This window comes from Balaenoptera borealis (genome assembly GCF_965194805.1).
Source record: "Balaenoptera borealis genome assembly, chromosome: X".
Classification (NCBI taxonomy): Eukaryota; Metazoa; Chordata; class Mammalia; order Artiodactyla; family Balaenopteridae; genus Balaenoptera; species Balaenoptera borealis.
The window spans coordinates 35,583,698-35,727,876 of NC_138881.1; the positions used below are offsets into that span (position 1 = coordinate 35,583,698).

At 50.1% G+C, this 144,179-nt stretch overlaps 2 long non-coding RNA genes across 4 annotated transcripts; both read left to right on the forward strand.

Moving 5' to 3' along the window:
* The first annotated feature begins 43,785 nt into the window (after positions 1 to 43,785).
* LOC309620890 lies at positions 43,786 to 68,741 on the forward strand. 3 transcript variants are annotated; one of them, XR_014239715.1, is made up of 4 exons: positions 43,786 to 44,461; positions 49,839 to 50,118; positions 62,593 to 64,402; positions 65,212 to 68,741. It is a non-coding gene; the product is annotated as an uncharacterized lncRNA (long non-coding RNA). The 3 variants fall into 3 exon arrangements; XR_014239716.1 differs by having other exon boundaries at positions 62,593 to 62,689; positions 64,258 to 68,741; XR_014239714.1 differs by having other exon boundaries at positions 62,593 to 68,741.
* Positions 68,742 to 81,122: 12,381 nt separating this feature from the next.
* On the forward strand, positions 81,123 to 85,121 carry LOC309621217. Its single transcript, XR_014239831.1, has 2 exons — positions 81,123 to 83,803; positions 84,115 to 85,121. It is a non-coding gene; the product is annotated as an uncharacterized lncRNA (long non-coding RNA).
* Positions 85,122 to 144,179: the final 59,058 nt, after the last annotated feature.

The following is a 144,179-nucleotide window of genomic DNA, read 5'->3' on the forward strand; positions in this document are numbered from 1 at the left end:
ATGTCCTGTGCTTAAAAGAACTATCTCCAGGTTTGAGAAAGAAGAAGGCGTGTAATAAATGACCTTCCATCAGGGAATTCCCTGCTCTCACACCATGTCCTGGGACAACAAACCCACCTTTGCCCAAGTACAGGAAAGAGGAATTGCCTTGAATGAGAACCCTTCCTAGAACTGGTCTGACTCCCGAAGCAATGGTGCTCTCAGCAGAATGTTCCATGAAAATTCCTTTTTCCCAAGGGAGAAAAGCCAATTCAGCTAAGGGGATGGCTCTTGAACCATAAAAGTTCACATCCTTTCTTTTATGACTCTTAGGAGTGCTGTATCGCCAAGTGTGGTAGGCAGAATAATGGCCCCCAAAGATGTCCACATCCTAATACACAGAACCTATGAATATGTTACCTTATATGGCAAAAGGGGCTTCGCAGGTGGGATTAAGTTAAGGACCTTGATGCTTTGTGACCACCTAGAGGGGTGGGATGGGGAGGGTGGGAGGGAGGGAGATGCAAGAGGGAAGAGATATGGGAACATATTGTATATGTATAACTGATTAACTTTGTTATAAAGCAGAAGCTAACACACCATTGTAAGGCAATTATACTTCAATAAAGATGTTTAAAAAAAAAAAAAAGTTAAGGACCTTGAGATGGGGAGATTATCCTGAATTATCCTGTGGGTTCAATGTAACCACAAGGGTCCTTATAAATAGAAGAGGGAGGCAGGAGAGGAGGTCAGGAGCCTGCCATTGCTGGCTTTAAAGATGGAGAAAAGGGGTCACGAGCCAAGGAATGTGGGCAGCCTCTAGAAAGTGGAAAAGGCAAGGAAATAGATTCTTCCCTAGGCCTCCAGAGGGGAACACAGCCCTACTGACCCCTTGATTTTAGCCCAGTGAGACCCGTTTCAGACTTCAATCTCCAGAACTGTAAGGTAATAAATTTGTGTTAAGACCTTACCTTTACGGTAGCTTGTTACCATATAACACACCAAGTATAACACACCAAATATAACGCACCAAGTATAACACACCAAAGATAACGCACCAAGTATAACACACCAAGGTCCCCAGGAAGCTCCCAAGTTGGCAGGCTATTCAGGTCTCCCATGAGTGCTGTGGGGAATGGAGTAACCTCACAATTACCCTTTGAGAGATTTCCAGAAAAAACTGCAGAGGGTCCCACTTCTTGGGAGATAGACAACAGTGGTCCCCAGGAAATGTCAGGCCTAAGAGGATTCCCAGCCCCCGCATCCACCCGGGAGCTAAACACCACAGGAATTAGCAAACAGTTCCCTCGCAGGGATTTACTGAGTTAACGAAAAACTCTACCCCAGCTGTTTCTCATCATCTTCAGATGGCTTTAATCGCATCTAGAATCATAAAACAGTGGTTTCCAAACCTGTTTGGGCCTCAGAATTACTTGGGAGCACTTGCTAAAGGAGCCCAAGGCTGCCCCCATCTCTGCCCTCAGTGGCTTCATCCCAGGCCTCTTGAGTCAGAGTCTCTGAGGGTAGGGTCTGGGAATCTGTGTTCTGCACAAGCATCTCCAGACATTCGAGCCCCTATCTGTGGAGCAGGATTTAGAAAATACTGTCCTAAACCACTTAGCTTTCAGAGCCCAGTGGGATGTTTCAACCAGCTGAGATATCTGGATTCCAAAACCCTCAGGAGGGCTGTGCTAAAGAAAGTGTTTTGCCAGGAGAACATAACTTGCCCTCCAAGTGGCTTCCACCGGGATGGTCTCTAGCTGAAGGTTGGTCCCAGAGCTGAGATTCCACCACGTCAGGAAAGGCCCCTGCCTCCCAGCTCCAAGACCTCCATTAACAGAACAATATCCAACATGGCAGACACTATCGGTTGACCGGTCAACAGCCTCTCCTCCCTGTTTCCTTGCTAACAGAAGCCTGGTGTTTGCTGGCAGGCAGCAACTGAGCAGGAAACCTCAGAAGACGATTCCTCTAATCCAGCCACGGAAATCCCAACTCTTTCTGCTAGCGACTGGGGAAGGAATGATCTTATGACCCAATTCTGAATAAGGAGTCTGCATTGGAACTCTGCTGGGCACTTCCTGATATGAGAGAAAGTGTTTCAGGAAGGTTTCTTTTAAACTCACACTCTTCTTTCCTGCTTGGGACACTATTATGTGGGGACATAAAGCATGGCACTATAACTGCCATCTTGTGACCATGGGGTGACAGATTTAAGGGCTGAAAGAAACATACTAAAGATTGCAGAGCACAGGGATAGAGAAGAGTAGCCCTTGATAAACTGGACATCTTGACCAACCTTGTAAACACCTAGCTCCAGACTACTTGGCATGGGAAATGAAATAAAAGTCTGCGTTGTTTAGGCCACTGTTACTTATTCTATGTGCCAGTTTTAAAACATGCCTCACCCCCCGATTTTTTGATATCCCCTCCATCAAGAGGTGGGGTCTATGTCTCCTCCTCTTGAATCTGGGCTCTATGGCTACTTGATCAATAGAAGATGCTGGAAGTCTGTGCCAGTACCCAGGCCCAGGCCTTAAAAAACAAGCCATCGTCTCCTTCCTATTTCCTGGGACACTTGCCCTCAGAACCCAGATTTGAAGACATGAGGAAATCTGAGGAGCCTGTGGAAAGTCCCACATGGAGAGAAGATGAGGGCCCCGGTCCCCAGCCTGGCTGAGCTCCCAGCTGACAGCCAACACCAACTTGCTATTTGAGTGAGCCATCTTAAAAGTGAGCAGTCCCCGTTGATGCCACATGGAACAGGACAAGCCTTCTCCACCAAACTCTGCTCAGATTGCAGATTTAGGAGATAAAGAAATGATTATTGTTATTTTAAGCCACGAAGTTTGGGGTGGTTTTATTGTACATCAGTAGGTCACGGGAACACTCTGTCACTTTAAGTCTTTGGGCCTTTGCAGGACACGTGGTCTTGGTTGCAACTACTCAGCTCTCCCACTGTAGCAGGAAAGCAGCCATGGACCATAAGCAAAGGAATGGGTGTGGCCGGGTTCCAGTAAAACTTCATTTGTAGAAACAGGGGGTGAGCAGGATCTGACCATCAGGCCATAGTTTGCTGACCCCTGCTGTAGATCAAGGCCATACATTCTACTTCCTCCCAAGCCTGACTCCTTCTATTAGCCCTTGCCCTGGTCCTCGTGTCAGCCAAGAAGAGACCACTGGACCTGTTGTCATCATTCATCATGATGTTTTAACCAGCCAGCAGGGAAGTAGAAACACTCAACTCTCCGCTGTGCCTTGAACCTGGGGCCTGACCAAAAAAACCTTCCAAAAGCCTGTGGTTTCTCCCAGGGAACCCAGACATCAAAACCATAAAGACTCTTCCCCAGGCACATTGTTACCCCCACTTGACACTCTATTTAATGGAAAGCCTTGGCCAGAAATAAGTATATTAAAATAAGCTTTGCATTTTTTACATTAACTGAAATTTGATGCAAATTGATAATAAATTACTTTCCCCCTACTCATTCATTTGGGAATCACATAAACTAGTTTACAGTTATGTATTATTACATTTCACATTAATAGAGCCATAGGAAGCTAGGCTTTGGAGAAATTTGCTTCCCAGCAAACCATTAGAAATCGAAGATGTAAAAGTGGGATTTGCTGGGATATCTGACTCTCCTAATGTGCCAGCCACTCAGAGTTATGAAAAATAAGGCATCAGCGCACTGCCTGAGGCCCAACTAATTCGTCAAATGACCACCGTTTGTCTTATTTATCTGGCAGAGTTTTTCCCACTTCAGGATCTTACAGTGTTCTTCCTTCCCTCTTTCTTTTCTTCCTCCCTCCCTCCCTGCCTCCCTCCCATCCTTGCTCCCTTCCTCCCTCCCATCCTTCCTTCCTTCCTTCAGGTTACATGGCTGAGCCCAGATGCAAGTGGAGAAACCAGCCAAGAGGTAGAGAGGTGGCAAGATCACATTGCAACTAGGTGTGCATTCAGGGAGGAATTATTGCAGCCATCTTTACAAATAATCTACCCCAGTAAGAAGTGAGGAAATGCCATAGTATACTACGTGGCTCAGCTATGGATATTGTTTACACTGTCGTAACGATGTGAATGCTGACTATTGATCTAACCTAAATTAGAATACGAGTATTTTGAGAGGAAGTGCGACAGGGAAAAATAAGTATAAGTGGTGGTGGTGAAAGAAAGCTAAATACTCATTTTCCATCCTAGGAAGTCAATAGGAATTAAAAGATATAACACCTTAGGGTTTCCCTGGTGGCGCAGTGGTTGAGAATCTGCCTGCTAATGCAGGGGATACGGGTTCAAGCCCTGGTCTGGGAAGATCCCACATGCCGCGGAGCAACTGGGCCCGTGAGCCACAATTACTGAGCCTGCACTTCTGGAGCCTGTGCTCTGCAACAAGAGAGACCCAACACAGCCATAAATAAATAAATAAATAAATAAATAACAAAAGTGATTGTTTTTAAAAAAAAAAGATATAACACCTTAAACTGAAAAATCATGACATGGCAGTATAAGGGTGCTATTTAGAGTTGGAGAGGTAAATACCCAAAGAGATAGTCAAAGGAGATGAAGGGGAACGGGGACAGGTTTGCCGGAGACTTCTGTTTGCTCCTAAAAAGCCTGTAGAACTCTTTCACTGTTTAAAATATATGTATGTATAGTATGACAAAAACAGAAACCAGTATTTTGAAAGAAAAGTGTACTACTTCTCCTGCAACTATACAATCTCTCATTGACCATCCAAAGCCAATGCTAAAAGCTGTGTTTTTCCCTCACAAATATACAGGTAAAAATAAACTTAAAAGGTAACATTTTATACAAATACATGTAGATAAAATGAAAAGGCCTCAAATAGAAGTGAGGACTCCAAACTACATAGCCTGGAGTCTGATGAAAGGCCACCGTAATGTTAACAGGCGTTTGCCTGATAGTTATAAAGGTAATTTATACCCAGAACATTCCCACCCATGTGAGAGAATGACCCTCTATTTTACTACATGTTGTATTAATGTCAATCAATATATGTTTGAGGGCTTTATACATTATGGATAATAATGTTGGAGCTTTGCAAACCATTCCTCTTGGGGGAGCTACACAAAATTCTACAGGAGAGAATAGAGCAGAGCATCTAAGGCCTGAATGGCTGAGCTCTTACTGGGGTCAGCAGACCTTAATCAGCTCAGCTATGCAAATGAGATCAGAGCCAGCCCACTCCCGGGCTGAAAACAGGAAATGCCCATGGGGGTGAGGCCATGTGAAAAGGGAAAGCAGGGCCTGGGTCTGTTCAGAAGGGAGATTCAATGGACAGGGGACTTATTCCTGGACCATGATGCTATGCCTAGGAAAGACAACCATGCGGATGGGCTGGGGGACTTTGATCAAGTCATTTAGTTATTTTACACTCAATTGTTGCTTTGTAAAATTCGCTGTACTAGTTAATTAACTTGATGGGGAGAATCCTCTTACGATATGTATGTATAGCAAATCATCACACTGTACACTTTAAATATCTGACAATCTGATTTGTCAATTATAGTTCAATGGACATGAAAAATAAAATAATAAAACAAAGTAAAATAGGACATCTTAATCACCTGTACTTGGAGTTGTTGAGAGGATTAGAAAAATCTCTACACTACATATTCACTTTAGAAATTTTCTATTTCCCCTTGTAGGAAATGAATTATTGGACCCAATTCTTCCCCTTTGCCTGCATCCACACCCTTTGTCATGTAACTTAGCAGTCCATTGTACTTCTAACTTGACTTGAGTGCAAGAATGTCTTACTCTTCTGTGCATCTTTTGTGCCTTGCACAGTGCCTGGTCCATATCACATGCATGGATGGATGGATGGATGGATGGTTGGTTGAATGCATGGATGGATGGATGGATGGATGGATGGATGGATGGATGGATGGATGGTTGGATGGATGGATGAATGCATGGATGGATGGATGGATGGATGGATGGATGGTTGGATGGATGGATGAATGCATGGATGGATGGGTGGATGGATTGATGGTTGGTTGAATGCATGGGTGGATGGATGGATGGATGGTTGGTTGAATGCATGGGTGGGTGGATGGATGGATGGATGGATGGATAAATACTCACTTGTTGGAATTTGTGGAAGTGTAACCCTATACAGAATAGAAGCATTTTTGCTTGGAGATAATCCTATTAAAGACTTCATCTAAAGTTCTTTAAATCACTTTGTGTATTGTAAGTGCTCAAATATCTTTAACATCATTGCTATCATTTAATAACATTTTGGAGCCTTCTCCACTATCTAGTAACTAACAGAACTCATATAAAGCAAGTTCTCTGACATCTAGGACCTTACTGTGTAATAGAATGTTAATGCAGTCTTTAAATTGCAACAGTATTCATACCTTTGGTTATATGTCATTTCTGTCTCATTAATTTCTATTTTTTGTAGTCTAAATGCTAAGGAGTCGATGAGTACAGGCGTGTTGTAGCTGAGAGCCTGGTGAACCAGATGGTTTCGGAAAACAGCTTCTCTGCCCCACGATGACAGAGTTACGCTGGAGCCTCAGCCAGCTCATTCTCAGATTGGAGCCACTGGTCACGAAGAGGACATGGCAGCTGGAAAACTCATGCACTGAGCACATCCTGGTGAAGGTGACTGCCCACAGCATCACAGATCAGGGACAGAGTATGTTTTTCCAAACACCAGTTGCCTCTGAATATCTCCTCTTTTCTGCCCCACTCCTTACCTTTCTGATGCCCGTGCTTCCCTCATCACCACCTGGTCCTGCCTCCAAGCTGTGAACTCCCACACCTGCCTGATGAGTCTCCTGTCTGCCACCTCCCCTCCTCCGCCCTCCTCTTCCACCTCAGTCCTTAACCTCAGCACCTGCCCCACCCCAGGAGAGTCCCCTCCCTGGCCCAGGACCTCCCACTGGCAGCAAATGGAATTTTCAGGAGCTGCTGATGGCAGCATCGCTAATGTAGCTGTGAAGAATACCTGCAAATGTCGAGGCGTTTATTTCTGTTCATTGATTTCCATTTGCTGTGCAGTCATTTCCTGGGCTCCCATTCGCCCACGCGCTCAGAGCCATCTTCAAGGTGCTGCTGAGAGGGAAAACTCAAGTTCCTGGGGCAGGCCCGTCCTTGATCGCCAGGCACAACCCAGAGCTCCACCGAAGCAACTTCAATATGTGGGCCAGCGCCCAGCAAATGGGAGAACGTTTTGAAGCCGCAGGCGTCTGCTGAATTAAATATTTACTCAATTCGTGCCTCTCCCTCTGTCCACGGAGAATCCAGCTCAAACTAAATAACAAAGGAGGTCAGGCTTGTGATCTGCACAAAAATACTTACCCTGCAATTATAGGAATATTGGGCCTTCCAATTAATGCCAGGCCTGTAGAACTTGGAGAAGGCCCAAAGAAAAGCAACAGAAATGATGTAGGGACAGGAAGATAACGCTGGCAGGAAAAGCTAGAGAGGTGGGGCTGGTTTTGAATGGAAAAGACCTTAAGGGGGCCTTAATGACAATCTTCAATATATTCCTGTGCTGGAAAATGGCAGCGTGGGGATCCCTGTTCTACTGGGGACATGCTTACCCTCTACCACCAGGACGGCCACCTCTTGTGTTCAAACTTTTTGCTCTCAGTTCCCTATTACTAAAAACCTATTGAGCATTCACTCCATAATATGGTTAAAATTATTTACTTTTAATTTATATCATTCTCCTCATATTATCTTCATGATGAAACAGGCACAAAAATAGAAAAGATTGGGCTTCCCTGGTGGCGCAGTGGTTGAGAATCTGCCTGCCAATGCAGGGGACACGGGTTCGAGCCCTGGTCTGGGACGATCCCACATGCCGCCGAGCAACTAGGCCCGTGAGCCACAACTACTGAGCCTGCGCGTCTGGAGCTTGTGCTCCGTAACAAGAGAGGCCGCGATAGTGAGAGGCCCGTGCACCACGATGAGGAGTGGTCCCCACTCGCCGCAACTAGAGAAAGCCCTCTCACAGAAACGAAGACCCAACACAGCCAAAAATAAATAAATAAAAAATAAAGATAAAGGAATTCCTTTAAAAAAAAAATAGAAAAGATTAAAGGGCGAGATCAACACAACTTGAAATAGACCTACGGTTCATCTCATATCTCAACCTTGCCGTCACACCCACTTTGGAGTCCATAGTCTAGGCTGTACATATGCCCAGCCACATCTTTCTTGTCCAGAACAGTGATGGTTTTCATCTGAGATCCCCAGAAGCAGATCCTGAGATAAGGAGGTAGGGAAGCAAGACAGGGAAGGGGGTGGTCCCGAGCAAGATGCGACTTCCGGCAAGGTCCTGGAAGAGGGTACCTCAGCCTGCTCCTTCGGGGGCTCAGGAGTGTGAGTCAGACCTCAGAGCCTTCCTGACCAACGGCATGGGAGTTGGGCTTTCACACTCCCTCGCTGCCAGCCATCGGTTAACCAACATACGCCTGGGGGCTGGGAGAGCAGGGGTGGTGCCCGCCCGGCAGGCAAAGTAGCTCCAGTCGCCTGGGGGCGATGCTCCGCAAAGGAACCTCCAGTGCTGGCTGGAGAAAAGCACACTGCAGGGGTGGGGAGATGCAAAAACAAATGGTAAAAAATGTATGGAAGGAGATCTGGGGAACGTTGTGCACGATGGTAACTAATTCATGGCATATGCTGAACTGTGCATCGCGTGCTCCCAAGTCACTCTCGTGCTCTCATGCGGGGGTCTGGAAGCCCTCTTTAGGTGAGGATGAGAAGGGTGAGATGGCCGTTTTCCCTGCCCGGCCCTGGAGTGTCCAGGAAACACAGTGAGGAGGGCACTCGATGACCTGTATGTGTGACCGCCCTCAAGAGACCGAGACTACGGCGTCTCCTTTGTAAAACACTGGCAAAGTACCGTCCCAGAGGTACTGGCAAGCTGGAGCATTGCCTACACTTTCCAAAACATCCCTCTAGGATTGGCTAGGCAGCGGGGATCTGCGTCCCTGGAAATTTGGACCAAGGACCGAACAGAACGCTCCATTGGCCAGCTCCTGCTGTGGCCACGTGACCTTGGGGAGAGTTTGACTTCTCTCAGTACGGACATTTCTGCAACTATTCAAATGAGGAGGGCTGTGCTGTCTTCCTGCCTAATCCACAGAGAAATATTCTGTTTCTGGAAAACTCAGGAGCCCTTGGAAGAAGGGAAATGACAGTACCTGCCGGGGTTACACAAATGGTACAGCCGGGGCTGTATCATTTGTGGCTTAGATGGACATGCAGCCACCCACAGCAGAGTGACTGGTGGTGTGTTTGTGGCCATGTTCTGAGGACCCAGAGCTGGCCACGTGGCCGTGTTCACAGAAACGAACACCCGAGGCTCCCCGCTATGATGTTATCATGCTCTGTCCTCTGCTTGTCCCCATCTCAGAAATATCACCAGGAACATTTCACTGTTCTTGCAGCAGTCTTTAATGAAGAACTCTATTTCATCATCTGAGATGCTGTGGATAACTCAGATGTTAGGTGTGGATGTGGGTTCTAAGGCCACTGGATTTCTGACTCACCAGACAATGATCACATTTCTATTTTTCTGCACCATCCACCTTTTTAGATGGTGTTTATGTTTCATGTTAAATATAATTCTCTTTGGCTTCCCGGGCTGCCTGGGGCCTAGTTCTGCTCTGTCCTAGAGCAGCTCGCCCAGGAGCTGCCTCTCCATGTGGCCTCTGGGGTCGATTCATTTTTCTCCCGATGCCTTAATGAGTGATGATTTCTCGAGACAATCAGATCGGCTGTGCAGGAGATTGAGCTCCATCATTACGACAGCCGGATACATCACAGGCACCATCTTTCAAACCCATGTTTTTCATCACACAGATATGACTTGATTAAACCTTTGTGATATTACATTGGGATATTTGAAAATAGCCTTTAGTGGCCAGCATGTGGGTCTTGTTTCTGATCAATCTATTACTGCTATGTGAGGTACTTTTACATCTGTTTGAGAGCCAAGACTAAAGCCAGACTGCCTGGGTCCAAATCCCAACTCTGCTACTTACCGCTGTGTTACTTTGGTCAAGTTACAGCCTCTCTGTGCCTCGGTTTTCTCCTCGACAAACTAGGAATAATACTAATAATAAGATATACGACTACTACTACTAAGATAACTTACTTCATGGGACTGTCTCCAGGGTGAAAGGAGATAATATGTATAAAGTGTTTGGCACATAATAAGAGTGATAGATGTTTTCTGTTATTGTCGTTGTTGTTGCTATTATTACTATTATTATTATTTACTCCTTCTTACAGTCCTCTGAGGTAAAGTTAATTTATAGATAAGGGAACTGATATTTGAGAAGGATCAAGTAACTTGCCCAAGCAATAGAGACATGGCACCAGATTTTATGTTCAGAGTTGAATGTCTGTGCTCATGGCTGTTTTACTTCTCTCTTCAAAGCTGGTTTTATGTGAAGGCAAATAAAGATGTTGCAGAGGAGGGGGACCCCATCCCCAGCCCCATCAACAGGCAAAAGGAGCAACTGAGACACACAGTTAGTCAACTAGTCATTGATTAAGCACCCATTATGTGCCAGGCACTGTGCCAGGCCCTTGAGGGTCTCATGAGCTATCTAGAGAGCTGGACAGAGATACAACTAGCCCCATACACCATGAGTGCCAGAAAAGACCCCTGTGCCAAGTGTTATGGGAAAATCGAGGTGTGAGGGAAAGGAGGAAACAGGGAGTCTAGTTAATATTGTTGGCTCCCCAGGCTTATGCCTTGTATCAGTCAGGTTTCTGCCAATCCTGCCACATAACAAACAATCCCTAAGTCCTGATGGCTTACAGTAACAATCTTTCCTTTTCCTTCAGCTGAGCTTGGCTCCAGGCAGCAGGTGGGTTTCAGAGCTGCTCTACCTAACTCTGCCTTCTGAGACCAGCAGCTACCAGCTCATGTTCTTCTCACAGCAACTAGTAGGAGAGCAAGAGGCCAACGTGAAACACACAAGCATATTTAAAGCCTCTATTCACGTCACTACTTCTGACTTCCCATTGGCTCAAACAAGTCACAGAGCCAAGCAACATTAATAGCACAGGGCAGTCCACCCTGCCTTACTCTAACAGGAGGACCTGCAATGTCACATTGGTGTGGTTGTGAAATCCTATTATCAAGATGGAGTAAAGAGTTGGGAGCAAGAATGCAACCTACCATGAGTGCCACAGGCCAGGCCCCGAAAGAAGAATAATGTAGGTTATACAAACACTACTAGCCACTCCACAAAACAGGGTGTGGCTACTAAATTTATTAGATGCGAGACAGAAACTCAATTCAAATTCCCTTTTGCTACATAACTAGGAAGTCTGGGGTTTTATTGAATTCCAGTTCAACTGTTTCCAAAGGCTCAGGTGATGTTGTCAGTGTTCTGTCGCTCTCTCTCCATTTTTCTGTCCTAATTTTCTGTGTCATGGGAAGTTGGACTTGTCGGCCTGAGGATTTTTTGATCTTTACAGTTTGAGATCCCAGAGGAAGTGAGAGTCTCCGACAGCACTGACATAACAAATCTCAGGGAAGCTGCCAATTGGCCCAGTTTACCCCATCCACACACCCCTGGACCAATTACTATCACAGGGCAAAGGGGGAGAAGAATTGAACTATTAAAAGCTCCTAGATTCAAAATGAGGGCGTAGAGCCTAGTGCAGTTCAATTAAGAAGTAAAGAATACTGTCCTGATCACTAAAAACCACAGGCTTTCTGAGCTCTTGTTGCCTTACCACCCTGGCTTTGCTCCGCGGGGCAACGAGAACCAAGCCCCAAACGCCTTCTTGCATTTCATTCAGTTCTGAAGTAGCAGGAAAGAGCGTCATATGAGGGCTCGCCAAAAGTGGCGTTACCTGATGTTAAGTATCTCAGCCACCATCAAATGCTCATTAAGGAGGCCAATCTGATATTTGCAATATATTGTGGGACTCACATAAGGAAGGAACTTGATTTAGGAAGCAGCGGGGGCTGCCGTCGTGAGCTCTGTGGAGTTCCCCCTCCCCCAACCACCTCCACCCGGTTTCTAGAATGCACAGTTGTGAAGTGTAATCCCACGGTTTGGGAGAAACACAAGTTCTCCTCCCTTGTCATTCAAACAACACCAGGGAAGCATCTTGCCCTTTTCCGGGGCTTCCATCTTTGGCTGAGTTTCCACAAAGCCTCGGGTTCCTCCCAGCAGACATCCTGTGCACATCTTATCAAAAGGATAAAACTGCTGTATTTCCCTTGGCAGAGGTGGCTGTGACATAACTCCAGAACAAATGCTCCTTCCACAGGGACTGCACTCTCCTCTGCTCGGATCATTTGCGAGGTTTGAAACGCATCCATATTCAACATGGACTACAGCATTTGCCTTCCCATCGGCATTCCACAGACTCGATATGGGGAGACGAGTCGGCCCTTTGGACTTAGCTGAAAGGCTGGCGCTTGGACAAGCCATTTCACGAGAACGAGCCCTGGAAGGCTGAGAGGTTGGCTGCTGGCGGGTCACCGAGGTGTGATGTGCGCTGAGAGGTGGAAGCAGTGGGACCCCTGGGTTCATCCGCTGGGCAAGTGTTGATGGACTGTGGACCGAGGCGCAAGCCCCAGGGGGAGGTAGGACGCCGAGCCAAGGGGTGGACTCTGGTGCAGGAAGTTCACGGTCTGGTTAGGGAGCAAGTTCCTTCCCAACGCCCACTAGAGAATAATGCACAGGCCAGAAGTGGTAAAGCACCGGGCAGGAGACAGAAGGAATTGGAAACAGTGGCGTCAGAGCCCTGCACGTTGTGTCCAAGAACACAGATCCAGCCGCGCCAGCTACCGGGCGAGGAATGGGTTCCTCTAGGTTCATCAGACCAGAAGGCATTAGAGAGAAATCTAGGAGCCGAAGGCTGAGGAGACGGTGAGTTGAGTAGGTGGGGCGAAGGGGTTCAGAACAGGCTCAAGGGCTTCCCTGGTGGCGCAGTGGTTGAGAATCTGCCTGCCAATGCAGGGGACACGGGTTCGAGCCCTGGTCTGGGAAGATCCCACATGCCACGGAGCAACTGGGCCCATGAGCCACAACTACTGAGCCTGCGCGTCTGGAGCCTGTGCTCCGCAACAAGAGAGGCCGCGGTGGTGAGAGACCCGCGCACCGCGATGAAGAGTGGCCCCCGCTTGCCGCAACTAGAGAAAGCCCTCACACAGAAACGAAGACCCAACACAGCCATAAATAAATAAATAAATTAATTAATTAATTTAAAAAAAAAGAACAGGCTCAAAACCTATTCAAATTTTTCTGCCTCCAGCTGTCTGTTTGTGTGCCTCTACTTCATTTTGGCTTTTTCTATATTTCCCTCCCCTCCTCCTCCCCCTCCTCCCTCCTTCCCCTCCCCCTCCTCCCCCTTCCTCCTCCCCCTCCCCTGATTCTTCTCTTTTTCTCCCCGTCCTTCTCTCTGTCTGGCTCCTTCCCTGATCTCTTTCCCTTTCTGCATTCCTCTTTTAGATTCTTTTGGTTTCTTCCTTTCCGTTCTTTCAACCTGTCTTTTCATCCTTCAATCTCTTTTTTCCTCTCCTTCTGTATCTGACAAAACTAGACAAGGAACTGAAAACACTGAAAGTACACTCTTTTGTGGGCGGGCAGCGGGGTGCTGCTCATTTGCTTTGAAACCATTCTGCTTGAGTTTTTATTTTAAAAAGTAAGAAGTGACCCAGACTTTAAAGGGAAACAATAAGCAATATTCAAGTTACAGATTGTCATAAGTTGCCTTTGTATGTGGTCTTCATTAGGTATTTGTCTGTGTTCACTCTTATCCAAGTAGATAAGGAGAACAGGGGGAAACAGTGGGGAGAAGGTCAAGTGATACAGGTAAGCAATTCCTAGATAGGAAACCCTTAATGACTAACAAGAAGATGAAGAGATAATCAACCCCCATAAGTGATTAGAGAAATGCAAATTAAAACAGCATCCCTTCACACCTAAGACATTGGCAAAACTTACAGAGTGGAGTAAAGCCAAATGCTGTAGAAGATGTGGGGAAATGGGAACTCCCATGCACTGCTGGTGGGACTGCAAAGTGACACTGTCATTCTGGAGGATTATCTGGTGGCGCTTGGGGAAATGAAGTCAGTGCCAACCCTATGACCTAGAAATCCCCTACCTCTTCATCCCAGAGAAACTGTTGTACAGGGTCATGAGGGGGCATGATTGAGACTGTCCATCATAGCTGCATTTGCAGTGCCAGAGAGTGGGGGACAACCGAGGCATACCTCACAAGGGGAAAGAAGAAGCGAGATGGGGTAGACGTATAGCACATAGATACATATGATGGTGGTAGGTACATATGATGGAATTCCCTGTAGCACTCAGAAGCAATGGACCAGATTTACATACAACACATGGACAGATCTTTAAGACGTAGTGTTGAGTGAAAAAGGAACAAGATCTATGGCTTTATATTAAATTACTATTCTTATAAATTAAAAGCACGTGTATGCCATACATCATATAAAGCACAAAACACACCATATACCTTTCAAAGAATATACATTAGAGTAGGTGCCAGACCTGGAGGTAGGATGGGGAGAGAAGAATGGAGTAGGGATGAGGGATGTAGGGGAGAAATCAGAAAATAAGTAAAACAAGAAGGATCTATGCCTGGATCAATGAGGATGGCAGTGTGACATGATCTGTGGTGTTAGATTAATTCAACTGTCTGCATCTAAAGGCCAAAGGACAGAAAGACGAGAAGAAAGAGAGGAAGGGAAGGAAGGAAGGAGAGGGGAGAGCAGACCAACAAGGTCATTGTCCTCAAGGGCTGCAGAGCATGTATGGTAGAGCCTCTTTTTAAGAGGAGAAAAATGAAGGTCAAATGAAGGCACTGAAGGACTCACCCAAGGTCACAGGACAAAGAGAGGCGTGGGCCCAGGTCTTCTCTTTTCTGTTCCAGGCTCTTCTCTCTGCCTCGTTCTTATAATGCAAGGAAGCAGTATGTTCTCAATGACTTAAAGTGAAGCATTGTGCCAGATAACCAAGATGGTGGCCGAAAGGATGAAGGGAGAAAGAAGGCCAGCAACTGGACTTGGTCACATGGTTGGGGACCCTGTTGTGACCAGATCAGACAGCTGGGCAGTGGTTCAGAGGGGCTGGTAGCCACTGCTAAGCAAAGGAGCAAGAGTATCCAAGGCTTGAGTGTATACAATCCCCATATCCTCGAGGGGGAAAGGTGGGACTTACAGAGAACCTCTTAGGGGGTTTTCTTTGACACTCTTTTTGCTGCTCTATGTCGCTCCAGATATTTCCTTTCATCCTAACTCAGCCTCATGTAAATATGTGCGCAATTGGGACTTCTTCAGTTGTAAAGGACAGAAATCCAACTCAAATGGACTGAAGGAAAAAAACACCAGGGTGGGGTTTATCTGCTCATATAACTGGCCAGTTCACGGAATATAGCCTACTTCAGGCATGGCTGGATCCAGAGTTTCAAGCAATGTCAAAGGACAGACAGCCTGTTTCTCTGCCTGTGTGGCTGTTCCTCTCTTCTTCTCTCTCTCCCTCCATGTCCCTCTGTTCTCCTCAGTGCTGGCTTCATTCCAAGGTAGGATCTCTCCTCTCTCCCACCAAAGATAGTTGCTGGCTGGACCAGACTGATATTCTGCTCACTCAGCAGTACCAGACATCAGCACGTGTCTCTTTTCTCATCACAATAACAAAAGTTGCAGGAAGCGCTTTCATGGTCTTTACTGTGTCATATGCCCGAGCCCGAACCGATCATGGCAGCCAGGGGTACCCTGAGCTCCGATCGGTAAGCCTGCATCATATGCCCACCCTCAGAGTGTATGTAAGGGGAGGGTGTTAAAGTCAATACCATCCAAGCTCCAGGAACTGAGAATGGGGGTAGAAGTTACCCCCAAAGGAAAGCAGGGTGCTGTGTAGACACAAACAACAGATATCTACTACTATGTATATGTATACATGCACATGTATATGTATACGTGTACGTATATATCTATATGTCTTTATATGTGTATTTATATATATTTGTGTATGACTTTGTACGTACCTATTTCTATGTAGTTATTTTTACACAGCTGACCAGTTCACACGGCTCACAATTCACAAAGTGCAAATGAGTAGACAATGAAGTCTCCTTCCCATCCTTCTCGCAGACACCGGGTCACCTTTCTGGGGCAGCCAATAGTACTGGGGTCTTATCCTTCTCCACAGAGACGCTGCGTGGATATACAAGCCGATCTGCAAACCAGTCTCTGCCCTTCCCCTCACATGCGCTTTGTACACAAATGGACGCATTCTGTACTAGGGTCTGGGCTCCTAGGTGTGCATTTTCTGCTGGAGGGGGAGCATTTTGACCCTGGAGGAGACCTGCCTCCGCCACTCCCCACCTCCCCCTCCCACTTCAGCCCCACCTCCACCAAAAGGCCAGGGCAGGCCGGGCCCGGCTGCGGGGAGGCCTGGGAAGGGTAACTCGCTGCGCTCCACAGAGCTTCCTGCCAGCTGTCTCGGAGCCATTTGTCCTGTGAGGCACCTCCAGCCCCTGAGGGAGAAGTTACCAGGGAATCCCAGCTAACAGAGCAGTACATCTCCCCACAGGGGATCTTGGCCTGCCTCTGACCTGACCCTTCCTTCCAGGCCAGCAGACCAGGTGCAGGTCTGGGTGGTAGGCCTGCCCCCCAAGGAAGTGGGCAAGAGGAATTGGCTGAGCAGAGTGGGTTTTGGTAGGAGGAGCAGTGCAGGGGAGGGGCAAAGGGGGGGGCTCTGCTGGCCAAAGGTGATCACAGCCCAGGGCGGCAGTGGGAGGGCAGAAGCCCAACACAGTCCCGACCTTGGCCTTCCTGGGAAACAAGATCCGCCCCGAGAGTGGCCTTCATAATTGGTGCACCCTCTTGCAACATATTTACGATAGGGGTTTGGCTTTGATGTTGGTTGAGTGCCAACCTTCCATAGATGCTTTTCCAATATGAGCCCATTTAAATCTTACCACCATTCTATGAGGCAGGAAGTGGCCTGATTCCCTTTTTACAGGTGAGGACATGAGCCTTAGCTGGGAGTACCGGGCGAGGATGCAGACCTAGGTCTGGGCTGTACCACTCGGCCTCCCTGGTCACCACCGCCGGCCCACACCCGGCTCCCCTGTCTGCCCCTGCTTGGCAGACTTCCAGCAGGACCGCAAAAATCAAAAGCCTGAAGATGGCCAATCAAGAGAAAGGGATGCTTGGACCGAGCCTGATGTTCGTTCACCTGTTGATGTTGAAGCCCAGGGCAGGTTTCTCAAAAGGACGGGGCAGGTCCTCCACTTCCTCCCTCCGACCTCAGCGGCGTGGAGGGCCGTGGAGCAGCGTGGGTCATGGCGGTTAAGTGTTGTCATAATTCTCTCCCCTGGAGCAATGAACTCCATCTCCCTGCATCTGTGTGGGAGGAATGTAATCCAGTTCTGCTAGGAACCCAGAGCACATAGTGATTCCTTTCTCCTTTTGTGGTCAGGAAATGAGTTTTGCTCCGTTTTTCACTCGGGGGCTTATTATGCAATTGCTTAAAATATGCAACGGGATGCAGATATTTATATGAGGATGTTGAAATGATGACTTTTTAATGGAAGTAATCTAATTATGCCATATCTGCGCCCTTTTCATTTTTTTTTTTAAATTATTCTTACGGTGTTTGAAAGAAGCAGCAATTTTTGTGTGTGCGTCTGGGTTGCGTTTTTGTTTTTGTTTAGGGTATGTGGTTTTATTTAATCTCCCAGACTGTTTAAATGGATTGCAAAGAAAAAAAAAATCCAAAAAGTATATGGCTGTGATTTAACAAGATAATTAGCAGCTGCACTTTATAACAAAATCTAAGGCAATTATCACTTCAGGAGGACCCGAAGGAATCCCAGCTGCCGACATCCTGCTTCTCTGCCAGAGGGAATGACATCATAACTGCTCCAGACAAAGGGGAGGTGGTTTCTGGTCACTGTGATGTCACTTGCTCCAACAGACAGTCCCGGACAGCTGGAAGACAGGTGGCTGCTTCCTAGGATGTGAAAGAGGAGGACAGGCACCGGAAGGACATCAGTTAATTACAGGCTCAAACCCCGCCCCCATCCCCTGCTTCTGGTGCCCATCTTCTTCCCCTAGTCTTGCAGCACCTTCTTTTGAGAAGTCGAATTGTTCCTCTCCTCGTCTCCGAAGCCTCATTTCTAAATCTTTATCCCAACGAATCAAACTTTAGTGGCTTATCAGGTCTTACTCACAGTCAAGTTTACCACTTAGCCAAAAGGTGTCCCTTCAAAGATGAGAATTCCTAAGTTCCATTGGACGGCAAGTCAAAGCAAGCTTGAGAAGATTTGTGCTTTCATGTCAGGATTGCTTTCTTTGACTCTGTAGGAAACAATGAATCAATCTAGGCTCCCAAACACTTTTGGAATCAAAAAACAGAGCACTCTAATACGGCCTCATCAAATTCCAGGTAGCAAATAGGAATTTGTCACTGGTTGAATTTTATATGTAAAATCGAGCCATAATTGGCTCATTCCATGATTATAAATTCCAGGAAATATTTCAATGCATTGTGGGATAGTCCATGATGCGCTTAAATATTGAACACACGATCGGTCTTTTGATGGTTCCAAAGGATGAAGAGAGCAGGTCTGATTTCCTTGTAAATTGTAGGGAGTCACAGACCAGCAAGCTGATTCTGGTTACAAGCAGCCAAACGTGACTCTACCCCTGCTCGTTCATAAAACTATAAAGTGGCAGCCAGGGCCTTGAACGTCACAATGCCAGATGACATTCTTGGTGCCCGGGTGGGAATTTGTCTTCCGTCCTTTGACAGATAAACCACAAAAAGATGTGGACTTGTTCTTGCTCTCGCTCAATCCCCCCTACCCCTGAAAGCCATCTCCCTTGCGCCGAAGTTACAAACTGGGGGAGAATAACAGGGTCAGAACGTCTCTCCTCCCAACCTCAGCTAGAAGACTTCTGGGCACACAGGAAATGAAAGGAGACTTGAACAGCCCGAAGAAGGCCACCGACTGCCGAGTCTCACTCAAACACTGATGTAGCGACCACAGTCCTGCCCAGAATTCAGCCTCCCTCTGGAACTGGGCAGAATTCTGCAGCCAGGGGGCTAAGCCTGCGGCCCACACAGCAGATCGTTGGCCCAGTGCCATTCTCAGCCTTCTAGAAAACTTCCTGCTTCCTTTATGGAAAACAGGTGTCCGTGTCTTCATGCATTAGGCTGGATATCAGGCAGGACCCTGGGCTGAGCGGTTGTTTCTGTTATCTCTTGCTATTTAATAAATCACCCAACCTTAGTGGTCTAAACAATAACCATTTTAGTATGCTCCTGGATTCGACGGGTCAGAAATTCAGACAGGGCACAACTGTGGTGGCTTGACTCTGCTCCATGATGTCTGGGGCCTCAGCTGAGAAGACTTGAATGGCCGAGGGGTGACTCAATGGCTGGGGGCCGGAATCATCTGGAGGCTCGTTCACTCCCATGTCTGGCAATTGGGCTAAAATGACTCAAAAGCTGGGCCCAGCTGGGACTGTTGATTGGCCCACCCACCTGTAGTCTCTTCATGTGGATTGGGCTTCCTCACAGCATGGCAGCCAGCATAACCAGACTTGTCACAGCTTGGAGCTCCAAGTCTGAGTGTTCCAGCAAAGAAGGCAGAAGTTGCATGGCCTTTTATGACCTGGTCTCATAGGCGAGTCACATAGCATCACTCTCATAGTGTTTTTTTGGTTGAAGCAGTCACAAGCCCACCCAGATTCAAGGGGCGGGGTCATAGAACCCACTTGTCGATTGGAAGAGTGTCAAAGACTTGGCTGCCATGTTTCAAAACCACCATGAGGCTGACTTCTGTACAGTGCCCACTTTCACCTTCAGCCAAGTGTTCAACGTCACTTGAACACTAGGGCAACATTTTTCCGTCAGGATCAGTGGCATTAGGGCAACACTTAAGATGAGGAGGAGAATGGGGAAGTGGAGGATGGAGTGCAAAACTTTGGTTTGTCCTTTCTCAATGTCTAATTATTTTCCCTCATTTCTGAGGGTGTATAGAGTCCCCCCAGACCCTCCCCCTTGCCATTTGCTTCCAAAGTAGATGGAAAAGGATGAGCCACGTGACTCATCCTCATGGGGAGAGAAAGGCAGGAGGCCTGCCTGGAGAAAGCAGTTTTCTCGGTGGCCCGGGGTTTGGAGAGATCTAGACGGGAGGGGCCCTGGTCAAGTTGGAGGTACAAAGCCATTTCACTTCCTTCCTCTCTTCTGACCCTCAAAGCCAGACTCCAGGCTGCGTTAGCCTGTGACTCCCTCCCAGGGCTTCTGTCCCCAGAAGGAAAGTGTGACCATAGAAAGCGATAGAGTGAGATTATGGCCAGAGTTCTTGGCAAGGCAGAGTTCTGGGGTGTTTGTTTTCCACTCCAGCCCCAGGGATGCACCTGGTGGCTTGCCTGGGCCTCTAAAAAAGCACTCAATGTTTATACAGACCCTTCCAGGTGTTGAGATAGGTAACAGAAGAGGCATCCCAAATGGCGGCTTGGAAGGGAGCTTCTGGCCCAGGGACCCCACCCCCATCCTTTTAACAGCCTAGGGAACTGAGGCTTAGAGGGGCTGTGACTTGCCCAGGGTCACCAGTGTGTCAGTGGCTGAGTGTGGTCAGCCTGCCCTCCGCCCAGAGGGGAATTTCCACAGCGGACTGACCGCCAGGGCTTACGCTCAGGAGAAAGCCACTAATATCTGGCGTTTAGCCAGGGCCCACCAGCCCCCCTGGGCCTCTGGGCAGCTCTGGGCCTGCCGGGCGGCTCCTGCCCACTCCCAGCCACCCGCAGAGGCCCCTCAGGCTTCCAGGGCCACGTCACCGTCACCGCAGCCTGCAGCCTGCCCGGCTAATGGCAGCGGCTGCGAGGGAAGCGAAGCCTCGGTAATTACAGCATCAAGGAATCACAAATGGATCTGCAAAGATGACATTAGGAGCATTAGACCTGGCACGGCTGCCTCCGGAGAGGTCGCTGGGAGGAGGCCGGGGCGGGGGGCCAGGGGCCAGGAGACAGACTCGCCTCTGTCTCACCCCACCCCCTGCGTTCCCAGCCGGGCCGAGATGACAATGCCAGGATTCACGAGCCCCTCGCAGAAACCACGTCGGCCGCCAGTCTCGTGTGTGTCAGCGAAGATAACAGATGTCTTTCACGGGGAAATAATTGCCTGAAACACAACTGGACAACCCCCCAGGAGGTTGCATTAGAGGGAGGGAGCCTTGCTTTGGGGGAGGGGGGGGTGACCTGGTAGGCAGCCCCCTCCCCCGTTCCCATGATCCTTTGACATCCTAATGAGCTGTGCTGGCCTCGGTGGAAGATAATCGTTATGTCAGCGATGGCCGCCTGCCCCTCTGGCCAGCCTGGCTGTGAGGCCCGCTGGCCGGGGGGCGGGGCTTGGGGAGGGGGGTGGGGATTTGTTGCTGGAGGAATTCCCCAGGGGCGGAGGGGGCTGAGAAAGGAGGAGCGGAGGCAAGGAGCAGGCCTGGGTCACTTATCGCCTTTCAAAGCCTGAGAAATGGGTCTGAAGCGGAAAGGCTGCCTTTGGCCCAAGCTGGCACCAGTAGGTGTCACTATAAGGAAGGAGGGGCCCCGGGGGCTGTCTGCGGACTGTGCTGGTAAAAATAGAGCTCGCCTGTGTTCCCACTGCCAAGTCGCCAAGCCTGGTGATTTATAAGGCTGGGAGCAGACGTGTGTGTAAATGTTTTTGCGTGCGAGATGTGTAGCCAACCGCGGGCTGGCTTTTTCTAACTTACAAGGAGAGAGGGAGGGAGGGAGGGGAGGGGAGAGAGCGAAGGCAGCCAGGGTGGGAAGCACATGGGCCACTTTTATGTAACACTCCTCTGATACACGCCGCAGTGGGGATTTATGCTGTCTTTGAAGTAAATTGCATCCCGGTGCACCATAGCATGAAAGTTAAGATTTACCATGGCTGGGACCTCCGAGACCCTGCTGGAAGCTAGAATAATTAGCACAGCATTTGGCTGCCTCTCCTCCCGCTCTGCGGGCGGTGACAGGAGTGGCACTAATAGATCTTCCAGGCCTCGGCTCCGTGTGTTTGTTATGGGGTCCAAGGCGGCTGTGGGCAAAGAGGACTCTGGTCAACTGGAGACGTGGAGGCGGGGGTGGGGGGGGGCGGGGAGGGACTGGGACCGCTCCCATTGCTCGGAAGAGGGGGTCCTGCTCCTCCATCAAAGGGAGGGTTCGGGCCACCATAAGCGCTTCCGGAACCCAGGGAGTTCATTTATAAACAGATTCCAGTGCCAGACTCCTGGCTCGCTACAGGTGGGCGTCCTGGGGCGCCTGGCCAGTTTGGGGATCGCCCGGGTTATATCAGCTCCAGTATTCAATGGTTTGCAGAAGGCAGTGCCTGAGTCCCCCACCAAGTCCTGCCAACTTTGCTCCTCCCCTTCCCCTCCTGCAGGCACCTTGGGGTGGGGGGGGCTTTCCCAGATCCTTCCCTGGGGCCTCAATCTTTCATGCTGGAGCAGCTGAGACGTGAACTTGATCAACAAATCCTGTTAGCCGCCCCCCAGCAGCTGCCTGGTCACCCCAGCTCTACCACTAACCAGCTGTGTGACCTTGGGCAAGTCCCTGCCCCTCTCTGGGCCTCAGCTTCCACTTGTGTATCCTGATGGGGTTGGATTTTCATCAGATCATCTTGAAAGACCTCCTGGAACATTCTGTGATATAGCTGACTCTCCTCTTCCCCAGGACACCTGCGTGGAACTCTAAGGAATCAAAGTGTGGAGGTAATGTCCAGTTATAGGGTCCCAGGCTCACGATAGGATGCTGGTGGGGGGAGTGGGGACCAGCCGGCACTGCTCACTGCAAAGATACAAACACCTACTCAGCAAAGGCTTTCCTGAGGTTATGATGATGTCATATGATCAGTTATCATTCCATAGAGCAGAGCAGCTTCCCAGGACCCCTAGAGGCCCCAGTTCATAATCATAATAAGAAAGCAACACTGGGTAACATTTTCCAAAGCCCCCATCTGATTCTCACAGCGTTGGTTTAAGCTTGCTAATAAAATTGTCCCCATTTCACATCTGGGAAAACTAAGGCTCTGGGAAACTGGCCTGAGTGAGTCAATGAAATGTGATAGGAATAGAGATTTTGAACTCAAATCCATATGAGTGCAAATCTCAACTCTGCCACACTAGCTGGGTGAACTAGGGTAAATGGGAAACTCTCAAGGCCTCAGTTTTGTCATCTGTGAAATGGACGTTAACTGGACCTAAATGAGGTCTTGTAAGGGCTCATGGAGCAGGCACACCTCAAAGGGACACACAGGGCGGCCTCCCCAGCGGAGCAGAAGTTCCCTGGGCCAGAGTTGCTCTACAAGTAACAGGAGAGTCTGGCTTCAGACCCAAGTCACTTTTGCCTCCCGGGCCTCATGTGATGTCTGGCATGAGTTGGGCCCAGTAAATATTTGTGTTGGAGAAGATAGCAGATAAAGCTGTGAGGGCTGCAGAAGATTTTCAAAGTGAACTGGGGGCCTGTGCTGTGAAGAGAGGGTAGGAAAGGAGCAGAACCCAGTGTAAAAAGCTCACACTGCAGGGTCCAGAGTGCCGTGTAGGTTGGGACCAGAATCACAAGGGTGCAGAAGTTCTTGGGCAGATTCTGCAGGACCAATCCCCAAAAGGCCCTGAGCAGTCTTTCAGATCAATCGTCTAAAGCTGGTGATTTGGGGAAAATCCAATCAGTGAAGTGGAATCAGCGGCCACAAATGCCAAGTGGGGTTCCTGAATGAACCATCTTCCTGCTCCTCTCCCTTGTCCTCCCTAAATTCCCCTCTGCCACACAGACATCGGTGTGGCAGGGCAAGATGAAGTGGGGACTCCCTCCAGTGTAAATCCTAGACCCAGAAGGGTGAGGGGATCTCAGAGTCGCCTCAGAAGGTTGCCAACCCCTCTCCCCACTCCATGTTCTCCAGCCTCAGGTCTCTCCCTGAGCTGAAAGTGACGGACATCCCAACCCCTGGAGTGTTCTGTAAGACCTACGTTTTGCCCCATAAAGGGGAGAGCACCACGAGGAGAACCTCCTTCACTGATGGGGCCAGAGGCTCCCTTGCATACTTACTCTTTTTGCTCAGAGACACCTCCCTTCGCTGAGGTCACACCCAGGACAGGTGACACAGGCTTACCAAGCAGGCAGGCCAGCAGAACACCCCAGCGCTCTTCATTGCTCCTCAAAGATCAGGGATGGATGGGTGGATGGATGGATGGATGGAGGAACAGATGGATGGATGGATGGATGGATGGAGGAACAGATGGATGGATGGATGGTTGAGGGATGGTTAGACAGATGGATGAGCAGAGTTCCCCAGCACAGGCTGGCTTCTTGCTCTGCAGCCTCACACCTGTTACAATCAGGAGGTTTTTGCGAGTGTCTTGCCTACTTTCTCCCAACTATGGCTTTAAGCCACTCCCTTTTCTCTGATCCTTGGGAGACAACAAAGAGCCAGATGACCTCCTGTAAGAAATGGTCCTACTGGGCATATACCCAGAGAAAACCATAATGCAAAAAGACACATGCACCCCAATGTTCATTACGGCACTATTTACAATAGCTAGGTTATGGAAACAACCTAAATGCCCATCAACAGACGAATGGATAAAGAAGATGTGGTACATATATACAATGGAATATTACTCAGCCATAAAAAGGAACGAAATTGGGTCACTTGTAGAGACATGGATGGGCCTAGAGACTGTCATACAGAGTGAAGTAAGTCAGAAAGAGAAAAACAAATATCGTATATTAACGCATATATGTGGAATCTGAAAAAATTGATATAGACGACCTTATTTACAAAGCAGAAATAGAGACACGGATGTAGAGAAGAAACGTATGGATACCAAGGGGGAAGGGGGGGATGGGATGAATTGGGAGATTGGGATTGACATATATACACTATTGACACTATGTATAAAATAGATAACTAATGAGAACCTACTGTATAGCACAGGGAACTCTACTCAATGCTCTGTGGTGACCTATTATGAGAAGGAAATCCAAAAAAGAGGGGATATATGTATACATATAGCTGATTCACTTTGCCGTACAGTAGAAACCAACACAACATTGTAAAGCAACTATAATCCAATAAAAATTAAAAAAAAAAAAAAAAGGAAATGGTCACACGTAGTTAACTGCCATTCCACACATATGACATCAGGGAAAGAGGGAGGGCTTGGAGGCAGACAGACCCAAGCTTGAAAACCAGACCCAACACCCCTGAGCTGTGTGACCTTGTGCAACCTACAAAACCTCTCTGAACCTATTTCATCATGTGTAAAATGGGGTCATGATCATGACCTCTCAGGGATGTTGTGAGAAAAGAGATCATTCCCAAGAAGTACGTGGCATGTGGTAGATATTCTCTTTTCAAGGAAGTGAGCTAGAGGTGGTGGAAAATAGCCTGGGCGTTGGTATCTAAACAGGTCTGGGCTAGAACCTGCTCGACCACTGACAGTGTGGCCTTGAGCCAAGGTAGTAGATTCCAAGCCTGTCTCATCTACAAAAAGGCGTTATAATATGTACCTTTCAGGGTTGCCATGAACAGTAGACGTATCTTCTGTAAAGCTCCCAACTCACAGTAGGTGCTTAACAAATGGTAGCTGTTATTATCTCTTGTGAAAGGAGATGGGGAAACTGAGGCACGAAATGACCTACTCGGCCAGTGAAAGAGTGATGGGGTCCAGGCTTCTGTGTGGCCCATGAGCCATGCCAAAACATCACTGGAGACATCGTTCACCGTGCCTGGTCCCCACTCAGCCGCCCTTCAGGCTCCCATGATTAGGATTCAGCCTGACCTCTGATTGGCTGCAGCTTGCAGGGTGGGTGGGGCCTGAGAGCTAATTTTGTCCAGTATTCTGGACTCCCAATCCAGTGCTCTCCCCACGTCTTCACAAGGCGGCGTAACAGATGACGGAGAACACTGGAGACATGCCACCGTGAATTCCGATCCTGGTGCCACGGACCCCAGTATGGCCCCTCCGCATCTCAGTAATGGGAGTGATAACGGTGCCTACCTCAAAGAGTTGTTGCGACCGTGAGACAGCGCCTGGAACGTGCAAAGTCCCCAGTCAACGTTAGCTCTGATTATTATTCACTCTGTGCCACATAGAGCTTTGATCTCTCAAAGACCCATTAATCGCTCAGCCTCTTCTTCAAGGGATTAAAAAAAAAAACCCAGCAAATGAAATTCTACATGAAATCATCGCTGTAATATTTCTGCTGCCAGGACAAATCATTAGGAGGGAAAAAAAACCTAGCAGTGATACCACTGGCCTGCTCAGAATGAAGAAGGGACATTAATATAGCAGCTTCCAGTCTAATGGTTAAGGAAGGGGGAGGGGAGGGGAGGGCTGCCGAAGGAGGGGACTCTGGAAGGAAGGGGGCCTGTCCGTCAGGAGCCCCCCGGAGGTGCAGGGGTCTCCACGCTCAGCAAGGAGAGGCGCGGAGCCAGCGTGCGTTTGGGGAGGAGAAACCCTACCCCCAGCCCAGGGCCAACTGCCCAGCGTAACCTTGGCCATGGCCCTGCCTCCCGGCAGTGTCCAGCCAGTCTCTGGCTCTGATGCCCCCACCTTCAGGACGGGGGGCCTCCTCAGGCTCAAGGAACCTTCTCCACAGAGCGCTGGACCCAGGAGCTTGGCAATCCCTGAGGCTGGCCCCAAGAGACAGTGGACCCAGGTTCGTGCCATCCATTTCCTCAACTGAAGAGTGGGGGGTTGAGCCGAGGTCTGGTTTGGAAAGCTGTGTCAGGGAGCCCAAGGGTGGGTACGGGACCCCACCTTGCTTCTCCAAGAGCGGGCCCACCATGAGCCGATTGAGGCCTGGGGTTACAGACAGATATGATTTTGTTTAGCAGAAGGGTTCTGCTACTTCAAACTCAAGAATGTAGAAAGCCCCGGAGTAGAGGATCTCCAGCTCCTCTCCCCCTAACCAAGTGTCCCCTGGCCTGGGAGGCATCAAGGACAAACCGGGGAAGCTGGCTCGGGGTTCCGAGGCCTTGCTGCTCCTCCTTCCCGAGCGGCCACCAGGCCTTGTGTGTCACACTTTGTCCTCCGGCAAGGGCTGGCTGGACACAATGCCTTGGCCCAAGGCCTGCCTGCAGGAGCCAAGCCCAGTAGTCTCCTCGGCGTCCTGCCTTGTGCCAGCACGCTCCTTGGTGGAGGAGGTGACCCGTGGGGCAACTGAGAGTCACGTTCTGAGCTCAGGCCTGGGGTGTCTCAATGGGCAACTTGTCCCGCTCAGGGGGGGTGTGGCAGCAAAGGGGGCTAAGGTGTGGGACCAGCCCGAGCCCACCCTGGGACCCCCAGGAAGTGGCATGGGCCACCAGGCCCCCACCCCCAGTCTGAGCCCCCAATTCTGAATTCAATCTTGGGGTCCCTGATCAGAAGGCAGGGCCCCCTGGCTGAGTCATAGGGGTACATCTCAGATCATTTCTTAACAGCACTCTTTGTCAGGGGTGAGGAAGAAGGCCGACCTGTTAAGCACACCAAAGCTAGAAGAGGGGCAGGGTTTCCTTGAAGGAGGAAAAGCCAGCCCAGAAAGGATGGCCAGGGGCCCATACCATTTTTTATACTTTTGCTGGGGTGTGGATCAGAGCTCCTTGGTGCAGCAGTCAAGGTCCTCTGAGTGAAGGCCCCCATCTACTCTCTGCCCCCTGCACTCGGCAGTTGATGATCAATCAGGCCATTCTTGTGCCCCTGTGCCTTTGCACATGCGATTCTCCGTAACAGAATGACTGTCCCTTCCCACCTCACCCCTCTGACCCCACCTGCCGTCGGCCTTATCTGCCTGGCAAGCTCCTACTCATCGTTCAAAACCCATTTTCCATTCCACTGTAAGACCTCTGATTCCCTCCAGAGAGAGGTTCTTACCCGCTCCTCTGTCTCCCTACAATATCTTACACACACACACACACACACACACATAGATGTCACTTGTGGCAATTATATTTATTGGAAGAATGTGTCTTTGGCCTGCATGACTGGGCTGTGAGCTCCTTGATATGGACTCTACCTTTTTGTCTGCACATATACTTGCATAATTGTCTAGATTCGTCTCGCCTGCCTAAAAAATTGGTTGTGGTGGCATCGGGAAGAATGATGACCAGCATGTATCAGTGACCCAGTGTGTGCCGGGCACCCAGCTGGTATTTCCGACAATACCCCCGCGGTGAGTGCAGGGCGGGGTGGGGGGGAAACTATGACTCCATTTCACAAATGAGGAAACTGAGGCTCAAGAAGGTTAAGAATCCTTCCCAAGGTCACACAGCTAGTAAAGTTAAGCCAGGACACGATCATCGTTCTTTTAGATTCCAGAACGCAGCGTTTTTACCGCTTTCTCTCCACACTGTGCTGGTGCCAGAAGCTATATCCCCATTTCTTTTTTTTTTTTTTCCCATACTTTTAATTTTATTTATTTATTTATGGCTGTGTTGGGTCTTCATTTCTGTGCGAGGTCTTTCTCTAGTTGAGGCAAGTGGGGGCCACTCTTCATCACGGTGCGCGGGTCTCTCACTATCGCGGCCTCTCTTGTTGCGGAGCACAGGCTCCAGACGCTCAGGCTCAGTAGTTGTGGCTCACGGGCCTAGTTGCTCCGCGGCATGTGGGATCCTCCCAGACCAGGGCTCGAACCCGTGTCCCCTGCATTGGCAGGCAGATTCCCAACCACTGGGCCACCAGGGAAGCCCTATATCCCCATTTCTTGATCCCCAGTGCCTGCCAGGGGATGCACCATCTGTGCCTATGAAGCAGATAGAGCAGGTGAGGGGACAGTCTGACCACAAACACTCTGACAGTGACCCCTGGACCCCTTGCTCCTCAAAGTGTGGTCCCTGGACCAGCAGCAGCCGCAGTACCCGGAAGCCTGTACCAAATCTTAGGTTCCCTTGGCCCCTCCTGAATCAGAATCTGCATTTGAACAAGATCCCAGGGGATTCGTGTGCACAGGCAAGTCTGCGCTCTAGGCACCTGTTTCTGCCGGGAAGAGCCAGGGGAAGCTTCTGGCAGAGGAAACCCGCGAAGCAGATGGAACAGATCACTTTTAAAAAGCACTTCCAAAGCTTGTCACTGCACAGGGTTAAAATCAGAATTTCCCTTTCTCATTGCCATGTTTACTTTGCTAATTTCTTCCACAATTTATTAGAATGTAAAACGTATCCAAAAAATTTTGTAACTGTATTTTTTCCTTTCTTTGCTATGTTCAGGAATGAAAAGCTGATGTTCTAGAAAATGGTTTGGCTTTCTTGACTAAAGCTGGACATACATACCCCCTTAGTTCTACTCCTAGGTAACCACCCACGGTGGGAATTAGAGGTACCCACCAAGAGGCATGTACTAGAATGTCCACAGCAAGGCTGACCCACCCCAAAGCCCATCCAAAGCCGGATGGATAAATAAATGGCATAATGGTCACACAACGGAACGCTACACGGCAACAGAAACGAGCAAACTACACTCAACAAAGTGGATACATCTCAGCATCACGATGTTGAGTAAAAGACATCAGACCCCAAAGATGACACACTGTATGAGTCCATTTATGTAAGGTTCAAAGATAGGCAAACTGCTCTCGGTATAAAGTCAGGAGGCCTCCCTTGGGGGAGGCAATGACTGGGAGAGGGCTTGAGAGGGGCTTCCACGGGTGCTGGTGATGTACTCTTTCCTGACCTGGATGCTCCTGTATGAGAAGTTTCAGCTTGTAAGAATTTACCAAGAGTACACTTAGGATATGTGCACTTCTCTGAATGTAGGTTATACTTCAATAAAAAGTTTAAAAAAAAAAAAAAAGCTAATGTTGCCTAATGGCCTAAATTCTATGAATATGCAATAAACTTGCAGCCTAAGAATTTTGTCCTGCAATTTGCCGCTGACTCCGAGTTCGGGAGGTGTCAGGGTAACAAAGCACCCCAGGGTGAGCATTTGACAGGAAGAATTAGCTGCCCCCCAGGAGCCTCAAATGCCTGATGGGTTTTCTCCTGCTTAAAATTAAAAACCTGCCCACAAAGATGCCAAGGAAGGGAGAATGCATCTACAGCCCTCATTTTGTAATCTTATTAACTGTGGGAGTTGAATACAGTGGGTATGGGACTTCTACGGCTATGGGAAGCCACAACTGCTGGCCGGGCATCAGGTGCCTGTGTTGCTTGTGCGCACGCGCGCGCACACACACACGTAGCTTTACCCACAAGGGTGCAAAGACAGCATTTGCTCAATAATGGTTGCGTGCAGACCACAGCACTAAGGCACTGGAGAGTAATAATAATATCTCACTTTGATTTTGCACCTGCTGTGTGCCTGGCACATTTAAGCTCTTTGTACACCTGATCTCATTGAATCCTCATGACCGCCCTGTGAGGGAAGGGCCATTATTATTCCCATTTTGCAGATGAGGCTTGGAGCTTGTCAGGGGTCACGGTGTGGCCCCTGGCAGCGCTGGGATCATACCCAGGTAGGGTGTGGATCCAGAGGCTGCTTTGCCTCGAGACTTCACTGCCTCGGAGGTCATACTGTCTAAGCCCCATTTTACAAATGTGGCCACTGGGGAGGGATGCCGGATTTAGCAAATGAAAATACAGGCTGCCCAGCTAAAGGTGAATTTCAGAGAAATAATGCATACTTTTGGAGAAGAAGGATGTCCCATGTAACATTTGAGACATACTTACAGTAAAATTATTCATTTGTTTATCTGAAATTCAACTTGTACTGGATGGCCTCTATTTTATCCAGCACCCCTACCAGTGGGGCCTGAGGAAGTATAGGAACATATGAAGTCACAGTGGTGGTTTGTCAACGTCAAGGATCTGGGCCCAAGGTCCTGGACTCCTCATTTGGTGCTCTTTCCACTGGCTGTGCCCACCCCCAGCCCCGAACTTCCTCACACTCCTCATGTTTACAGCCAAACCCATCACTCTCCCCAGGGACTGCCTCTCACGTTCCTTGTGCCCTACTAAGCCAGAGGCCCCCCCATGTCCACAGCTGGGGTCACTGCAGCCCCACCCTGAGGCTCAGCCCAGCCCTAGGCTATGGGGAACATGAACCTCCTTCTCGGGGGAAACCAAGGGCTCTTGAATTCATAGCCTGGGGATTCAGCCTTGCCAGGGCTTCCCCACCCACCTGGAACCCGGTTCCAGTAAGCATGGGTTTCTTGCTACATGATAAGCCACCTCTATACTTAGAGGCTTAAAACATGGCAATCATTCTTTTTGTTCCTGAATCTGCACTTTGGGCGGGTCTCAGTGGGGAAGACTCATCTCTGGACCACATGGCATCATCTGGGACGGTTCACCTGAGGACTGGAGGGGAGTCACCTTCCACATGACTGGCTCACACAGCTGACAAGCTAGGACTGGCAGTGAGCTTGGAGCTCAGCCAAAGCTGAGGACCGGGGGCCATGGTCCCTGTGCACTTGAGCCTCTGCACGTAGCCTGGGCTTCCTCACAGCATGGCGGCCAGGTCCCAAGGATAAGCATTCTGAGAGAGAGCCAGGTGGAAGCTGAATCACCCTTTTATGGCCCAGCCTCAGGAGTCATATCCTGCTACTTCTCTTTTAGCCAAGACAGCCACAAAGACCCACCCAGGTGCGAGGGGAGAGGACATAGACTTGTCTCTTGAGAGGGACGTGTATGTCAAGGTTCTGGAAGAGCATGCCATACTGGAAATATTAATGTGGTTCTCTGGGGCTTGTTGTTTGGGAGACCTCACACCTTCTAACCAAGGTCAAAGTAAGACCTTTGGAGACGCTGAGCATTGAAGATGTTATGGTGTGACCTTCCCAGATGCTGGCTTGGAGCTCAAAAGTTAGTTGTTAAAACATTAAAATTCAAGGCAGATACAGAACAATACATTCAATATGATATTGTTCAGATTAAAACCCATTCAAAAAATCCTAGGTTGCTATGTACATGTATGTGTATGGAAATGCATTTTTTTTAAATCTTAGAGAAAAAGCATCCAAGATAACAGTGGTGATCTCTGGGAAAGGGCCTTGGATTGGGGGCCACCAGGAATAACAAAGGGGACTCTGGCTCTATCCATACAGCTTGAATAATTTACAATGGAAATGGACTCTTGTGTTAGTTGGGTAACTAAAAATAGAAAGAAAAAAATGAGAAAGAGAGGGAAAGTGGGAGAGAAGGAAGAAGGAAAGACACAAAGGTTTCCAGTTGGTATTAGAATAAAAAGCACAATTCTTAACCTGGCCCATGTGGTAGATAGGATTATTGTGTGCAGTTTTTCCCTCTACCTGAGGTAGAATTACACACCCATGCCCTTTGCCACCTGACTGCGTGTAAAGGGTGTGGGTGTGTAATTCTACCTGGCCTGCAATGAAGGAAGTTCTGAATCCTAAGGTACAGGTTGGATTTAATATGAGCAAAACCATGGCCATGGGAAGCTCCAATAACTCTGGTGGACGATATCCAAGATGTCTCCTTGTCCACTGACTTAGGCCTTTTGACTGGCTTTGACCAGTGGAGTGTGGACAGAAGTCACAGTATATCAGTTCCAAACCTTGGCCTTAAAAAGCATTGTTTCCAGTTACCCCCTTGAGTTTACCCTTGGCCATGAGAAGAGCCCGCTCCACATAGCTGTTTCTCCTCTATTCTTGGTCCCAGAATGAGAGAAACATGGAGCAGTCCTGAACCCAACCCAAAGCCAGGACCTGCCGAGCCACAGCTAAGCCCCGCTGAGCTACAGGCAATCAAAAGACCTATGAGCGGGAAATAAATGCTTGATGTTGTAAGCCACAGAGATTTGGGGGGCTGTTTGTTATGCAGCTTTCATGCAGCAGAAACCTGACTACTACAGTCTATAAGACCCTGGGTAATCTGGCTCTTGACAATCCTTCCAGCCCCATTTCCCTTTATACTGACCTTTTGTTTACCAAATTCTAGCCCCACTGACCTTTTCTAGTGCCTCAAAGGTTTATAGTCTTCTCATGAGATACTCATTCTACCTGGACTATTTTCTACCCTTCTTCTAGCTAATTCCTAGTCATACTTCATGTTGAGAGGATCTCATCTGAACATCCAGTGCTTCCCACTTAAATCAGCTTCTACCTTGTTTGGCTTTCTGATAACACCTTGTCAATTGTTCATAGCCCTTAACTCGATTGATAATTTTACACCTCTGTGATTATTTTATTTCTGTTTCCTCCCCCACTGTCCTGTGAGCTTCAGGAGGGCAGAGATCATGCTTATTTTCATCAATATATCCCCACGGGTAATGAGTAAGGTGCCTGGGACACAGTGCTTTCTTGAATAAACATGGCTGTTTCCAATCCTGCTGCAGGAATCAAAGGAGGGCCTCCTTCCCAGTGGGGATGGGCTGCAATGAAGGAAGTGGGATTTAATCTGAACCCTAAGGTACAGGTTGGATTTAATATGAGCAAAAACATGGCCATGGAAAGCTCCAATGACTCTAGGGTGCAGTGAAGGGTGCAGCAGTTGGGCTAGGTCAAGGGGGTTCATACCGAGACAGGGAGGTTCAGGGCCCTTCCCTACCCAGTTGTGGAGCTCCAACTTTATGCAGCGGCCAATGGGGAGCGGTGGATGGGCTTTGAGCAAAGACAAGGTGTGATAAAGAGTCAATAGAAGTCTCTTCTGCACGATGACAACAGGGAGGCCAATAGACTGGTATGAGGTGAGGAGGGCATGAAGGGTGAGAGAAGGGATATCACTAAGCAAAGACAGTCATGGCCTGGGGGTCAGCACAGAGCAGCTCTCCCACCGAAGGAGCTCAATAAATATTTGTTGACGATAACCACTGGATATGGTGGGATAAGTCCATGTCTCTGTCTTGAATGACTAGGGGAAATGGTGTGACTATGATGTGGGGAAGACAGGAGAATGGGCTAGTTTGATGGAGAAGAGACTAGTATCATTTTATGTATATATTGAGTTTGATGCGATCACAGGTCATCCAGACGTAATTTGGGGATCAGTACCAGAAATGGAGGGGAACAGCTAGAAAAAAATGCCCTAGTTCAGGTTTCCCCAGAAGCAGACTCTAAGACAGGATTTGTGTGCTGGTGGTTTATAGGGAGATGATTTCTGGAAATACTGAGAGGAGAATAGAGATGTGAAATGGGGAAGGAAGGAACCAACCAAGGGTGAGTTTTCGAGCAAGTTAGCACTGCAGGCAATTGAAGCTCAGTGCTGCAGGGGACCCCCGGGGGTCAGTATCGAGCACACACCTCAGAGTGCTCCCACCTGAGGGTAGAGAGTGGGACTGATTCCTATCAGTCCTTGCTTGTGGGCTGTTCTGGGGACCACGTATTCCTTGGCACTTCCGGGTCCTGTGCACACAGGCAGAGAGCACTCAGGTAGCCAAAGAAAGCCCTCAAGCAAGGAGATGTGGGTTCTGATGATTGGAAGTGGGTAGTTATGCATGGAAATGGTATGTTTTTAGTGCCAGACGCACCTCTAGATACTTGCAAGTATTATCAGTTCCATCCTCCCAAGAACCTTTTGAAACATGAGGAAACAGAGTCCCAGAGTAGTAACTAACAGCTATAAGTGGTGGGTCACTGAGACTCACTTTGACAGAGGGATCAGCCAAGAAGACATGGGACCACGGTGTTTGCAGGGCGTTGGCGGGACTCAGAACCTTCCAGCCCCAAGAGCCACCAGTAGCCAGAGGAAATGAAGGCAGACAGAAAGAACTCTTGCGAGAACCACAGTAATGGCAGCCATGTTTAACTTCCTGGGTAATAACGTGTCACGAAAGACAAAGTTAGTAAAGACAGTGGAAACCCTACTCTTATAAGTCAGTAGGACTGAGTGATTGTCATTCTAAGATTCTGAAGGAAATGAAGTATTTAAATGGCACTGATGTAGACAGAGATGAGAAATTTATTCAACAGTGCACCCTAGTAAGTTCACTTTGGAGGGTTCATCTAGGGGCTGTCCCACTAGGTGCCAACCTGCAGAGTTTATATCATTCCTGGGAAGACAAGGGAAATGTCAAAGGGCCAAGTATTGCCAACAGAACACTGGGCTTTCTCAGCCACATCAAGGACAAAAATAAAGGAAATTAATTTATTGATGCCGTGTGAAGGCAAAGAATTGGTTTTGAAGAATTCGAGCAAATGGCTGGGAAAATATGAACCAGAAACCCTAGAAAGCTCAGTTAATGCTAAACAAATGATTAATCATTAACAATGGTTGGAAAACAGGCTTGTGCGGGCAGATGAAAGGGAATGGGGTTGAGAAGGCTCTGGAAAGAGGAGATGCTCAACCGTCTTTAAGTGTGTGAGAGGTGATTAGTTCTTTTCTTGTAATCTGGTGATGATCACTGAGGCAGTGTGGGAGGCAGGGCTGGGTAAAAGAGGGAAAGGCGATTCCATCAGAATCAAAATACAGGTGACCTATGCTACCTCTAACTTGAGCAAATCTCTCAGGATGTCTAGCGCTTACTCACTTTGCTATCTGACATCAGTTGTCCTATAGTCTGTCAAAACGGCCCTTTCCATGCCCTGAGAGTGGGCCTCACCACACCTCCCCTTTCTGCTGGCTCCCATGAAAAACAAAGGGCTGCCAGAAAGTTCTTCCCTCCCCACGATCCCTCTGACCAGCACGATCATGGAGGCCCCAGAACAAGACCAAGATGGCCTCATGCGTCACTGTGCCTCCCTCACAGTGCCCAGAGCGTAGTCAGACACTAGATGGTTGAGTGAACGACACAGGCACATCCGCAACCCAACCAGAATGACCACTTCCAGGAGTTTCCTCAAAAGCAGGTAGATTACTGAAGGCACCATGGCCTCTCCTTAGGTGGAAAGAGTCAAAGGTGAAATACCCACCCCCCAGGGGCAGCAGGACATGGGGCAAATGACCTCTTAAGGAAAATGGTAGTCTTCTCAGTCACAAGAAGCAACAGCAACAGCGAACTGGGGCCAGCGTTTGCTGACACGGGCCTCTGGTGGGTGCTGCGGCTGTCCTAGCCCCGGCGGCCGACATGGCAGCTGTGGCTTTCATGGCTGTCGGAGCGATCTCAGCTCCCTGAGGAAGGGCTGCTTAGGAAGATCCCAACCAGACTGCCCTTGTCTTGGGCCCCGGGTGATTTATGTCCACATCCGCATACACACACTCACTCATCCTGCCCACAGGCTGAATCTGGGCTGAGGCCCATAAAATAGGCAACAGCTATTGGCAAATTCATTAATTAGGATTCTGTTTGTACTTTTATTGTGAAGGAAAATCATTTGTCAGCTGAAAGTCAGACCCAGTGCCTGATGAGAGCTGTTATTCTAAGAAGATATCGACTGGCCACTCTACGTGGCGTTCCCTTGCTCTCCCCATCCCCGCCTTCCCTAACCACCCCCTACCTTGGTCGGAGGGAGAAAGCCTCCTGCCCCTCTGCTTGATTCAGGGCCAGGGCGGCAGACCCTGCAAGTTGCCTTCTGCGGGGACCTACCCCCTTTTCCCCACCAACCTAGCCCAGATTTTGTCCAGGGAAAGGGCCATCAATAGACGTCAAGGGCGACTGGCCCCCTCCCAACTCTAGAGGGTGAAGCTTGATAAGTTAAAGCCGGTGGTGGCAACTCCATTTCCTATCCCAGTGACACAACTCCCACCAGTGGGTGTGAGAGGAAGTCTGCTAGGACTCTTTTGGAAGAAGGGACATTCTCTCGTCAAGCCTTTGGACTTGTGTTAGAATGTGACACTTGGAACCAGTGAAGTCCTCTTGTGAACACCAGGAGGCAACACAGAGGACCAACAGCAGTGTGCTGAGAATGGCAGAGCAGAAAGGTGGGAGGGACCTGGGTCTTCGATGCCATCAATGAGCAGTGAATTAACCAACCCCCAAAATGTCCTGCCTCTGGCCTTCTGGGTCACAGGAGATGATAATCTCCCTCTTGTCTCTGCCATTTTGAGTGAGCTTTTTGTAATTAGAACTGAATTGAATATAGCTGCAAACATCCTGCTCCATTGTATTGTAACCAACTCAAACTCAAACTCCCTCCAGAAACATGCCCATTCCAATAGATGGTAATGGCCCTGCCCTAGATATTGTATGTGGTTGTCCAACTTCAGACTCTCCCTAGACTCCAGTAGCCTTTGCTTTGTTGGGAAAGAACCAAAGGCTTCCCTGTGAACCACTTTCCCGACTGCCATCTTGCTATCACTGGTGGAAACCACCCTCCACACCAAAAAATCAGGACACTTTAGGTCAGGGTTTGCAAAGACAATACACACACACACACACACACACACACACACTCATCTCATATGTGGATGTCTTTGATGTGGATTGGCTTGTGTCCCTCCCAAAATTCATATATTGATGTCCTAATCCCCAGTACCTCATAATGAGACTGCATTTGGAAACAGAGTCATTGTAAATGTAATTAGTTAAGATGAGGTCATACTGGAGTGGAGTGGACCCTAATCCAATATGACTGGTGTCCCAGTAAAAAGGGGAAATTTGGACACAGGCAAGTACACAGGGAAAATGCCATGTGAAGATTGGAATTATACTGCCACAAGCCAAGGAACTACCAGAACCTGAGAGAGACCTGAAACAGATCCTTCCCTAGCGCCTTCAGAGGGGATGTGGCCTTGCCGACACCTTGATCTCGGACTTCTAGCCTCCAGAACTGTGAGACGATACATTTCTGTTGTTTAAGCCACCCAGTTTGTCGTGATCTGTTACAATAGCCTGAGGAAATTAGACCAGTCTCTTAGATGAATATCAGGGTTGGGGTGGTATCCAGAGGCAGAGTTCACCTATTGAGGACCATGAGGCCAAGGCCATACCTTTCAGACAGAGCCCAGGTCTTCTCTAAATTGCTAAGTGCCTCCTAGTGTCCTCAGACACCAGGCTAGCTGGGCAGGCCAGCTGGGCAGCCGTCCAGAACACCAGTCTGTTAGAGGGTCCAAAATATCCCTGGAATAAATAGAAATACCTAGGCCTGTTGACGTAAGTTTCCACAAGTTCCTACCAAAGTAAACAGCAGCCTTATATGGAAAATTTAAAAACACCCCTAGCCGGCACTGACCCCTCTCTTTGGGTATTTTTGTAATACACACATATAGCTGCGATCACTGAAATTCTGAAACCAAATAAAGCATGGCATAACTTTCTTACTTACCACAAACGATAATTCATTTTATCATGTAATTTGTAAACCCTTCAATATGCTTCCGCCACCAAATTGTCTGCCTTGAGAAATTGCCAAAGAAAACTGATGTGAGTCAAAGAAATACAAAAAGTGTAAGAGATTTTTGCCATATTTTTAGACCATTAATTTTTTCTACAGCCAGGGGAGGCAAATTAGTGAGTAAATCTGTCTGCATAAAATGTTTTAATTAATAAGTTTGGCAGAGTCTGCTTCTCAGCCCACAGTATCCTTTCTCTGTGCTAAGAATATCAGCTGGGCACACAGCCACCCTGAATAGACTCTATTTCCCAGCTCAACAGCGAAGAGTGACCATGTGGATAAGTTCTGGCCAATGAGATACGATCAGAAATATCATGTGACAGCTCTGGGAACACTCTGCTATTTCTTCTTGATCCTTTCAGATCCGAATGCAGCTGCAACAATCATCTTGGACCACGAGGTGACCTGAACACTGGAGGCCATTCATGGCAGAGCAGCAAGAAAGAGAAGTGTGGGTTCCTAAGGACATCATAAGGCAGAACTTCCATACCAGGTGTGGACCACTAGTGAGAGAGGAATACACCTCTACCTCATTTTACATCTCTCTGTTCCTTGTAGCCCATGCTGCTCTGACAGGAAATCCATTTTTTCCAGTGCGAAGGGGCACAAAATTCTTCCCCCATGCAGAGTGCTGTTGAGCCTTGGTGTGGCCTTGATCAGAGACAGCATGCTCTCTCTCTTGGACTGGCTTCCATGAAGGCACTGCTGGGTGGTAGTTGGTATGATGGTGACCCTGTGAAGAAAGAGACCGGGCATTGGGAAGGGCAAGATCCCAAGTCCTGTGTGAATGGGAAGGAAGCTGTCAACCACTGTGGTGGTTTTCCAGCATGGCTGTAAATTCTTTAACCTTCCTCCCATCAAGAGGTCGAGTCCAGTCCCTTCTCCTTGAATGTGGGCCAACCTTAGTGATGGCTTCTAACAGATATAATCTGGTGGAAGTGACACTACGTGACTTCCAAGGCTGAGTTGTAAAAGGTGTAATGGCTTCCACATGGCTCTCTCCCGGGGCACTGGCCCTTGGAACCCAGCCGCCATGTTGTGAGGAAGCCAAGAGCCACTTGGAGAGGCCACATATCGGCATTCTGATCGACAATCCAATTGATGTCTCAGCCTGCAACCAGCATTGACACCAAACATATGAGTGAGCGAGCCTTCAGATAATCCAACCCCCAGCTTCAAGCCACCCCAGCTGACACCAAGTGGAGCAGAGATGAGCTGTCCCTGCTGAGCCCTGCCCAAATTGTGTATTCATGAGCAAAATTAATGTCATTATTTCAAGCCACTAAGTTTTGGGAGGCTTTGTTATATAGCAAGAGACCATTGCAGCAGACACCTGCTCTGCCCCACAAGCCTGCATGCCAGCATATGTGAGTCCCCTGCAACCACAGAGGTTTCTGGAAAGTTCCAATTTTATTTTAGTAGGCTCCTGAGAAAAAAAGCCGGGGTCCTGGGCCACACCTAGGCTAGAGGGCTAAAGGGAGCACAGCTTGGTGGTGTCAAGTGTCCAAAGTGAGGGAGATCAGGATAGAGGGAGCCAGCAGCCCCTCCCTGCCTGGCAGCTCTAATCTAAGAACGCATGCTTCTGTGTGCACAGAAGTGCACTTACACATACAGAGACATGGGAGAAGATGAACCTCAGGCAGGAATCCCAGCCACGGGGCCCACATGCAGCACTCCTCACCCCTCATCTTGCCAATCGAAGCTTCTCCTTCTAGGGCCACCTGAGAGGGCCTGGGTTTCATTTCATTAAGGTCAGCGGCATTACCTAGGTGGACCCTGACATTTCTGGGAGGATTTCTCAAAATTAATCCCTGAGCCCTAGCAGCATTAAGAGACGGATGAGATGCCTCCTGAGACACCTATCTGGTGGGAAAATCTCCACAACTCTCTGCTGAGAGTCAAAGGTCCCTCCCCACTATGGACTGAATTTTGTCTCCCCGGCCCCCCAAATTCATATATTGAAGCTCTAACCCCTGTGTGACTATATTTGGAACTAGGGCCTTCAGAGAGGTAATTAAGGTTAAATGAGGTCATGAGGCTGGGGCCTTAATCCAATAGGATTAGTGTCCTTATAAGAAGAGATGCCAGAGAGCTTGCTCTTTCTGCGTGTGCACAAAGGAAAGGCCATGTGAAGACACAGCATTTTTGGTGGCCATCTACAAGTCAAGGAGTAAGGCCTCAGGAGAAACCAACCCTACTCGATTTGGGATTTCCAGCCTCGAGAACTATGAGAAAATAAATGTCTGTTGGTGAAGCCACCCAGTTTGTGGCATTTTGTTATGGCAGCCCAAGCTGACTAAGACACTCTCTGAGAGAAACAAAGAGGGAAGGAGTGTGAGAGAGACGCTATCCCAGGTCCCTGTAGCTTGGCTGCTGGTGGCACAGGGAAGGGCTTTGTCCTGGCACATCTTTGGCAGCACAGTCCCATGCAGACATCCCTGGCAGGCAGCATGACTGGGGGGACGTTTGCTGGGAAAGTCCCATCCTTACAATCTCTCCCCTGAAATTGCCCCTTGTGTTAAGTATTACTCTCTCTTCACAGTCTTGTGGTCAGACGCAAACTCTCCCAGAGGGGCACCACGCCCTCCCTGTGTGCATGTTTATCTGCCAGGCGGCAGGAGCTAGGGGTGGCTGGGTGAACCCTCTGGCCAGAACACAGGGGAGACGACATCTGAAGACAACTGCCTGACTTCCCCTGCTTCTTTCCCTGAAGCTGGTAACCTGGCAGCCTCTCCTCCACTCAGAACGAGCCAACCCACCTCTGTTCTAGTGGTCCAGCTGGCCTGGCAATTCCTGTTGCTCTGTAAGCCTTCCCTCTAGGCTGCCTTTGTGCTTTAAATGTACATGTATTTATGACTGATTCCCCAGCCTTTACTCCCCACTCTCAACACTTTACAGGGAAGGAAGGAAGGAAGGAAGGAAGGGTGGATCTGTACTGCAGGGCTGAAAGATCCCTCCATCCCCCTACCCCATCTCATTATGCCTTCTCGTTGTTTCCTCTAGTTCCCCCTTAAGGGCACCGTGCAGGGACCCCTAAGCCACGGGGCTGCCATCTGCCCTATTTGCGCACGAGCCCAGCAGAGCTGCACTGCGGCCAACATAGACGATCTGGCAGAACTCCAAGACTTCCGGGTTAAGACCCCAGCTTGCAATCGTTACTAAGCAATCCTTCATCAGGAGTTCATTCAGCAAATTCTCAATCAATATTCTTCCCACAGCCGTGGGCCAGGCCCTGTGCTAGGTGCACGGGGCAAGGTACACGGGGTCCCTGCTTTCTTCTTATGGGGGAGACAGATGGCAAACAGATGAGCAAGTGGCAGATGGTAGTAAATCCTATGCTAAGAACCCAAACCAGGTGCTGTGGTGGGGCGACTGGGAGCTCCTTTAGGTGGGTGGGCAGGTAAGGCCTCCCTCAGGGGATCTGTAAGCCGAGATCTGAAAGACACAAAGAAGCCAGGCATGAAGAATATATATATTTTTTAATCCTTAAAAAAAAGAAGAAGAAGAAGCCAGGCATGTAATGACTGGATGGAAGAGCATTCCAGGAAGAGGGAACAGCTAGTACGAAGACCCTGAGGTGGAAACGAGCTTGACGTGTTCTAGGAAGAGCAGGAAGGCCAGTGTGCCTGCAATTCCCAGAAAGGTGATAGGAGATGATCGCACAGATCTCAACAGGGGCCAAGACCTAGGGCTGGGGACACCAAGGTAAGGAGTTGGGATTTCAACTGAGGTTAGAGGAGGGAGGTGACGTAATCAGATTTCTAGTTTTTAAAAGGTTGCTCTGCCCATAAGATACTTATTAATCATAAAGGGAAAACTAGTAACAAAGTGGAGAAACCTGGCAGACAGCACCTTACCAAATGATCAAAGTGAACATGGCCAGTCAGGGATCAAATGGACATCACGTGAAGGACACATGTCACCTCAGTGGGGTTCCTGCCAAACATGCAGAACTTGAATCTAGTCAGGAAACATCAGAACCAAACTAAGGGACCGTCTACAAAGTCACCAGTCTGTGCTCTTCAGAAGCGTTCACGTCTCAAAAGACAAAGACAGACTAAGGGACTGCGCCAGATTAAAGGAGATTAAAGAGACATGACAACTGAATACAATGAATGATTCTAGATCGGCTCTTGGGCAAGAAAAAAATTTTATTTCTTTTGTTATAAAGAACAGGAGTGGGACAACTAATGAGATTTGAATAAGATCTGTCAATCAAGAAATAGTATTATATCAGTGCTCATCTCCTGATTTTGATAAACGATACTGTGGTCTTTTAAGAGAATATCATTGCTCTGCTTTTGCTTTTTTTACGGAATACACCCTGAAATATACAGGGGCAAAGGAGCATCACGTCTGTAAATTAATCTTAAAAGTTTCAGGGGAAAAAAGTGTGTGTGTGTGTGTGTGGAGAGAGCAAGAGCTCGAAAATTGGTAGATTCTGGGAATCTAGGTGAAGGGGAGGCAGAAACTTTTGGCACTATTTTTGCAACTTTTCAAATCTGAAATTATTTCAAAATCGAAGGTTTATAAAATAAAAATTTAAAAGTTCACTCTGGCTGCTGGGTGGAGTATAAACTTTGGGGGCGGGGGCAGCAGGAGGGGAAGCAGGAACAAGGTTGAAAGCCCCTTCCCCCGACCTAGGAGGGAACAAGGACCAAGGCTTTCAGACCTGATTCAGAAATCAGGACCTAGGGAAAGCCACCCGGTCCCCCATCAGTCTGCTAACAAGGGGCCCAGTCTGTGCCCACCAAACAGCACCTGCAATTTTCCTTTGCCACCAACACTGAAAGGCAATCAAATGTGAAAGCCCAGAGAGGCCGGAGCAATGTGGCCGGCACTCGGCTCCAGGAGGCCCGTCAGGGGAAGGAGGGACTGGCTGCAACCGCTGCTGCCGCATCCCCTGTAACGCCGAGCATCCCCTGTAACCCCGAGCATCCCCTGTAACCCCGAGCATCCCCTGTAACCCTGAGCATCGCCTACAACCCGAGCATCCCCTGTAACCCCGAGCATCCCCTGTAACCCCGAGCATCCCCTGTAACCCCGAGCATCGCCTACAACCCGAGCATCCCCTGTAACCCCGAGCATCCCCTGTAACCCCGAGCATCCCCTGTAACCCCGAGCATCCCCTGTAACCCCAAGCATCGCCTACAACCCGAGCATCCCCTGTAACCCCGAGCATCCCCTGTAACCCCGAGCATCCCCTGTAACCCCGAGCATCCCCTGTAACCCCGAGCATCCCCTGTAACCCCGAGCATCCCCTGTAACCCCGAGCATCCCCTGCGAACCCGAGCATCCCACACTGCCTGTCACCCCCTTGGCCGGCCTCAGCCCCTCAGGAAATAAGGCTCTCTGGGCCCCAGCAGACCTTGGTCAAGATCCTTTTGACCCAAGCTGGGGCAGATTCTGGAAGAATAAAGGATCAGGCTTCCTCAGGGACCTGCCCCTCCTGGTCTGGTGCAGGGGACGCGTGTCGTGGCCAGTGAGGCTGTCTAAACAAGCAGGGGGTTCTCGGCACATCAGGCGCCGAGCTCATTAAACAGAGGCCAGCCTCGGGGCGCATCTGACAGGGCCGCCTCCAGACGCCGGCTTCCCGCAGGTGGACGGGTGCGCCTCGGCCCTGAGGGCTCCGGATGCCGGGTGGTCTGATGATTCCGGACAAATGTGCCGGTGCCTGCCGCCCTCCTTTACCGTGCACGGAAACAGACAACACTGTGAGGAAGGACGAGAGAGGCTCACACATCGCACATTTGCTGGGCCTCCTTCCCCGGTTTAGCAGTTCACATTTTCACACCCATGACCCTCTTTGCTGGTTTAGCGGCATCCGTGGCCTGCAGGGAAAGGAGGCCCAAGTGTGGACGCGGTGATAGATTGTAATCAGCAGGCCCCTAGGAGAGCCTGTTCCTTTATCCTTGTAAAGTCTTTCATGGACACGGCCGAGGCGGGGTGACTCAGACGCTCCAGAACTGGGAGCAGCTGGGCCGTGGGTCTGGATGGTGATGTTGGCCTGTGTGTCAGGCCCAGCCCCTGGCGCCGTGCCGGCTGGGAGGCTGGGAGGCTGGAGGTTTGCAGGCTCATAAAAAGAAAGCGCTTGTCCCTCTGCCAGACGAGAACGCGCCAGGTTCGGCGGGAAGAGGAGAGTGCTACTGCTGCCGGGACATTTCTGCCCAAGGCGGTGTCACCCGTCAGATCGGGAGGCTGGCGAACATCTGCTGCTTCTTCAGGGCAGGTGGCAACAGCATCGGGGGAGGACGGCTCCACTGGTCCCCTTGCAGGTGACCCAGTAGCAGGTGAGGAAACTGGGACGCAGGGAGATGGAATGACTTAACTTAAGGCTCCCACTAATACCTGCCCCCGACAACTCCACTTCTCTATGGTAGCCAGGCCTCTGGGAAACTTGGGGACACAGAGTTACAATGACCGTCACCTTCCAAGTTAGCCTGCCCCCCAGGCTGCAGCGCTCACAAGTTTTGCCCAGCCTGGGGCAAGCTTATGATGATTTTCTGTTTTCCAGAATCTCTCCCTTTGACTTGAAATGGCATGGCGTCAAGCAGGGTTTCTCAAACCATCTACGGATGTAGGACCCGTCTTGTTTGGGTTTGTTTGCTTGTTAATTAATTTCAATCCACCATGGATGGATACATTTGTAAAGTACAATAAAAATGGTTTGCTAGAAAAAAATGAAATGAAAAGGAAATACAAGTCCTGGCTTTTATCGTTCGCTTTAACAGACATAAACAGAGTCGGTCAAGCTGCTATCAAACTTTCTAAACACTCACCCCCAATTTCTGTACTCAGCTCACGGTGGACAGGTTCCAGTTTGTGGACGGGCACTGGCCTGTGGTAGTGGCCCACTTTGAGGGTCAGCGGTGAAAAGTCAAGGTCAAAGTGTGTGGGTTCTCATGCCATCTCCGCCATTAACTGGCTGCATGGCTTCCCCTTCTGAGCCGCCGCCTTCCCTTACACATAGCAGACCCACAAATCAACTCACACTATGGTCAGATGAGTGAAGAAAGATGCCAGTTTTTTTTCTTTGTCCATATCCCATCCAATCCTTCTCGGCATCACTGGACAGGACGGGGTGACGAGATTTCAGCTGGAGCCAGGAGACGGAGTGCAGTGCAATTGTGTAAATGGTCCTTTCAAGCAAATGCCGGGGCTCTCTCAGGTTTCTACCCTGCACTTCTCACACAAATGCCCTGGGGAGATTGTTAAAAGGCAGATGCTGATTCAGCAGCTCTGGGCTGGGACCTGAGACTCGGCATTCCTACCAAGCTCCCAGGTGACGCTGAGGATACTGGTCCTGAGACCACACTTTGAATAGCTTCTGGAGGGCGTAGGAGGCTCATGCAGGGGGAGGAATCAGGTCCTAGGACACTCCCTCCCACGTTCCCCGCCCCCCCACCCCACAAAGCTTCCAGGTCTCTGCAGTGGAGTGGCTGATCTTGGCTGCTCCTGGAATGGTGATTGCTGAGGCGCGGACGGCCTTGCCTCTCTGACTGAAGTCTGAGCCTGGAGAACCCCAAGTCCGATTCCCTGGGCGAAGTCACAGCCCCATCATTCCAGCCAGCTCTGCCTTCCCTCACCTCTCACTGGTACCATGAAACCTTGAAAACTCTGATGTCCCCCACCTGGACTCTGGCTAAGGCCACTGGCCCTCAACACAGCTACCTTCCACTGAGAGAACTGCTGGGTGCCATTGCCGGCCCCCAGGAACCAAGGGCAGCTCGGCTCACCACACTGTGCCACTCTCTGAGTTTTCTTTAATGTGAAGTCCACCAGATGAGTGTGGGGTGCAACCTCCAAACTGTCCTCCCAGAGCCCCCAATCCAACCAGGGGCAAACATTCCCCTCACTTCTCAAATGTACCTCTCGCCGGCCAGATTCCAGAGTGGGTGACTAGAACGCCCCCAGATTGCTACCCCAGCTCCAGGCCCCCATCTTCCCACCATCCTCCCAAAGCAGAGGGATCAGCCTCTGTGCATTCCTCTTGCTGTCTGGTCATGACTTCCCTCTTGACACAAAACAGGAACTACAGGAACAGTCTCTCCGGACAATGCCTGACTTCCACCCAATTTCTCCCCTGTGGATTCAGACACAGTCTAATTTGACCAAAGCTGAACAATAGCTTCCTGGGCGAGCAGTCACAGCCATCCCCTGATGCTCTGGAAACCTGAGACTCGCTGAAAATCCACATGAAAATACTGCTGCTTCATGGGAAATGGAGGCGTCCCTCTCATTAGACCCAAGAATCTACAAAAGGACCAGTCTCTTGGCAACTTGGAAATGGAGCACACTTCCTAGGGAGGCCTGCGGCTGGGGAGTCAGATGCCTCCACCACCCCGCAGGGAATTAGTGAGCACCTCCTGGGTGCCAGGTAACTTGGGCGGGAGGGGAGGGGGACGGGGGAGACAGGTCATGGAGGTCCTGCTTTCAAAGCACTCACAAGCTTAGGGTGACGACGTCATCATCATCCCCTGTGGTGGGAGTTCGGACACACCTCCCAGCCCTCAGCTCCAGCCCCTTCTGGGCAGGGTCTGCCTCAGCTGCTGAGAGCCGCCACGTTGAGGTAGCCCCCTTCCGGGGCAGCCCACACCCACTGACGGATGGCTGCAGGGTGTCACCTGGGGACCACTCTGATGGGCCATCAAGCTGCAGAGCTCTCTATGGGCTCGGCCAAGCTGTTGTTGGTCCAGATCTCAGCTCAGTTCTTCCCTCTGCCCTCACCCACTCCTGCTTCCTTCCTCTCCCTTCCTCAGGTGTGGATCCCAAGGGCCCTCCTTAGTAAACACCTTGCGTGCTAAACTCCATCTCAGAGTCGGTTTCTCAGAGAACCCAACCCTCATCACCCTCAAAGCCTGGGAGATGGGAGAGCAAGACGTAGCTGTCCCTGGGCCCGTGCTGAGAAAGAGTGGGGTCACGAGGCTGGGCCTGGGCTCCATCCTGCCCCTTCTGAAACCGAGCAGGACCCTGTGGGGCTCCTGGACACAGAAGCCTTTCGGTGTCCACCCCCCCCATTTCTTGTTTGTAGGGAATAGACTCCAGCCTCCATGACCTTCCCTGAGTCCCAAAGGGCAGATCCTAACAGCTGCTAATCAGGGAAGGGATGGAATGCAGAGACAAGGGAGAAGCAGTCAAGAAACAATAGTGCAGGGGCTTCCATGGTGGCATAGTCATTGAGAATCCGCCTGCCGTTGCAGGGGACATGGGTTCGAGCCCTGGTCCAGGAGGATCCCACATGCTGCGGAGCAACTGGGCCCGTGCACCACGGCTCCTGAGCCTGCACTCTAGAGCCCGTGAGCCACAACTGCTGAGCCCGTGTGCCACAGCTACTGAGCCCGCACGCCTGGAGCCTGTGCTCCACAGCGGGAGAGGCCACCGCAGCGAGAAGCCTGTGCACCGCGGTGAGGAGTGGCCCCCGCTCGCCGCAACTAGAAAAAAGCAGCAACGAAGACCCAACGCAGCCAAAAATAAATAAATTTAAAAAAAAAAAAGAAAGAAAGAAAGAAACAATAGTGCAGCCTTGGGGCAGGGTCCTGGTTCCCTGTCTAGGGATATACATAACAATATCTTTGAGCTCTTTACAGAACTAAAACCCCCAACAAATGGAAGATGTTAGCCTTCTTCATTCTGGATAACCTCAAGAAGCTCATCAGGAGGCCACCTGAGGCCAGATTAAAGGAGTGCAGGCCCTACACACACCCTGATCCTTATCAGCAACCCTGCCCTTGAACCATTGCTATAAAACTCCTCATCATATCCCGCTGGGTTGGGACAGTTTTGAGAGGCACAAGACTGCTGTGGTCCCCTTTGCCTGACAAAGCAATAAAGCTATTCTTTTCTACTTCACCCAAAACTCTGTCTCCGAGATTCGATTCAGCACTGGTGCACAGAGGCCAAGTTTTCAGTACCACTTCCACTGCCGTGGAAGGGGAAGCCACCCCCCCAGGAAGACAGGCCTCTGCTCCCCCCACTTCTCCTCGGAGGAAAAGCAGTGGGAGTAGCACCTGCTAGGTGGGAGGCTGGGGGAGCCCGACTGGAGAAGATGCAGGAGAGGCAGGAAGCAGGGTGGGAAACAGACTCACAGGCCAGAGTGGGAAGAAGAGATCAGTGGGGAGAATTGGTGCAGTGCAGGGAGTGGACCCTGGCCTGGCCATTGGGAGACACAAGTTCCCTCCCATCCAGGCTGGGCTGAGGGGCCACTGAACAGATCCTCTCTCCAGGCCCGACCCCTCACCTGCCAGATAAGAAATGTGCACCTGTGGCTCAGGTGGCCTTTGAGGCCTTCTGGCTCTGACATTCCGGCCTCGTGTTAGGCTGCATTTGTGGCCCTGGGCCTCGTGCACGTGGCCCAGAGAGCTGAGCAAACAGAGCGGAATTTACCAGGGGAGGTGGCCCCTCTCTTTTTCAGAGAGGTCAGTGGCAGTCTGGTTGTTAAGGGCTGAATTGTTCCCCCTGCAAAAGAAAAAAGCATACATTGATGTCCTGCCCTCCCCACCTCCCAGGACTTCAGAATGTGACTGTATTTGAGATAAGGCCTTTACTGAGGTGACTCAGGTAAAATGAGGTCACAAGGGTGGGCCCCAATCCAATCTGACGGGAGTCTATTGACACAGGCACACATACAGGGAAGACCACTTGAAGACACAGGGAGGAGACGGCCGTCTGCAAGCCACGGAGAGAGGCCTCAGAAGAAACCAACCCTGCTGGGACTTTGATCTTGGACTTCCAGCCTCCAGAACTGGGAGGCAGTACATTTCTGTGGTTTAAGCCACTCAGTCTGTGGTCCTTGTTATGGCAGCCTGAGCAGAGCAGACTAATAACACTGGTTGATTAAATGTATAGACAATTCCAAACTTAGCCCTGGAGGGTTTTGTTCCATATGGGGAGGCCCAGGCACTGCTGAGGGACTCCTGGCTGATCATCTGCAGCTGCTGTGCTCGGGCTCCGGGCTGGGCAAGCCTCCCGCTTACCACACGGCCGGGCTCTGGGAGGGCTGCACCGGAGGCGAAGGTGCGCGCTGATTGCAAAGCGAAGAGCTGTTAGCTGCGGCCCTGACGCTGTGGCTGGCAGCCCCATACCGTGTACGCTCCACACCATGAAGGGGAGAAGAGAGAATGTTCTGACCAGCTCTGGGCCACCACCACTGTCTGCATCTGTTTCCTTACCTCTGAGGAAAGGTTTCCCAGTTCCAATAGGCATATGGCTCGTCACTCACCATGGAATAGAATCAGAGATATAACTAGCTGTCCTCCCAGCCCACAGACTCAGGGAGTATCCACGTGGCCTGCTTTGCCCACTCAAGGCACCCCAGGGTGTCTCAGGACAGAGGCCCGGGACTACTCCCAATGACCCAAGGGCCGGCTCTGCTTAGGAAAGGCCCTTCTCTAAATATTTTCTCTCTGGGTTTGGCTGGAGACGGTCACAGCCAGTCAGGGGGCTTGGAGAGAGGACCAGGCCTGCCAAGAGCCTCCTGACGACTGTCTCTGTGAGGAAAACCCAGGGAGAAGGGCTGGCCTACTCCCAGGCAGCAAAGGGACAGGCCCACCCTCCCCTGCCTGGGTTCAGGCCAGGGCACCCACTGGGGCTGGGGAGTTCTGGACCCAGGCAGACCCCAGCAAACAGCCCGCAGCCCTCCAATCAGCTGCCGTGTGTTTATTTTCACAGCTGCTCCTCCCGCTCGGCTGTTCCAGGGAGCAAAGGAATCTGTTTGTCTGCGAAAAAGAATGTGGCAGAGGCAGAAAGCGGCCTCGGGCAGCCCAGGCAGCCTCAACAGCTACAGAGCCGGCCAAGACCAGCCAGACACCCAGGAGAGTCACCCAGAGGCCTAGAGGCCAAGGTCACAGACTCAGAGACACCCTTCCCCCTCCCCTCCCCAGGCAGCCCTGCTCTTCCAGGTGCCAGGCTGGCGGCCTCAATGCACGGAACAGGGACCCACCCTCCCGAGGTATTTCATTTGCTTCTTTCTCATTTACAGACAAGCCCACACCCCCCCACTACCCACCACACACACACACACACACACACACACACACACACACCCTCTGAGAAGGTCAGTCGGCTGTACAGACGAGGGACAAGCACATAGGACCGAAAGCGAACATGCTTACAGCCAGGCCTGCAGTAGGCCTGGAGACAAAGAAGGGGGGCGGGGGGAGGGGGACGAGAGGCACCCCAGCCCCAAGGCCAGCTTAGTCCCAACCCAGCCAAGGGAGGCCATCTGTCACACTGGAGGTCCAGCTGAAGCTCCCAGACCTGTCAGTCTTGCTCTGGAACATTCTGGGCAGGCCAGGGGTAGTCCAAGCAAGGCCAACCCAAAGTCACTGTCTTTGGGGTGGTCAGGGGCTCTGTCCCTCCAGGCACTCTTGATACCCACTCCCACTCAGATCCCTCCCCAACCTCCTGGGCTGACCAAGAAGTTGTCCTGGGGGCTGGGCGAGGGGTGGAAGGGACACATAGCCTCCAGCTACATTTTCTAGATTACAGCCCCTGAGTGGTCAGATTTAGGTTGGCAAATTCCCCCCTGCTGTTGTGATCTGGCTTATCTTGAACCCCTCAGAGGTATAGGAGTAGAATTGATCATAGTTAATCCTCCCTCTAGGTCTTCCCTGGTCAGATGAACAATCCAGACGTAATTGAGCTCGTCCCCTGGGTCGGCCTCTTCACCCCTGAAAAGCTCTAGGAGACTGAGAGACTTGCCCAAGGACATACAGCAAGAGTAACCAAGGGAAAATGTCTTAGGCTGGGCTCTCCCGGACCTGAGACAAGGATTTGGGGCCAAGTGATTGATTTGGGAGTGGGGAAGTGAGGCAGAGAAGGGAAGTGGGCAGTAAGGAAGGTGTTGTCAAGCCAGTTCCCAGAGTGAGACGTTGGGAGTCAACCCACCGGGCTCCTCTGAGAGACCCTGTATAAGATGCCTCAGCGTCACCCCACTTGGGCAATGGCAAAGCTGGAGTCTTCGTCCTCTCGTTCCCATGTATCAGTGCCTGGGAGATGTTCCCAGGGGCATTGCCTCAAAGCCCTCAGGTGGGGATCTCATGCCCTTTGAGAATGTTCTGGACTGATGAATGCCAAGGGACTTTGGGCCTGGCACCAGGAGCCTCTGCTGCAGAAGTTGACCACAGTTCTCTGTGAATCCAGGGTCTTACTGGGTTCCCTGCACTAGCTGCCCCTCCTGGCACCTGAGACCAGAATATTCAAGGCCCTCCAGCTGCTCTGTGAGGAAGTCAGCCTGTAGGGAGTTGGAGTGGAGGGGATGGTGGGAGATGGGGTAGAAACAGCCACCCCACGCACACATACGCACAGGTACACACACATGTATCAGTGTGAGTGTGTGCCACTAGAATGCGGTTGGGCTTCTGTGCCAGCTTCAGAATGGGGGCACTCCTGAGAATCCCCGATGCCACACAGACTAAGTAGGTGGGGACCCTCTCAGAAGGGTCCCACACTTTGGGAGCAGATTCCCAAAGTGGATCCAGTTCGCAAATTTACCACCGTGTGACCTTGGGTCCGGGACAGGTTGCTGGATGCCTCGGTGCCTATAAAATGAGGATATTAATACCTGCCTCAATGCCCAAAGGCTTTGTCTAAGAGTTAGAAGTAACAGGGTGGTCTTCCTACCACAGTACCTGGTCCACAAAAGAGGTGGTAGGTCATATTTTGTCTTGTTAAGGTAAAATTCACATACCATAAAAATTCACCATTGTAGAGTGCGCATTTCAGTGGCTTTAAGTATATTTACAATGGTGTGCAACCATCACCACTATCTAATTCTAGAATATTTTATCACCCCAAAAGAAATTCTGTACCCATTCGGCAGCCTTTCTCTATTCTCTCCTCCCCCACCCCTGGCAACCCCTAATCTCCTTTCTGTCTCTGTAGATTTGCCTATTCTAGGCATTTCATATAAACGAAATCATACACTATTGGCCTTTTGTGACTGGCTTATTTCACTTAGCACAATGTCCTCAAGGTTCATCCATGTGGTAGCATGTGTCAGTCCTTTATTCCTTTTTATGGTGGAAAGCTATTTCACTATGTGGAGAGACCACATTTTGTTTATCCATTCATCAGTTGATGGACATTTGGGCTGTTTCCACTTTTTGGCTATTATGAATAGTGTTGCTAAGAACATTCGTGTACAGTTTTCTGTGTGGGCCTACATTTTGAACTCCTTTGGGTGTATGCCTAAGAGTGAAATTGCTGGTCATATGGTAACTCTGTGTTTAACTTTTTAAGGAACTGCCAAACTCTTTTCTGTGGTGGCTATACCTTTTACATTCCCACCAGCAATGTAGGAGTGCTCCAATTTCTCCACATCCTCATCAACACTTGTTATTTTCCATTTAAAAAAAAATATTATAGCCATCCTATGGATGTGAAGTGGTGTCTCATCATGGTTTTGATTTGCATTTCTCTAATGACTAATGATGTTGAGCATCTTTTCAGGTGCTCATTGGCCCATATATTTTTTTAAGATATCAAACATTCCCAGTAATAATTACCTTGGAATTAAACCAAAACACAAAAGTAGGCTGAGGCCAATAGGACTGCGGACTCCAGAATGCCCTGGGCCTCCATCCCTTGGTCAGACATCAGAGTCATTAGATGACTTCCAGAGCCTAGAATGTGGGGACAGTGCAGTGGCTAGGAGGAGTGGCTTCCGTTGGCAGCCCACAGACAGCAGAGGAGGGGCATATATCAGCTAATTTATCTACAGTAAGTCCCCTACATACGAACCTTCAAGTTGCGAACTTTCAAAGATGTGAACGTGCATGCCAGCCCCTGTGTGCCAGCTGTCGTACTGGTACTACTGTACTTTTCAAGATACTATACTGTAAGATTTATAATGTTTTCTTTATTTTTTGTGTTTGTTTTTTATGTACACATTACCTGTGTGAAAAGTATTACAAACCTATTACAGTACAGTACTATATAGTGGATTGTGTTAGTTGGGTACCTAGGCTACCTTTGTTGGACTTAGGAACAAATTGGACTTACGAACCCGCTCTCGGAACGGGACTTGTTCATATGTAGGGGACTTACTGTAATTTTTTTCCTTCTTTTGAATAAATTCCCAGGAATCAGATCACTTGGACAAAGAGAACAGAAGTTCTTGTCGCTGCCCCTTTTTAAACCACCACAAGCTACATATGTATGCAGTTTTACCCTTCTGACCTCTTAAGTATTGCTATACCAATACTTATACACAGATAACTAAAAAGTTATCTGGTATTCTGCTCATTTCTTAATATTTCCACATCAATTCGGATGAGCTCTTTCCTAAAATAACTATATCAACCATATTTTTTGTCCTCAGTCTGCTTTTTCTTCATAAGCTGATTGGAATGTGGTTTGAGTTTTTTGTCTTTCTGTTAAGCATCTTTGATTATCTGTGCAGTTAACTTTTACTTTCTATTTTCTGATTCCCTCTGTCACATCCAAACTTAAAAAGTCCTTCCCTGGGGGCAGAACGTGGTTTCAAGATGAGATCCTTCAGAGGAAAATGTTCCAGCGCCTAAGAAATTGCAAAATCCCTCTGACAGGTTAGATGACATTGGTTTCTTCCTGTCTGCAAGGTCCTTCTGGGGAGGGGGGATTGTTTAGCTTCACAGTTTAGAGCTTGGGCTGTAGAGCCAGGCTGCTGGGTTTGAATCCTAGCTCTGTCAAGTGGGCCAGTTACTTAATTCTCTGTGCCTCAACTTCTTCATCTGTAAAATGGGGATAATAATGGTACCCCCCCCCCTTCATAGGGTTGTTGAGAAAATTAAATGGTACCCTAAGTATATCTAAGTTTATCTAAGTAAAGTTTTGGATCTCCAGGGCCTCAGATCTCCCATGGCAAGTAAAGTAGAAGGATGAGACTGGTATTCCTTCCGGTCCTGCCCAAAGAGCAGGCCACCGACAGGTCCCAGCCGGGTTCAGCAGGGAGCCAGGGAGGACAGCCCGCTGGGCCCACAGGACTTCTCTGCCAGCTTTTCTTTCTCCTGCCTTCTGTTTGGTTTGATCTGAGGTTGACAGACCACCTGGCCCGCTAAACTGGGGCAGTAAGCTCATCCCATCTGCTGGCTTACCTGACCAGAGCCTGTCATTTGTCTGTGTTTTTTCACCCTAAGGGGGTGGCCGCGGCTGCAAACAGCCCGGCTTGTTTTGTCACTTGGTCTCCACTGCCAAAGCTGCTGCCCTGTCATCTCCCTCCCCGCCAGGCGGCTCAGACCCAGGAATTTTAATTGACCTGAATTAGAAACTGTGCGAATCAGAGTCACTGGAGAAAGATCTGAGGGGGATTCAAATGCCTGTGACTTTCAGGTGGGGAAGTCAAGTCCCCACAGAGCCAGTCAATGGGGAGTAGTGACATGGCCTCAGCCAGGCAAGCCCTTGGGGCTGAGCCCCAGAGTATCCCAGCTGTGGAAAACAACGATCCCCGCATTCCTCCAACCGGGGTGGAGTTCAAGTCTCTCAGCTTAAAGTGAAATCTCCCCTAACTCTCCCCCATCACCCCCAAAATCCTGCAACAAAGTGCCTAACAATAATAATAGCTGGCCTTGCCTTGGCTTTGCAAACGGTTCTCACACTCACTGTTTGAGTCATTCCTCTCATGAGGTGAGGGAGGTGAGTGTTGTTGCTCCCATTTTACAGAGGAATCAACTGAGGCCAAAAAAGGTGATGGCAATGGACCTCAATCCAAGGGTTCTCCATCTTTAGCACATTAGAATTCCCTGGGGGCCTCAGGGGCTGGCCCCACCCCCAGAGATTCTGAGTAGTGGGTCTCTCCTGTGGACGAGAATTAGCTTTGCTTCTTTTTTCTCCCCACGCCCATCTTTATTTGAGGTATAATTGTCAAATAAAAAAGTGTACATATTTCAGGAGTCACACTTGATGTTTTGTTTTGTTTTGTTTTGTTTTTTATTTATTTTTGGCTGCATTGGGTCTTCGTTGCTGCACTCGGGCTTTTTCTAGTTGCATCGAGCAGGGGCTACTCTTGGTTGCAGTGCGTGGGCTTCTCATTGTGGTGGCTTCTCTTGTTGCGGAGCACGGGCTCTAGGTGCGTGGGCTTCAGTAGTTGTGGCACACGGGCTCAGTAGTTGTGGCTCGTGGGCTCTAGAGCACAGGCTATGTATACATTGTGAAATAATCGCCACAGTCATCCAAAGGAAATGAAATCAGTATCCTGAAGAGAATTCACTTTTCTAACAAGCTTCCAGCCAATGCTGACGCTTCAGAGCTGGGGTCCACACTTGGAGAACCACTGGCTTAAAACTTTTGCCACTACGTTATACCTCCCCATCGGGTTAATAAAGAAATGCTTCCAGCAGCTATGGTTGGACAGATTTGGGTGTTTTCCAAAAAATCTGTTAATGGCAGCATATCTAAAACATAAGGCGGGAGCAGCAGCTCCCAGCTGCGGGGTATTTCATACATGAAGGGAAGGAGCGTGGATGAGAGAGGCTGGGGTGTCCCGGGTCTGGGGCTTGAGCACAGCGGGTTAATTCTGGGTTCCCTCCGGGGAGTCCACGTGACTGGGAAAGAGGAAGGTGGAATGATTGCTTATGTACGGAAGCATCAGGGTCTTGGCTGTGTAAAACCCAATCATTACTTCCAGGTAGTAATGTGTTTCAGGCAATGTCTTCAGCTTATGCTCAGCAATGCATGAGTCTCAGAGTGGTGGCCAGAGAAATGGCAAGTCATCGGGTATTGAGCGAGTGATAATGGAATCCAGGAGGTGGAAATTACAAGTCGAAAAGTAAAATCGATGCCCTGACTGTGAAATGACTGAAAGCCTGGTGAGGAACTGTGTAGGGATGTCCCCCCCTCCTCGCTCCCCACCGACCTTTAAGATGCTCACTGGTTCAGAAGTTCCTTGAGGGCAGGGACCATATTTTAATCATGGGTAATCATATCATGTCAGGGCAGAAATGGGCCTTAGAGAGCTTCCAGCCCTGGAATGGCAAATCGGTTTCATTTTGGTGCCAGCTCCGATCGTTTAGCGATGGCTGCCTGAAGCGCTGGGCTGGGAAGCGGGCTGCCCATCTCTGGGCTCTGTGGGGAGCCGAGCCTCGATCAATTAGCGAGGCTTACCACGGGCAGGGGAGCGGGGAGGCAGCACTTCGCACCGATTAGCCAACCCCGATCTAGTCCTACCTGCCCTGCCTACAGATGAGAAAAGAACTGCTCCAGAGCCCTTTCTGTGTCCCCAGAGCACTCCCGTCCCCTAGCAGCCATTCCATACCAGGCAAAGGGGTCTGTGCGTAACATTCAAGGGTCCGTGAACTCGGATGGGAAAAAAAATTACATCTTCAGTTTTACTAACCTCTAACTGAAATCGAGCACTTCCTTCCATCATGAACGTAGGCGAGAAACCATAGTAGCATCAGCAGTCCCTGTGAATGTCACCAGTAGAAGCCACAGCTATCTTTACAGCACATCAGAGCTGTTGCAGATATCTTTAAAGATCGCGTACACTCCTCACTAGGGTGAAATGAGAGTAGTTATTAGATCTGCCACTAAATCTTGTTGTTGAGTGCATTAATAAAGAAGCACATATATGACTCCCTCACAAACTTGTTTTTAAATATTTGGATAACTGCGTTTCAATAGAATTGGTTTCCTCGGTAATCCTATACGATGCATTTAAATCCATTATTCTGAGAAGAAGCGCACAGACTTCACCAGATGCCAAAGGGGTACATGGTCCACAAAAGGTTAAAACCCCCCTGCCAAAGTTGGCTGCCTGCAAGTCCTGTGTGCCAGGGCCCCTCCCAGCCTCGGCTTCAGTCACAGGAGCGGATGTGGGCAACATGGGCTGTCTTTGGTACCTTGAATGCTTTGCTGTGACTTGGCGGCAACTGGCAGCTGAGATAGTGCAAATTGGCCGCTCTCCACTCTGGGGAGACAGCTGACCTCGGGGGCTCCCTGGGCTCAGATGCCCAGACGGTGACAGCTCTGGCCCTGTGCCAGGCCTCCCCGGTTTGGCCTTCCACAGCGATGGCCAGTCTGGGTCACAGACACGGCAGCTCCGTGTTTGGCTCCAGCCTTCTTTCTCCTATAGCAACCCTGCCCTTCTGCCGTGCTGTTCCCCAGGAGCCTGAAAGGCCGGCTTCGTGGATATCTTCCTGCTGCGTCTGGTTTCCTGTTTCTCAGCCTCAGCGTGGGGGAGAAAGACAGCCTGGAGATTTCAATCACGGAGCGCAGGCTACATCCCCAGTCCTCAGGCTCACCTTGCTGTTTTCCTTTCATTTTCAAAACGCATGTATTCTCCTTCCTTTGGGCATGCAGATGTTGAATTCTCAGCTATTTGTCCTGGAAGACACCTCCAAAAATTGTCTGTTCCACACATCCCGCCCTTCCCCGCCCCACCCTTCGCTTTACAAACCAGGACACAGGCTGGGAGAGGCAGCATGACCTGCCCTTGTGACACAGACCTGAAACCACCCGGCCAGTCCTTTCCCCAACGTTGCACAGCCTCATAAATAATGTAAGATTTTGGCATCGTAACCATCTGTCTCAGGTCAGGGAAACAAATTGCAAATTCATCCCTATACAAAATCACCATTTGATGAAGTCAGGGGAATTGGGGCTACTGCTGCTCCAGGGGGCTCTGTTCCCAGTAGATTCTCTGTACCTGGCACGACCGAAGGTTCTGTGCAGAATTCTTGTTTGTTTTTATTTTCAAAGACCCCTTGAGGAGTTCTAGAAGTGTGGGGTAAAGGGTGGATCCCTCCTACTTTCCATCAGCATCACAGACAATGCTTTCAGGATGCTTCTGGCGTGGAGCTGCTCCTTTGCCCAAGGAATCTTCCCCACTGCCTTTCAGGTCAACAGTCACGCCTGAGCTACAAGGTCTTTCAGTTAGTGGAGACAGGCAAGGAGCTGTAACGAACATCCCCCAAATCTCTGTGGCTTAACAGAATGTGTGAAAGGCTTATTTCTCGTTCACATCACATTCCAATCAGGCGTTCCAGGGACGGCCTTGCACATGGTGATTCAGGGATCCAGGATCCCTTCATCTTGTGGAAAACAGCACTACGAACTTCAATATGTGGCTTCCAAGGTCAAGGTAGAACAAGATGAGAAAATGGAGGCTCCTGAGTGACAGATTTTTATGGTTCAGATATACTACTTCTGCCTACTTTCCATAGGCTAGAACTCAGTCACATGGCCCCAACCTAACTGCAAGGAAGCCTGGGAAATGTAGTCTAGCTGTGGACTCAGGAAGATGAAGAAATGGATACAGTGGGAACAGTGTTGGCATGGCCATGGTCATTAATGTTATACTACTGTCCTAGTAAAGTTCTTTGGGTTGCACGTGACACTAGCTTAAGTGGGGCAGGAAAATATTGGATGGCGATGACCGAGAGGATGCTGGATACCTCACAGAGTCCAAAAGAAAGTTGATTGAGGAGATTCAGGAGGGGCTGGACGAGAGAGTAATGATCATCAATAGCTTCCCATTCTATGGGACCCCGTGGTTTTTTACTTTTTCTTTGCTTCATCTATTCATTCAACAAATACTATTGAGCACCTACTAGATGCCAGACCAGGCTTTATTGCAGTGAAGCAAACAGACCACATCCTGGTTCTCATGGAGCTGACGTTATGTTCAATTTTCTACGCAAACTGTTTTCTCTCTTCTTTGTGCCCATGTTCCTGAGGTCCACTGTTGTCCTTGTATGGGATGTGATAGTGCTGGCCTGTGGCCCTCCCAACTGCTATTTCTGTCCTTTTCCCCAGCTAATGGCCCCCACATTCTACCTACAAGATATCTGGACAACTGGTTTGTGCCATCACTTGTGAGAGAGAGACTATTAAATGGGGGCTTCCTGCTTATCACATAGACCAGATGTCCTTTTTTTTTTTAACATCTTTATTGGGGTATAATTGCTTTACAATGGTGTGTTAGTTTCTGCTTTATAACAAAGTGAATCAGCTATACATATACATATATTCCCATATCTCCTCCCTCTTGCGTCTCCCTCCCACCCTCCCTATCCCACCCCTCTAGGTGGTCACAAAGCACCCAGCTGATCTCCCTGTGCTATGCGGCTGCTTCCCACTAGCTATCTATTTTACATTTGATAGTGTATATATGTCCATGCCACTCTCTCACTTCGTCCCAGCTTACCCTTGCCCCTCCCCGTGTCCTCAAGTCCATTCTCTACGTCTGCATCTTTATTCCTGTCCTGCCCCTAGGTTCTTCAGAACCTTTTTTTTTTTTTTTTAGATTCCATATATATGTGTTAACATACGGTATTTGTTTTTCTCTTTCTGACTTACTTCACTCTGTATGACAGACTCTAGGTCCATCCACCTCACTACAAGTAACTCAATTTTGTTTCTTTTTATGTCTGATTAACATTCCATTGTATATATGTGCCACATCTTCTTTATCCATTCATCTGTCGATGGACACTTAGGTTGCTTCCATGTCCTGGCTATTGTAAATAGAGCTGCAATGAACATTGTGGTACATGACTCTTTTTGAATTATGGTTTTCTCAGGGTATATGCCCAGTAGTGGGATTGCTGGGTGGTATGGTAGTTCTATTTTTAGTTTTTTAAGGAACCTCCGTACTGTTCTCCATAGTGGCTGTATCCATTTACATTCCCACCAGCAGTGCAAGAGGGTTCCCTTTTCTCCACACCCTCTCCAGCATTTATTGTTTGTAGATTTTTTGATGATGGCCATTCTGACTGGTGTGAGGTGATACCTCATTGTAGTTTTGATTTGCATTTCTCTAATGATTAGTGATGTTGAGCATCCTTTCACGTGTTTGTTGGCAATCTGTATACCTTCTTTGGAGAAATGTCTCTTTAGGTCTCCTGCCCATTTTTGTATTGGGTTGTTTGTTTTTTTGATATTGAGCTGCATGTGCTGCTTGTAAATTTTGGAGATTAATCCTTTGTCAGTTGCTTCATTTGCAAATATTTTCTCCCATTCTGAGGGTTGTCTTTCCGTCCTGTTTATGGTTTCCTTTGCTTTGCAAAAGCTTTTAAGTTTCATTAGGTCCCATTTGTTTGTTTTTGTTTTTATTTTCATTTCTCTAGGAGGTGGGTCAAAAAGGATCTTGCTGTGATTTATGTCATAGAGTGTTCTGCCTATGTTGTTTTTCTTTAAATAAGTTTTTGTTTTGTTTTGTTTATAAATTTATTTATTTATTTATTTTTGGCTGCTTTGGGTCTTCATTGCTGTGCACGGGCTTTCTCTAGTTGCAGTGAGCAGGGTCTACTCTTCGTGGCAGTGCGCGGGTTTCTCATTGCGGTGGCTTCTCTTGTTGTGGAGCACGGGCTCTAGGCACGTGGACTTCAGTAGTTGTGGCATGCGGGCTCAGTAGCTGTGGCTCACGGGCTCTAGAGCGCAGGCTCAGTAGTCGTGATGCACAGGCTTAGTTGCTCTGCGGCATGTGGGATCTTCCCGGACCAGGGCTCAAACCCGTGTCCCCTGCACTGGCAGGCGGATTCTTAACCACTGCGCCACCAGGGAAGTCCTGACCAGATGTCTTAATTTGGGTTCCCCCAAAAGCAGACCTGGAGACAAAGATTTGGGTGTCCGTGGTTTATTTGGCAGGTGAGCCCAGGGAGCATCAGCAGGGAAATGAGGAAGTGAGATGGAGAGAGGAGGAAAGGCAATACAGGGAGAGTTTATGAGCTAGTTCCCACTGTGGGCAACTGGGACTCAAAATCACTGGAGACCATGTGGAACACACCTCTGAATTGGCCCACCAAGGGGCAAGGAAGCAAAGTACCCATCCATCAACTCCTTGATGGTCATTGGTTGAGGGGATGGGTTAACCCCCACTGCAGGCAGCCAATCACAGCCCTCAAGAGGAAAGACTTGGGAAGCAATGGGCAGGACACTAGCAGTGACTGCTCCACCAGGGATCAGAGCTCAGAGCCCAGCTTCTCAAAGTGTGGTCCAGGACCCTCCACTTGGGAATCACCAGTGTGACTCGTTATGCTTTCCCCCAGCCGTGCAGACCTTAGGCTTGAGTACCTGAGGAGGGGTTGGAATAGACATTTTTTACCCACTCTCTAGCTAAGTGATGGCCACCAAAGGCCATCTTGACCTACTACTCAAGAAAAGCATCCCAACTCCTCACCATGGCCCGCAAGACCCTCCTGATCTGGTCCTGCCTACCAATCAGGCCCCAGCTCTCCCTGCCCCGACACTTGGCAGCCCCTGTTTAGGCTGTGCTGGCCTGTTTCCTGAACCCTACAAGCCTGGTCCTGCTTCTAGACACCTGCTTTTCCCACCAGGCAACAGCTCCCCCCTGCTCCCCGCCTGCCTCACCTTGTCTTGGTCTCTACTCCAAATCCCTTCCCTGACCAGCTTGCCTACAATAGCCCGCCCCCACCCTCTCCTTACCCAATGTGACTCCTTTCCGTGTAAGTTACATGAGACATTCATTCATTTACTTGTTTGTTGCCCGGCTTCCCATTCAGTGGACGAATCCTGAGGACCGGGATGTGCTTTCCTGAGCACATAGCAGGCACTCAGGAAATACTGGTTAAATGAACAGACCTGGGCACCTCTACCTCCTTCATGATCTGATTTTAGGAGTAGTTACCTCTTCATACAAAGCAGAGGAAATTGGACGTGGGGTGGGGGGCGGGGTGGGGGGTTGGTCCAAGGTTCTGAAAAACCTAGGGACAGGACAGGAATAAAGATGCAGACGTTAAAAAAAAAAAAAAAAAGATGCAGACGTAGAGAATGGACTTGAGTTCCAGTGGTTAAGACATTACCTTCCAATGCAGGGGGTGCGGGTTTGATCCTTCCTCGGGGAGCTAAGATCCCACATGCCTCACGGCCAGAAGCAATATTGTAACAAATTCAATAAAGACTTTAAAAATGGTCCACATCCAGGAATAAAGAAGCAGACGTAGAGAATGGACTTGAGGACACGGGGAGGGGGAAGGGTAAGCTGGGACGAAGTGAGAGAGTGGCATGGACTTATATACACTACCAAATGTCAAATAGATAGCTAGTGTAGTTACATTTTACTCTAAAAAGTAAAGCCTTTAAAACTGCTTCCCACCCCCTCCCACGTACCTTGCCAACTCCCCATAAACCTCTGACCTATGCAGTCACTGACCTCTGGGATTCTCAGGCCAGGCCCCCGAAAAGAGGCAATCCGAAAACCAGGAACTCAGACTCTTGAGCTGGGAAACTGTGTGTGTGGGTGACCTCTGTACCCCGAGTCCAAAGCTCACACAATCAGGAGTGCCAAAAATTAGAAGGAATCCATTCTAACCCCACCTTGGGCCTCTGTTTCCTCCTCTGTAAAATGGGTGTAATACTTACCTGAGAGCACCGCTGTGAGAATTAAGGGAGCTAATTAAATTCAGATAAAAACCCTCAGCACTGTACATTATGCATGATAGCCTTCAATAAATGCTAGCTTAGGACTCTTTTCTTCTATTATCAGGATGCATGTGGCACAGTGCCTGGCACACTGGAGGACCTGGGAAAGGTGATCTTGAGCTGGTTTCTAAGAACTGACTGTCAAGTAATTACCACCTAAGGTGAGCACAGCAATGGAGCTGGGGGGGACCTGGCCCCGGAACCCAGAGGAGGGAATCAAGACGAAATTTACTGGTGAGGCCTCTGGGAGGGTGAACAAGAGTCAGCCGAGTCGCTGTTCTGTCCCCAAGGGCGGGGCTTGGAAGGGCTCTGAGACAGTTGTCACGCAGTGAGGCTGTTTTTTCCATGTCCTTCACTGAGTCCCCACTTAGGAGCTCGAGGAAAATGAAAGACAATTCTCACGACCTCCATCATTTCCACCTCGTATTTACTTATTTTTATGAATGTTATTTTTTGACCCTGATCCCTTCACTCGGGATTTGGGGCTCAGACATGGCCGAACTCTGTCTTATTTCGTGCTGCCCCTTTTCTGCAAGCCGCCACCTCTGTCGGGGTGGCTGGCTAAACGGGGGATTGGGCAAGATCTCAAGGGGAACGATTAGGAGATTTCAGTTGCTTCTTGTGTTTCCACCTCCTTTCTGATCTGGGAGGGGGGAAGAGGCAGCCCACGTGGGTGACTCGGGAAACAAGCAGAGATAAGAGCTTCTCGACAGGCTGGGCTAGCGGGCCCCTCATTCACACCGCTTCAAAGACAAACACTTTCCGTTTGTCGATTTGTTTTAGGCCTTGCCGAATCTGCAACTCTGTGGCCTTGACTCTAAAAATAAATCTCCTGCAGTAATGACGAGGCTGTTGCAAAGAGGAAGGCTGTGCGGAGAAGGAAAGACCGAGGGAGGCGGGAGAGATACTGAATACCCAAACAGGAAGAAGGGATGTGGGGAAATTGTCCTGGCTCCTTCCCCCCGACCCACCGATGCCCGGCCAGGCAGGCTGCAAAAGCCAACAGCACTGGGCGGGATGCTCCGCCAGTTCATTAGAACCTGAGCACAGAGGAGGGGACTGTCCTATCCAGCCATTGTGACCCAGCTGCTAACTGTGGTCCCCTCACCGGCGGCTGCGTCAGCATCACCTGCGAACCTTTTACAAATACAAATTCTCCGGCCCCACCCCAGCCCTGCTGAATCGGAATCTGCATTTTAACCAGCTCCCCGGGTGATTCATGGGCACACTAGAGTTTGCGAAGCGGGTAGAGTCCCTGATGTTGCATCGAATGCGCCAAACAGATGCTCAGTTCTCCTCCCTTCCAACAGACCAGAGGCGTGCCCCTCCCCCGCTGGCGGGCTTCCTCCCAGGACTCTCCTTTGGAGAAAGGAACCTCTTAGCAGGATCCAGCTAGGTTCCTTGTGACCACAGTTCATTTTACTACAATGCTGCAGCTCCCCATTCACCCCCAAGATAATTAGGAATATCTCTGGCCGGTCCTGTGCTCATCCAACATTCACATGGACGTAGGACGCAGGCTCATTACAGGCCGGTTACTCCCTAGGGGCTCTCTGGGATTTGTCATTTGAATTCTTTTCCTCCATCCCTCGTTGCTTTGTTTCTCCTTCCCCAGCTCCTGGACTGAAATGTTTCCCTATCTCCTCATCTTTATGAACCTCAATTTCACGGCCTCGGTGTGAGATTTTGATACGTGCTGATATCCCCCTTCGTTCTCCCCTCCTCTTAGGTCTCGCTGACATATTTCAGCCCTCCTTACTGTTCTCGTCAGTTTTGCGAAGAGACCATCCTCTCCTCCCTTCTGGCTCAGCGGTCATAAACTTGGTTCTTTAGTGTGGACTCTGGTTCCCTTCCCTCCGGCCCAGGCCAGGCAGGTGAGCAGTCAGGCCATTGTTTAGATGCTGAGTAGGTGACAAAGAGTTATGGTTGCTCTTTGCTGGAATTCTAAATAATGGCTGTCACTCCTCATTGACTATAAAGTGTACAAATGTGAATGATAAGAAAGAACATAACTGTGGCCCATCTTATCAAATTTATTTTAGCTGTGCTTTAAAATCAATTTAATTTGTAAATTATTCATGGCGTGTAGCAACTATTACAGAGTTGCACTCCTTTAAACCTATGCTTTAAAGATTGTACTAACTTTGTGGAGACATTTTGTGGATGTTTTTATTACAGAGGTAATGCCTATCTATCTTAGAAAATGTGGATACTACAGATAAGCAAAAATAATTATTATATTATTATCACCTCTAATCCTATGACCAAGAAATAATCACTGTTAACATTTTAGTATATATCCTTTCAGTCTTTTTTCTTTCTATACACACAGGTATGTATATGTATCTCTCTATCTTTATTTTTTTAGGGTCACTGTATATGTGCTAGCTTGTCTCCAAAGATGGCTGTCATCATCAATGCCTTCCCCTCTGTTCTGGAAGCAGCTCATACCAACTCTCCAGAGCTGATAGTGGGCATTTCCTCCCAACTCTGTGTTAAGTGACATCATGTTGATAGCTTGCAATCAGCCATGGTGGTAAATACTACCAATCAGGGCTTTTCTTTCCCCAGATATCTGGTTATTCAACATTTACCAGCATACCGCTGTGTATATATACACCCACGGCCAACTTCATGGACGAGCAATCTTAATAATTTTATGTTTGAAATTGTGTTTTGTCAGTGAAGTCTGATGGGCCGATGGAACATCACGTGACGAGAGGAAATACATACAAGAAGTGTGTCCACCATTTCTTATTGCCCTGTTAGCCTTGGGGTTCATGATGCCCCATGAGCACAGAATTCTGGTGAACCCACAAGGCATGGGAGTTCAGTGAGACTCAAGGCAAATGCAAAGTGAGTATGTGATGTCTACAGCTGAGTAAGTGGGGGAGCTGACAGCCCTAAGAGGCCATGCTTTCCATTTGAAACAGTATTTGCTCCAGATGCAGAAAGAAAGTACTGGCGTTTGAAGGAACACAAACGACCAAGGAGCCCTATCATATTCCTTCTTGCATTACTTCCGTGTTAGCCAACCGCTCACACTGAAAATGGTGATGTATGTAGAAGAAAAGGGAAAGACAAGGCACCTTGGATTTCCTTTTCTTTCACTCCTTCCCCTTCCTTGTTTATCAGTGAGCAGAATGTAGAGTGCTGGCAGAATGCACGCATATCAAGTCAAGTAAAACAGTCGAGTTCGTTTTGTGCAGCGTTTCCTCTGTTCTGCTAAGAACGAAATACATATGGGTGTACAAGCTTCGAAACACAAATTGTGTAATTTCACCGATTCTGCGTGAGTTCAATGCTCTTACATTTGCATGTAAAACTGACATTGCACAAGATATAGATAAATGGTAAATTCATGTTAATAATTTAAATGTTTAATTTTTCTTTACTTAGAACTACATTAAATAGAAAATTTTAAAACACCATGACAGATCAAGAGAAAGACCCTGAGAGAAAGGAGAAAAGCTTTATATTTAAGTATCTGTAACAGCACTTTTTCCTGGTTTTTCGAACAAGGGGCCCTACATTTTTATTTTGCGCTCAGCTCCACAAATTGTGGAGTGGAACCAGCCACGTCCATTCCATTCCCCACTGAGGGGTTGAGTCTATTCCTTCACCTCCTGAATCTAGGTGACCTGTGACTGCTTTGACCAGTAGAATTCCGTAGACATGAGTTTTGTTGGTTGTACACTATACCTTTAACAGAACTGGAGGTTTCCACTTCCTGCCTCTTAGAGCCCTGAGCCACCGGGAAAGAAGTCCAGGCTACTCTGCTAGAGAGAGACGTCATGTGCAAGAGTACTGGGGCACCAGACGTGTGAGTGCAGAAGCCACCTTGAAGGTCCAGTGCAGTCGAGCCTTCAGATGACTCCAGCCCCAGCTGCATTCTAAATGCAACCTTGTGAGGGACCCCAGGCAAAAACCACCACAGAATCATGAGCGATAATAATAAACTGTTGTTTAATTCCACTAAGCTTTGGGATGGTTTGTTCGGCAGCAACAGATAACTACAACAGTATCCCTCCCCTTTCGTAATGTGTGCTTTTAGATCTTAAAGAGAAAATTCTAGATTTTTCCCCCCAAGAATCAGAACACTAAGTGGACAATATTAGGGTGAGATTCAAGTTGCAATGAAGCAGGAGAGTATAACCTCAAAGTTTAGTGTGCTTGAGATTCACTGGGGCGGGGGCGGGGGAATTGGGGGCACATTAAAAATGCAGCTCTTCTGACTCCAGCCCCCCAGATTTGGATTCAGTAAATCTGGGGTATGGCCAAGGCATCTGTACTTTTCCAAGCCCTCCCCTCATAACTTGGAGGAGGCGTTTGGTAGACTGCAATTTGCAGAATGCTGCTTCAGAGGGTATTAATCCACAGTGGCAACGGGCTGTTGATTTCAGAGTCAGAAGATTCCCATAACCCCCTCCCCAGCCCCGAACTACAGAACTTGCTGATGGCCTGGGAGGGTTACCTGGAATAAAGAGAGACTTGCCCATCACAGAACTTTCCTCATCTTCTATTTGAAAACCAACAGAGAAAACAAACAACAAACTATTCTTATTACAGGTTAAGCAGAATTTTCAGGAAAGGCATCCAACCATTACTGATTTCTCAGAGGACCATGCATGGGAGCAGAGAGAGAGAAAACGCCCATCTTCTGTCTGCAGCAGACTTTCCCTTTGGGTTATCATTCCCAAAAGAGACATGGGTGGCCCCAAAATGCCACTTGGTCTTACTTCTTCAGAGGGAACTAAAAACCATACGAATATTTTAGGTAGCCATACCAAATGAAAAATGATATCCTGAAAATTCAAATTTCAGTTAGATTGTGACTTATGCATCTTTGCCTTCCCAGCTCCTCACATGGTGCCTGCCTCCAAGTGGGAGAGCAGTAATTATTTGCCAAGTGAATTAATTTGAGTTACCAATAAATTTGAAGCATCAAACGAAGCTACAGTCTTGATGTCATGCAGACATCACTGGATGTGATTAGCATTCAACGGACCTAATCTCATCCTTGTAGGAAATGTCCTAAAAGAGAGAGATGATGAACACATCCTGGTGAAATAAATTCACTCAAAGGTTCCCAGAAATGGCTGAATCCCTGGGAAGCAGTTTTGATCTGGCAACTCTCAGGGAGAGACTTAACGGAGCCACGTTTGCTGAGTATCCACCCACAGAGGGTGAGGGATGGCGGGTGGTTCCGGGGCATGGCCACGAACAATGGGCGTGGCCAGAGACCTGGACCAAAGAACGAATGGGCATCTGTGTGACAAGCAGGTGAGAGGTGATGAGAATGAATGGCGCTCAACCTCATCCTCCTCACTGTAAAACGCTGCAAACAGTATACATCTCACAACGTTTTCACGAGAATTGAAGAACACATAAACACACACAAAGTCTCTTGCACAGTGCCTGGCACATAATGGCTCCTCAACAAAATGTTATCTCATATTCCCTGAACTCTCTAACTACCCTGGATGATTCTCTCATGCTTCAGCTTTCCCTGACGATACAGCAGTGCTTGTTATAAAGGAAGCTGAGAATGGGTAGTGTTACCAGTCAGCGTTTGCTGCGTAACAAATCACCTCAAGCTTAGTAGTTTAAAACCACACTCATTTATGCTTGCTTTTACATCTTTAGGTCAGCTAATCTCAGCTGGGCTCGACTGGGCAGCTCTGCTTCTGGCTGTTAGTTTGCCCGGGTGTGGCTCCTCATCACAGATTGGGGTCAAGTCTGACTCTGGGTCCCAGGACAAGGGGCAGCTACAGGGGAAAATGCTTTCTCATGGCAATGACAGAGGTGCAAAAGGGCAAGCCCAACCATGCAACCACATTTCCAGCTAGAAAGTCAAAAGGAGGGGGTGGTAGAAATACAGCTTTAGAAGCTGGGGCCGCCTGGCAAAAGTTGCAGCCACAGTCTATGAAAGAAACTGAAGCTGTGGCAGAGACCCAGCTGCTGCAGGGATGTGGGGAGAAATACCTTGGTGTCTTCCCTCTTCCTGCCCTGGGATTTCCATCAGTGTCTCCTGTTGGCCAAACATACCAGGAAGTCAGAAAACAAGGGAGCAGGGAAATGCAGTTCCCCTTGAGACAGAGCAGGGTAGAAAAGGCAGGGATGGATCTGGAAACAAACTGGTGTATGTGATAGCATTTACTTGGCCCAGACCTGTACGCACACCCAGGCAACACACTGCCCAAGCACAGTAGCAGTCACTCCCAGCGCCCCATCCGTACCCCTTGGCACTGACTAATCCCACACCACCAGTGTTTTACTGAAGACGCCTGCAGCTCTGCCCGAGGGCTTTTCCTGTGCACGGGGGCACGCTTGGGCTGTGTGGTAGGGGAACTGAAGGGCTGCAGGGTTGGCACTCCTGCTGCTGGACGGAATTGGTGGCTCGTGCCCCTCACCCCGTGAGCAAGCTTTACGTTGTCTCTTAGAGGTCCTCAGTGGGGCTGAGCCCCGATGGCCCCCAACGCTCATCTGCTCGTTGTACCACATTCCGTGTCGACTTCCTTTCCTTCTCTCTCATACCTACCCCCATCACGAATCAACTCCTTCATCCAAGCTAAGACAGATTCCCCCGCCCCCAAAACAACTCACAGCTGGCGTGTGTGCCTTTGTGGCAAAGCAGGAACAGACCAGGGGTCAGGGCCAGGGGTCAGGCCCAGGACTGGGCACCCCTGTATCCATCCCTAGGACTCATATCCCCCTCACACACCAGGGCCCCATCTGGTTCCTCCCACCCACCGCAGAAGAGCTTCCTTTCCATTCCTTCCATGGGAGGAAGATCAGAGCGAAAGAGGCCCAGGGAACCCCTCCAGCAAAAGTCAGGGGCAGACTTGGGCGTGGAACGTTCTCCCAGAATCTCTACCTTGTTCCCACTCCCACGCCCCCGCCCCACCTGCCCCCAGCACCCCACGAAAGGCCGCCCCTCCTCAGAAGGGAGCGAGTTAAGTGCCGCGTTACCAAGGAACTGCCACACTAGCCACCAAAGTGACTGCTCGTTATTTGAACACTTTCTTCTATTTGACTGAATACAGGAAAAATGTCACAAATAGAATATTCATCATCCCCCTCATGTGCCTTTTCTTCCCTGCTTATCTCCCTGCTGTCATGTACGAATCCCAGCTTCAGGTTCATTTGGTATGTTGAGTGCATGCCCAGGGAGAAGATGCCGCTGAAAGCCTTGCCCACGTGCTCCGTGCGGCGACAGCCCTCCCTCCCCACCGGTGACACCCCACCAGATGAACGCCACTCACACTGACCCCTCGAGAGTAGGACAACGTCTGCCTAAGCGGAGGGGCCTCCTGCTCTACGCAGAGGGAACATAAAGGACCTGAGGAGCCTTCACAGCCATTCAGTGATTCTCGGCATGTCACTTTTACAGACACCTCAGCTTCCAGAGCTTTTATCCTCAGGTGCTTCTCAGAAGACGCAGGACGGCATCCCCACCCCACTTCAAACACCGTCTGTTTCGAGATCCTCAGAGGGCCTAACGCCGCCTGCCAATTTCTCAGCTACGGAATCATCCGCGCGGAGCGTCGCTCTCTGTCTCTTTTCCATCAGTGGCGGAGACACGGTTTCCCCAACCTGCTTCTCCTCCAGCCAGGCCCCACCTTACAGATTGCCCTGTCAAGCTGCAGGGAACACGTTTCTAGGACTGGAAAATGAAAGTACTTATTGCCCTGACAATTAGATATTATGTTCAACTGCAGTAACACAGGCCTGAAAACTGGTGGCTTCAAAAAGAGAGGGATTTCTTTTTCTCTCCTGTAATATCAGTCCAGAGATGGGCCATCCAGGGCTGGTACGGCTACTCCATACAGCCACCAAGGACCCAGCCCTTTTCTTTTTCATTCTGAGGGGGTTACCATCACCCCATGCTCTTAAGATGGCCACTGGACCTCCAGCCATCACATCAGAATTTCAGGCAGGGTAAAGAGAAAGGGCAGAAGGGGGTTCCCAAGCTGATTCGGCCTCCCTTCTAAAGAGCTTTCCAGAAATCCCACCCAAGAACTCCAGCTTAACATTTCATTGACCGGTAGCTACAATCGAGCCTGGCAAATCTATGTTTTTAGCTGGGTACATTGCCATCATCCATAAAATCGGAGCTCTATGAATGTTATGGGCTTATTGTGTCTTCCTACAATTCATATGTTAAAGTCCTAACTCCCAGTGCTTCAGAGTATGACTGTATTTGGAGATAGGGTCTTTAAAGAAGTGATTAAGTTAAATGGGGTCATTAGAGCTGGCCCTAATCCAATCTGACTGGTGTCCTTAGAAGAAGACGCCATTAGGACACAGACAACATACAGAAGGAAGACCACGTGAAGACACAGAGAGAAGGTGACCATCTACAAGCCATGGAGAGAGATCTCAAAATGAAACCAGCCCTGCCAAGGTGCCGCCATCTTGACCTTGGACTTGGCAAACTGTAAGAAAATAAATTGCTGCTTGTTTAAGCCACCTGGTCTGTGGCACTTTGCTATGGCAGCCTGAGTAGACTAAGACAAGAAGTAAGGAAAAGAGAAGAATGGTCGGGGGTAGGCAATACCTGGCACATTTGGGAAATCCGTGTCTTTATTACCTGAGCTTCTTAAGATCCTTTTTAAGGTGGTTTTCATCAGGTGGCATCCAGAGGGCCTGCACCGTCCCCACCCTTCCCTAACCAGCTCTCCACCAACCTCCATTTCTCTCTTGTCTTTGCATGACTCTCCTCCCTGGAAATGCTTATATAAAACTGTGGCCTCTCTGGAACAATTTGCGAAGTCCCGAAATAGCCCTCCCTCCCTTCCACTGGCCATAAATAGCCTGAAAGTCTAAAGTCAGTGCTTCGTTCCTTTGGTTAATCTATTATTTCCTATGAAAGTGCAAATTAAATGGCAAATCATGTAGCTCTGGTCAGCCCAGAGCAGGTTGTGATGGGGAGAGCACAGGGCAGGGCCAGAGAGGCTGGCTGGGAAGTGGGCACCAAAGAGCCAGAGGCCAGAACGAGAGCACAGGAGGCCCAGGTGGGGTGCTACCAGGAGAGGGGTCCCGGAACACTGCTGGGCTCACCCTTCTTTGCTAAAAGGGGAAAGGCGCTGGGATCGGGGTCAAGTATTTTCCCAGGGAAGATCCGACACCTCCACCGCATCTCAACCTCTGATGAAACAACATTCAGAGGCCACCTTCCCGCACATTCACTCACCCGCTCTCCCTCCCTCGCCCGTCAAGCTTCTCCACAGGAAGTGAAAAGGCAGCCGAATTGGGATGTTCTGCACGACACTGGTTCCCTCACAGGGGACGCCACAGACACGGGACATTTGTCTTGGTCTTTGCTGTGTCCGACAGTTCTGTCTTCTTTCTTCCATTGGTTCACTGTATTGGTCTGATGGAGAACACCTCGAATGATTCATTCAGAAAGTGTTAAACTTCCCAAGTCCTTCTGTATCCGAAAACATCCTTCATATGCTCCCACACTTGAATACTTAACTTGTCTCAGCACTCTACCCGCCCTTTGAAACTCAGCTGTGTACTGCTGGGGCTGGGAGATAGCAAACGACGTTTCCCAGCTGCCTTTCTCGTAGGTTCTGCCAATAGGAGGCATTGGCAGGAGGTGAGAAGGCAGGAGAAAGGGAGAAACTTGACGTTCCTGCCTCCAAAGAGATGCAGCCCCTGGTCCCTCTTTCCCTGGTTGGACCCTGGCTGATGTTAAGTATGGAATTCAAATCTCAAAATAATCTTCCCTCAGAACTTTGAAGAAAATGCAACATTGTCTTCTAGCTTTCCAGCTGAGGTGTTTCACGCTAGGTTACTATTTTTTATCTTTCTGGAAAATGTGGATTTCTTTTGTAATTACCCCCGGAGTTCAAAATCGCCATGCCTTTAGGCACAGGTCTTTTATAAATCTTCCTGTCAGGCACTTGGTCTGCTCTCTAAATTTAAAGATTGAAGTTTTTCTCCAGCTCAGGGAAGCTGTTTATTCTAGTATTACTTTGATAATTTCCTCTCCCTCAAGCTCTCTGTTCTTTGCTTCTGAAAATTCCTATTAGATCGATATGTGAATTTCAGGTCTTGATCCATGTCTCTTAATTTTTCTCTGATACTTTTTTTTTTTTAATCTCCTTGTCTTTTTGTACTCGTTGAGAGAATCTTTCAGCCTAGGCATCGGTTCAGTCTCTGCCCATGGCCGATCAGCTACTGCATCCAATGAGCTTCTGATATTAGCAGTTTTTTTTCATTCCCAGAACTCTGATATATTCTTTTGACAGCAATCAGCTCTTTATTTATGGATAGCACTTTTACTTAATTGAAATCTCTCTCCATATCCTGGGAGAATTCTGTGGGGATTAGTTCTCTTGTTTGTTTAGTTTGGTGCCTCTCTTTCACAGTGTTGGTTTTCCTCGAGTACGTTTGATAATTCTGTACTGTCTGTTCCTATTATAGACGAAGCTCTAGGCTTACCTGCGGTGGAGGCTGGTGGGCATTTTCTAAGCTCCAGTGAAAAATGCCCGCTCTCAAGACAGTGAAAGCCAGTTCTGGTTATGGAAGCCTGGACTCTCAGGATTGTTTCGGTGACGAAGGACTTGGATCAAGCCACCTTTCCTTGCTGACATTTGTTAGCATGTTCTCCGAGCGTAGGGACTGCCTTCCCTACTGTCCACCAACTGGGGCCATGCGTGCCCTTTTCTCCAGCCACTGGGGGAGGGGCTGGTTTCCTGGGTGACAACCCCCATATTGGAGAATTGTTCTCACGGCTTTAGCCCGGAGGCAAACAGCCTTTAACTCACAGCCTCACCAATAGTCCCACAGTTCATCCTCCCTCCTCCAGCCCTTGCTGCCTCTGATCTCGGGATTCTTCCAGAGTTTTCCAGAAAATTCACCTTTGAGAGGGAGAGCTTTCTTTCTCCTGTGTAGAATTCTGGGATCTTCAGCACCACTGTGAGGATCCTACCTCCTTTACATCTTCCCCAAATTTCTGAGCAACTGATAACACCTTTCCCAGCTTCCCAGCTAAGCTCTTGGTTTCATGTAACATTTCAGTATGAAAAACTTCATGTATGTACAAAAGTAGATAAAACGTATAGTGAACATTACGCTAAGTGAAATAAGCCAGTTACAAACAGACAAATACTGTAAGATTCCACTTATGTGAGGTGCCTAGTAATCAAAATCATAGAGTCAGAAAGTGGAAAGAAGGTGGTTGCCAGGGGCTGGTTGGAGGGGAGAATGGGACGGGAGGCAGGGGGTGCAAGGGTTGGTGTTTAATGGGAATAGAGTTGCAAGATGAAAAGTTTTCAAGTTTGGCAAGATGAAAAAAGTTCTGGAGATTGGTTGCACAAAAATGTGAGTGTACTTACCACTGCTGAACCGGACACTTAAAAATGGTTAAGATGGTAAATTTTATGTTTTGTGTATCTTACTACAATTAAATATTGTTAATATTGTAAGGAATCCCCCATGGACCCATCACCCAGCTTTAATGACTACAAAATTGGTGCATCTGTAGTCACACTTCCCCTCAGGACCCCCCCAACATATTTTTTTTTTTTTTTTTTTACTTTTTGACCATTTTGATGGAGTTTGAAGAGGGAAGACAAATGATAAATCGGCAATCTTGAAACGCAAGCTCGTTTCTTCATAAATGCTGGAGTAGGGAATTCCCTGGTGGTCCAGTGGTTAGGACTCCGTGCTTCCACTGCGGGCGCCAAGGGTTCAATCCTTGTTCAGAGAGCACCCACCTGCCGCATGAGGCGGCCAGAAAAAAAAATTTTGTTTGGAGGAGTTATTGAAGCTGGGTCATGGATTCATGATGGACGTTCGTTACCGTCTTCTCTCTACTCTTGACTATGTTTGAAAATTTCCATAATTAAAAGTTTTTGAAGAAAGTAAAACTCAGTGTTTGAAGAATAAATGCTACTGAATGAAGTATTTTCTCCAAGCTGTTTCTGCAGCTGTCTTCTAGCCCAGTGATTCTCAGACAGCCGGGCAGGGAGAGTGGCGCCTTGCTTTCCCCTGTTTGAAAGAGTCTTTGACAATCACGGTGTGGCCTGAGACAATTTATGGAGCGGAGTGCTTTGTCAGGTGAAGACAGCGGAAGCTGGGATGCGGGGGTGAAGGGCTGGGACCAACACTCCAGCCTTCAGTGGCTGCCGTCAGCCCAGAGCCACACTCCTTACTTGATAGAAAACTCAGTGTCTACTTACAGGATGTACGCATATATATATATATATATATATTTCATTTAAAAATTAAAAATCATAATCACACAGGAGAAGCACATGAATAGGGCAAAACTGGCCATGGATTGATGGTTATTGAGGCTGGGTGAGCGGTACATGGGGGCTCACTGTTCTGTTTAATCTACTTCCAGGTATATTTGAAATTCTCCATGATAAAATACCTTTTTTAAAATCACCTTATTTTTAAAATACATATCTTCCGGCATGGGGTGGGGGAGGGTTGTGATTATTGTTTTTAATGAAAGATAGGGGAAAAAACTCCAAATTCAATGACCTGTACTTCTTTCTAGTCCAGTAAGTGTAGATTTCCTAGCCATGCACACTTCTCCACTTAAAAACTCCTCAAGGCTCTCCTCATTTCTTCTCTCACCTCCCTCCTCAACTGCCCTCCACATCCCCATGAAACAGACCTCTATATTCAGGGACAATTGTTTTCACAAAGAGAAAGCTGTCCAGAGCTTCCATTAGCCACTATGCATTTTTATTGATTTATATCTGCCTTGTTCCAAGGATGTATTTAAGGTTTGCAAAGATGCATACACTAGAACAGCATAAAATAAATTACAAGTAAATAAGAGACAAATAAGAACAAAGGAGATAAAGGGGAAACAAGGATAGGAAAGTAAGATGGAGCCAAGAGTGAGGAGACTATACAAAAATACTGGAAGCAGAACACAAGTTTGAGGCTGAGTTCCCTAGCAACCCATGTGAAAAAGGAAGCCGGGTCACACTGTGATTTACAGAGCTGGTGATGTAAAAACAAAGCCAACAATCAGGAGAAGCACAAGTATTCTTAACATGCAGATCAAGGAGGAGGCAAGTTTCCACCGTGGATTATCATAAATATAATATCATGAACAATATTCTCATGTTACACACAGCAACAGAACACAAGGCTTTCTACCCACACGCGCACTGCTATACGGCAATGAGGGCGAGCAAGGTACACCTCTACACACCATAGAGACTTTCTCAGCTTCTTTCGAAATAGGCTGATGGAGAACTTCTAGATGCCGTTCAAGGAAAATCACTCTGTGGGGACCAAAAGCGGTCTCCGCACTGGGGTGGCTTCCCATGGGACAGACTTCAGAATACCCAAAGCAAAGATTTGTAGCCTAGAAGCCATGCACCAGGATTCAAGGGGTTCAGGATTCCTTGGCACTATCAGCAAAAGTGCATGCATGTGTGCATTTTTTCCACGGAATGGGTCCATAGCTTTCATTAGATTCACAAAGGTGTCTGTGAATCCAAAGAAAGTGAAGAACACCCCCAAAAAGAGGCAGCACAGGTTTCAAAACTTCTGTCAAGGGTGTGGAAAAAAGGTTACCCTCCTACACTGTTGGTGGGAATGTAAATTGGTGCAGCCACTATGGAGAACAGCATGGAGGTTCTTTAAAAAACTAAAAATAGAGCTACCATATGATCCAGCTGTCGACTGAAAAAAAATGCACAACATGAGAATTGTGAGTTAAGTCTTATTGGGGGCAAAATGAGGGCTATAGTCTTGGAGACGGCATTTCAGAGAGCTCTGAGGAACTGCTCCAGAGAGGCAGGCGGAAGGTCAGTGTTATATGTGACTTTAGTGAAGGGGGACGTGGAGTGAAGCACACATGTTGGCAGAGGCTGGCCGCTAGTCACGAGGAGCAGACGTCACCATGAATGATTCCAGTGCTTTTCTAGATACAAAGAGATGCAAGAATTGGGCTCATAAAGTCTTCTCCTGAAAATATCTAACTATCTGAAGGCCTGTTCTGCCAGTTTTTCCCAGAGCACAGAGGGCCTCATTCCTGATCTCCACCCTGAAATCCTTTCAGGGGGTGTTGAAGGTCAGCAGCTGCAGTGGCTCATGATTTAATCCTTGTAGAGTAGATGGCATGTGCCAATTTGTAGTTGGCACAGCAATCCCACTCCTGGGCATATATCTGGACAAAACTATAATTCGAAAAGATACATGCACCCCAGTGTTCACTGCAGCACTATTTACAATAGCTGAGACATAGAAGCAACATAAGTGTCCATCGACAGGCAAATGAATAAAGAAGATGTGGTACACATATACAATGGAATATTACTCAGCCATGAAAAAGAACAAAATAATGCCATTTGCAGCAACACGGATGGACCTAGAGATTATCATACTAAGTGAAGTAAGTCAGGCAGAGAAAGACAAATATATGATATCCCTCATATGTGGAATCTAAAATATGATACAAATGAACTTACAAAACAAAAACAGACTCACAGACATAGAAAACAAACTTACAGTTATCAAAGGGGAAAGGGGGGCATAAATTAGGAGTCTGGGATTAGCAGATACAAACTAGTATATATAAAATAAACAACAAGGTCCTATTGTATAGCACAGGGAACTATATTCAACATCTTGTAATAACCTATATGGGAAAAGAATATATATACATATGTATATATGTATAATGGAATCACTTTGCTGTACACCAGAAACATCATTATAAAACCACTATACTTCAATCTAAAAAAAACTTCTCCATCGACACTACTTCTCCCGGGCTCCTGGCGTGTAACTTCTCGGGTTGCTGGTGAGGGGTGGAAGTGTAGCTTTAACATTGAATGGAACTGGGGATAGAAGGGATCCTCCTGTGAAACTGAGCTGATCAGAACAATTTGCAACTAGAAGACCCCCCACTCCCACCCCTGCTCAGAGACTTGCTCGGGGATCCCTCAGGGACAGGGTAACTTTGAGATGACAGAGTGACCAAGGTGCCACCATGGTTCCAGGCCATCAAGCAGGGCTACAATAATCTCTACCAGGAGAATTTTTTTCTAATTTAAGACAATTATAACTAAACACCCACCTAAATCATTAAAAAAAGAAAGTCATTCATCTTTGATAGTGTGACTTCCTAATGAATCCTCCAAGCTTAACTAGTGCCAAATGTGCTCCAAGGTGACCCAGGTGATGAGCGCCGGGGGTTACAAACCAAGCACCAGGTACAAGCTGGGAAATCGTTGCCGCAGACAATGGCTTCTGATACATGACAATTAAACTAGAGTTCTTCCTGCCAATAATTAGATAGAAGTTTTTATGAAAATCATTGCTGGAGGTCATTAGTCATAATAACAATAGCTAACATTTAATAATCATTTATTATATGCCAGGCACTCTATGTTCTCATGGGAGCCTCACAACCGTGCTGTAATTGGGGGAAGCAGCCCATCATTCCCATTTTACAGATGGGTGATCCAAGGCTGAAAGAGGTGAAGTAATTTGCAGAAAGTCAAATAGAAGCCAAGATTTGTCTGACTGATCTGCCTTTGCCCTCAGCTGCTATGCTGCCACATTTGTGAATGTGAAAAGTTCAGCTCACCAGCAGTGGTATGGAATGGTTAAGGAATGAGTTTCAAGGTGGGGAGAGAGCGGTGGTAAGGGGAAGAAAGTCCTGCTTATCCCCCTGAAAATAATTGTCATATCCATGAAGAGAACGTTCTCCCTGTTTCAATGATCTATTATTGTGTAACAAACCACCCCACAATGTGGTGACATAAACCAACCATTTATGATTGCAATCAGGTGCTCCCTGGAGGTGGAGTCCTCTGGAGGGTCAACTGGGCTGCACATCCAAGATGGCACACGCACAGGCCTGGCGGTGGATGCTGGCTGTCATCTAGGAGGTCAGCTGTCGACCATAGCGCCTATATGTGGACTTGGGCTGTGAAATTTGAATTTCAATTGTTTTTTTCAATTAATTGTTTAATTTTCCAATTGTTTAATGAATCAGTTTTTAGTATAAGTATATCCCAAATATTGCACAGGATGTGCTTACACTAAAAAAAAAATCATTGTTTATCTGAAATTCAAAATGGAGACGTACTTATACTTAAAAATATATTAGTAATCTCATAATAACCTATAATGGAAAAGAATTTTTAAAAGAATGTATATATTATATATGCGTATATATTCAGTATATATATATATATATTCAGCATAACTGAATCACTTTGCTGTATACCTGAAACTAACGCAACATTGTAAATTTATCTGATGTTCAAATTTAACTGAGAGTCTTGTATTTTTATTTATCTGGCAACCCTACCCAGGAGACCACTCTGCCTCCATTCTCAACTACGTGTCTGGCATGGAGTTGGCTTTAACCCCGTATTAGTTTTCTTTTGCTGCATCACAAATTATTATAAACTTAGCAGCTTAAAACACCAACCATTTATTAGCTCACAGTTTCCACGGGTCAGAAATCCCGGCATAGAGTCATTCAGCCGGATTCTCTGCTTAGAAGCTCACAAGGCTAAAATCAAGGTGTCGGTGGGACTGCGTTCCTTTCTGGAAACTCTGGGAAAGAATCCACTCCAAGCTCTTTCAGGTTGTTGGCCGAACCTAGTTCCTCCTCACATTTTCCACCCAGCCCCCTCCATCTTCAGGCCAGACAGGGTATGTCAAGTTGTTCTCCTGTTTTGAATCTCTAGGATTTTTCCTTCTTCGGCTTCTGCCACCAGCCGGAGAAAGTTCTCTGCTTTTAAAGGATCATGTGATTCGATTAGGCCCATCACCTCCCTTTTTAAAGGTCAACTGGGCCACATAACATAACACAATCATAGGAGTGAAATCTCATTAAATTTACAGCTTGTGAGGAGGCATGGGATCTTAAAGGGCCATTCCTAGAAATTCAATTCACAACATCCCCAGACCTGGGGGTAGGCCCTGAGGGTCTTAGGCCAATGAATGTTTCTGATGTCCAGCTGCAGCCCAGAGCCAGTGAGATGGAAGGAAATGTTTGTCCAGGATTTGGGGAAAGAATCTTTTCTCTTCTACAGGATTGGGTGCTACCTGGGGAGAGGTCTGGAGGTACCACCATCAGAAAACCACCAGGGGTGGGCTGGAAGCCAGCAAGGGCAACCACAGAGATCTAGAGATGGAGCCTGCCCAAGGGAGCAAAGCCAAGAACTGGGGTGGTGGTAAACATCACAGCCCTGAATCTGGCTGCTCTGGAACCCCACTCTCCTTGTTGACTTTTTGCTCATGGGGGCCCAAGAAGTCTGGGTAGCTTTTTCTCATCAATTTCTATTGAAGCCTTCTTCGTTGATGCAGGAGGTGATGTCACTAACCCAGCTGGAGTGTTTCTAGCTGCTGGTAAACTGTGTCAAACAAGCTCCAGATAAGTCCCTCATTTATAAAAAACAGGGCCCTGAACCCATGCTTGGCTACCAGCAATCCAACGGAGGAAAAATTCTCTCTCTCAAAGTAGGGAGAGAATGAAATAACTCTCAGAGAGCAGCAGGTCTCCTGTAGATGCCAGAAACCTGCTCCCCTAACTTTTCCAATTCCTTCAGGGGGCAGTCAGGCTGACCCAAGGGTTATCATGCAGAAGAAAAGCGGTGTGCTTGGCCTGGCTCACTGTCGCTGGTCCTTTCTAGAACTTCCTCTGGTGTGTTACGCTGTGAGAAAGGCTCATATCACTGGTCTTTGCCCTCAAGAAATTTACAATCTATTAAGGAAGATGATTTGTTTGTGTGCTGAAAAGGAGTTGGAAAGGCTTGGAAAGGAGAGATAGGATTTCTACAAGTGAGAAAGGAGTCTGGGGGTATGTGAGAAACTGAGGGCAGAACATTCTAACAGGGCAGGAGGCAGGGGAGGGATGGCAGGGGCAGAATGCAGAGGCAGGGAGATGACAGAGTTCGCAGCAGGGAATACAAGATACAGAGAATGAGGTGCTAACCACATCGTTGGAAGGCTCCTACAAGCCTGATCTGTGTGGCCTGTAGTCCTGCATGAGGGAAGGAACCCAGCCAGTGAAATTAGAGCTTCCCCACAGATGGCGGACCGTCTCCATGGCCCAGGCAGATGAAGTTTCCTCATTCTCCATTTTGTTCTCAAATGTTCACAAGATGGCACCACAAGGAAGTGGAGGATTCCAAGCGACAGAGCCAATGAGGAAGCCGTTTGCTGCTGGCCAGTTTGAAGAATCTTAACCAGAAGGGGCAATCTTCTGGGCTCTTTTTTTTTGGGGGGGGGGGGTGGCTTTTGCTATATTGCACTGGTGAAAAATCTTCCAGTTCGACCGCTGTGAAGTATTGACCCAAAGAAGATAAATTTCAAAAGGAACCTTCCAAAAGGAGCATGAAAGGCACTGGGAAAGAGAAAAAAACGATAATAAAAAAATTAGATCTTAATTTAAGTTGGAACTGTGAGTAGAGGGAAAGGAAGAGGTGGCTGTATTTTGTAATTGAAGACGCAAACCCTTTGTGGCTGGAAACAAGAGTTAACACAAGACAAGAAGGGACGTGGCTGGGGCCTCCTCACTGAGTCCTAATTGGCTTAGGCCAACAGTAGTGTGGGAACGCAAATGGGGGGAGTGCCATATATAAAAAGTTACGGGACAGTTCATCTACCTCAAGTGTCTTACAGCGCACACCTCTTGAATTTTAACGACCAGAGTTACGACTGGGCAATTAACCCCATGTGCAGTAGCCCTCCACCCAAGACAGCTAAAGACAAAAGGCAGAGATGGGGGCCATTCAGTCAACAAGCAGGGCTCCACCCTCCTCCGCCTGGGCAGAAGTGAATGGCTTTTCTTTTCACACCAGGATCTCCAAAAAAGTAAGCACACAAGCAAGGGAATTACCCTATAACCTACTGTCTTAAAAAAAAAAATTTTTTTTCCTTCAAATGTACTGTAATTCGAAATCTTTAGAGGCCAAATGGTAAAAATCCCTTTAAAAATCCGAAAGGCCCAAAGCAGGTTTGAAGCTGTTGGCTACTTAACGATCATAATTAGCTATTCGATGCAAAAATCACTTTTCTATCCAGGCTGGCACAACAGTGGGGAAGGTCGCTTTCTGGAGGGTTTATGCAACATTTTGGAAAAGGGTGACATTTTACCAGTTGTGCTTCACCAGTCCCAGCCTCCCCGCTCTTCTGACCAAGGCAGAAAAAAGAGAGCGGGGACGGCCCACAACTGACAAAGCGCCTAGGAGCGCTTTGCTCTTTTAAAACAGGGGTGATAAGGGTAGGATGGAGTTGAAGGTGGTCTCATTTCAAAAAGAGTGGCTCCCAAGCTGCTGTGAAAGCAGTTCCAGAGATGGAAGGGATAGGACCATGTGTGATCCCAATGCTCTAGAGAAAAAAAAAACAAAAACAGATTTATTAAGTCATGACCCCAACCCCCTCAAGTCATGGACCACATGCTCTGGAGTCTTTATTCAAGGCCCTGCCTGATCTCATCCCTCTTGGTTATATACACTACCGGAGACTGCTATGCGGGGGTGCATTAAATAATTTAGGTGATTGTTCTAATGAAAAGTTCACACTCTATAGGAAAATCAGTAGTGGCTACATCATGTCCTACTTTGGTCCAGGCGTGGGCTGAATCTACTCTCTTGGACTCCCGCCGCCCAGGGTGGGTGTCCAGCCGGCCGGGTTGTACTCTGACTTAGAGGCCAAATACTGAGGACATACAGGCAACCCCTCTAGTAGCAAGTCTTGTCAAACTAAGCTTTTTGAGCGTTAGTCGTACCATCAGGCAGGGCCGGCTCCATGGCTGATCACACAGGGCCCTGGGCTCAGAAGGGTCCTGTGCTGGGGGTTTAATGCTCTGCAGTGGCCATCTTGAAATGCTGAACAATTTTATCTTTGGATTGTTGTTTGGTAAGTGAAGTCTAATAGGATAATAAAGGGGACTTGGAGGCTCAGCTCACGACAGTCTTCCCCCATTCCTTGCCCGTCCACCCAGCAACCACCCAGGCTCTCCATCCCTGGTAGGAGGGCTGAGGTGGGATGGGCTCTCCCAGGACAGTAGGGAGGGGCACGGTGGAGGCCACGCCCACCCCAGGCTGGTAGCACCACCCACATCTGGTACCAAGCACATCTCAGCAGGGAGGCAGCTTAGGGTATTCCTGTGTGAAAAGGAGAATGACTCCCCTGCCGGAAGACCCCATAGGTCTGGCTGAAGAAAGGGGGAACCTGGCAGCTGGTGGGCCAAGGGTGCAGAACGGTGAGGCGGGACCCCCAAGCCCCTGTGACGGTGTACACTTGCCCCAGAAGTATCCCTGTACCCAAAGGGACATGACATGAAGTAACAAATTAAAAACATGAGTGGTTGAAAGAGAGACTGCAGAAGAAAGGGAAAAGTTTCATATGTTAGTACCTTTCATGGCACCTTTTTTCCTGCTTTTTGAATAAGGAACCTTGAATTTTCATTTTGTTCCAGGTCCCCCAAATTATGTAGCTCGTCCTGTCCCCATGTTTTACCCATATTTTGATCCTCAGTGCTGACACAGTTTCTAGATTGCCCCTCACTGATTTCAATCCGTATTGAGCCCTCTGGCCTGGGTCCTGACCCTCCCCGTCTGCAGCCATGCCTGGGTTCTCCAATCAGGGTACCGGCCCAGTGGTGACCTGCTGATGATGAACAAAGTTTCCCCAGGGATGACAGCCCTGATTTGTAGCATGTGCCCATTTCGGTGATGTAAACACTCCCACCACAGGCAATTTCAAGAAGAGAAGCCCACTATCTACTGTGTGTGCAGGTGAGCGCTGCCTGTGCAATGCCACTTGGCCTCTGAATCCTCGAGGCATTAAGCCAGGGCCCCAGGAAGCCCAGGGAGATAATAGAACAAAAGAGCTTTCTCCTAGATGCAAGGTTTTCCATTTGGCTGCACATTGGAATCACCCAGGGAGTTTTAAAAATGCGTAGACCCAGACTCCGCATCCCAGACCAATTACATCTGCATCCCTGGGGGTGGACCAGGCTGCAGTATTTTTAAATCCCCAAGTGATTCCAATGTGAGGCCAAGGTTGTAAACCTCAATGGATCAGTGGTTCTCAAACCTTAGTGTGCATCAGAACCCCCTGGAGTGCTTGTCAAAACAGCCATTCCTGGGCCCTGTGCCTCGACCTTCTGATCCTGAGGCCTGGGGTAGGGCCCAGGAATCGGCATTTCTCACCAGTTCCCAGGCGATGCTGAGGCCGCTCCAGCGACCACACTTTGAGATCCAGCGTTTTCGAAAAACCTACCTGGCGTCAACCACCTGGGGTTCACCCTGATTAAGAAGGTGCAAGGGGGCTTCCCTGGTGGCGCAGTGGCAGAGCATCTGCCTGCCAATGCAGGGGACACCGGTTCGAGCCCTGGTCTGGGAAGATCCCACATGCCGCGGAGCAACTAGGCCCGTGAGCCACAACTACTGAGCCTGCGCGTCTGGAGCCTGTGCTCCGCAACAAGAGAGGCCGCGACAGTGAGAGGCCCGCGCACCGCGATGAAGAGTGGCCCCCACTTGCCGCAACTAGAGAAAGCCCTCACACAGCAACGAAGACCCAACACAGCCGAAAATAAATAAATAAATAAATAAATTTAAAAAAAAAGAAGGTGCAAGGTATAAAGCTGTTACTTAATTGGAAGCCCTGGAGTTGGGGTTTACAGAAAGCCTCCCTCCCGTGAAGAAGCTATTTGTTGAGAGGAAGAGGCTGGAGCCTGCTAGTGAAAGGCGACTGAGCTGTGACATGCCACCTGCTTAATTAAAAATGCATACCCGGAGACAGAGGTCAGGTTGGTCAGCCCTAGTTGGTCACCTTGAGGGATTTGCTGCTGGGTGGGCAGGGAAGCAGAGGAAGAAGCAGAGAGAGGGGGACCTGGGCTGTCTCCCTCTGGAGAGTCCTAACCACTGGACCGCCAGGGAACTCCCCCACCCCACCTTCTAAACCACCATCCCAAGTTCAACCACCATTGATTCATTTTGCCTGGTCTGGAACTTCACGTAAATTGAATCAGAATGTAGGTACTCTTTCATGCCTGGCTTTGTTCAGTCCGAACGTCTGTGAGGGTCAGCTGTGTTGTTACATGTGTCGCTAGCTCTTTCTCCTGCATTGCTAGGTGGTATTCCATTGTATGAATACACAAGCTGGCTGCTCCGGCTTGCTCTAATCCCCTCCAAGGGCATGTCAGGCCCCTGGACCTGGCTTCTCAACTCCCTTTGGGAGTTCTTTCCCGCGTGTCTATCTCGAATTCACCCTCACCTGCTTCTACACGGCAGACCCTTTCTTGGACTAAAATAGGGAGCCATGCTTGGCAAACAAAGGCTAATTATTAATGACAATAATATCAACTTTTTAAAAAAACTTCAGGACTGGAATTCCTGTTGCCTTGTGTCTGGAGAATCACCAGGTGAGACTGGGGAGGCAGGTATGGGGAAACCCCTGGTTCACTAGCAGCTGTCCCACCTAACGCACTATCTAAGCCTCGTTCTTGATAAAATCCATCTTTTTAAAGGTAACTGGAACTCAACAGAAACACACACAAATATTCTGACCCAGGAATTCCACTCCTAGGAATACCCAAGAGAAAGGAGTACACACACCCTCACAAAGTCACGGATACGAACATTTGTGGCAACTTTCTTCATAAGAGCCAAAAAATGGAAACAACCCAAATTGCCATCAACAGGAGAATGGATACATAAATTATAGTGTATTCATACAATGGAATACCACCTAGCAATGAAGGAGAAAGAGCTAGTGACACATGTAACAACAGAGATGAACCTCACAGACACTCAGACTGAAAAAAAGCCAGGCATGAAAGAGTACCTACATTCTGATTCAATTTACGTGAAGTTCCAGACCAGGCAAAATGAATCAATGGTGGTAGAACTCGGGTTGGTGATTTAAAAAGTGGGGTAGGGGGAGTTCCCTGGCGGTCCAGTGGTTAGGACCCGGCACTTTCACTGCCGTGGCCCAGGTTCAGTCCCTGGTCGGGGAGCTAAGATCCTGTAAGCCACGTGGCGCAGCCAAAAGTAAATAAATAAATAAAATAAAATAAAATAATGAGTTTGTGTTGGGACTTCCCTGGTGGTCCAGTGGTTAAGAATCTGCTTTCCAATGCAGGGGACACGGGTTCAACCCCTGATCGGGGAACTAAGATCCCACGTGCCGCAGGGCAACTAAGCCCGAGCGCCACAACTACTGAGCCCAAGCTCTCTGAAGCTCGTGCACCACAACTAGAGAGCCCGCACGCCACAACAAAGAGTCCACGTGTCACAACGAAAGATCCCGCATGCCCGCAACGAACACCCGACACAGCCAAATAAATAAATAAATAAATAAATAAATAAATAATTTTAAAAAGAGGTTTGTGTTAAAAATAAATAAAAGGTGGGGTAGCATTGACTGAGAAGGGGCAAGAGGGAACCTTCTGGAATGCTGGAAATATTCTGTATCTTGATCTGGGTAGTGAGGACACGAATCTAGACATAGGTAAAAATGTATTGAGTTGTACACTTAAGATAAGTGCACTTTCTGATATATAAGTTACAGTTTCAGTTAAAAAAAGTATTTTAGTCCATGTGACCTCAGACGATAGTTTTTGATACCTGGGAACTGAGGTTTGAAAAAGTTGGACAAATTAGCAAAGATGTTCTTCTTCTCCTTCTCCTTCTTCTTCTTGAATCATCCAAGATAAAGAAATGATTCTCGCCAGCCCAAGACCCCACAGGGCAGCACACTGGGGTTTGGCAACTACCACTAGTACGTATTGAACGCTTACCCTGGACCAAGCCTCTACCAACACTGCATGTGTGCCCTCACCTCGTAACAGCCTGGAAATATGGGGACAATTAGTATCCTATTTCATGGATAAGGAAGCTGAGGTTCAGAAAGCTTGAGTAGCAGCTAACAATGGAACCCAGCCCTCTTGTCACCAAGGCTGAGTGCTAACCCTCCCATCAAACTGAGTCTACCACAAAAGGTGTCCTGTGTGTTTTATGGACGGCGGTCCTTAAGAAGGGGTCAGACTCTCTTACACCATGGACCCCTGTGGCATCCACAGGCTGGCAAAGCCTATGGACCCCTTCTCAGAATAATGCTTTAAACGCATACAATAAAACACCATGGATTGCAAAGCAAGCCAATTATACTGAAAGAGGCATCCAAATATCTTGTGATATAGCCATATATGTGCTTATTTAATGCATTAAATAGAGAGGCAAAATAACTGCTAGCATTTCAAAATAATGATGAGTGTAAATGATATTTGCAACTATCTGAAATAACGGTAATGTGATATGAAAATATCTGTGATTTCTGTTGGTGACAAATTTACAGCGACTGCCAATCTCACTGTGGTTTCTTTCCTACGTCCGTTAAAGGCAACGCTAGATTTTGCTTAGAGGTTAGTGAAAAGAAAGATGTAAATTTTCTTCTCATCCAAGTTCACGGACCTTCTGGCGTCTATCAGTTTAATAATCCTGCCTTCCAGGAAGCAGCCGGAGGCCCTGGAAGGAGAAGGGGCAGCTGGGCTGGATTTGGGGCCTGGCTCTATCAGGAGCTCACTGGGTGGCCTTCCAGAGCTTACTTCCTCCCTCTGGCCCTGGTCCACTCTGGGGAAGAAAGGAGGTCGCACTTAGGCACCCTTTGCAGCCTCTGGCTGTGTGCTTGTCCCCAGAAGCTCCACGGCTGCCTCTGGAGCTATCTTCAACCCATCAATACATGTTTAATGTGGGCTCACCCTGTGCTAAGAGGCTGGAAACCCCTGAGGGGCGCCCCTCTGCTTCCCAAATGTAATCGGGCCTCCCCTCCCGAACCTGAAAGCTAGCATAAAGCCCCAAATGCAGACTTCCTTCCTGGCCAGCTCCCCTCCAGGAGTTTGGTGCGACTCCAAAAACCCTTATTGCCGCCTGCCTTGCAATCGAATGATCTATGGGCGGCTCTCGCCCTCCCCAGCCGACCTGAGAGGACCAGGACTGTCCTCCTCATCTCTCAACGCCCTTCATTCCCAAGCGGAAGCGTTTGCGGCTCAAAATTCTTTGTCGCATTGATTCTGCACCCAACGGAAGTGGGGTTAAGTGAGAGGAGAGAGTACATAACCCAGCTTCGAGTCAAAGTAGTAAACACCGGGGAAAATAAATAATAACACAAGGGTCAGATCAGGCCCAGGAAGGAGTGATTAATTACCCAACACCCACATCCAAAAGCAAGCACGTGGCGAGAGGGAGCATTTGGTGCGATCAGACCCTGTGTCCAGAAGCCTTTTGCAAACGTAAGAGCCAGAGATGGGCCTTGAGAGCCGGCAAGATGTAAGCTGGCCAAGGGGAGGGGGCCCAATGGCAAAGATCAGTAGGTCCGGATCCAGGGCCCAAGGGTACATCTCTCCACCGGTTACACTGGTTCCCCCCTGGGCCTCAGACCTGGTCGCACCGCAGGATCACCTGGGGTGATTTTTTTGTTTTGTTTTGTTTTTATTAAGTCAGTGCTGCCTGGGTCCCATCCTCAGAGATTAGGATTTAATTTGAGTGAGGTCAGGTCCAGGCATAGGGATTTGTTTGTTTTCTCCCCCGATGATTGGAAAACAGGACCAGGACTGAGGACCCCAGCTGGCAGTGATACCCCACAGCAGCAGACTGGGAAAACAATTTTCCTCTTCCACCTGCGGGCGTGGGCGGGGCACTGCCAGGGCAAGAAGGCTCTCCAAAAGAAGAAACCTGCAGGCAGGCCAGCGGCGGGCTAGAGACGTGAGACGCGAATTCTAGGAGCTCTCTGAAGTAAGACTGCCCGTCCTGCTTTCACGGGGATCGGCCAGTGTAGACACCTGCTGTTGTGTCTTTTTCCCTTTCACTCAACAAAAACAGAGCTAAAACATCTGCAAGAGCCCAAGCAGCTGGTCTAGGGGTTGCGGTAGATATAAAAGGGTCTGCCTATGTCTAGCCTTACCTGCCAGTGTGCATAAAGAAAACAGCCTTAGCAGCAACAGCAAGATGCCCCCGAGTCATTCCTCCACGCTACCTCTCAGCTGAGTGCTAGCCAAAGTTCCCCTGGGTATTTCCTGAAACCCCCAGAGGGCCTCCCAGGTGCCCGGCACTGAGCTGTCTGCTCTGCTCAGGGGCCCTCCAGCCACGGTGGGAAGCGGGGAGGCCTTCCTGACAGCACTGCATACAGGACTCCCGGGGCCATCAGGGTGGCCAGGCAAGGCCTCGGTCAAAGACATGGGAGTCGGGGGTGAGGGAGTTGAGGGGCTGGGTGTGGGGAGAGAATAGTTCTTTCTCACACTCCAGCCCCACTTTATTACCAACGCACGAGTCCAGTATTTGCCCCCAGCCCCACTCATTCACATATTCAACAAATATTGAGAGCCTACTGTGTGCCAGGCACTGAACTAGATGCTGAAAATACAGCAAGAAACCACAAAACAGCTTTTTTCATTTAAAAAAAAAAATCCTTGTCAGCATGGAGGCTGCCATTCTGGTAAAAGTAAGGCCAGAGACAAGATAACCAAGTAAACAAAATAACCGAGTAGGGACTTCCCTGGCGGTCCAGTGGTTAAGACATTACCTTCCAATGCAGGGGGTGGGGGTTCGATCCTTCCTCAGGGAGCTAAGATCCTCGCAGCCAAAAATCCCAAACATAAAACAGAAACAATATTGTAACAAATTCAATAAAGACTTTAAAAATGGTCCACATCCAGGAATAAAGAAGCAGACGTAGAGAATGGGCTTGAGGACACGGGGAGGGGGAAGGGTAAGCCGGGACGAAGTGAGAGAGTGGCATGGACATATATACACTACCAAATGTCAAATAGATAGCTAGTGGGAAGCAGCCGCATAGCACAGGGAGATCAGCTCGGTGCTCTGTGACCACCTAGAGGGGTGGGATACGGAGGGTGGGAGGGAGATGCAAGAGGGAGGGAATATGGGGATATATGTATATGTATAGCTGATTCACTTTGTTATACAGCAGAAGCACAACATTGTAAAGCAATTATACTCCAATAAAGATGTTTTTAAAAAAAAAAAAGGTCCACATCCAAATAAATAAATAAATAACCAAATAAACTATATTGTGGTTCAGATGGTAATAAATGCCAAGAGGTACAAGAAACAGGGAGGGGGCACAGGGTGTGCGGGAGTCAACAGCCAAGGAAATCCTCCCTGAGAAGCTGACATCTGCATAAAGACCTGAAGGGAGGAAGGGATCAGCCAGTGTCAGGGGGCAGAAGATTCCGGGCAGAGGGAAGAAGAAGTGCAAAGGCTCTGAGGCAGAAGCAGCCTGCTGTGTTCTGGGCAGTGTGACCAGAGCAGAGACATCAAGGAAGAGAGACAAGTAGATGAGGTCAGACAGGTGGCAGCCTGGGTGGTGCGGGCTTTATAAGACACCACCAAGAGACAATAGAATTGCCATCAGCGAGGCTCTCACTCTGGGTGAGCTGGGAAACTTTGGACGGCTTTGAGCAGAGGAATGATATGACCTGACAGGGGCCCGCTTCTTCTTCACTGAAACTCGGACTGCAGGGGGCAGGGGTGAAGCTGAGAGGCAAGCGGGGAGTCACAGCAGAGGGAAAATCAGGGCTCGACCCAGGCTGGTGGCAGGCACCCATGAAAACAGTCTGGGGGTGTTTTGAAAGTGAGGCCAACGGGGTTTACTAACCAAGCAGATGTGGAGTAGGAAAGAAAGAGAGGCAAGGGGGACTCGAAGGGTTAGGGCCTATGATGCAGGACAAAGGGGTAGCTGTTTACTGAGATGGAGGGAGATTGGAGATCAGAGGCGCTGGGGAGGGGGGTACCAGGCCACGCTGGAGGGGCCTTTCTGACATCCCATTGGTGATGTCAAGGAAGTTGGTAGATGATTGGGCTTCCATGCCCTGTTTCTGAGCTTTGGACCCTAAAATGGGGAAGTGCAAAGGCCCTGAGGCAGGAGCATCCTGCTGTGTTCCCTGGGCTGGGGCATAGGCAGCCCATATCCCTCCATCCTCCTGAGTCTTTGCCCTCTCCCCCCACCAAAGAACAACAACAAAGCTCCCAGGCTCATCAGCTCCTGGAAATACTGGAGACCTTTGTCACCTGAGGTCAGTCAACATGGGGAAAGCCCACTTACCCTGAATCCACTCAAATAGAGATCAACATTCCCAAGTACATACAGGAAAATTTTTTTAACTGGGACTCGATCTCAAAAATGACACTTGAATCATAAAAATAAGTTATTTCATCTTTAACAAAACAGAGCTTCTAAGTTCAACTGTGCACTAATTCTTAACAGTAGCAAAGTACTAACAAGTTTGGTTGGGAGTTCAAAGCTTTTCCCTCCCCTCGCCCCACCAAAGCATCTAGTGGCACAACGGCCTCTAATTCACCCTTAAATTTCACATGCCGTCATAAAGAGGGTCATTTGGCAAAATGGTTCAAGGCCTCCATGAGTTAGCCCAAGTCTCTCTTGAGTCTTTGTTCTTCAAAGGGTCTTCTTTTGGAAACTCCCATCATGCTCCCTGTTTGTGAATAGTCTCTCCAGTTGAGAATCTGGTCAACTCGACCAGACCCCAATTAGAGGCTTCTTGTGTGATGGGAGCAACTCTCTGGCATCGTTTTCCTTGACTTCAAGAAATCTAGCAGCTATTGACTTCACTTTGCAATTGCACTGCACTGTATTGGGCTGTAGCCCGCATCCTGGAGATTCAGGGACTCGGGAGGGATTTGGCTGCTAAGCAGGGAGGGATGCTTGAGTAGGGACCGACTTCATGTGGTCAGTTCATTACTGACTGTTTATCTAATACGACAACTTCTGCTTTCCTGCCCAATCACACAGCTGCAGCGACCCAGAGAGCAAATACTTGGAGAATGAGGAGCCCCTGCACGTGGCCAAGGCCATCCTAAAATACCCGCATCTGGGGACTTCCCTCGAGGTCCAGTGGTTAGGACTCCGTGCTGCCACTGCAGGGGGCACGGGTGGAGCTAAGATCCTGCATGCCGCGTGGCGTGGCCAAAAACAAAAAATAAAATAAAATACCCGCATCTATGTCCCAGTTCCAACTGCGCTAAGGCACCTCAAAGAGTTACCATCTCAGACGCAGAAAAACGCACGGAAGTTTCCCATCCGGCAGCTACGATTCTGCAACCCCAGTCTTTCAAAACCACAAGGCTGCATTTTCTCCTTTGTTTTGCTGTGTTTTTCTTCGCAACTCCAAGGGTATTACCCGTGCAGAGCTCTGCGCCCACAAAGCCACGTTTATGTAATCATTCCAAAACTCACAACTCCTAAAAACTTTGAGGAATGTTATTAGGCCCTGTAGGCCAGAAGGGCCGTTTCCAGGGTAACAGCAGCTCCACACTAAGGAAGCAAGGCCTTTCCTGTCCTGCACGTCTCTCAGAGTCCAGGCCACTGGGGAGAGACACAGGCCTGGAGCCTGAGGGACACTTCCCCTGGTCCCTGCCCAACGAGCCAGCACCCACGGTGAGGACACACCACCAGTCCCGGTGCACTTAAGGCCATACCTCCTGCTTCCCATACCTCTTCCTGTTGTCTTGCCATAAATCCACCCATTCTTGTTCGTCAGCACGTCCCCATTTGTGGTCTGGAAAAGTCGGCAGAGATGTGAGAGGGACTCCTGCTCAGAGTTTGTTTTTCCACTGTGGAGCTCGAGGCCAGCTGCCTGGCTTTTGTTTGGAGCAAGGTGGAAATGAAAACTGTGTCTCAAAGGGGAAAGAATGCTCTTTCCAGGTGCTTGAGTGACTCCAGGCCCAGAGAGCTTGACTGTGCCCCTTTGACCTTGGTGCAAAGATAAAACATCAGTGTCCTTCTTGCCTGAACAAGATACATTTCCCCCATCTGATAAGGAAACTTGGAAATGAAGAGGGAGGCCCGCAGGCGAGCATTGGGAACCACTGTCCATGTAAGGCTTTCTCCCCTGTGATTGTCAGCTTTCTGCGCTGCCTAATCCAGCCCAGCTCTGGCCCGACAGCTGAAGGGGGGTGCGTTCAGCCGGGTGATAGACGCCCCCTGTGGGACTCATGACTTCTCACTGAAGTCCAAGAACAGGGTGATAAAGCTCATGGGGCCAAGGCAGGTCATAGCCACCGGCTGCTCTACCCTTTCTTCCTTCCCGTCTCTCTGCATCCCACATCCCCTGCCCCCGTGGACACCAAAATCGGCCTTGGCCTTGCCTTGGCTTGTAAGTTTCTTACTCAGGAAAAGTCTGAGCTATGGCTGGAAAAACAGATGTTTCTGCCGATGACACTGAACTTCTCTGAATCATATGGAGTCAGACCTTCTGATTCCTCACGGGTGCAGAAGAAGTGACAAACAGGAAACCCTTGGGATTGTGGGCCTTCACCCTTGAGAATGGGAGAGCCCAGAGGAGAGAGAAAATTAACACGTGTGACAAATAAGGGGCAAGGGCAAAGCGCAATGGCTCTATTTAAATTCAATAGCAATTCAAGAGCTTTTGGGGTGGGCCCACTTGAGAGGGGAGGGCCAGGCAGAGGTGGGAATGCCCCTGGCCCGTGCGAGCAGAGAAAACCATCCACAGAAAAAGAGAGGATTTTCTGATACAGATTGGAGCCACTCAGCATTTACCAGGCACCCACTACAGGGTACCTGCTGTGGGGTCAGGCAGGGGATCTGAGGCCGGTTCAGCAGGACCAGGACCGAACAAACAAGGACAAAGGACCGGAACAAAGTGACATGTCATCTGAACTTGGGTCCCCCAGTAGCCGCCACTGAGACAAAAAGACAAGTGGTTTATCTGGTAGGAGGCCAGGAAGTGAAGGCAGCCAGTGAGCAGGTTACCCTGTGGACAATCGAGGCTCAGTCCCACTGGGGACCTCTGAAAGCCGGCACAGGACAATCACTCCAGAATGTTCCACCACGGGGTGAGGGAGCTGGCGTGTTTATCCACCAGCTCCCAGAAGTCATTGGTTGAGGGCTGCTCCCGGGTAGCATTAATCCCCTGGCACTTCCTGGCTCCTGGGTGGCTAGACACAGGTGCTGGCAGCTGAGAACAGAAATGGTGAGCACAGGGACTTCCCTGGCGGTCCAGTGGTTAAGACTCTACGCTTCCAATGCAGGAGGGCGCGGGGTCGATCCCTGGTCGGAAAACTAAGATCCCACATACCTCGGTGCTGCCAAAAAAATAAAAAAGAAAGAAAGAAATGTGAGCCCAAGGGGATGGGGGTGAGGCATGCATAACATCTGCTGCACATGTGGTTGAAATGGGGCGGGGGGGAGAAGAGGACATGGACTTGTGACCTCAGTAAAGACACCAGGACAGAGATGGGTTCCCAAAATAGTCCTCGAAAGATCGTCTGGAATCCAATATGTTGATTGAGGGGGGGGTGGGGAAGAGGTGCATCATTTCACATAGCTGGAGCAGCAGGAACAGTGACAGCCAAGCAAGGGTCATGTCTGCGGGAGGCTGAAAGGGGCAACCTGGCTGAAGCGCAGTGGCTGGGAAGGTCGGAGGGGGAGCTGGGGGACCCCGTGGAGAAGGCAAGGCCTTTGTCCCAGGCAACAGCTTTACTCCTCATTCATAAGCAGTGGGGAGCCACCGAAGGTGCTGGAGCAGGGGTGGCACTGAGCTGTGTTTGGGGAACATTAACCTGGCCAGAAAGCAAGGGAATAACTCCGAGGTGGGGCGACAAGGGAAAAAGTCCCCAAATGAACCATTTGTCAGCCACAGCGGCGATGATATTGCCGGGGAGAGAGATGAAGGGGGCTCCCTCTGGAGCTCTGGCCCCAAAAGAAAGGCCCTGAAAAGAACCGCGTGGGAGTTGCTAAAAGGGGGACCAGCCCCTCAGCTGGCCGGCCCGATTGTTCCTTCTGGCGGAGATGTGGGCCCACTCGTTTCTCTCCTATTTTCTTTCCTCCCCAAAACGCTTTTGGCCTCTGGTTGGTGAAAGCTTTGCTCCATGAGTTTAAACAGCATCTCACAGCATGGCCGAGCAATAACAAATGGCGCCTGGTGGCTCGCCTGCTGCCGGCTTAAAAAACAATTGATGACTTTTAATCAGCTGAATGAGCATGGGACAAATGACAGCATGGCCTGAATGCGCCCAGACGTCATCGGCTGACATCAGTGGGGAGGAAGGAGGTGTCCTTCTGGCGAGCTCGGGAACAAACAAGAGCAGTTCCTGGCCCGGGTCCTGGCTCCATGGGGAGCCCCGCTCACGCCCCAAAGCTGCAGCTTCTTTCACAGCTTTTGGGGAGACCGGGAGAACCAGCTGTAGAAACAGCAAGGGTAAGCCTCTGGGAATTACAGAAACCTGCACATGGTGTCACAAGACCTGATGGGCAAAGGGCTGGGGCCCTGGAAGCCCAGGACCCAGGTCCTTTGAAACCTGCCCAAGTCAGTTTCCCTCCAGACCTCAGTCTTCCCCTCTGGAAAATGGAGGTGATAAAGACAAGCCCGCTTCCACTGTCAGGTTGCCCCGCACGTCGGATGGCTTTGGGAGAGGGCCGGATCTCTAAAGGACTTATTTAAGGGTCTGTCTGTGTATTCTGCCCCTCCCACTCCTACCAACACCACGCCCCCGCAATGACGCCCCCGACCCATACACCAAATGAATCCAAAATGGCAGGACTGAAAATGAAGGTAACTATTGAGTGTTTACCATGTGCCAGGCCTCGCGCTAAGCGTTTTTAGGCATTATCTCCATTTTGCAGGAAACAGACTCTAAAGGGTCAAGGCATTTGCCCCTAGTTCCACAACGGCTACTATGTTGTAGTGGGAGGGATCTGGACCCACACCCACCTGCTTTCAAAGCCTCACTTTTCCAGATCAAACGGGGCACAGCACCCACCTAAGAAAGTAAGAGGCCAGGGGACACGTGGCTCATTGCAGGAACACATAAATTATATGAAGAAGAGCCCAAAGTCTGACTAGGCAGCTGAAAGTAACGCTTACGGGCTACACCTCGGTCAGAAGCACAGGAATGCAAGATCTTTGGGCCATGAATCCTCGCTGACCATCACAAATTAGGGATCAACAATCTGCTTCCCAGGATTATCTTTTTTTCCTTCTGACTATGTGCACTGCAGACTTTCCTGATACCTTCTGTGCCCACAGCCCCTTCTCAATCTTCCTTACGCCCATCCTAACACTTCCTCCCTCCTCTGACCTTCCTAGGACTTACTGTCCGTCTCTGTCACCAGCCCATCACAGACCCGGTCCCCGCGCACAGGAGGAAATCCGGACTCCCCTGCGTTGCCCCAGGTAATGCCTGCTCTCCATGCGCCATGCCCCTCTGCACACTGTTTCTCTCCCTCAGAAGGACTGTCCATCCCTCCCTCCTCCCCTCCCTCCTTCCCTTCGTCCCTCCCTCCCAGGCTTGTGTCAGGTTGCCTGAGAGATGAGCCCCCAGATGCAGACCAGTATTTAGGAGGTTGGCTGGAGGGTGCTCTCGAGAACAACGCCCGAGAGGGAGTGAGGGCCACAGGATGGGGCAGAGAAGTTGAACTATCGTGCAGCTGCAACAAAGGCCTCAGCCAACCAAAAGTTCTGGAGCTGGGGTGGCCCTTCAGAGGTGTCTCGAATTGAGGCAAGGGGGTGTGCCCTAGTACCCCCCGCCAAGACCAGTAATTGAATACAAGTTGGCCCCCCCCGGGGTAGGGAGGCATTACGTTGGGTAAGGCAGCTCAGCACCCCTCAGCTAAGGGCAATTCTAAGTGGACAGCAGTCCACCCCCTAACCCCTGAAGGGGGGATCTGGGTGGTACACCACCGCATCGAGTACCCCATCCCTACAAAACTCCTGCTCAGCCTTCCATTGACAGCCTGCCCCATCCTTGCCAGACTCTAGCCACTCCCTAGGTGCCTGGGACTCGCCACTATTTCAGTACTGATCACCAGGCTTCAGAAAAGTCAGACAACTCCTTACTCTCCGTGTCTACACAGTGAGAAGCAGGGATCGCATCTACTTCCCAGCGACCCCCTGAGCCTGGAGCACTGTTCTTGCCACACGCAAGTCTCTCCCTAAGTGCTGAGTAGATGGATACTGCATGGGAGGTGCCGGCAGGTCCATGGGAATGTTCCAGCTTCCACGATTTCTACTCTGTCAGTGCCTCAAAGTGTCGACGTGGCTTCTGCCCATGATAGGCAAGCACAGAGAAAGCTTGCTTCCACAGCCAACCTGGCAATCTCTCTTGGGCTCAAGCCAAGAAAGTCCTGTCCTTGTTTCCTTCCCTGTCCAGCGTTCTGCTGCAAGCCTATTTCCTAGCTAAGAGGACCAAGTGCACAAGTGCATTTAGAGACCTCCGTGCCAGGGAAAGCCCAGTACCATTGCCAACTGCGCTACATCGCCGTTCTTCTGAAGGAAATTACTATTGATCCCACAGCTCGCCTCCCCATGCTGTTTGCCGGGGACAGCCAAGGATTCCCGTGCCAGCTGGGCTCCCACACGGCTCCACTGTTCCTGCACCAGATGGCCAGACCAACACCCTCTGGCTGCCACACGCCCCTGGGAGACGAGGCTCTGACGTCTATCCGCCTGGCTTTTTATGTGCCGAGGGCTGCAGGGTCAGAGATTACAGGGCCAACCACATTACAATAAAAATCTCTGCAAAACGAAAAGATGTCCAAATCCCAGTCGCTATCAATGGAACCAAAGAACCAAGTTTTTCTGTAGCCCTGACTTTCACTGCTCATTCAACAGATCCCAAAGACTTATTCGGCCAGAGGGATGCAGTGGCAAACAAGACAACCCCTACCCTCAAGGAAGTTACAGTCTAGCGGGACACAGGGACGGTGACGACATCATTTATTGTTCAAGCCAGGACACTTTTGAGAACAAAAGGGTGTGCGATTAATAGTTAAACCAAGGTTGTAGGCATAAGGCGGGACTTGTCCCAGGCAAACCAGGACCCTTGGTCACCCCAGATATAGATCCAACATGTCCTAAGTGGGGGAGTTCAGACAAGGGGGTGTGGTAGTGTTAGGTTGTGCCACAAGGTGGCGCAATTGAAATACTCGTAGCTTTTCTTTGTTTTTGTTTTCTATCTTGATGAAAATTAATTTTTCTTTCCATTGCCACAGAGCAAATAGAAGCCTTCCATGGTGTGCTGGAGCTGGATAGTACCAGTTTGTGAGAGCTGATCATTAAATTTTCAGGAGTTTTGTAAGTCAATTGTTAAACGCAACCCCCAATACAAATGAAATTAAAATCACTAAAATTAAATTACAATTAAAGTAATTAAAAACTGAGCATCGAATAAACCATATTAAAAACAACGGTGATAAATACTCAAAACTCACGCCTTCCTGATGACTTTGCTGCCGTTTCTATTATCTGTGTTTCTGAGATTAGCTAATCTGTGTATCCGTGTGGTGGAAATGCTACTTAATGGTGTGCTATTGTACGTCGCTCCCCAGCTCCACAGTCAGAGCCAGCGCCTGAGTAGCTTGAGACTGGCCGGGGCTGGAGTATTTCCATCATGGAAATCAACAGATGCTACAGCTCCGGAAGGGAGGTGGGTGGGGCAGCCAGTCGTTAAGCATTTACCAGCACACTGCTGAAACCAGAATTTAAGCTCAGAATTTGGGTGGCCAATTTTCATGTACTTTGGACAGTTTTATCGCATTCTCCCAAAAGGACGATGTCCTCCCCCACCTCAAAAAAACAGAGAGTTGGGAGAGAAAGGGCTCATGTTCCTTCCATAACCTCATCTAGACAAGCAAGAGTGGGGACCCTGCACAGATAAGCCAGTTCCGTGCTAAATGTCACGACAGGGGTGAGTCAGGGGGTCCACAGCCAGGCCCTAGACTGTTACGGAAAGCTTACCCCCAAGTAATTGACGCCTAGCATTTGCATATTCAAATTGACCAATGGGGAACTCAAGCTATCTTGTCTGTGATTGGTGAGATGACTTTGAGGCCGCCCACAGCACAGCTCACGCTGTCCTGAGTCAGGGCCCCAGCAGGAACGGATGGCACACTCAACAAGACGGTTAATTGGAAAGAGTTTAGCGAAGGGGCTATTTACAGAGACGCGGGCAGATTACAGAAACCACAAGGGATAGGGAAGTGCCCCGCGACTAGCAACAGTGGGAAGCTACTACCAGGTCCTGGGCTGAAGAGGCGAGGGCTGAGGGCTGTTAGCAGAACAGGAGAGAGCTATAGGTGAAGGCTGCTGTGGGCATAGAAATGTAGCCCGCACCAAACTGCAGCCCAGCCAGGGAAATAAATACTCCCACCTCTTGACTCTTCCTGCCAGCCAGGTTGCCCGTTGGTGCATCTCACTGGCCAAACCTTAACCCAACCGGGAGTCAGTGGTCAAGGGCACTCAACTGATCTGGTCCACGACGAGCAGCCTCCTGGGATCCACAGACAGCAGATCTGGGGGGGCAAACGGATCTGCCCAACCAATGTGGTGCTGCCCTCACCGGGCTGCAGGCCCCAAAAGGACGCGCCAGAGTCCACTCACCTGCTTGAGGCCTGGCCCAGCAGAACAAACGACAGGCTGGCCGTGGCCTGGCAGAGCTATACCAAAGAGCCAAAGAAGAGCTGTCCCAGACCATGCACTTGACCCACGCTTAACATATGAACGTGTCTTAGCTACACGTATGCCTATAATTAAGCATCTGCACAGGTGTGGATTTTACGTTGACGCTAATAAAGCTTAATGTTCAGGCCACGGTACAGGGACTCTATTCCCACCACCCCGCGTCTTGAGGGGAAAGAGGGGTTTCTGGGCTGCTACCTAAAAGAAGTAGGACCTAGCAGAGAAACGCACGGCTCTCCCTGGCCCCAGCTTCTCTCAGAGGACCCTTTCCCAATCTCTTCCTTCTCAGGGAGAGGGTTAATAGATATGAGGGGGGTCGGCGGAGGCCTTTTGTGGCCAAACACTCTGGAAAAGATTGGCGCTCCCCCCGCCCCCCGAAGATTCACAATGTACATTAGCATAGTAAAGGCTCCAGATAAAGAAAACGTTTGGCTTTGTTTACAGTGGAGGTTACCCGTACTTCCTGGAGCTTAAGCTGAAAGCGAAAGGAAGGGTAGGAGTTAGATAAGAGTGTTTGAGGCTGAGGGCACGGCCCAAGCGAAGGCCCGGAAAAGCCTGGAGAAGTGGATGAAGTTTGAGTGCAGCTGGAGGAGCCGGCCTTTGATCCACAGGGCCCCGGGCGACGATGCGCTCGGAGCTAGCGCGCCGCAATCCGAGGCAGCTCGCCCAGCTCTCCGCAGGCTTGGCTGGCTGCCCCCTTGCATCCTTCCATCTGTAACCGACGTCTGGGGCACGGGCAGGAGTGGATGAGGACCGCGGGGTGAGCACGTCCTCTACGAGTTTCTCCCCCGTAGCCTCCGGCTCCCTTCACCCCAGAACTGGGAAGAACCACAGTGCCCAGGGGTCCCCGGCAGCAGATAACACCCCCCCTCAGAGGGGATGCGCACTTCAGGCTGGTTTCCCAGGAACCGAGGAGGGTTTGGAGATCTCCCTTGAGCCCCACCCCCGCTATGACCAAAAGTACTGTCCCCACAACCCTTGGCCATGGGGCTGCAGCCTGGCACCACCAAGTAAAGTCTGGCTCCGGGGACAAAAAAAACAAAACGAACAGCCTGCAGGGGTGGCACTGGCTGTCTTGGAAGCTCTACAACCCAGGTCACTGGGTGCCGGTCTCAGTCCCGTGAGACTTCACAGCTGCCAGGGATGGCAGAAGTGAGAGTTCACAGATGGATCCCCTTCAGAAAGGTGGGGGGATGGATAGAGGTTCTGTGAATGGCTGGCAGAACAGGAGACCTCCGCAACGCACCCCTCTCTGCCCCTCTCCTAGTTGAGGGCCTGTCCGTTCTCCCCAGCGAATAGTATCTGCGGACTGCATCTCCCGGACCAGAGTGCACTTTCCAGCCTCAAATTACCACCCTCCTTATGTCAAATATAACACATTCTCCGAGCTAATGACCTCTGCCCCCGCCTTTAAAAAAAAAAAAAAAAAAAAAAAAAAACAGCCCTCCGCTTCATCTGTCTTTAGGCTGTGACTGCCTTTCCAGGAGCAGGCGGAGAGTCTAGCAGTTCTTTTGTTTTCCAATGATGTTTTTTCTCCTTGATTCCCTTCCTTTCAATCTGATTTTAGTCCATGTCTCTAAAAAGCAGGGCTGCCCAGGCTACTGGCTCGCCCTGGCATCAGGCGGAAGGCGGTCAGGGGAGCCTCTGATTCGATGTACAGATTTGCAGGGTTGGCATTCAGCTCTCAGATTCATGCTCGGAGTGGCCATTCGGAAGGAGTTCTGGGCCTCAGAGTGCAGCCTGGCCTGAGGACTGACTTTCCAAGAGCAGCCGGGCAAGCTGGTGGGTAGAGCCAGCCTTTTTGGCAGCAGGGGCCCTGGGCAGAGATGAGTCCGACTGTACCGAGGAGCAACTGGAAGAATAAATACGAGTCACAAGCATCATGACCACCCAAGTGTGGCAGCGCGCCACCTAGCCTTAGAGGCACGTGGGAGAGCGTCTGGCGCCTACAACCTTCTGGAACAGGGGCAAAGGAGTAGCCGAGAGCGCCGAGCTTCACCCTCGACTCTACATGACCCTGCACACACAAGGGTTCTACCTAAAATGATGGAGAGCACAGGAGTCTGAGTGTTGGTCCCTGTGGCTGTCCGGGTCCTCCAGGTAGCAGACACCAACATGGAATCAGAAGTTCAGGAGATGTACTGGGGGTAATGCGCCTGAAGGATCAAGGGGGAGGGAGAAGGAGTAGGTGGGAGAGCCTTCAGGCCAAGATACAGGTCTGATCCCTGAGAAAGGAGGGGAAAGGAAAGAGGATGGGTTGGGAAGAGCCTCAGACGCTCTGAGAAAGTCTGCACCAGGCTGATGGGGAGCCCCGGAGCAAAGACCGCCCATCAGAGACGTCCCATGTCCGGCAGAATGGCCCAGCTCTGGTGCCCCCATCTTGCAATCACTGGGTGGGACAGCCTGGGGAGCCTGTGGTCTCAGCTGCTGTGGCTCCTGAAGGTACAGCAGCTGGGGGCTGTCAGCTAAGAGCACTCCTTCCAGAACCTTCTCCACCGAAGGGAAGCCTGGGCAGTGCCCCCCCATGGCTGCCACAGTGCTTTTGTGCCAAAGCAAGAGGCTGTATGGGAGGGTGCGGTGCACTGGCTCTAACCCTGGTCTCCTGACCGCAGACAAACTTTCTCCCCTTTTTGTCTCGGTGTGTGGATGAAGAGAATTAGCTGTCACCTCATCTGTCCTCGTCTCTATGGGATGCTGAACACCCTTGGATTCTGGTTATTTTCATCTTTGAGCTCCTCGAAGGTAGATAAGGAATCAGAAAGGATTTGGGGACTGAGGGGCCTCTACCCCAGAGATAATTACATTCAAGTTGGAAAGGGTCCAGAGTCGTATCTGCAAGTCCAGAAGGGAGGTGGGGCGGGCCAAGACCACTCAGCTACCCGTTGGTTTGATTATTCCTCAAAGGTGTACTAAGCACCTGCTCTGTGCCCAAGAGAGGCCACGAGTCTCCCGAGGACCAGAGCAGCTGTAGCAGGAAGACCCTGCCGTCCACTCCCCCCATCCCCCACCCCTGAGGAAGAGAGATGAGGGGTTCAGAAGTTCCCTAAAATGGAGAACGTAATCCCAACGACCCCCTCACGCAAACACTCCCCCTGCACTGCCCATTCACAGATGAATGCGCGTGCGCGCACAAAACACACATACACACGCACGCGCGCGCATACAGAGCCATCTTTGGCATCATTAATAATTTATCTTTGTAGAACTCTGTACAGTTTACAAATATTAAAGCATTATCTCATTGTTTTGATCACAACAACTGCTTTGGAGCAGCCTCATTCTTCCTGATAATGAAGCTGGGCTCAGAGATAAGATCTGAGCAAGGTGAAACGGCTGCTAGGTGGTTCTTAACCTTTGGGGCGATCTCAGATCCCTTTAAGAACCCTCCTCTCAGAAAAATGCTTACCAACTCAAATTCTTCCCCAAGCTTTCAAGGCATGACAATTCCCTCCTCCAAACCCTCCAAAACCAGGGTTAACACCCCACCCACCAACCCCTAGTGGTAGCAGGCCAGACTAAAGTTTCGACCTGCTGGGGCTGAGGTCCATGAGGCAGCCCCAGGATGCAGTCCCGAGAGGACTCTGCGTGCCACCACAGCAGGACGAGGAAATCTCTCAGCCAGGTTGGGCATGGAAGGGTTAAGGGGGTGTAGGGTTTTGTTTTTCACACACAAGGCCGAGTGAGCATTCCACTCTCCGGGCCTGCCTCTAGCTCACAGCTCTGCTTCCCAACAAGATAAGTCCTGTGCAGAAGACAATCCTGCTTCCCCGAGAGGCAGACGGGAAATCGCCCCAGATAAGGGCCGTCCAGTGCCGGAGTCACACGGGGCCTTTCTGCTGCAAGAATGGCCAAGCCGGAGGCTGCGTTTCTTGCAGGCTAAGGCTGGGGAAGCCTTTCTGAGGGGCCCCCTAACACAATGCCGTTCCGGGCCGCTGTGGAGGAAGAATCCTGCCCGGGGTGCAGCACGGTACGGGGCAAAAGAGGGGCTGCCTCCAGGTTGTGGAGACGGGGCCTCGGTGTCGGTTTGGGGCATGGCTGGGTTCCAGCGATGCCTCAGCCGCCTCCTGCTGGGCTCACGTGCCGCTTACCCACCCTACCCGGGCCTTGGAGCACCCCCCAACCCCCATCCACCATCCAGGTAGTACCTGGGCCCGCACAGGTAAGGAGAAAGGCCTGTGGAAAACACCATTACAGATAAGTAACAGCCCTTTTCAGGTTTAATGACACGTTGCATCCATCCTAAAGCTCTCAAAAAAAAAAAAAAAGGCCCTCTCGAGGGACAGCGCCTCGCGCCTGTAAGTAGGAACGACATGCCGGGGCGCGCGCGGGGGGAGGGCGCACGGCGCGGCGCCGGTGTGTAAATTAACTGGGGGCAGCAGAGTAAATACATTACACACGGTATTTATTATGCGTCCGGGCCTCGGAGGGTTTCTCCGGCTCCCGGACGTGGCAAATCTTGTCCTGAGCGCCGCAGGCCGCGCTGCCGAGGCCGATGGGGAGCCGGTCGGGGCCCGGGGGGTGGCGGGGGGAGCGGGGGGACTTTTGATCCCGCCCCCAGGAGCCCCCCCGGCAGCCCCCTTCCCACGGCTGGCGGTCGGGGGAAGGGCAGGGGCGGGGGAGACGTGGCCCCGGGCGCCAATCGGGCGAGGGGCCGGGCAGGGAGGGCGGCGGGGTGGGACCGGGCGGCGCGCCCGGCCCCTTAGCATTCTGCCGGCGCGCCCGCCATCGCCGCGTGCGCCCCCGCGCCCCGCTGTAATTACCCCGATTACCAAATGAATCTCGCGCTTTTGTGCTCGCCGGGCGGTGGGTGCGGGGAGGCAGTTCTAATAGTTGTCATTAGGGCCGGGGGAGGCGGGGCGCCGGGGGCTGGGGGTGGGGAGCACGAGGGGTGGGGGGAGGCCCGCCGTTCCCTAGCTCGCTCGCTCGCTCGCAGGCGGTCCCGGGCGGCGCGCAGGCCGCTGCTGGCTGCTGAGTAATGATTTTTTTTCTAATTGGAGGCGAACAGCGGCCCTAATGGATGGAGCCGCTCTCGGCGCGCTCGCTGCGCCCGCCCCTCGATCAATACTGCTTGCAGAGACCGCGGGGCCGAGCTCCCCCGCCCTTTGTGTCGGAGATGCCGCGGGGGCCCCCAATCTCCCCCACCACCGCGCCCCCCACGCAGCCTCTGCCCCTCCCGGGGAGGCCCCTGCCTCCCCGGACACCCTCCCACCCCTCCCGGACTCTCCGTCCCCTCCCGTCCTCACACCACGCCAGCAGCCTAGTCCTGGTGGCCTTCCAGCCAGGGCAGGTTGTCGGGGAGGCGCAAGGATGTAGGGGGAGGACGGATCCTGGATTGCGCCCCGCCCCGCTCCGCAACCACGCTTCCGCCGAGCACCCCAGGCCCGGAGAAGAGCCAGGCACTGGCGGCCGCCTCTGAGGGTTTGCGCCGGCTGGTCCGGGAAGGGTTCGCTGAGTCCAATGAAATCCCCACGTTTTTTCCTCCCTGAGCCCTTTCCAGCTCAAACTCGCTCTTCCTCGGCCCCTTCAGCTTTCTGTACGAGTAGAACCACGGCGGCTAGACACACACCCCGGGGTACCGTTCTCCAAGAAGCCCCCGGCCTGTTTAGCTCCGAAACTGGACAGGGGGAAGAGTTCTCGGGGATGACGGATCAAACGTGCTCCCTGTTTCGCCAGCCCGGTTCCTGCACTGCTTCTTACTAGCTGGTGACCTTGGGCAAAGACTCAGCGCCTGGGAACCCTTTTGGTTACACCCTGCCAAGTTTATCCAGCCCTACCAGCTAGGTGCCTGGGATACAGCGTTCAAAGGCATGGCCAAACCCTCCCGATCCTCCCTGTGGTTTGCAGACCCTCCTCCCTCTGGAGAAAATCCGAAAATCCGGGCTTCTGGGAGGCCCTAGCAGCTCCAACTTCTACCCTCCTTCCATTCTGCACTTTCTGTTGCTGACCATCAGTCATGCTTATAGCATTTAACATCACCCAATATAATAAGCTCTTGTTTGTTTATTATCAGTCTTCCCCACTACCATGTAATCTCCATAAGGACTGGGATTTTTGTCCATCTTGTATCCCCAGCACCTGAAATTAAGCTTGGAACGTAGGAGGTGCTCAATAAATATTAGTTGTATGAATGAATTGAAGAAATTTGAACTTGGCCCAACTTCTTCATCTCCTCTCCCAGAAGCAGATAAGACCTTGGCTTCTCACTCCTTGAGTTCTGTGGCACATCGTATCTTCCAGAAATGGCCACAGCAATATTTCTGGTCTCACATGCTCTTCTGTATTTTATTTATTTATTTATTTATTTATTTATTTATTTAGGCTGTGTTGGGTCTTTGTTGCTGCACGCGGGCTTTCTCTAGTTGTGGCAAGTGGGGGCTACTCTTCGTTGCGGTGCACGGGCTTCTCATTGCGGTGGCTTCTCTTGTTGTGGAGCATGGGCTCTAGGCGCACAGGCTTCAGTAGCTGCAGCACGCAGGCTCAGTAGTTGTGGCGCACGGGCTTAGTTGCTCCATGGCATGTGGGATCTCCCCGGACCAGGGCACGAACCCGTGTCCCTTGCATTGGCAGGCGGATTCTTAACCACTGCGCCACCAGGGAAGCCCTCACATGCTCTTCTAGAACCTTGCCACTTGCCCCCTTTAGGAGGAGGAGTTTCCCCTCCACTTGAACCACGTCTGGCCTTTGTGACTACCTCCACGAAGAGAATGTGGCCCAAGTGATACTGCAGACTTCCTAGTCTAGGTCATAGAAGGTGATATGGCATCCATCTGACTCTCTTTCTCTCCCGGGATGATCACCCTTGGAATCCAGCCACCATGTTGTAAGGAAGCCCAGGCCACATGGAGAGGCCAAGATAGGTGTCCCAGCCAACAGCCTGATGTTCCCGCTAATGTCCTAGCTGACAGCCAGCACCAGCCACCAGATAGGTGAAAGAGGGAGCCTTCAAATGACTCCTTTGATCCACCCTAGTCAATGCCAAGTGGCGTCACCCTTTAAGCTACCCAGCTGGCACTGAGTGGAGCAGACAAGCTGCCCCTGCCAAGCACTGCCCAAGCAGCAGATTCGTGAGCAAACTAAATGCTGGTGTTGTAAGCCACTAAATTTGGGGATAGTTTGCTACCCAGTAGTAGATAGCTGGATCTCCCGCTCCAGTGACTTCTCTTCAGCCCCCTACTTCCTTCCAAGCACACCACGGACCTGCTTGCCACGGTACACAGAGCCACCCCTCTTCCGAGGCGCTCAGCTCTGGGCTCCGTCCCTTCAGCCCACCACTTTTCTGAGGGTCCTCAGTTCCCCTAGCCAGCTCTCTCCCACCTGACATACACCTACTCCTCACTCTCCACTCAGCTCCAACTTCACAGAGACCACGGGAGTCACAGATTAACCCCATCCCATCCCCCACCCCAGCATCTGTCCACACCAACCTGTCTGCCTGCCCTCCAGTGCCAAGGGAAAAGTATCCTCTCACTCATCTCGTGGCCAAGCCCATTGAACTCTGAGCCCCAGGAGCTCAAACTCTAGGGCAGAGATCTACAGTAGATCTTTTTTGCAATGATGGAATTGTTCTACACTTTCCTAGCCACTAGCCACGTGTGGCTGTTGAGCACTTAAAATGTGGCTAGTCTGACCAAAGAACTGAATAGTTTTATTTTGTTTATTTTAATTAATTGAGAGAATTGAGCATGGCTAGTAGCTACTGTACTGTACAGTGCAACTCTAGACATTAGTCCCTTTCCTCTCGTGTCCCCAGCCTCACCCTCGCCATCAGCAATTAACGTGTCCTTCTCTCTCTCATCCCCTTCCGGCTGCATGCCCCTCATCTTTCCCTGGTCCTTCGCAGCCAGACTTCTTGATGGATTTGTCTCCACAGCCTTTTCTCCTACTTACATCTCAGGCCACAAACACCTAGCACCCACACCTGCACCCTCTCCGTGCCCCAGGTCTGCACACGCTGTCAACTCTGTGAACTCTGATTCTCTTGGAAGCCTCCACTGAAAAAGTCTGGAAGAAAGAAAAGGCTTTCTTCCAGGAAGACTTACCTGACACCCCCATCCCCGAATAGGTTGGGGGTCCCTGCTGCATGCTGCCATGGTTCCCAGTTCCCCAGGACTGCACGTGTCACCGGGTATTGCTACTGTCTGTGTAATCTTCCCTGCAGACTGTTTGCCCCACAAGGGTAGAGGCCAAACTCCCTCACTCATCTTCACCGCCCCCCCCGTGCCTGGACCAAGCACATTATGGGGACTCAGGACATATCTATGGAAGAAACACCCTGGGAAGAGGGGGACAAAAGTCACAGCCTAATGGGGGAAACTATAGCTCTACAAGCGAGTGACAGCTGCTTCAGTGGAGGACCCACCGGGTGGGTGGGAGCATTCTGGGGGTGGGGAGAAGGGGGAGAGCTGGGGGCTGGCAAAGGTTTCACAAGAAGGTGACATCTCCAGCAGAACTGAAAGGACAGAGTGCATTTACCGGGTGGGTAGGGTGGGTGATTATTCCAGGGAGAGGAATGTCCTGAGCAAAATCCCAGACGGGAAATGGCAAGGAGCAGAAAGAAATGGAGTGTTGGCGTGAGGGGTCAGAGAAGGGAGCTTCTGGTGCCCTCGATGTTTGGTGTCCCCCTCTGCCTCCGGCTAACTTCCTGTCCCAGGACTGCCCACCCAAGACGCCCATGGACAAAGGTGGGGTTTTTCTCCTGGCTTTCAAGGTGATCTGCACTCTTGGCTCAAGAGTCTGAAAGATGATGTTTGCAACCAGGGGGGCAGAATACCTGAGAACGGCTTAGGGAAACAGCCAGACCAGGCTGCCTGGGGAGAAGGCTTCTGGGTGGAGAGGGGAGGACGGAGAGAGAGGAGCCCACCCCAGGCCTGCTTGAGCCGGAGCCTGGCCCTGCCCACGTTCCCAGCGAAGAGCTTCTCCAGGAGAGGCTGCAGTGGTCGGCAGTGACCCACTCAGCTGCCCGCTCTGGGGGTCTAACCAGTGGTGTGCTGGTGAAGGTTTACCAACCGGCTCTGAGGAGTCTCAATTTCTAGCATTTGCCAATTTCCATAGAAGAAATCCTCCTACCCTAGCCAGTTCCAAGCTACCTACTTGTCCCTGAACACAGAGGTGGGAAGGGATACGCACAGCGGGCTCGGCTCTTGTGAGCTGCAGGCGACTCCAACACACCACTGGGTCCAGCCCCTTGGCTAAAGGGGCCGTGGCTCCCTGGGTACAGCCCGGGGCTCCTGAGTACAGAGGGCAGGGCCGGGGAGCGGAAGAATCAACGAGAAGGGACAGGGGTTAGGGTCTTCGACTGCCTAGGCCCATTAGCTGGGCTGAGGTCCTGGGAGGGCAAGTGACCCCAGATGCCAGATCACAGCCCAGGGTGTGGCCGGACGGTCTGGCCCAACATTCATTCCTCTGTTTGCTGTCTCTTTCTGGTGACCCTCTAGAACTCAGGCCCTACACGAGCGGACGCTCACTACCACTTGTAGTTGAGAAGCGTGTGCAAGCCTTGATCCAGGCCTTTCTCAAGGAAAGCTGGGCCATGGGCTTGGCTACTCTGGGCTGTTGGGGTCAGAGTGGGGAGCTGCAGTTCAGACCCCAGGGCTGGGGGGGAGAATTGCTCAGGGTAGAGCTGAGCTGGACGAGAGGCTCCTCAAGCAAAACTGGCAACAGGGCTCCCCTTCCACAGAGAGACCCCTCGGACCAGGCCTGAGGCCATTAGGAAGCTAAAGGCTGCCGTCCGACCCGCTCACCCTCAGACCATCTTCCCCGACTCCCATCCCCTCCCTGCTGCTGCCTGACTGACCCGAGATCCCTTTTTCTTTTCTTCTTCCTTTTCTTTGTGCACAAAGGAGAGGACCAGCCCTGCTCAGACCTGCTCCTCTCTGGGCATTGCTGGGAATCTGAGTGACGCCCGCACGCGGCGGAGGACAGGGCAGGTTCCCGAAGCCCCGCGTGGGCACCTCTGATAACCCCCATGGTGTCTGCTCTTCATGCCACCGGCTCATTAGGCTTTCTGGGGCCGGGCCAAGAAATTGCCAAGGACAAGACAGGCGGTGTCTGCTTGCAAACTCCGCAGAGCCCACTCCCCTCCGAGGCCCTTCCTTCAGTGTGAGTGAGGGGGTGAGTTCCGCTGAGCTAGAACCGCGCCTGACAAGTGACACTTTGACGAGAGATGTGATGACGAGTCCCTTGGGAGGCTGTGGAGTCTGGTTCCTGCAGACAGTGTCTCCCCTGAGGCAGTCTCCGTGCTTGAGTGCTGAGTCTGTGTGTGTGTGTGTGTGTGTGTGTGTGTGTGTGTGTGTGTGTGTGTACACATCCTGCTTCTCTGAGGAAGATTCTCCAAGCTCCACAGCCAGCTTGACAGAGACCCTCCTGAACACTCGTGGGGCCCACAGACACGGAGAACAGATGTGACAAACCAGCTGGTGGCTGCTGAATTCCGGAGATCCTTCCCCAGGTTGCCCTGGCTTCACCCCTTGTTCCAAGCCGGTCCCCTTCTAAGCTGCTCCTCCTGCCCCGACGTGGCAAGGGAGCCAAGATCCAGCCTCCAGGTGTGTGATTTGCCTGCTAAGTCCAAACCCCTGCATCGAGCCCGAGCCATCAGCCCCGTGCTAGGCACTGGGCGAATAGAGAAATAAATAAAACAGGATCCCTTTCTTTAGAGAGCTTGCCATCCAGGCACTGTAGCTGGTAAAGGTCATCGGTTCCAAAGAAGCCAAGGTCACATGAAAAGCTTTCAGAAAGAGGTGGCATTTGAACTTCAAAAATGCCTAGGCTGAGAAAAGCGTGCGGAAATGGGACAGGCAGGGGGACTGGCTCTGCCCTTCAGCAGGGGTGGTGGGGCCGGCAGAGTTCCCTGTGTGGGAAACAGATGGAATGAATGTGGAGGAGAGTAAAGAATCGAAGAAGCTTCGGGTGGGACGGTGTGCCAGTCATCTGGCCCCCCAGGTCCCCTTCCAGACGCCGACAAGCAGCCTGGGCTTTCCCCTCGTGCCCCGCAGGGAGCGCACCAAGGTCACACAAGGTCACACATGGTCTAATTTAGATGGCTCTCGATGTCTCAGAGTCCCCACCTCTACTGAGCCAAAAGGGGCTACTCCCTTGCTCTGCTCCCAGGGGCTTGCAAGGGCAAATCTCACTCCTCTGCCACCAACAGCTCTTCAAATACAGTTGACCCTTGAATGACGTGGGAGTTAGGGGCGCCAGACGCCATGCAGTCAAAAATCCACGTATACCTTCACTGTCAGCCCGCCATTTCCACGGTTCCGCATCTGCAGATTCAACCAACCGCAGATCGTGTATTACGATCGTGTATACGCATTTACTGAAAAAAATCTCCGTGTAAGTGGACTCGTGCAGTTCAAACCCATGTTGTGGGAGCGTCAGCTGTATTTGAAACAGCAGTGTTTTGGTTATCTACTGCTGCCTGAGAAGCAACCCAAAACTCAGTGCCATAAAACAACAATCGACTTTTTCTCACGATTGATGGGTTGGCTTGGCTCAGCGGGTGGTTCTTCTGTCCCACATTGGCTGGAGATGCTCACGCAGCCGCACTCAGCTGGGAGTCTGGCTGGGTCTGGGACATCCCGGACGGCCTCATTCGCGTCTTTGGCACTTGGTGGCAGCTGTTGGCTGACGTGGCTCTGTTCTCCTCCACTCGGCCTCTCCAGCAGGATGGCCTGGGCTTCTCACCTGGCAGTTCCGTTTGAGGGAACAAAAACAGATGCTGCCAGACCTCTTAATGCCCCAGCTCAGAAGTTACGTGGCAACACTTCCGATGAATTCTGTTGGCCCAAGCAGGTCACAAAGCCAGCCCAGATTCGAGGGGAGGGGAAATAGACTCACCGTTCCTTCTTTTGGATGGGAGTAGCAGCGCACACACGTAGGGCTGGGAGAAATTGGTGGTGGTTAATTTCGTAGAGTCTGCCATCATGGCCCCTCTATCTCAACTCCTCCAGGCTGCATAGCCCACATCCCTTCAGAAGCTCCTGACAGGCCCAAGGCTTTTTCTTCAAAGCCATCTCTCCCCCTCTGAAGCCACTCTGGGTTGGGTACATCCCTTTCAGACCTGCCCTAGAACCTCCTTCAGCGGGGTGGGAGGAAGTCATCTGAGCGGCAGAATACTGAGGGCTTTCAGAGGAGATCTGGGGAGATGGCTGAGGCCAGAGTAGGCTCTCACCTCTGAGGCAGCCCCCAAATTGACTAGGGCCAGAGGATGGGGTGAGGGAGAGGGGCCTCTTGATTGAGGATGATTTAAAGCCCTCCTTGTCCTAAAGGCCCTTAGGAAAGAAAGCTTCCCGGCTGGTAAAGACTCTGGGAAACCTGTCACACAGCAGAACAAAGCGTTCTTTAAAAACGCTAAAGACTCTCCCTGTCCCAGCTGGTCACTAGGAGCAAACACTGCTGGTTAGGAAACTCATAGTGCTTACTTGGCAATTAATCACTTAAAGCCCTATGACGTCCTGCATATTGTGCTGGGTTGTTATTTAACTCTGGCCGTGTTTATGCTGCCAGGCGCTGGGTGGAGCCTCTAGGACAGAGTGCAGAGTGGCCCAGACACCTTCTTCCTGGGGAGAGAATCCCTCCTCTCAATCTCTCTCTCTCTCAATGATAATTTTTATTTTCTTCTTTATATTCTTCTGTATTTTTCGATGGTTTTCTATACCAAGTATATTGTACTTTCATAACAAGAAAAAAAAATGTCAGAAGCAAATTCAAAGAACCCCTGACAAAGGTGTTCATTGCGGTATTATTTATATTAACAAAAACTTGAGAACTGCATCCATGTCCAGCAATAAGAAAATTGCTAAGTAAATTAAGATGAATCCATGGGGCGCAAGAAAGCTATTTAAAATGATGCTCTCAACAGACTTCTGGTGGCCAAGGGTCGGGGGGTGGAGGAGGGATGGATTGGGAGTTTGGGGTTAGCAGATGCAAACTAGTATGTATAAGATGGATAAACAACAAGGTCCTATTGTATAGCACAGGGAACTATATTCAATATCTTGTGACAAAGCATAATGGAAAAGAATATGAAAAAGAATGTATATATATGTATAACTGAGTCACTTTGCTGTACAGCAGAAATTAACGCAACACTGTAAATCAACTATACTTCAATAAAACAAATTAAAAATAAAAGTAAAGAATAAAGTGATGCTCTAGAAAGAAAATGCTAATACTAAAACATTCGGTGAGAAAACAAGTAGCATTCAACATTTTTTAAGGCTTTGATCTAAACTGTGATATATGGAAATAGGCTGATAAGAGCTAGCATTTATTAAGCACTCACTGTGTGCCAGCACTTAAGGAATCATCTCATTCCATCCTTGCAACATCCCTATAAGGTAAGTACTCTTCGTATCCCCATTTTAAAGACGAGAAAGCTGAGGCACGGAGAAGTTAAATACCTTATCTAAAAACGACACAGCTAATGTTACAGGGCACAGATTTGAACCCAAAGAGCAAGATTCCTCTCCCATACTCTTCACCACTGCACTGTGTGCACATTTATAACGGGCTGGAAGGAGACGGGTTAAATGTTCACAGCCGTGATGTCTAGCTAGGGATTATAGGTGGTTTTTAGTGTCTTTGTTACACTTCTCCGTGAGTTCCAAATTTTCCACAATAGAGCATGATTTACTTTGATCACTGGGAAGAAATAATAATTATTTTAAAATAAGAATCAAAACCAACAGGACTGGCCATCCTGGCCCCCGCTGGTTCCCACTCTTGGCTCTTCTCCTTGGAAAGCACAAGGATATGGCCCCCTCCTCCATTCTTGGCAGCTCTTCATCAGCATCTGACTGGACCTCGCAGGTCCTAAGTGACTACGGAGAGGCAGCTGCTTCCCCCACGCCAAGCCACACCCCCATCCTTTCCACCTCGCCCCCCCCTCACCGGCAACCCCCCCCCTGGTTTCACTGCCCCAGCATCTGGCAGACACGTGTGTCTTATCCCCACTCCTCCCAGCGCAGACCGTGCCTTGCACACATCCTGCCATCACCCACGGCAGCTGACGTTTTGACATAGATAACCGCCTCCGAAAACACATCTACCCACTGGCTGCCCGACACCAACACCGACACCGGAAGCTTAGAAACACTTGGGCAGTGCAGACAGCTTGGAAGGTTATGGTGGGTGGAAGCATCGTGCCAGCCCCAGACATCCTACCCGAGTGGGGAGAATCGAGGGAAAAGTGTGTGCCTCAGACCAGACATACCAGAGCCACCAGATGCGCCAGTTTGAGGCAGTCAGAAAAAGAAAAAAAGCAAGAAGGGGCACCAGAAACTCCATTCCTGCCATAGAACCTTGAGGTGGGGTCTTGCCTGTACTCACAGCAAGGAGGTCATCTTCAGACTCATTGACATTCAATCCAAGCCCCGGTGGAATTCGCTTTGTCCCTGTGAATGTCAGCCTGTATTTATCAGTCAGTCAACAAATATTTATTGAGCCCAAAGCAGCAAGTTACAAGGTACTCGGGTTAGGGCAGGGGTTCGTGGGGTGTGGGGAGGAACAGTGGGCTCCTTATCTTCCCCACTCACTCCCCACCACACACACACACACCACACATTTTGGAACCACTAACATTGGAACTTGGGAGGTTGTTCTGGTAGATTTCATATGGTTTTAATGGCTGGTTTACACGGTGCAGGATAGAGCGGTCAATGGGTCATCGCTCCCCAATTCCTCTCTGCTCCCTGCATTAGAATGATACACCCACACCCCTTGACAAGTGATTTTGCCGTTTTTCTCACTGAAAGTGGAGTATATTTCTCCACCCCTTGACTTTGGCTTGGACCTGTGACTTGCCCTGGGGCAATGGGATGCTGGCTCCAGAAACTTCCAGGTGAACCACTAGGTGGTGAACGGCTCTCCTCACTCTCTTCTGACTCCCTGGGAACCTCATCAGCCAGTAGATCCTGGGCTCCCAGGTCAAGTCCAGCCCAAAGGGAACATCCCTCACCTGTGATGACCTGATAACTGTGTTTCCTCTCAACCCCTGGCTCATAAAGAGCCTGGAACACTCCTGCCCACTCTCACCACCACGACACTCACCTGCTTCAGAGGCCCGGGCCACTTGAGCTTCAGCCCTGGGCCGCCAGAAGCAGCCTGTGGCACTGGGTGTGCCCCTGGCCACGTGACAGAGGTCCTGGATGTGCTGGGGATTGGCCTCCAGGCGGGCCCCACCCCCTCTCACACTGGAATTGGAAACCTCAGGCAAAGAATAAAATCACTACTTCTTCCATCTCCACCAGGGCCAGGGCCTCGGGGTTTGGAGATAAGGGCCCAGGATAAGACCTTATCTCCAAACCCAGAGGCCCATCACAGGACTCTCCAGAGGAGGCGCCTGTAGCCTGAGAACCGCAAGCACAGTGTCCTGGGTTTACATAAGAGAAGACCCTTTCTAGTTTATAGCCCCTGAAGGACAGGGCAGGAAAGTGGAAGTCCTGTCCTTTACTATTGTATTAGAAAAGCAGATTTATTTGAGTCAAACACTAATTCACACCAAGTCCAGAAGATGGCTAAACAGTCCTCTACTTAAAGTCCCTTAAAAGCCCACACAGAGCAGATCTCTATGATTAGTACAGGATTTGGCTCTGAGTAACAAAGGCCAAAGATAAGAGTGCCTTAAGAGAGTCAGAGTATATTTCTCACTCGACTTCCAAGCTAGGTGATTGGGCCTGGTATGGTAGCTCTCTCCCTGAACCCCAAGGGAATGTGGCAGGTGGTATTTTCCAGAACTGACCACCACAGTACATCTCATCCCTCATGCTCTTGGACAATGTGACCTTGATGCTCTTCCAATCAGGATGGGGAGTCTCATTCCCCTCGCCTTGACCCTGAACAGACTTGTGACTGTTTTCGGCCAATAGAGTTGGCAGAACTGATGCTGAGAGATTTTTGAGAGTGGGTCATAAAAGGTCATGTAGTTTCCTCCTTGTTCACTGGAATATTCCTGCTTGGGGCTCATGGAAGACACCAAACTACCCTGAGGCCGCCATGCTGTGAGGACGCCAAGCCACATGGAAAAGCAATGCATAGATGCTCTGGTTGGCAGTCCTAATCTTTTTAGTCATCCATTTCGGGCTCCAGCCATGCAAGTGAAGCTGTGTTGGATCCTCCAGACCAGCCCTTCAGCCTACCACTGAGTGACCTTAGTCAACACCACCAAGGGTGAAAGAATTGCCCAGCCAAGCCCTGCCCAAATTCCTGACCCACATAATCTATGAGCACAGTAAAATGGCTGTTTTAAGCCATGAAGTCTGAGGTGTTACATACCAAAAGTGACTGGAACAGGTACTCAGTTTCCATCCAGTTCATTGCTCTGCCATACCTGGGTGGGTGGGTCGGGAGGGATAGCCTTGTCCTCATTGTTCAAAATGGTGTCTAGAGCTCCAACCATCACATCTGCATCCCAGACAGCAGGGTGTTGGGAGTGATGAACAAGAAAAGCAAAGGGCATGACCCTATTAAGGAAGTTCATGAAGGATATCTCAGGACATCACACATCCTACTGGCTAATATTTAGTCATGTAGCCATACCTAGTAGTAAGAGAGGGTGGGAAACATTGTCTTTATTCTAGATGACTGACTATGTACTGAACTAAAAATCAGGAATTCAATTACCGAAGAAGATGAAGAAAATGAATATTACAGCAGTCTGCCCCGCATCCAAAAGTTCCTTTGCCCTCCTCCCTTACCACCCCCCAAATTTATTTCTATACTCTCAGCCACCTGAACACCAAGGCTGAAGAAACTATAGACCTTCAGACTGAACATCCACAAGACAAATGAGTGCTTCTCCAGCCAGTACTGAAGGCACCTCTCAAAGCATAATTTCTGATGCTGGCATAGTCCCTTTTCTCTTCTTTCTAAAGACCCCTTTCCACAAAGGATGAGGAAAGATGGTAAGTTTGGGTGGGGGTGAGGGACCTGGCCTGCCACGTATATTAATTAAGCATCTGCTAGCTTGTCCGGCACTGGCTCATCTAATCCTCACCCTGAGATCCAACACTGCTATTATCTTCATTTAACAGATGAAAAAACTGAGGCTCAGAAAACGTAAGTGACTCACTCAAAGTCACACAGCTCATCCCCCGAGCACAAGGCCGGGGCAGTGACTCTGTAAACACCAGGTCCAAGCGTCTCCCTCCCTGAGTTCGTCAGAGGGCCCACCTGTGTTCTGCAAGGTCCTTCCACTATGGAGATGCTCCACGTCTTTCTCCTTTCTGCTTCTTCAGGATCCTCAGTGAGTGTGCCTGAGGGCAAGAAGCCAGTGTCATTCTTAATCACCTACCACCTCTGCCAAGAGCAGCCCCATTGACTCCTGTGAAGCAGGCAGGCTCCACGGTGGGGCTGTCAGAAGCCTTGAGCTGGCTGGGGATGGGGGTGGGGGGTGGCCACAGCTGAAGCACCGAGAGCCGCTTTTCTTTCAGCTCGGGCTGGGTCATGCTCCAGAGCCCCGTGCCCTAGCCTGAGCCTCCCACCTGGCTCCCCTCAGAGGCAGGCTCACCACTGTGAGAGAGTCAGGGAGGTGGGGGCAACCCCCACAGCTTATAAATCAGTGAGCCTTGCTATGTAAAGAACCATCACAAATGATGAAAAAGTTCTGAAGATGGATGGTGGCGACGGTGGCACAACAATGGCAATGTACTTAATGCCACTCAACCGTACACTTAAAAATGGTTCAAGTGGGGACTTCCTTGGTGGTCTAGTGGCTAAGACTCCCTGCTCCCACTGCAGGGGGCACAGGTTCGATCCCTGGTCAGGGAACTAGATCCTGCATGCCACGCAGGGAGGCAAAAAAAAAAAAAAAAGTTCAAATGGCCAATTTTATGTAATATACATTTTACCACAATAAAAAACATCCTAAAAACTTAGTGGCGGGACTTCCCTGGTGGCACAGTGGTTAAGAATCCGCCTGCCAGTTCAGGGGACATGGGTTCAATCCCTGGTCCGGGAAGATCCCACATGCCGCGGAGCAACTAAGCCCGTGCGCCACAACTACTGAGCCTGCGCTCTAGAGCCCGCAAGTCACAACTACTGAGCCCGCAAGCCACAATTACTGAGCCCGCATGCCACAACTACTGAAGCCCGCACGCCTAGAGCCCGTGCTCCACAACAAGAGAAGCCACCGCAATGAGAAGCCCACGCACCGCAGCGAAGAGTAGCCCCCGCTCACGGCAACTAGAGAAAGCCCGCGCCCAGCAACGAAGACCCAGCGCAGCCAAAAATAAATAAATTAAATAAATAAAATTTTTTTAAAAACTTAGTGGCTTAAAAGAGCAACCGTTTATCAGTTTGTGAGTCTATGAGTCCACAGCTTGGGCTGGGCGAGGCTGGGCAGTTCTGCTGGACTCACCTGGGCTCGCTCAAGAAGCCGTGGTCAGCCAGCAGGTCGCCTGACAATGGTTGGCCGAGGAGGGCTTCACTCCTGTCTAGTGGTCGGTGCGGTTGTCAGCAGTGTGAGCCCCATACCTCCAGCTACCTAATCCAGGCACGTGTTGTCGTAACCGAGGTGCATTCACAGCTTGGTAGTTACGGGGGGGTCCCAAGAACACCAACAGAGGGTAAGTCCCAGTACACAAGCACTCTGCAAACCTCTGCTAGTCATGTCTGCTAGTGTCCCTTTGGCCAAAGCAAGTCACATTGCCAAGCCCAAAATCAGTATGAGAGGAGACGATACCAGGGGATGAATCCAAGGCGATGTGAGCAAATGGAGGGTCACAACCGCTACACGGCTTGCCCACGAATTACTGTCGCAACGACAACGTACGTGTGTGACCGCACAGGCGCCTTCATTTTTAAACCAGAAAAGAGAGCTGGTTGCCCAAACCAGCAGCTACTTTAGTCATTAAAGGCACAAGATGCCTCCAGGCAGGAGTGTGGTTTCTAAAAATGCAGACCAGAGAAAGGGAACATTCTAGCATGAAGTCTCCCCATGGAGATCCAGAGCAGAGCCCACATCTTCAGCTCTTGGGGATTTCTGCAAGTCTAGGGAAGCAAGCCGGGTGCCCCCAGCTCTTCCCCAGCCGGGTTTGTGGCAGTGCTATCCTCTCCCGGCCCATCCACTCCTTACGGGCCAAAGGTGATTCCCAGGCCCTGTCCCCATCAACACTGGTATGCTGAAAATCAGGGCTGGAAAGTGGTGAGAAGGCAGAAAATGACTCTTTCCACAGTCTTCCTTTCTGCCCTGCCCCGGGGAAAGCTGACTGTGCCCTTTCACAGGTGACCCCCTGTCCGTCTGGGAGGAAGTTGGGGGGTTTGTCCTGCCCCAGTCACCTGTGGAAGGCCAGCCACCACAGCTAAATGGACGGCAAGAGAAACATCCACAGCGACAGCACAAGTTTGTACAGGGGGCTGGACGGCCGGGGTCAGCACCACGGACCACTGCTGAGTGTCCCTGGGCAAGTCACGTAGCTTCATCCAATTAGTTTCTTCCTCTAAGGAAGAAGACTAGATTAAGCCCTCCTGCAGGGCCATGCAGAGGATCCTATGCCCTAACCCAGCGGTCCCCAACCTTTTTGACCCCAAGGACCGGTTTCGTGGAAGACGATTTTTCCAGGGACGGACGGACCAGACGGTGGAGGGGGGCGGGGATGATTCAGGTAGTAATTTGAGCGATGGGGAGCGATGGGAAGCAGCTGTGCGGCCTGGTTCCTAACAGGCTACGGACCGGTACGGGTCCGCGGCCGGGAGGTTGGGGACCCCTGCCCTAACCCTTGCGTACAACAGACAGTTCAGAGCATGTAGAAGATGCTTAACAACCAAGGCTTGTCTTTCAAAATGGCTGTCTCTCCCAAGCCACAAGACAAGAAAGCTTCTGTAACCTAGGCCAGGGTAACAGGGCGCAGAGGTTACTTTTAAACCCTTGTTTGGGCAGCCCATCTAATAGCCCTCCCTTCATCCAAAGGGCCATTATGGCCTGATTCCAGACAGCCTCCCTCTCCTCTGCCCAGGAGCCATCCCAAAGTCTAAGGATATCCCAACAGTCCCTGGAAACCCTACTTCTCACTCACTATGGCAGGGGTAGGGGAGGCGCCTGACGGGAGGGAGGTATCACCATGGCGGTGGTTGGGGGGTGGTCACAGGCCGCTGTCAGGGTGCATCCCGGCAGGTTCCAGAGAGCAGGTCAAACCATGGCCCCGCACACCACCTCTCCACGGTGCAGAAGCTGCATTATTGAAAGAATTTTAATTCTTCCCTTCCCTAGACCTTCCCCTCCAGCGCACCAAATGCCAACCCCGGGGGAAGTAGGGACAAGAGGGCATTTTTAATGACTTCATGTGGTAGCAGCACCCTCCAGGATGGAGCATCCTTTGGGGAAAAAAAATAATTAGGATTCTCATCGGCTGGAGAAAGAATCTGAGGCTAAGAGATGGTGTTCTCTCATCCTATTCCAATACTGCCACACACACACACAACCCCCCACTTCACATCCCCTTGGTTCACCAGATTTCACCACTGAGCATGTTCAGTGGTCTGGAGCGGACCGGCAGCGCACCACAGATTACCCAGGTGCTGGAACCCCAGCTCAGTTTGCATGTTGACTCGGCAAACGCTGCCCCCACCTGTTCAGTTGGTTTATTGCAAGTTCATTGGTCTCCCCACCCCTACCCAGCTCCGTCATACTCCGTTATTTATTTTAATAACTTTATTGATTTCTATATATCAAAAAACATAATGTTTTCCTGCTCTTTCATGAGATACAAACCGTCTCTGCCTCCCAATTTTTACTTGGAGTTGGAGGGAGGGAGACAAGCGATGTCACCCTGGCACTGGGGAACCCTTGGAGGCTCCCTCCGCTGGGCTGTCCCACAGAGGCTGGGAAGGACGCACTGCCCCCTTTTCCTCACAGGTCAGGCTAGGAAGGCTGCAGGCCTCCTGCTGTCCCCTGTGGGCTCCTTGCCTCCTCACGGCTAGGGGAATCCGGCCCTTGTTAAATTGGGGAGGGGGCACATAGGTACGGAGTGGGGGACAGTAGAGGACCCTGATCAATCCGTCCTGGCTTTGAAGCTCTAAAGAGGAGCTACGCTCGTGGCCTCCTTTCTCCAGGTTCAGAAACCTGGACAAATAACTCCCCGCCTCCCAGGGCCGATGCCCAGATCCGGATGAAGGGGGAGGAGAGAGCGGGCTGTGGGAGGGAGGGGGTGGCAACGTCGCACCGCCGCTGCTGCCGCCGTCGCCGCCACCGCCTCCCCCTGTGTATAAAACTCCCTTTGTATGCAGGTCGCCGGCTGCTCCCCATGCCAGGTGCAGCTGCCAGGATTCTCAATGCGGTTTGAACACAATTTGCCAGTGTTGGTTCAGCTCCGCTGGCTTCCAGTTGGGGGGCCATATGCTGCCTTTAATCTGCCTGTGCGATTCTCCCCGATGTCAATAGGCGCGGGCGGGTGGGTGGCTCAAATGGCCCGAGAGCCGGGGCTGGGGTGGGCTCCCACTGCTGCCAGGCGACCCGGCTCTCCACGCCGCCGGGGACCACCGGCGGGTCCTCGCGGGAGGCCGTGGCGCTGGGCGGAGCGGACAGGCGGGACCGGCCGCTGGCAGCTGCCCCTGTGTTTGGCTATGGCGCGTGGGAGCCTCTCTGGTCGGCCATCCCCATAGCCATCATTGGCCTTCCCCTCCGCAGAGATCCCTGCCAAGGAAGTCGGCCAGGGAGGTGCCAGCGCTCAGTCCAGACTTCACATTTCCCTCATTCTTTCTTTAATTGGATTTTTGGTCCTGCTGGGCAAAATAAGCTTTCCACTGGCAAAGCACTCTTGCCTCTTCTGAACGCACGATGGTGCCCGGCGGCTCTGGGCGGCTCTAGGCAGAGCCTCGCCTTCCTCCCCCGCCAAAGCGTTCATTCCTTCTCTCCAGGGGCGTGAGAGCATGGTGTGCCCACACGCGCGTGCACACGCACACACACACCACACGCACAAACACCACATGCACACACAGACCACCGACCAAATGCGCACACACACACCACATGCACACACCCACACCACACCACATGCACACAAACATCCCACCACCATCATGTGCACACGCGTATACCACATGCACACCCTACATGCACACACACACTCTGCCAGGTCCAGGCAAACTCACCTTCCCCCTAGAATTTGATTTTGAGGCCTTCTTTGCAAACAGTGATTCTCACTAACCAGGTGAAGATCCCTGCTACGAATGGCGCAGCATCGGGCACCAGTGTCCTGACCCAGCCACAGATCAAAGTGCCAAGAAAGCCATCTCCTGTCCTTACAGGACCAGCAGGCAAGCAAGCTTAGCTTGCTGGGGGCGGGGCGGGGGCTGAGGAAGAAGCGGGCAGGCAAGCTGGAGTCTGACCGAGCAGTGGCATTTCACTAGCAACGCGACAGAAGACATTTGGATACTCTGAGACTTGCACTAAGCGTTAGGGAAGAGAGGGAAAGGAGGGAGAGAAAGAAGGGGGACGGTGGGGAGGAGGGGAGAAGGAAGAGGAGGAGAAAGGGAGGAAGGCAAGAGGAGAATGGGAAGAGGGGAGGAGAGGGGGAGAGGGGGAGGGGAAAGAGGAAGAGATGAAGAGAGGAAGGGGAGGGGGAGGAGAGGGGGAGGGAGGAGAGGGGGAGGGAGAGTAGGAAGGAGGGGGCAGGAGAGGGGGCGAGGGAAGAAGAAGGAGAGGAGGGGAAGAGAGGGGGAGGGGAAGGAGAGAGGAAGGGAGCAGAGGAAGAACAGAGGGGGGAAGAAGAAGAGGAAATGGAGGGGAGAAAAGGAAGGAGAGGAGGGAGAGGAAGAAGAAGGGAGGAAGGGAGGGAAAAGCCATCCCCCATCCCCATCCCCCACCCCACCCCCATCCATCTTTAAAGGAGGTGCATTTTAAATGGTGGCAGCTCTGAGGGCAGGACGGGCTAACCCCCCACCCCGCCCCCGCCGGGGTTTAGCATATTAAGGAAACGCAGCCTGTGGGATCCTCGCTCCCACGCCCTCCCGCAGCCCAGCAATCTTCAATCCCGGGCACCGGAGGCCACACGTCTCCCGGCGGCTGGGCCCTTCCACCCGGGGCCCGCGAGCGTTAGAGACCTCCAAGGACTACCTTAAGCAGCCCTCGCCCGGGGGGTTGCGAAGGCCCCTATTAAAACACACCGCGCTCAGCCCCAACTGCGGCCCGGGAAAGCTGCTGACCGTCAAATACATCACAATATTTCAGAGTCCCTGTTAACAAGCGCCCATTAAAATTTGACGACCAGGTAGTAGCGCAGAAAGCGCTCATTTTGAAAAAACTTGAGCGCTTTCTGCTGGTTCAGCAAGACAAAGCCGGTTTACCTGTCCCTGGCATTTTAAGCCCGGAGGAGCACGGAGGCCTTAGCTCCTGGGTGCCGCCTGGTTAACGGAATGCGGGGTGTTTTTATTTGCCAGGCCACATCTGAACCCGGCTTGTTAATGAGCCTGCCGTTGTAAGCTCACTGTCAGTCAGCCTGCCTTTTTTTAATCAAAAGATAAAACAGTCGGTTATCAAGGATTAATGACTCTTACAGCATCCATATGAGACTCGTATTTATCTTTTGAAAGAAAACGGAAGGAAGAAAAATGACGAGATTTTGTTTCAGTAAGCAGTTTAAATCTGCTCTGGTAAGTTGAATTCACTCATTCATTAATTCAGTCATGTGTCTGGGAGAAGCCAGCGGGAGCCCCTTCCATCATAAGAACTTCTGACTGTGAAATAAACCCCGAGTAACCAGATTAACTATGAAGTATGTCTCCGTCAGGTTTTAGGCATTAGTTCAAGTGTAGTTTCTGGGCGTTCTGGCTTATTGTAGCGAGTTGCCGATTCTGGGATTCTAGGCAGCACTTCGGGAGGAAGAAGAGTCTCTGTTCCCCTTCTCTGGCTTCAAAATAGAGCTCGTGTGTGCAGTGACAAGATTGTGCCGTGTTGATTTCACTGAGAATATCAATATTTTAAATAGATTCCCATATAATTCACGTATTTTTGCATAGCATGGAGCGTGTAAATCTCTCTCCACTTCTGAACACACGGAGGCACATGTGCACACACGCGTGCAACACGCACCCGTATCACATGTACATGCTTGTGACCATGCAGAGACCATGGCTACCAAAACACTCATTTAAACTGTCAGGGGGCTTTGTTTACAACAAATAGTATGATACTGGGATCTTTTATTTAGTAACCCAAGATATAGTTTGGCCAAAAGAAAAAGCTATTGGCTTTGCTCTCATCCAAAGTGGGCCCAGCCGTTTTCTAAGTTGGCTGTCTCCATTCACGGTCCTCTCTCTGAGTGCCTATGTGCTCCGGGGGATGAAAGCAATAACTCACATGAGGATACTTGAAATCACAGCCAGAAATGTCAAGGTGCTCCTTCCCACGTCATCAACAATGAGACACGCTCAGATGACAATGCCGGACATTTTGGAAATCAAATGATGTTTATGGCGCTGCCGCCCAGTATTCGATGGCTTCAAAGAAAGGCAAATACTGATTCTGGAGTGGGCTGGGGATCACAGACAAATTCAGAAACCTCAGTGAGGTCTGTCTACTGTGGTTTAATCTCGGGTCTCCGGCTCCTCATCTGTAACATGGTGATATTAACACCTGATCTACCAGCCAGCTGGGGATCCAGGAGAATTAGAGAAGAAAATAGAAATTAAAGGAAATGCTTAAAGGGGATTATTTCAGGGTGGGGTAACTAATAGTTCGGTTCCCTTGGGAAAGGTGTCACCCGGAGGACCTGGAACCCCGGCTGTTCTGCAGATGGATGTTCTGACCTCTGGGTTAGGAAAAGAGGTTGTTGGGGGTAGGAGTGTGGAGACAGAGTCCCAGAGACTCCCCTTAACCAAATGACAACGTCAACAAACCAGCGTCGTATCACATGGCTTGCGACACGAAGCACTGAGAAGGACACAGCATCGCTTCTGCCATCTTCTCGCCCAACATGCAGAAGCTGAATGGAATCATGAGGAAACATCAGACAAACCCAAGTCGAAGGACATTTTGCAAAATAACTAGCCTGTATGCTTGAAAAAGATCAAGGTCAAGAAACTCAGCTAAAGACCGTGGAACTGTTCCAGATTAAAGGAGACTAGAGAGACATGACAATGAAATGCAATGTGCAACTCTGAATTGGATCTTGGAGCAGCAATTTTTTTTTCTTTTGCTATACAGAACAGTAGTGGGACAATTGGAGAAATATGAATGTCTGTAGATTAGATAACAGTATTATAGTGATGTTAATTTCCTGATTTTGATCATTGTATTGTGGTTATGTAAGAGAATATCCTTGTTTCTTAAGAAATCTATACCAAAGTATCATAGTTAAAGGGTCATCATGTCTGCAGCTTATTCTCAAATAGTTCACAAATATCTACTGTACATCTACGGCTATCTACCTATCTATGTCTGTCTAGAGAGAGAGAGAGAATAAAGGAAATTGGTAAAATGCTTACCTTTGGAGAATCTGGGTGAAGGGTATATCAGAATTCTTTGCACTATTTCTGCAACTTTTCTGTGAGCCTGAAATTTTTTTTAAGCTAAGGATTAATAAATATATAAAAGACTTTGGGTTTCTCTTTGGAGATGCAAGGAACGAGGGAGTGGAGGAGGGGGCTGGAGCCAGACGTGGTGAGCATGAAGGTGGCCATGACCCAGCAGAGAAGAAACGAGACAGGGCTCAGCACTAGTGCTGACCTCAGCCGAAAGCTGCCTCTGGAATTTTCTGCAACGTGTACACTGAAGTAGGCTGGGAAAGTGTTCTTTATGGCTCAGTGCCTAGCACCGGGCCTCACCACTTAGTAGGTGGTCAGTCCGTTTTGTTGCTGAATGAATGAATAAATGAATGATACTCCTCCTTATGTATCACAGGGCAGCAGGCTCTACAGGTCTGACCAGGGCGTTAAAGGAAGCTTGCTCCTCCGTTTAGTGGCCCCAGTTGGGTGAGAAGTCTTGAGTGGCAGTGGGGGTCAGAGCTCCCTGCATTCATCCGAATACTTACTCGAGATTCATTATTTAAGCGACAGCACATCTCCCAAATAAACACGTGCGTCTTTGCAGCCTGCAGCCCAGGAGCGCTATTAAACACACAGCAGCAAGAGGCCCAGGCCCTGGCTGCTGCGTGCAATTTCCAGCCGGCTCGCTATTCTTTTGTTACCGCCTTTTTATTGGTTTTCTCAAAGTGGTTACAATGCTGTTATTGTAAAACCCTCACACCAGAAGAGCGAGAGAGGCGGCAGTGACGGGGAATGGAGCAATTTCTGCCGGGAGAGCCTGCAGACCCGGTGTGGGAGGCTACCTAGCAAAAGGGATCGGGGTAGGGGGAAACAGAGCCCTTTCTTTGCTCCGGTCCACTTGACCTGCTCGTAAATCCACTGGGAGCCAGGGCAGCCCTTGAATTCCCTGGAGGGTAAGTGGCCTTGCGCTTTCTGCCCCTGGGGAGGCCCCCTGTAAAGAAACTCAGGAGTCCCTCCCCCTTCACAGTCTACCACTGCTTCTGGATGCTCTGGCCAGGCCTGGCCCCAGATGGGGGGAGGGGGGAGGCTGGAGAACAGAAGCCAGGCTCTTGGGGTCTGTGACTTCCCCAGCATCCCCATTCCTCACCTGCAGGAAAGACTTTTCTTTCAACCCACCCCGTTATAAGTATTGAGGTATAATTTACATGCAATGAAATGTGCAAATTTTGTGTCCCGACACCTCAGTGACTTTCTACACGGCCCAGTTCAAGAAATAGAGCAGCGCTGTCCAATACAATGTTGTGCAAAGTTGAAAATGTTCTGTATCTGTTACGTGCGGCCATTGAGTGCTTGAAATATGGCTGGTGTGACTAAGGACACAGATTTGTAATTGCATTTCATTTTAATGTCCATAGCCACATGTGGCTCGCGGCTACTATATTAGCACAGATAGAGGACATTCCCATCAGCCCAGGAAGTTCCCTTGAGCTCCTTCCAGTCAGCACTCCCCAAGAGGTAACCACTTTTCTGACTTGCATCGCCCAAGCCCAGGGCTGCTCCGCCTCGGATGGACATTTGGGGCCGAGCTGTGCCCTGTAGAATGTTTAGCAAATCCCTGACCTTGACCCACGAAGTGCCAGTAGCGCTCATCCCCAGTCGTGACAACCAAAAATGTCTCCAGACATAGCCAAATGTCCCCCATTGGGGGGTGGGGGGTTGGTAGGGTGGAGATTGACTCCTGGTCGACAAACCATGTCCTAAATTAGTTTTGCCTGTTCTTAAACTTCAAGTAAATGTAATCATATCGTAAGTACACTGTGCAGCTTTTTTTTTTTTTTTAATAAGCAGCAGAAATTTGTTGCTCACTGTTCTAGAGGCTGGAAGTCAGAGATCAGGGTGCCAGCCTGGTGGGGTGAGGGCCCCTTCCAGGTGGCAGTCTTCTCTCACTTGGCAGAAGGCTGCATGCTGATTCTTTTACACAACATAATGTCTGGGAGACTCGTCCAGGTCGTTTCGAGTACCGGTAAGACATTCCTTTGTATGGCTGAGTAGTATTCCATTGCACGGCTGTATCACGGTTTGTTTATCCATTTGTCTGTTGATAAACATCTAGGCTGTTCCCACTTCGGGGCTATTATGCACAAAGTGCCGTGAACATTAATGTAGGGAACTTTGTGTGGATAGAGGCTGTCATTTCTCCAGGGTAAATGCCCAGGAGTGGAATTGCTTGTCACAGGTAGGTGTGTGTTGAACTTCATCAGAAGCTCTTTCCCAGAGCGGCTGTGCCATTCTACGCTCCCACCAGCAACCTATGAGGGTCCCGCTTTCTCCGCACCCTCGCCTTGTGGCATCACCCATCTTTTTCATTTTAGCTGTTCTAGTGGGTGAGAGGGTGGCCTCCTAAAGGCCGCAAAGCCTTCCACAGGAGTCAGATTAAAACTGCAGCTACAATAACGACAGTGTCGGGACTTCCCCGGTGGCACAGTGGTTAAGAATCCGCCTTCCAGTGCAGGGGACGCAGGTTCGATCCCTGGTCAGGGAACTAGATCCCACATGCATGCCGCAACTAAGAGTTCACGTGCCACAACTAAGGAGCCGGTGAGCTGCAACTAAGAGTTCGCGAGCCGCAACTAAGGAGCCTGCCTGCTGCAACTAAGACCCGGTGCACCCAACATGAATAAATAAAATAAATAATTTTCTTTTTAAATGATGTATTTAAAAAAAAAAAAAACGACAGCGTAAGAATTGGGAGGGGCCTCGGAGACCCCTGGCCTTAGTGAGCTTGAGTCTGGGGAGCTGAGTGCTCCTTGGGGACACCCCCCACGGGGAGTGTGGCCAGTTGCTTCCCCAGTGAAGCTCTTTCTGTTCCACAGCTTGTAGGAGCGGAGACACCTCGGAAGGTGCCCTGGGGCAGGGAAGACACAGACAAGGAAGACAATTCCTGTAAAACAGTTTGCATCCCAAACGAGAATAGCACGTAAAACGTGTTCAACCCCTCCCCCCCCCAGCCCCACCCCATTTCCAACGCACATGCGGACACACACCCCTCCCTTAGAGACACAGGACAGCAATTTGATCTTTGCAAAGCAGACGGGTGGCATTGACGAAGGGGAGGCAAGGAGGAGGCGAGAAAAGCTGCTTGGCTGCTACTTGGGGAGTTCAAAATGGTTGGCCGAAGACTTACCAACTTTTGGAGGGCAGGCCCTGCAAATATTATAAATTAGACACTAGAAGATGGGAAATACATCCAAGAAATCAATCGCTAGCCCCACCTCGGAGCACCTTCTGGTCTAATTTTCGATGGAAGAAAAATAGTGCAACTCTGAAGTTGGAGATCATATAATGCCACCAGGACCTGGACACAGAGCACTGCCCACGTCGAGACTGACAGAGTATGACAGGTTAATCCAGAGGGTTTACCGCAGGAAGTCAGGAATATAAAGAAGAGGAGCACCTGGAATTAACCACGAGACAGAGGAAGCACCCCATCCAAGTCAGAATCTGTGTCTCAACACGCTCTTTCATTTGGTGCTGTTTCTGAGGGCCCCTTTAACTGCATTACTCCCCTTAATTGTTATCTTGGGGAAATGTTATTCCTCCCCTAAAAAAACCCCACTAATCTCTTTTTTTTTTTTTTGGCTGCGTTGGGTCTTTGTTGCTGTGCGCAGGCTTTCTCTAGTTGCGGCGAGTGGGGGCCACTCTTTGTTGCGGTGCGCGGGCTTCTCATTGTGCTGGCTTTTCTTGTTGCGGAGCACGGGCTCTAGGCACATGGGCTTCAGTAGTTGCAGCGTGCGGGCTCTAGAGCGTGGGCTCAGTAGTTGTGGCGCACAGGCTTAGTTGCTCCGTGGCATGTGGGATCTTCCCAGACCAGGGCTCGAACCCGTGCTCCCTGCATTAGCAGGCGGATTCTTAACCCCTGCGCCACCAGGGAAGTCCCATTAATCTCCTTTTAGAATCTTAAGTAAACTCCTGGTAATGAAGCAACCTACACCCACTACTACAAGAAGTGTCAGTCTCTTGTGGGCCACCAGGGAAGGTCTCTGACAATATTATCCTGTAGAGGTCAAGGTAGGAGTGGCAGAGACAGGGAATGGGATAGGGGAGAGTCCCCTGGAGACGGCATCACCTGTTCTGTCAATGGCTCAGGAAAAAATTGGCTGGAACTGGGAAGTGGCCCTTCTGGCGTTCGAAGGTGGACCTTGGTCAACCTAGAGAGGGGACTTGGTCTAGTTCTCTCGGGGCTGGAACATTCTTAAGGGCACCCTCCCATGGTAGGGCTCCAAGATGACATCTGCTCGGGGAGAAGAAATGTTAGCCAGCGAGGAAATCCTAGGGGTAGGACATCAAGCTGAAGACGGTAAGCCAAATGCTCCAGGTTAACGTTTGTGTATTTTCTCTGTGCCTGCCTCAGAAACATTTATTAAAATGCGAGCTCCACGAAGGCAGGGACATCAGCTGTTTTGTTCACAGCCGCATGAACGGCTACAGATGTGTCTAGCGCGTCGCTCACCGAATGTGTGTTGAACCACTAAAGAGCAGCGCCCTGATTCAATGCTCGGGACTTGACTTGGCTGAGCGGCTCCACCATCTGGGAAGGCACGGTATCTGGGAGCAGAGAAGGCCCACTCGGGGTGTGGCAGAGAAGCAGGAAGTGCCCGTGACGCCAGCATGACAGTCTCAGGGGTGACCGGCGCAAAGAGCCCAAGGGGAAGGTGACATCTCTCAGGCTTCATTGTCCAGCCGTGTTCTCATTCCCTCGGTGCTGGTTCGGCTTCCATTGCCAGTCTCCGGGGACAGAGGCTTTTATTTTACTTCTCACTGCCCTTATGTGGCCTCTTTTCTTATACAGGCCCCTGAACCTTCAAGGCGTGAACAAAAGCAAGTTTCCAGGAAGGAAAAGCTCCAGGCGGACAGGGGCGGCCGGACTCCCAAACTTCCCTCCCTCCCAGAATGGCCCTTCCTCTTGGGGTTTGTGCCTAGTAGCCTCGGGCCACCCCCAGGAAAGACGCCCTTTGTGACTGGTCCCTGAAGGACAAAGTCCTTTGCTCTGTTTCACCTCAGCAGAGTCGAGACAGGCAGACATTTTTTTTAAATGAGCTTTGCTGAAGACTTAAGGAAGAGCAGAAGCATAAGTAATAAAAAAATCAGGGGCTTCCCTGGTGGCGCAGTGGTTAAGGATCTGCCTGCTGGTGCAGAGGACACGGGTTCGATCCCTGCTCCCGGAAGATCCCACATGCCGCGGAGCAACAAAGCCCGTGCACCGCAACTACTGAGCCTGCACTCTAGAGCCCACGAGCCACAACTACTGAGCCCGCGTGCCACAACTACTGAAGCCCATGTGCCTAGAGCCCATGCTCCACAACAAGAGAAGCCACTGCAATAAGAAGCCCGCGCACCTCAAGGAAGAGTAGCCCCCGCTCGCTGCAACTAGAGAAAGCCCGCACGCAGCAACAAAGACCCAACGCAGTCAAAATTAAATAAATAAATAAATAAATAAATAACCTCAAAAAAAAAAAATCACACTCATTTCCCAAGTCCAGACTCCAGGAGGTAGGCATGCCTGGACATAGAGAGTACCCTTGGTTCCAAACCTGCACTCCAGAGTAGGATAAGGGAGCTGGAGTGCCAGCCAGCAGCCCCGGTTTTGCCTAAGTCTCCCTACTCCCAGCCTACAAGAAGCCAAGGCCACCTTCCTCCAAGAGGCAGATACCATCTCTGTTCCAGGGCCTGCGGGGAGTCGTTTCCCTGTCCTTCTGCCTCGGGATGGCACCTCCCAACTCCCCTTGATCTCTCCCCCATGGTGTGAGGGCGAAGCTAGCCTGTGGATGATTTGTAGGACAGCCGTACTTGACAGCCAGCAAATAATAGAGCTCCCTGGGTCTATGTTATCTAATCCACCTACCTCTGGAGCTTCCCTTGGCAACTCACTCAGGAAGTGCCCCTCCCCCCACACCATCTGGAAGTGGTTTTTGAAAAATCGATTCATTATTGTTAAAAAGCAACACGTAGGCTTTTGCAAGATACAATTGCAAGAGCAGCCCCTAAACTGTAAGTTCCTGGAAGGTAGGGATTTGATTTCGTGCCCCACTGTAGAACCATCACCTGGCACATAGTAGGAGCTTGATAAGTGATGGTGGCATGAATGAGGAATTAATAAACTTACAGAAGGGTGTTCCAGTTATTTCTGCATAACAAATTATTCCAAAATGTAGGAGCTTAACAACTATTTTATTATTCTTGCAGTTTCCACGGGTTGGGATTTTGGACCGGGTACAGCAATGGTGCCTTATCTCTCTGCCCCATGATGTCTGGGGTCTCAGTTGAACAAAGGTGAAGGTTTGGGGGCTGGAATCACCTGGAGAGTCCTTCAGTCACATGTCTTGCACTTGGGCTGAAATAACTCAAAGTCTGGGCTCAGCTGGGACTGTCAATTTGAGCACCTACATGTGGTCTCTTTGTGTAGATTGGGCTTCCTCACAGCATGGCCAACTCAGGGTGATCAGAGGGCTTACGCGATAGCCATTCAGGGTCCTGGGTGGAAGCTGCCTGGCCTTTCATGACCCAGCCCTGTCATACTCTTAGTTGAAGCTGTCATCAACACATCCAGATTCAAGGGGAGGAGAAACAGACCGCACTTCCCATTAGAAAAAGTGTCAGAAAACTTTGGGGTCATGTTTTTAAACCACCACAATGGCTGAAAGATTGGCAAGCCCTGTCTCCCAAGGATTTTGCATTCATTCCCTCAACAGAATTTATGTTGTGCATCTACCACGTGTCAAACCCTGGGTTGGGTGATGTGTAGGGATTTAAGGGAGTGAACAAAATAGACATTGTCTCTGCCCTCGTGTAGCCTGCATTCCACTAGAGAAGGTAGACATTAAACAAATAAACATGCAAACAAATGCATAGTTACAGATCACGATGAGCGCTATTAAGCAGGGGTTGGGGATGGGGAATGCCCTGAGAAAGAAGAGGGGGACTTAATTTAGACGGAAATATCTTGCTCCTCTAGAGGCAAAATCTGATGCAAGGTTTTGAGTGTAAGCAGTTTCTTTGGAGGCAATCCTCGGAAGCGCTATAGGGCAATGAGGGCATGAGAGAGAGCCAGTAAGGAAGTCAGAGGATGTATTAATAAGTAGGCTATCACTGTGGGCAAATGGGTCACTTCTGGTTGACAGTATAGAACACACGTCAGCCTGTTCCACCCCAAAGTCAAGGAAGCTGGGGCATCTCCCCTCCAAATCCTAGTAGTTGTAGTTGGGGGCACTAGTGCAGGCTGCCCTCCCTGTGGGCACTGCTCATTCAGGCAGCCAGGGAGAGCCTCGGGCAAAGGGCCGCAAGTGCTGGTGGAAGGAGCCTTCACTTGGCTCCGGAGCCAAGAGGATGTGGAGGGACATCAAGGTGCCTGCCCCAGGGGTCAGGGTGGCCCTCCCTGAGCAGGCGACCTCTCAAAGAAAGCGTTCAAGCGTCAAGAACACAGGATCTGTAGATGCTGTATATATTTCTCCGTGTTATGTGTGGGTTTTCACCAAACACCACCCCAATGCCAGCACTTAGCACAGTGCCTTCGATAGCAATGCATTTTGGGTTTTCTTCTAATGACTATGGGTTTGCGATGACTGGCCACGCTGCCCACCCTACCCCCACCCACCTTTCCTCCGTTGTGACTAATGGAAAAACATTGGCAAAGTTGCCCATGGGCAGGCAAGGTGGAACTGTTTGTGCCCAGGAGAGTTTTCCCTTTGTGTGAGGGTAACTGCCAGGAGTTGTGGGTGCCACGCCCTGCAACTCTGACCTCAGCTGAGCTTGCAGCAGAGAGGCTGGCCCACCTTAAGCTACCACCTAGCAATTCACAGGGCTCGTTCAAACCTAGTCAATTCCCCGAGAAGGGAGGATGTACACACAGGGAAATCTGGTAAGCCCCACCGTTGTCCAGGGGTGGTCACATTAGCTGGAGACCATGCTCTTGACACGTGCCTGATTCACAGTCAAGGCTGGCAGGTGGCTTTCTGGCTCTGGACCCCTTAGTGAGTTTCCAAGAGAACACACGCAGTTCCTCCGAAAAGCTTTGCCAGGCTAGGCTCCACCAAATCACAGGGCTGCCGCGAACTGGGGGTGATGCTACAAAAACAGCGTCTAATAAACTAGAGCAACGGGGGAGGGGGGGAAATAAGTGAGTCGCTGAAAGGAAAGGTATTTTTACTACAACAATATAATACCCTTTTATTTTCAAATAGCTAAATAGAATTTCTGTAAAATTTTCAAAGAGCGTTTGTCTTAATATGATCCTTTTAAAGCATCCTTTTCCAATTCCGCTGCTACCAAACATCAAGTATATGCCATGCCCTGGGTTAAGCAATTTTTTTAAGTTAAAAATAATAATAATGACTGCTGAGGTAGTGATGGCGCTTGGCAGGGTGGGTGACTGAAGGCAAGAATGGAGCTCTTGGCCACTTGTCAACACGTTTTCCGTGCTGTGCAAGCACTGCTGTCACCTGCTGCTTACCTGAGAGGCCGGCTCGCCTGGGGGCTCTCGAGTGTGCTCCCAAGCAGTGGCCCATCCCTGTGTCTCGCCTGGGTCACTGCCACCCCAAGGACAGCCAAACCGGCAACGGGTGGGGGGAGGGGAAGAAGGAAGGAAAGGGAGCCGAGAGCAAGGGGAAGGGGGAGGGGAAAGAAAATGGAAAAAGGAAGCAGAGGAGAGGGAGAAGAGAGGAGGAAGGAGAAAGGGAGGAGGGGAGGGAGGGGAGAGAATTCTATGGGGATGGAAAAGCCAAGAAGTCAAATTCCTAAGCTAGTGATAAATAGAATCCCAGCTGCACCAAGAACAGAGCAGTGGTAAGATCATTCACACTCAGAATTCCTGACCGTGGAAAATAAACTCATCGTTGCTGGTGAATGGAAACTTAGGGGTGATGACGTCCGGGACTCTAGACCTCACATCCCGTGTCCCGGTAGAGGGCACAGACACCTTAGTGGGTTGACAAAGGGGGCTGGGGGCCTGCCTGAGGAGGCACCCCTGGAAGTCTTCAGACCAAGTTGCCCAAAGTCCAGAGAGGCTGAGAAAAGAAGCCGGAAGGAGGCAGGGAAGAAGTTGGGAGTCAGAAGATGGGAAAGAGAGCGGGTTGGCCTGGAACAGGGAGGGGCACGGAGCTGAAGCCGGAACCCAAGGAGCCTGGGGGGTGGGGTGACCTGAAGGAGAAGCTGCAAGTCTGGGATGAGGAGTGGAAGGAAAGAAGGCTGCTAGGCTGCGGGGAAGGAAGATAAAACCCCGGACATGGATTTTGAAGCATTTGCAGCAGTGACGATCAGAAGCCTCGCCTGGGTGGTGGACAAGACTTAGTCGCTGGCATCCTGGGTCGGTGCCCCCCTCACCCCCATGCCCAGTGTCACGGTGTCCCCAGAGGTTGGTCTTGGTCAGAAGCTCCTCAGGCTTCGGCATCCTCCTCATCCGGCAGTCCTTCCGCCTGGCGTGAGGGGCAAAGCCTGGGCAGTGCCTCGCCTCCTGACTCCAACCACCTTCCCCGTCCCTGACACCAGTCTCACCCATGGCGGGCTGCTGGCCACCGATGGGAGGAGAGGGGCAGACCCCTGGGTCCCATTTTGATTATAAGCGCCCCTCCCCCAACTTCTGACAGCCTGCACCTGTGACTCTCTGCAGGCTGCCCTCTCCTCCTGGAGCAGCTCGTCCTCAGAGAGCCACACGGGTCTGGGAGTTTGTCGCCCCACTCGCAGGGTCGCCCCGAGCCTCTGACAATGCCCAGTGAGAGAGTATGACAGCTCACCTCTCTTGCCTGGAGTCAGGCCAGGCTGTGAGGTATGACTTACCCTCCAGAGCCCCCCGTAGGGTCAGGCTGAGGCTGCCCTCTGCAGTGGGACTTAGTCTGAAACTGGCTTCCTCCCCTTCCCGGTCCTGCCTCCTCCACACCTTACGGGGCATCTCCTGGAAGCCCCTCCATCAGAAATCACTTCCACACACATGCTCGTCTCAGGGTCTGCTTGTGGGGAAACGGAAGTCCTAGGGCCCACGGGCTGGGCAAGAACAACAGTTACTGTGAGTACACACGTTACCGACGGCCCCTCGTCCAGTCCTCGGAACGAGACGGCCCTGCTGGTACTGAGCGCGCCGCACCGAAGAGGAAGCGGAAACTCAGCGATCAGAAGGGATGCTCTCAGGGTGGCACAGCTGGTGAGCAGAGCAGCCTAGATTAAAGCCAGCTGTTGCCGGCTCCGAAGCCAGCATTTAGTCCTTGACATCCCACTGAAATGAGATGGGGGCTGCCGGCTCTCCCGCGCGGAGCCCGGCTGCTTCGGAAAGGAGCTAACATCTCTGGGGCCCTGCTGCCAGGGCCAATCTGGGGCCAGCCGGGTATTTAGGACAGGTGACCAAGGAGAGAGCGAAAGCTCCATTCAAGCCCTTAGCTTAGCAACTGATGTCTCTGCGTTCACCGGCTCACCCGAACCCAATTCCCCAAAGCCCTGCTGGATTTGCCAAGCACCCAGAGGTCTTCAGCTAGGGGCCTGCTCGTTCATCAACTCCCCCCCCCCATTCTCCATGTGGTTTTTTAAGACAACACCCCAAAGCCGGCGCTTACTAGGAGGAGGGCAGAAGCTGCGAAAAACGCCCTATGAATAAATGTTCAGGGTTCCATCCAGAAACGCCCACAGTGACTGATGAGTCATCAGATGACCAGCTGTCACCACAGAGTGCTATATATAGAAGGGGAAAGCCAGAGGGGTGCCTGGGACCTAAAGCAGAGGGGGGGCGGGCCTACAGGGCACCTGGGAACTGTGCCCTCAGCTCCCCCAAATAATGGAAGAAGGGTCACTGGTGCCCCAGCACAGCAATACTGCTTGATCTGGAAACAGACAGGGCCGGACGCGGGCGATGCCAGAACACTGATGATGATTACTGCTAATGATGCTAATGGGAGAATAATCGCTCAGAGAACTTCCCGCACATCACCTTGTGTTCTTCCCATCAAACATACATACGGAGGACTTACTGACAGCGCTGCCACTTAGGCAGCCTAAATTGAGTTTCTGGACTCCAGGCTTGGTTAGGCTCGGCCTGCGCTGTCCAATACGGTGGCCACGAGCCCCGTGTGGCTATGGAGCACTTGAAATGTGGTCAGTCTAAATGGAGGCGTGCCGTAAGCATAAACTACACACTGGATTTCAAAGGCTTGGTTCCCAAAAAACAATGTAAACGATCTCATTAATAACTTTTTTCTTGACTACATGTTGAAATGATAATATTTTGGATAAGCTGGGTTAAATAAGATATACTATTAAAATTAATTTCACCTGTTTCTTTCTACCTTTTTCACGTGGCTGCTAGAACATGCCGAAGGACGTACGTGGCTCACATTTGTGGTTTGCATTGTATTTCTATTGGACAGCACTGGGTTACAGGCTAGAGGCCAGAACCTTCAGGAAACCCTGGCTATGCCCTGTCCTGATAAATAAAGCCTGCTCCCTGGTTCAAGGCTGAGAGAGGCTAAGGCTGCTCTCCAGACAATGCCAGTGGCCAGCATCAGCTCCAAACACTGGTCACAGCAGGCCCAGGTGGCACACAAAAGCCCCTGAGTGCCTGTCAACCTCAAACTTGCCCCTCACATCTTCAGAAAATTCCCAGCCTTCCTGGGAAATGTTGATGAATCCTCTCTGGCTGTCTTCTCCCATCCCCCACTTCACCCCCAAGAGAGTTCAATTTGATGCTGTGTGATTACAAAAAAGAGACTCATAAAATAAGGCCACTTCATAAATGAAGTAGCCCTTTCCCTCGAATATGCAAACAGCAGAGTCAATCAAAGGAAAGAAGGGAAATGAGAAACAGAAAGAGAAATGCAGATGAGAGTTATCACAATTCACACCGAGAGGGAGAAACTGTATCCCGGAGACAGACACACAAATGTCACACACTCTGCCCACAGAGACCTGTGGGGAGGGAGAGCAGGGCGCTCGCGCACGCGCGTGTGTGTGTATGTGTGTGTATGTACACCATGAGTGTGTCTGTTGAGCATAAGAGAACACCAGAGAAAGGTTCAAGTTCAAGAACGAGGCAGACACACAGAAACCGAACAAGAGAAACGCAGGAGGTAAAGCCAAAGAGAGGTTCGGGGTGTCTGTGTGTGTGTGTGTGTGTGTGTGTGTGTGTGTGTGTGTGTGTGTGTGTGTGTGGTGGGGAGAGAGTTGACAGCCTCCCCTTTGTGACAGGGGCTGCCCTTCCTTTCTGTGTCAGTTTAAATTATTCACGTCAGGACAATGGAAAGAATATAGCAAAATAAAAAATGCATCAGGGCCAGGCGAGCCCTAGATTCCTATGTGGTAGAAACAACCCAGAGGGGAGGAAGGCTGCTTGCCCTGCACCTAGGAGTGGGCTATGCTTCAGGTGACTTTGTTGGGGGTGCCTTTCTGCTGGTTCCCATACCTACAGAGTTGACAGAGCCAGGGCTGAATGTGCACCCCCAGGGGCCAGGCCTGGAGGGTCCCTGCAGACCACAACCCCTCTCGGGCCAGACCAGGGGCCTCCCTACTGCCTCCTTCCCACCCCCAGACTGGCTAACACTTTGTGCCAGCCTCCTCCCTGCCCTGAGCTGAACCCTCACTGGTGAGTCCAGAGACCCTAGGTGACCACAAATTAATCCAACCAAAGCAGGTTTACGTGCTGCCAGGACAGGATGGGGGCCAAGGGGTGCCCCCACCCCAGGGCTCCCACTCCTCCCAGGTAATACCTCTAGGGACAGGCCTTCTGGGAACCTGTACCCACCTTGGTAACCTCACCAGAAGAGGGCTTTCCTAAAGAGGATGCAGGATGAACGTGTTAGTCTGCTCGGGCTGCCATAACAAATCAGGAGATATTTAAGACTGGGTGGCTTAAACAACAGAAATTTATGTCTCCCAGTTCTGGAGGCTAGAAGTCCCAGATCAAGGTGTCAGCAGGGTTGGTTTCTCCTGAGACCTCTCTCCTTGGCTTACAGACGGCCGCCTTCTCGCTGTGTCCTCACATGGTCTTTCCTCCGTGCATGTATGTCCCTGGTGTCTCTTCCTCTTATAAAGATATCAGTCTTATTGGATTGGGGCCACACTCTTGTAATCTCATTTTAATCTTAATTACCTCCTTAATTAAAGGCCGTATTTCCAAACATAGTCACACTCTGTGGTACTGGGAGTCACCATATGACTTTGGGGGGACACAATTCAGCCCATAACAACAAAAAACAGAGAAAGATAAGGCCAAGCCAGCACAAGGATGGGGGGAAGGTGGGGACAGTTCAGGGTGAACCGCTCCAACTCTCTGACTGTGTAGGGCCACCTCCACGTACATTTATTAAAACTAAAGACGACAATTCTTTGGGATAGGGGCTTGGGGGGATTTTCTCCTCATGGCTGATAGTTGCTGTTTTCCCCAGGACCAAGGGTTTTGTATCCCCAATTCCAGCTCAGTGTCTGGCTCCTAGCAGGGAAACTATAACAGGGCAGAACAGAGGCTACTGGGCAAGGCTCTGGGTCCCTACCCATTTAGCATCTTCTCACTAAGGGAAGTGACTCCAAAATGAATTTGGACTTAATTCACAGAGGCTCTTACAAGGTTAAAAAAAAAAATTAAAGAGAAAAAGCATAATGGCAGATTGCATTTTCCAAGATGGTCACAACAAGATCTCCCATGCCACGTGCCCTTCTTACAATCTCATGTCATTCTTCCCATCAAGAGCTGAGATCTATGGTCCCTCCCCTTGGCTCTGTGTAGATTTGTGATAGTGGTAGAAGTGTCACTATGTGACTTCTAAGGCTTCCTCTCTCAGGATACTTACTCTTCAAAACCAGCCGCCATGCTGTGGGGAAGCCCAGATTACACAGAGAGGCCTCATGGAGATGTTCCAGCTGACAGCCCCAGCTGAGATCACTGCTAACAGCCAGCATCAATGACCAGACATGGGAGCGAGGAAGGAAGCCTTCCTTAGGACGTCAGACCCAGGCATTGTCTGATGCAATGGCACCAGATAGAGACAGAGACAGAGAGAGAACTGCCTAGCTGAGGGCAGACAACCCCCAGAACAGCAAGAGATAGTAATAAAATGATAGTTGTTTTTTTTAAATCACTAAGTTTTGGAGTGATTCATTATGCATTAATAGATAACCAAAACACAGGCCAAAACACACACACACACACATACACACACACACACACACACACGTGCGCAAATGCCCCACTTCACAGGACCTGTTTAGAGGCCCCAGGCAGCAGGCCTGGGTGCTCACTACATAGGCCCTGGGGCCAGGCTGCCAGGATCAAATCGCTTTTCCACCACTTCTGCTCTACAACATTGGATGAGTGAATTGACACACTTCTGCCTCAGTTTCCTCATTTCTGAACAGGGACCCATTCCCGAGCCCTCCAATACGGGATGGGTGTGAGGATGCAATGTGATAACCCACATCAAGGGCTCAGTTGGGCACCAGGTATGCAGTAAGCGCTCAATAACTGCTTGCAGTGATGATCTTAGTCAATATCTCTCCTTCCTCTTCCTAACAGGTGGGCTGAAAACATGCCATTTCTGGCAGACACTCTGCTGACTGTCTTTTTCCATCACACTGAGGTCACCAGCTCTGCCCCACGCTTATTTGTTTTGTAAAAATGTCAGCAGCTGGGCCCCAGTCCCTTCCCCCAGCCCTTGTGGGAAGTAAGCTCCCCTCCCCCTGCAGTATTTGAGTTGTGTTCCCTGCCACTGTCATCTCGCTCCTTTGCCTTGCAAACCATTGATTGGCAGAAGACAAAACACTAGCTAACAGCTGACCTCAAGACCTGTTTTTAAAGTCCCTGGGCCCGGCCCAGCCACCGAGCCGTGGGATCCGGGATGGGCCAGCAGCAGATGATGACAGTTGGCTGGGCTTGCCCCACCCTCTTGCCTCTCCTTTTGTGAGGTGGCTGAACGTTGCAGCCCCGGGATGCCCAGTTCCTCCACACGCTGCTGGCACATGGGACCCCCCTCCTGGAGGCAGCTCCCCCAGCCTGCAGCGGACCAGGCCAATACAGGTTGGTTCCAGCTGTAGCAAGTCCTCCTCCCTGCCGGGGGGCCCTCAGGGGTACCAACAGAGGCAGAGGCCCCTCCCCTTAAGAACTGGAGAAGCCAAGAGCAGAGCAGAAGGAAATCAGCAGCAGAACCCTGTTCTGTCCAGCTAAGACTTGCCTGGCCTCCGCAAGGACCCCCTCTGCCTTTTGGGGGACAACACCTTGATTCTGCCTGACCTGAAATCCCGTCTGACCCCGCCCCACCTCCTCTGACTTTTGGGCTGTCTCACTCTGGTGGGGGGAGGGGAACCCAACCTCACTGGGAACCACCCACAGTCTTCTCTCTCTCCATTGGTGGTAACTGCCTTCCCTACGTAGCACCTGCCCCCTCCCCCATGCCCCTCCCCCACACCCCTCCAAGTGGCCACAGCTGGACCTCAGTGGGTCCTCAGGTGTCTCCCAAGCCTCCTTGGGCTGCAGGGTACACAGGCAGGCTTTCGATGAGCTCACCAACCATCTTACTCGGAACAGTCCCTGCCCCAATACCTTGGGTCTCCTTGAAAAATGATCCTTAATCTCTAAGGAACCAATGGGATCTTTAGAAAAGACACCTGGAACTTTCTTTGCAGCTACTAGCTCTGTCAATGGGAACACTACTGATATCTGGGCCTGGGCAAATCTCCATTGCATGGGACGGTCCCCCCCACTGTAGGATGTTAAGTGTCCTTGCCCCCTACCCCGCCCACTAAATGTCAGCAGGTCCCCCTACTCATTGTGACAACTAAAAATGTGCCCCCATTTCCAAATCCACCCCCCACACACACCCTCAGAGCGGGGAGACAGTTCCTGAACAGGGAAGCACTGTTCATCTCCGGATAAAATTCTTTCTGCTCCACAGCCATCACAGAGCTGCATCTCCCCCACAGGATCAGTTATGCACACTTGATCACTGCAATCAGCAAGTCCCTCCTTCCATTCCCACACTCACCTGTGCACACTGCGAGCTGGGGCTCCGAACTCCCTAGCTCGATTCCCCTTTCGTAAGGCTTAGGTATGGGTTGCCCCGAGAGACCATTCGCCGCAAAGCGTTTACTGAGAAATCCTTTGTAGAATTCCGCACCTCCCCTTCCATCGCTGGGCATCACGTAAAAAACTAACTAAATAAATAAATAAGAGCCACCATGGTGGGAAGTGTTTCGTGGGAGTTATTTGTTCTTCAAGGTCTATTGAGTCAAAATTCCCAGTTTAACTTTGAATGCTCGGCTCTGCTGCTTCTACTGTGAGGTGGATGCTGGTACCTTAAAAAGAGAAGGGAAATCTTGTCTTCTAAAGAAAGAGAAAAGGGAATAAAATAATCCTCCCTCTACAGTGCCTACTGGATGCGTTCACTTTTCAATATAACGTGAGGATGCTGGCCCCTTTCATCTGCCCTTTGAGCTACCCTTTTACTAAAACCCGTGGCCAGCCTGGCCTGAAGTACCCACACTTGGATCTACCAGGAGAGAAAGCACCCGTTTTCACAGGGACGTAGCTTTGGCCCTCCTGCTGACACGGCAGCATGTCTGTGGGTTTAGCTGAAGTAGGTCCAGATACCTAGGGCAGTTTTCCTTCTTGGAACTACTGCTCGTAACACCAGTAGCTTCTTGCTGATGTCTTAGATTCCCAATCTCATAGTGACGGCCTAGGCCTGAAAGTGAAGGGGTGGGGGGGGTTAGTCTTTGGGGGTCCACTTTTACCTGCAGCCTTTCTTCCCAGAACAAGACATGCATGTGTACGTGTGGGGTGTGCCCACACCCGGTCACACAGAATTTTTGCACACAATCATAAAGCTTCCGGAAGCCTGTCCACAGGCCGTGGATTGAGAATCCAGCCCTGGTTTACCCCAACAGGGAATCTGATGTCAAAGCAGCTCTGGTGGCACATAGAGATAGGATTTGCTTCCAGCAGGTAAGGAGACAGACTCTGTAACTGTTCTTCCTGAAACAAGCCGAGAGCTTCGTAAAGACGATGGCCGCTGTACATGGCTCCACTGGTTTGCAAATACAGCCAGAGATAGTGAGAGAAAGCTTCAAGAACCCACTGTCGCTCCTAAGCACACAAAATATATGTGGACTACTAAGGAGAGAGGCCATAAAACAAAATGACCTTGAAAAACTCAAAAGCCATTGCCCCCAAAATGAAACAGTTCGTGCTGGTGGCCGTTCCCGTAGCTAATGACACCGCACTGTCTTGGACGCTGATTTGCTCAGTTCACGCTGCTTTCACGGGCGTTTCTCCATCAGTCTCTCAATCACTGCGTGAGGAAGGCAGGGCTGGTATTCTTGCCCCCATTAAGAGGTTATGACAAAAAAGGAGGGTTCAAAGAGCTGCCTGAAAAGCACATGATGAGTACTGGTAGGGCTGGAAGAACAACTTGGGCGTCAGCTGACCCCCCAAGTCCAACAGTCATAGGAATTGGAGAGGGTATTACACCATCACAGGGTAATCAAATAACAATAAGTATAAGAACCACAATTTACTTTTGTAAGGCAGATTCCTAAAGTTCTGCCCCCAGTGCTTCAGCAGCCCCATTGGGTCATGAAAAGGAATAACTCTAAAGGTTCTTTTCTGGAATTGATGCTTGGCAGCCTGGAATTTAAACTCATGCCTCTACTTTCAAATATTTTCCCGTCTCTTCCTTCTTTCAAACTGGACTTAGAGGATGTTGGAGTTAGTTAGAACAGGCAGAAAAAGGCAGAGAGAAAGGAAGAAAAGACAAAGGAAAACTGGGACTTCCCTGGTGGTCCAGTGGTTAAGAATCCATCTTGCAATTCAGGGGACGCCGGTTCGATCTCTGGTTGGGGAACTAAGATCCCACATGCCACAGAGCAACTAAGCCCTCACGCTGCAACTACAGAGCCCATGCGCTCTGGGGCCCGCGCGCCACGCTGCAACAAAAGATCCCATGTGCCGCAACTAAGACCCAACCCGCCGCAGCCAAAAAATAAATTTAAAAAAAAAGACAAAGGAAAACTGTATTAAAAAGTTATACTGATGCTGGTAACAAAGTGATGGGATCTGTAAGCAGAAGATGGGGCGAGGGGGGTGGGTGTCGGGGGGAAGCTATATGGATGGGGAAGGTCACAGTGGTGGTGCTGCATGCCCCCCAGGCCAGCACTGACACCAGCAAGACTCGGTCCCAGTTTTAGCAAATGTTTAGCCACTGCCTAACATGGGTCACTATCTTTCCATCCTCTTTGCCATCTGCCACCCAACCCTAAGTCAGGACCTTATATTTTAGAGTTTTTGTTACGGCTGAATCCCACTTCTGGTACCAATTTCTGTTTAGGCTAGGTTATCCTGAAGTAACAAGCAGTACCCAAAATCTCACTCCCCAGCGCCCCCAAATCTGGATCATTCTGTCCATGTGGTCTTTTTCGTCTCAAGGAGGCTAGACCAGGTTTCTTCATATGGTGAGGGCAACAGGTCAAGTAGGCAGGCCTCAATGCCCAAGCGCTTGTATCATGCTTACTGATGTCCCGTTGGCCAAAATAAGTCATGTGGCTAAACCCAAAGTCAAAGTGAGAGAGGACTACCTTCAGATGTGGTTACTGGCAATTATGATCCATTGGGGGCCATGTTTGTAACAATCCCCCACACACGTGAGCAAAATATCTCCCCACCCACATGGTGCCTGAAATGCCATCATTTACATTTTAGACTTTTGGCCTCTTTGGGCTTACTCTTTTAAAAATCAGGCATGGCTTTGTTGCATATCCTGTGACCCAGCAATTTCATTTCGAGGCATATAGCCAAGAGAAATGAGTGCTTATGCTCACCAACAGCCATACACACAAATGCACGGAGCAGTTTTATTCAGAACAGCCCCAAACTGGAAACCACCCAAATGCCCACCAAGAGGAGAACAGATAAACTGACCATGATGTATTCATACAAAGGGACATTACACAGCATTGGAAAAAGAATGAATGACTGCTCCATGTGACAACATGGATGGATGGATGGATGGATGGATGGATGGATGGATGGATGGATGGATGGATGTTCCAGGCAATGGTGAGTGGAAGGAACCAGACCCACAAGAATATATATTGTATGATTCTAGTTAATGGAGGTTCTCAAACAGGTCTATACTGTTAGGAGACAGAATAATGGTTACCTTCGGGGGCATGTCAAAATGTCAGCTGGCAGGGGGCATAAGGAACTTCTGGGGCAGATGCTGACAATGTCCTGTGTCTTTTTTGTTGTTGTTGTTTGTTTTTTAATTGCAGTATAGTTGATTTACAATGTTGTAATAGTTTCAGGTGTATAGCAAAGTGATTCAGTTATACATCTACATATATTCTTTTTCAGATTCTTTTCCACTATAGGTTATTACAAGATACTGAATATAGTTCCCTGTGCTATACAGTAGGTCCTTGTTGTTTATCTATTTTATATATAGTAGTGTGTATCTGTTAATCCCAAACCCCTAATTTATCCCTCTCCCCCACCAACGTCCTATATCTTGATCTGGGTGAATCTATACTTATGATTCATGAATCTATACTTATGTAAAAAACCATAGACCTGTACACTTAAGACTGGTGGACTTTACTGAATGTATGTTAAATCTTAATTGTTTTCAAAGTACAAGATTAGAAGTAAGAATAGGTTTCCTAGCTTGGTGGCTCTGGACACGGTGGCAGGCAGAGGAGGGGCGGGTGGGAGCACCTGACCCAGGCCTTCTCAACCTTTGAAGCCAGAGGGA